The sequence below is a fragment of the Neolamprologus brichardi genome, chromosome 6, assembly GCF_056152115.1.
Source record: "Neolamprologus brichardi isolate AB-2024 chromosome 6, ASM5615211v1, whole genome shotgun sequence".
NCBI lineage: Eukaryota > Metazoa > Chordata > Actinopteri > Cichliformes > Cichlidae > Neolamprologus > Neolamprologus brichardi.
This window is the reverse complement of record NC_142109.1, coordinates 15969837-16111011: the sequence shown is the minus strand read 5'-3', so window position 1 is coordinate 16111011 and position 141175 is coordinate 15969837. Positions and strand designations below refer to the sequence as shown.

General features: G+C 39.2%; 11 protein-coding genes and 2 non-coding genes across 16 annotated transcripts; 7 read left to right on the top strand and 6 right to left on the bottom strand.

Moving 5' to 3' along the window:
* Positions 1–40494: 40494 nt before the first annotated feature.
* Positions 40495–43018, bottom strand: odam (odontogenic, ameloblast associated). 2 transcript variants are annotated; one of them, XM_087842525.1, is made up of 9 exons: positions 42959–43018; positions 42836–42871; positions 42701–42748; positions 42309–42554; positions 42123–42179; positions 41909–42031; positions 40866–40898; positions 40673–40756; positions 40495–40530 (listed from the first exon to the last, which is right to left on the bottom strand). In XM_087842525.1, the coding sequence occupies exons 1-9, from the start codon at positions 43016–43018 to the stop codon at positions 40495–40497; spliced, it is 723 nt and encodes a 240-aa protein (XP_087698651.1). The 2 variants fall into 2 exon arrangements, with proteins under 2 accessions (XP_087698651.1, XP_087698652.1); XM_087842526.1 differs by having other exon boundaries at positions 42836–42865.
* Positions 43019–44715: 1697 nt separating this feature from the next.
* Positions 44716–45887, bottom strand: scpp9 (secretory calcium-binding phosphoprotein 9). The gene is made up of 8 exons (XM_087842524.1): positions 45843–45887; positions 45745–45759; positions 45488–45652; positions 45311–45394; positions 45163–45228; positions 45024–45089; positions 44899–44937; positions 44716–44775 (listed from the first exon to the last, which is right to left on the bottom strand). Exons 1-8 carry the CDS (start codon positions 45885–45887, stop codon positions 44716–44718), a joined length of 540 nt encoding a protein of 179 aa, XP_087698650.1.
* Positions 45888–48736: 2849 nt separating this feature from the next.
* On the bottom strand, positions 48737–56222 carry LOC102789677 (uncharacterized). Its single transcript, XM_006787166.3, has 11 exons — positions 56102–56222; positions 54978–55033; positions 54799–54864; positions 53659–54696; positions 52863–52971; positions 52037–52158; positions 51435–51555; positions 51195–51331; positions 50959–51107; positions 49616–49764; positions 48737–49356 (listed from the first exon to the last, which is right to left on the bottom strand). The coding sequence occupies exons 1-11, from the start codon at positions 56220–56222 to the stop codon at positions 49328–49330; spliced, it is 2097 nt and encodes a 698-aa protein (XP_006787229.3). The 3' UTR covers positions 48737–49327.
* Positions 56223–60327: 4105 nt separating this feature from the next.
* Positions 60328–62737, top strand: scpp1 (secretory calcium-binding phosphoprotein 1). The gene is made up of 8 exons (XM_087842522.1): positions 60328–60381; positions 60798–60845; positions 61419–61472; positions 61588–61614; positions 61724–61834; positions 62033–62065; positions 62150–62209; positions 62309–62737. The coding sequence occupies exons 1-8, from the start codon at positions 60328–60330 to the stop codon at positions 62735–62737; spliced, it is 816 nt and encodes a 271-aa protein (XP_087698648.1).
* Positions 62738–66733: 3996 nt separating this feature from the next.
* Positions 66734–66807, top strand: trnai-aau (transfer RNA isoleucine (anticodon AAU)). The gene has a single exon. It is a non-coding gene; the product is annotated as a tRNA-Ile (tRNA).
* Positions 66808–68086: 1279 nt separating this feature from the next.
* On the bottom strand, positions 68087–72466 carry aptx (aprataxin). Its single transcript, XM_006787164.3, has 7 exons — positions 71929–72466; positions 70847–70893; positions 70447–70725; positions 70296–70355; positions 69977–70203; positions 68662–68765; positions 68087–68553 (listed from the first exon to the last, which is right to left on the bottom strand). Exons 1-7 carry the CDS (start codon positions 72056–72058, stop codon positions 68405–68407), a joined length of 996 nt encoding a protein of 331 aa, XP_006787227.1. The 5' UTR covers positions 72059–72466; the 3' UTR covers positions 68087–68404.
* dnaja1 (DnaJ heat shock protein family (Hsp40) member A1) lies at positions 72168–80155 on the top strand. The gene is made up of 9 exons (XM_006787165.3): positions 72168–72261; positions 73532–73678; positions 73772–73961; positions 75316–75420; positions 75528–75755; positions 75851–75965; positions 76168–76283; positions 76863–76963; positions 77195–80155. The coding sequence occupies exons 2-9, from the start codon at positions 73547–73549 to the stop codon at positions 77426–77428; spliced, it is 1221 nt and encodes a 406-aa protein (XP_006787228.1). The 5' UTR covers positions 72168–72261; positions 73532–73546; the 3' UTR covers positions 77429–80155.
* Positions 80156–80814: 659 nt separating this feature from the next.
* LOC102788795 (WD40 repeat-containing protein SMU1-like) lies at positions 80815–92653 on the bottom strand. Its single transcript, XM_006787163.3, has 12 exons — positions 92567–92653; positions 91301–91511; positions 91070–91222; positions 90873–90989; positions 88677–88799; positions 87239–87358; positions 87003–87119; positions 86732–86859; positions 85365–85491; positions 85057–85218; positions 83667–83816; positions 80815–81936 (listed from the first exon to the last, which is right to left on the bottom strand). The coding sequence occupies exons 1-12, from the start codon at positions 92590–92592 to the stop codon at positions 81838–81840; spliced, it is 1533 nt and encodes a 510-aa protein (XP_006787226.1). The 5' UTR covers positions 92593–92653; the 3' UTR covers positions 80815–81837.
* Positions 92654–93656: 1003 nt separating this feature from the next.
* On the top strand, positions 93657–93738 carry trnas-cga (transfer RNA serine (anticodon CGA)). Its single transcript has one exon. It is a non-coding gene; the product is annotated as a tRNA-Ser (tRNA).
* A 417-nt stretch (positions 93739–94155) lies between these two features.
* Positions 94156–96491, top strand: LOC118453957 (perilipin-2-like). The gene is made up of 6 exons (XM_035906301.2): positions 94156–94182; positions 94345–94549; positions 95252–95334; positions 95442–95655; positions 95742–95875; positions 96147–96491. Exons 1-6 carry the CDS (start codon positions 94156–94158, stop codon positions 96408–96410), a joined length of 927 nt encoding a protein of 308 aa, XP_035762194.1. The 3' UTR covers positions 96411–96491.
* Positions 96492–98760: 2269 nt separating this feature from the next.
* Positions 98761–103221, bottom strand: rps6 (ribosomal protein S6). The gene is made up of 6 exons (XM_006787162.2): positions 103137–103221; positions 102404–102535; positions 101832–102042; positions 100672–100818; positions 99350–99507; positions 98761–98889 (listed from the first exon to the last, which is right to left on the bottom strand). Exons 1-6 carry the CDS (start codon positions 103140–103142, stop codon positions 98794–98796), a joined length of 750 nt encoding a protein of 249 aa, XP_006787225.1. The 5' UTR covers positions 103143–103221; the 3' UTR covers positions 98761–98793.
* Positions 103222–105057: 1836 nt separating this feature from the next.
* acer2 (alkaline ceramidase 2) lies at positions 105058–122069 on the top strand. Of its 2 annotated transcripts, none has more exons than XM_006787161.3 (6): positions 105058–105398; positions 105817–105931; positions 109379–109490; positions 110614–110751; positions 118623–118760; positions 119914–122069. In XM_006787161.3, exons 1-6 carry the CDS (start codon positions 105285–105287, stop codon positions 120095–120097), a joined length of 801 nt encoding a protein of 266 aa, XP_006787224.1. In that variant the 5' UTR covers positions 105058–105284; the 3' UTR covers positions 120098–122069. The 2 variants fall into 2 exon arrangements, with proteins under 2 accessions (XP_006787224.1, XP_006787223.1); XM_006787160.3 differs by having other exon boundaries at positions 109379–109520.
* A 5582-nt stretch (positions 122070–127651) lies between these two features.
* On the top strand, positions 127652–138863 carry LOC102787545 (tetraspanin-5). Of its 2 annotated transcripts, XM_006787158.3 has the most exons (10): positions 127652–128078; positions 130660–130710; positions 132630–132776; positions 132873–133043; positions 133123–133248; positions 134660–134707; positions 135343–135459; positions 135553–135614; positions 137201–137253; positions 137340–138863. In XM_006787158.3, the coding sequence occupies exons 1-9, from the start codon at positions 127995–127997 to the stop codon at positions 137211–137213; spliced, it is 819 nt and encodes a 272-aa protein (XP_006787221.1). In that variant the 5' UTR covers positions 127652–127994; the 3' UTR covers positions 137214–137253; positions 137340–138863. The 2 variants fall into 2 exon arrangements, with proteins under 2 accessions (XP_006787221.1, XP_087697879.1); XM_087841753.1 differs by lacking the exons at positions 137201–137253; positions 137340–138863 and having other exon boundaries at positions 135553–135618.
* Positions 138864–141175: the final 2312 nt, after the last annotated feature.

Here is a 141175-nt window from a genome sequence, read left to right as displayed (position 1 = left end):
GTCATAGTTCTGTCTCGTAGTTCTGTCGTTCTGAAACTTTTTTTTTTTTTGTCAAAACCACTCGCTCAAAACCAAGGGAGATAAAAAGAAAAAGATGGACTCTGCACCCATGCGTCGCGATGAGGAGGACTGTTCCTCGGACGGCTCAACTGACAGTTCCTCGGAAGAGTGGGAGATACTGTCTGACGCGGAGTGTGATGCGGCGCGGGCGAGCGGCAAGACGCCGAGCTTGACGGTTGGGTGTCTTCTTTATTCGGCGATACCATGAAAACTGCGGTGTATCACCTACTCGACCTAGAGTACCGCACCGACGCATGCAACGGGTGCAAGGCCAATCACCCCAGCCAGAGACAACACGAGTGTCTGCGAGTCTTGGAGGATGACCTTTACGCTGACCATTATTACAGCATCAGGAAAAGACTTCTCACGCCTCGTTTCATTCCTTCCATTCAACGTCTCCTGATCGCCCGCAACATGGAAGCGGATGACGTCAAGGTCGGCACCGTGGCCGAAACGCTGTTGCATGAGCTGAAATCAGCGAGGAAAATTTTCGACGCCATCACAGAGGCCTACGATAAACTGGTGGGAGAGGATGTGGTGAAAATCGGCCAGCTGCGGCTGGTCACAGAGTGTTACAGAGGAGATTACTGAGATTCATTCGTCACGAAAGGCTGATTCTTTCAATGCACGCATCCTATGGTGATATTTTTATCATGTATTCACAGCCACCGGAGGCGCTGTACAACACCGAGCGCCTGAAACACGGACAGTTTGTTGATTTTGTAATCAAAAATACAGCCGCGGGGGGGGGTTTAAAAACGCACCCCCCCTATTGCGCATGTCCCTAAATGGTATGCTCCTCATCATTTCCCTCTGTGGATGCCACTCCCGTTTTAATTTTTTTCCTAGTTTCGGGCAGGCTCTATCACGTTCATCCACAGGAGGCGCTGTACAGCACCGAGCGCCTGAAACACGGACAGTTTGTTGATATTTTTTCATGTAAACCTTTTTTTTTTTTTTTTTTTTTCACGTAAACCTGTTGTTGACATATCTACTGAGATTCGTTTGTCTTGAAAGGCTGATTCAACCCCGTTGTTGACTTATATTTTGCGTTCCAGATTGCCTCAGTTGTATCATGAGTGTCATTTCAAATAAAATAAAAGAAAACTCAGAAGCATCTGTGTTGTTTTCTTCTTTTTCTTCTTCTTCTTCTTCTTCTTCTTCTTCTTATTATTATTATTATTATTATTATTATTATTATTATTATTATTATTATGATGCTTCATTTTCATGTACTGGGGTATCAAATATCCCCTTGTGCTCCCCTTCAGGGCAGCTCCGGACCCCGGGGGTCCCAGAGTACGCCTGGGTCGCATTTCACAGGCCGCGCATCAGGGTTGGCTCCCGCTCCCCGTACACCCACGTTTCCCTCCGCGGATGCCACTCCCGTTTCAATTTTTCTCCTAGTTTCAAGCAGCCTGTATCACGCTCGTCCATGGGAGGCCACTGTTAAATAAACCTTATGTACCTTTGTGCTCTAACAGCAAGTCATTATTGAAAAAAAATTAAAGCTGCAAGCAGCGTTAAGAGGACCCTCTCGCCCCAGCGCGTCGAGCCGCGCCCGACACTTACACCCAGCAGATCTAATGTGATATCACACTCATTGATTTCATGCATACAATAGGCAGCTAAAACTTAATCTCGTTCAATAACGATTATACATTACATTTCCTCTTCCCACCAGGTGGCGCTCTAACCATCCATCCATTCGCTTCCGCTTATCCTTTTCAGGGTCGCGGGGGGCGCTGGAGCCTATCCCAGCTGTCAAAGGGCGAGAGGCGGGGTACACCCTGGACATGTCGCCAGTCTGTCGCAGGGCCAACACACATGGACAGACAACCATTCACACTCACATTCACACCTAGTGACAATTTGGATTATCCAATTAACCTATCCCCACAAACTGCATGTCTTTGGACGGTGGGAGGAAGCCGGAGTGCCCGGAGGGAACCCACGCAAACACGGGGAGAACATGCAAACTCCACACAGAAAGACCCCGGCCTGATGGTGGAATTGAACTCAGGACCTTCTTGCTGTGCGGCAACAGTGCTAACCACCGTGCCACCGTGCTGCTCTAACCATTGCTGACTAATTGCATATCAAACTTTTCAGAGCTTGACTCTCATCATGCCTGTGAAGTTTAGGAGAGATTGGACAATGTGTCTTTGAGTTAAAGCAGTTTACTGCTTCTTGGCGAGTGATTGAAACTCCATGTGACGCCATGACCACCCACGTTTAACCAAAAGCAAAAAGCTTCGCAATTTAACATCAGAAAGGTCTTTAGATTCCATGCACCGGAGATCATGTCATTCTGATGAAATCCCTATGAGGACTTCGTCAAAGTACGAGGCCTGAAAAGAGGAAAAAATGTAGCCAAAATTACATGTCCAATTCAAAATGGATGACTTCCTGTAAGATTTGGAATACTACTCCAAGAGACTTTTTTATACATCTTGATATCTTACATAAGCTTACCTATGGGATCAGAACAATGCCACCTTGAAATGAAACTGAAAAAAATATTGAAACTGAAAAAAAATATTGTAACTGAAATAAATGTACTGAAAACTCTGTATTGAAACAGAAAAAAAATGATAGTGAAAAACAATTAATTGAAACGGTATATTTTTTGTTTTTGCTTACATTTTTTTTCCAGTTTCAATACATTTTTTTTAGTTTCAATACATTTTTCAGTTTCAATCTGCTGGCACTGTTTTGGCGTCCGGGGGCACGCTGGGGGGGCGGGGATTCCGACTAGTGCTGACCAAGCTGCCATCTTTCTCTCTTCCTGTCTTTCAATGGCTGCTTCAATTTCAGCTTGACCCTCTAAACCGCAGGTAAGTAATCATTTTTTGTCATCTTTCCTTGCTGTACCACTGGACTGGACATTAGTTTAGTTTTTTTTGCCAAATTTGGTGAAGTTGTGGTAAAATGCTGGTATTAGCCTATTCGTCGTAGCAAGCTAGCCTGAAGCTAATATTTGCTCAATCTAGGGATACCTGTGTCTCTTTAGGAGTTGGAGGGCGGTGTTTTAGAAGCGGATCTCAGGATCTCATCAACAGGCAGTGTTGGGGAGTAACTTAATACATGTACCGGTGTTATGTATTTAAAATACAAAATATGAGTAAATGTATCCGTTACAGTTACCGTTTAATAGGTGATATTCAGAATACAGTTGCGTTGTTGAAATAAATGGATTACATGGCGGTATTTTCCTGTTTCATATGTTAGGCTATGGTCTTTCTATTTCTGGTAATTCAACGCTGGTGGAAACCCAAACAAAACACGAATTAAGAAGCTCTAATGCCTGTCTCTCTATCTCGCGGCCCATGTCACCCCTACTTACGGCGAGTGAAGAAATATTTTTAAAAATTATTATACAAAAATGATTTAATATGAAGGCAATGGGCAGAGTGTTACAGGCAATGCCCTAAATAATGTAGCCTCATGGGCAGTGTAGTCCGTGCTGCTGGGAGAATGGACTGCCATACGTTATTAAGTAACGCGTTACAGTAACTACGTTATTATTGTGGTAACGAGCACGGTAACTAGTTATTATGCCAAAATCAGGAACACGTTAGTCGTTACTGGGATTTAGTTAGGGTCGTTATTCGTTACTTCTTGCGGTGGCTATCGCGGAGCTTCCACAGATTCAGTAACATTAGCAAGTGGTGGAGGCCAGCAGGTGGATGAGGGAAAAGGAAGGCAGGAGGCGCAGAGACCCCAGTCCGAGTGTCAGGTGAACTGAACTTCAGGAAAGAAGTTAAGATCTGAAGTCTATCTGGGTCAGATATAAACCAAGTTTAGGTGGAGTTTATTTTCATTATGCTGACTTTTTCGTACTGGGTACTAGCTAGCATGACGGAGTTTCTATACAGCTGGGTGGGTGCTATGATATTAATGATGAACTGTTGAACTTTATTTTGTTCATAAGGTTAATTATTAGAGTTGCCGTAAAAAACGGAATCATCCCGTATTCAGAGAAAATATTACACGTTTCGTATTGAGGTGAAAAGGAACACAGTTTGTCCCGTACTTCAGCTACAATGAAAAAGACACAAAGCTGGAGTTATTCTGTCTTTGCACTTTCCGCTGCCTCTTCTTCTCTCATTCTCTCCCCCTCCCTTTCCTGTTGCTACTTCAATCATGAAACTGATCAATGATCTATTGTTTGTTTATCGCTCACTTTGCGCCAGAAAGAGGAAACCAGTGGAGGTCGCGTTAAACAACAACACATTTAAGCTTGATCAGCTGTTGTTAGAATTTATTTATTATTACTTTCTAGTATCAGCTGATGTTTGCTGGAGCTACAGCTGTAAAAGCTGCTGGTCATGATATCGGTTTGGTTATCTGGTGAGAGGGAAACATGAAGATGAAACCAGGAGATGTCCTTACTGAATCATCAGAGCTGAACAGGTGATGGAGAAACAGGTTTACCTTTTAGGTGACATGAATGAGTTGAAGGGAAGTTATGAACTGTTTCTGAGAGACAAATAACACCAGGATCCTTTTTTTAGCTGACAGCTGGTAACTGTGCAGGGGCGGGTCTAGCAAAGTTTTGCCAGGGGGGCCAGGTAGGGCATTAACAGGGAGAGGGGGCACAAAGAAATACTTTTCTTTCTTATTCTCATTTAAAATATCTAGCTTTTAATAAATAATTATCTGAATCTTACAACAAACGATTGATAGATTGATGCATATTGTTGGGTCTGTGTTTCCACAAGCCCCGCTAGTTTAGAGACTTATTCCTCATGAAGACATAACAGAACATCTTCAACCCGCTAGCGAGGGAAGTTTTTGGTCAAGAACCAGCTCTTGGAGCTCATGCTCCTAACCTGTCTCATGCGCAAAATCCTTCAAAGAGCAGCTGTCCCCGTAGCTATTTATTGACATGACAGTTACAATACACAATACAACACAAGCACCTACCACCGTAAAACCCCCCAATGGTTCTAAGACAAAGCACTATGTGTGTGTATGTGTAAGCACCTGTATGCATGTGCAAGAACGTGTGTGTGTGTGTGTGTGTGTGTGTGTGACATGTGAGAGTGTGTGTGTGTGTGTGTGTGACCTGTGGGTGTGTTTGTGTGACCTCTAGCTCACCAAAAGGATCATAAAAGCAGGAAGCTTACAACACAAGAAACAGACCTTCCAGATAGAATGTATCTGCAATAAAACCTCCCCCAGCACAGAGTGGCCGGAGAGGTGGTCAGGATCAAAGAAATGTCATGATCCTATAGATTGAACTAAGACCTTACAAATTTAAGAAACACAATGACATTCAACAATTATACTTAACACATATATACCATCAAAACAGTGAACATCACTGTCACAACAGCGTTTGTTTTCATTCAAAGGCTTTATGATTTTTCCTATAATGGCGGGCTGGTCTCTTGTCAAAATGTCCGGGCCGATTTTTTGTCCCAATCCAGCCCTGTATGCAGCTAATCTGCAGTCTGGTGTTACCTACATCTTCCTATTCGGAAGGCAGAATTTCCGAGTTCTGAGTACAATCGAAAGCACCACGACTGCAGTTTTCGTGTTGGATGTAAAAAGCGCACGTGGCGCTGTGACGTAGGCTAGAATCATGGTGGCTAGCTAGGTAGCTAGCTAAGGACCTAAGTTACGGATTATCTTACAAACACATTTAACTTTCTGAAAATATTGCATTGGGTCCTCAGGTCCTCCTGTTCAGTAATCCAATTTACTGAAGAACACCTCAGGCTGTCACTTTGAAATAGTCGGTAATGTAAACGCTAGACATGCAAGTTTGTCTGTGACCGCAGCCACGTCGTCCGTGTTTTCTACAGTCATTGGTCAGCATTATAATATATGCAAATACTTTTCACTTTCAATATGTTTTTTTTGGTTTCGTTTCAAGGTGACATCGTTCTGATCCCATACTTTACAGGTTTCAGACTCATAAATGAAATACAGGGCAGGGGCTGGTGTTTTGTAATTTTGTAGGGGGCGCTGTGGGACCATTTTGTAATATTCCATGAAAATAATCACATAACAAAAAAGGCGTCATCACATTGGAGGACATGACATGACATTTCCTGTTCCCACTAGGTGGCGCTCTGCGTATTCCTGACAATGGGCATATCAATCTGTTCAGGGCAGGTCTGTCATCACGCCTGTAAAGTCTGGTACTGATCAGACTGATTTCTTTTGAGTTATACTAATTTGTTTCTTCATGGCGAGACATCAATGTTTGCCATGTTGCTGGGGTCACGCCCTTTCGCAAAAGCTCACAGTTTTCAGTGTATTGCCAAGACCAACTCCTTAAGGCTTTCCTGGAGGAATTTGAGGCTGCACCAGTCACCCATCTCTATACTGTACCACAAAGTGTAAAACGTGAAATGTCCTGTTCCCACAAGATGGCACTGTCACTGATGTCAAATATGGCAGTCGAAATTTGTTCAGGGGTGGAGCCTTATCATATGTGTGTACTTTGATCCAGGTCGGACAATGTATGACGGAATGAAAGACAATAAGAATTTTTATGGCGAATCATCAAAATTCGCCGTGGCGCCACGGCCACACCGTATCCCGAAAACTCAAAAGAAAACTGACTTTTTTGTTTGTCTCCACATGATACACGTGTGGGTCAAATTTCATTTATGTAGCTCAAACTATGTGTTTGTAGGACTGCATTTAACAAAGCATAGGTGGCGCTCCAGAGCCATTTTCTAATGCTTATATGTAAAACCACCAAAATATGAAATTTTTCACTAGACCTGACACGTGTGCAAAATTTCATGAGTTTTTGAGCATGTTCAAGCCCTCAAAAAGTCACTTGTTTTGCCTGAATAATAATAAGAAGATATGGAGCAGATACAATAGGGCAAGCCTATTCAAATGGCGGCCCGCGGGCCACATGCAGCCCAGAAGCAACCTGCGAGTGGCCCTGTCTGTGGTCCTGGCAGAAACACAGAGAAAACGCAATTAATTAATTAATTAATTTAAAAAAATTAAAATTCCTACAGCGTAGTGTAGACTGTGAATGCAACACTCCTACTAGCCTAGCAATATTTAACCCACAATGCACCGTGATGTAAATATATTAAACAATCATCGTAATATATGATGTGACAACAGCATGTGTTTCTCAGTCCAAAAGCGTAACATTGACAATGAAAACCGTCGGTTTAACCCTGCTTGGACTGACAAATACTTATTCATTTTACCGCCAAATCCAAATGCCAAACCTATGTGCTTAATTTGCAGTGAGTGTGTTGCGGTACTTACGAAGGCACCACAGTGACAAACACCAGACTTTCTACACAAACTTTCCAGAGCAATCTCAGGAGAGGGCTGCAAAAGTACAGTTTAATTGCGAGTTTAATAATCTTACAACCGGAGTTGTACTACCATGGTGAGGGTCCTGTACAGCTCAAGAGAGAGCTGCAGCAGCTTCCTTTCGTGTTTGCTTCTTGGCGAAGAAGAAAAGGCCTTTCACAGATTCTGAAACATGCTGGCCATGGTGGATGCGGTGATAAGTGATGAAAAAATTAAAGTAAGTGTGACATCTGCTATTAAAAACGTTCAAATATTTGTAGAGTTTAAGTTCTGGTGTCAGACGAGTTTGATATGCTGTTAGATGACCTGAAGAAAACTGTTGTAATTTCTATAGCAGGAGATGGGTTCACAGACAGAACTGATAATGCACAGTTGTGTGTATATGTCCATTTTTTGGATGGGAAATTGCTCAGCTTACTACCGTTAGAGGGACATGCAGCTGGCGAAATAATGTTTGAGAAGATGTCAGCTCTTTTTGAGGAAAATGGTCTGGATATGAAGCATGTCTGTGTACTTGTGACGGATGGGGCTCCATCCATGGCAGGAAAAGTGAGTGGTCAGCAAAACATTTATTTAAATTTGAAAGGGAATTATCAAAATGTGTTTTTTTTAAATTATTATTTCAAATGTGCAAAAAAATAATTTAGTTATAGGTCCCTTTTTTTTTAAATGGACCTTTTGGATTAGATTAGATTAGATAAAACTTTATTAATCCCTCGGGTGGGTTCCTCTGGGAAATTTGTTTTCCAAAAAGCACAGCACCGACAGAAGTTACAGAGTTAAGAATATTATATATATATATATATACACACATATGGTAAATGGCCTGCATTTATATAGCGCCTTACTAGTCCCTAAGGACCCCAAAGCGCTTTACATATCCAGTCATCCACCCATTCACACAAACATTCACACACTGGTGATGGCAAGCTACATTGTAGCCACAGCCGCCCTGGGGCGCACTGACAGAGGCGAGGCTGCCGGACACTGGCGCCACCGGGCCCTCTGACCACCACCAGTAGGCAACGGGTGAAGTGTCTTGCCCAAGGACACAACGACCGAGACTGTCCAAGCCGGGGCTCGAACCGGCAAACTTCCGATTACAAGGCGAACTCCCAACTCTTCAGCCACGATCGCCCCATATATAAATACAAAGACATATATAGATAAAATATACAAAGGGGATAAATAGAATAAATAGGAATAAAAATAAAAATAAAAATACAAGTGAATTGCACATTTCAAGTATGGAGTCTATTGCACCGCTGATTATTAACAAAAAGTATTGCACAAAAGGTAATTGCACAGTGAAGTGGAGAGGCACTACAGCTTAGTTGTTCCCCCCTCCTTTGTCCTCCTGTTTCCCCTCCCTCTCCCCTCCAGAGAGGAGATAAACAGTTTGATGGCGTGTGGGACAAAGGAGTTTTTAAGTCTGTTGGTTCTTGTCTTTGGGAGAAGCAACCTGTCACTGAACAGACTCTTCTGGTTGTTTATGGCCGTGTGCAGAGGATGCCCAGCATTGTCCATAATGTCCAGCAGTTTCTTTAGTGTCCTTTTCTCTGCCACTGACACCAGAGTGTCCAGCTTCATGCCGACCACAGAGCCAGCCTTCCTGATCAGTTTTTCCAGCCTGGATGAGTCCTTCTTTGCTGTGCTGCTCCCCCAGCACACCACAGCATAGAACAGTACTCCAGCAACCACCGACTGGTAAAACATCCTCAGGAGCTTCCTGCAGATGTTAAAAGACCTCAGCCTCCTGAGGAAGTACAGTTGGCTTTGGGCTTTTTTGTACAGGTGCTCTGTGTTGCATGACCAGTCCAGTTTATTGTCCACCCACAGCCCGAGGTACTTGTACTTGTTGACCACCTCCACCTCCTCCCCCTCTATCTGAACCGGCAGTGGACCTGCTCTGGACCTCCCAAAGTCCACAACCAGTTCCTTAGTTGGAACTGCATTTTGGTGTGCATTTGTGAGAGGTCACCAGATTTACAGGGGAAAAGGGAATAAAAAAAAGTACTTGTTTTTCAATACAGTTGTGTGGGTTTGAAATTGATCATGATCTGCTGCTTACTGGCTGCAAAAATATCTGGCCCAGATAAATTCCTCGGTTTGAAAATCTGGCCCAACTAACATCTTAGTTGAATAGCCATGCAATAAAACAAGGATGTCAGACTGGGTGTTGTCTGCTAACTGCTTAAGCCGCTAAATCTCCTGATTTGTAATAATAGACTTGACTTGACTTTTGACTTTCTGATCACTGTTGTGTTTAGTAGCTGCCAAATAAAGTTCATCAGTGAAAATCAGTTAGACTCAAAATGTGTTGGTTTTTTTTTGTTTGTTTTTCACAAGCACCATTGTATTGTATCAGCAGCTCAGTACTAATTTGATGGCCTGACATCATTTTATATACAAACATAATGTTTTCATGCTTTGACTGAAATACTTAAGTCTATACACCATGAACATCACAAATACTGTGTCTCCTCCCTTCAGATGTTCTTCTTGGCATTTACTACAGAGTCTTCGGTTGCTGCTTCTTTTTGGTTCTCTTTATCTTCAGTTTTGTCTTTAATAGCTGCTGAATTGCTTTGGTAAGTGGAGTGATTCTTATATAGTGCATTTCTACTCTCCCTGCTTTATACAACATGCCACATTCACCCATATTAACTTTCCCAGCTAACATTCACACACGTTCATACTCCAATGGATGCATCAGAGTAACTTGGGGTTACTAACTTGGGCCAAGCATTTTGCATGCAGACTGGGGAAGCCAGGGATTCAACCACTAACCTTCCTAATCAGTAGATGATCTGTGCTACCTCCTAAGCTCCAGCCACCCCTTGTTCAATGTGTTTTTGCACTGTGATGCATTAATCAGCTGAGCAAGAGTAGAGAGTAAGACATTTTTCATTGAAAATGGTCTGCTTTCTGAAAATAATTCAGAATTTCAAAAGATTTTTGTTTTTCTGTTAAGCCACAACACCTATGAATCGTGCAAGCTTTTTTGAAGACCAAGTCATTCAAAAATAAGTGGAGATTTTCAATAATCTGTGTGAATAAATTGTGAAAAACAAGGATGCCGTTCAACATGGGTTTTTATTCATTGTTGGTTCATTTTCAATTCATTCTTTGTAACAGTAACAGCTGTTGGTGAAAGAGCAGCTTATCGTATAGCGGCAAGAATCGCTGCAAGGAGCGTTGGATTCGCCAGAAGTGTTGGATTCTGTAGAAGAGCTGTTAGCAGGGCAAGATAACTTGTGGTAGTCCCAGTAGTCTGCAAGAAAATAAGTAATAAATATTATTACATGGGATAATGCATTCTCTGTTGAATGGCTTTCTGTGGATATGATAATATCGGAGAGTCCAGTGTGTCTAATGTTCAAACGTAGAAAGACAAACATGAGACTCACCTCCTCAGATGAAGAACGTGCATCACGCTCGTGTGCTGAGTCAATCTGTTTAAAAAAAAAAACACACATGCAAATGTGTTGTTTGGATATGACAGTACAGGAACACTGATACAGTCTCTGGTGACTGAATTACACACACAGTACAAGATATAGTTATACATTATATATTAAAACATTAATTTAGTCTTCAGTCATATTACACTTACAGGATTTGCCAGAGCAAGGCTCAGCAGGCATCCAAGCAGAAACACAACCTTGATCATGGTTTCAGTGATTTCACCTGTTAACAATAATTCTGATGAGATGTGGTCAAAACCATCTGCAAAATCACCATTCAAACAACATTACACTGAAAACAGAGAAGCAATAAGAGATTGATGAGAAATGTTACCGACAGGTCTTCACAACTTCAGCAGAGTGTCTCAGAGATGTGGATGATTGTGGTGATGTTGTACTGACAGCAGAGCTTTTTATACACAGTTGCAAATGATGATTTAACCTCATTTGCGTAACTGTTGGGAAATTGTGATTCCTAGTAAACATCCAAATCTTAATATAAGAGGAAACACAATTAGGCAATATTTAAGGACACACCTGATTAAATCCTTTTGCTACAACACAATTAAATAGCAACAAGCTGCTGACTTGTATCCTGTCAACCAATCAAAAGGTTATATGGCAACATGTGATATTTGGTTGTTTAGGAACCCCTGAAAAATTTTGGAGGTGACGGCAGTGAGAGAGAGAGAGAGATAACAATAGCAAGCAGATTCCATAAACCAGGACCTGCTCTTGATGTTCGTAATTGATTTTTGCTATAACAGCAAGTCATTAAAAAAAAAAAGGATGTCAGACTGGGTGTTGTTTGTTAACTGCTTAAGCCACAAAATCTCCTGATTTCTAATAATAGCGAGGTATTTCCATCTGTTTACCAGTTAGCAAACACTATAGGGTGGACACCTACAGTGGTAATATGCATTACTATTATTAGGCCTCTTCCGGGGCGCGGAGGGCCCTCGGGCCTCCGGCCTCTGTGCCTGCGGCTCGGTTCACTCTGGCACAGCTGGCTGCCGGCGGAGCCAGCGGGCACGCCGGTGCAGCCCCCTCTAGTTTCTGCCCGGTGGCTACTGGGTGACCCCTCGCCTGGGTATCCTCAGCCCTTCCCATGAAGGTGGCACGGATGCCCCTCTGGTGGTCCTCCTTGGGCTCTTGCACTCTGGGACCTCTGGATGTCTGGGGCCTGGATCTCCTCCATGCCTGCTTCATGCCCTGGGGGACAGGGCTATGGCTCTCTACATCCTCTTGCAGACCATTACATGGGGAAACCATTTGAATACAAGCGCGCCGATCCACACAGGTGTGCACACAGGTGTTCACTGTTTGTAGACTTAAATCACACCTTTCTTGGCTGCTACTTCAAAGCACATTGTGCGCTGTCTGTCCTGCGTGCTGCACAACAACATTCAATATTTAGTATTTACTGCTGTTTACACTGAGGTAGTTTAATGCGATGGTGTTGTGTATAGTATGTTGCTTTGTTTTGTTTTGTTTTTTTTTGCTTGTTTTCTATTTTTTTCTCTCAACAGGTGATCCCGGAGATATTTTTTTTCCCCCCTTTCTCAATGTCCCTCTCCCCTTCTGTTTTTCTTTTCCTTCCTCTTTCTTTCTCCCTTTCCTATCCCTCACTCATGTCTGTCCCGTCTGTAACAACTGAAAATAAAATAAATAATAAAAACAAAGGTCGATCAAATGGACCAATACGGCAATGCCATGATGATCCATTTGGCAAAATAAATCCATTGGGTATCCTTGTTGGTCTTCAGACAACAATTCTGACGGCTAAAGAACCAAATGGGACAGGCAAAAAAAAAAGAAAAAAAAAAGGTAATATGCATTACTTTCTAGTTATATGAAGAAGTGTTTCCCAAACTTTTGGAGCCATGGCCAATATTTCACATTAGAAAAATCACACAGCACACAACCAAACAAAATGTCGCAAAAAGCATATTGATAATTTTCCCTTGAGAATCCGTGGTGGAAATGATTCAGTGTGTCCTCAGTATACCTTTTTTGCCTCGTTCTGACCACTAGTCATGTTATGGCCTTCATCTTGGTCAGAATTTTCTCCAGAACCCAGATCAGATTGACGACATTTTCTTTTGAAATATCCATCTATTGCTATTATATGGAAGAAATATAGTATCATCAGAATTCAAGTCTTTTTAGACATTGAATTTATAACACTGAATTTTTATCCTCCAAATGTCCCTGCAAAAATATTCACCTGCAAAAATTCACCTGCAAAAAATTCACCTGCAAAAATTCACCTGCAAAAGTGATGAACTTGAATGACCCAAGCCAGAGCAATCAGCACTAGATCGAGTCGAGTGGCGCTCAGCCAATTAAATTACGCTGTTTGATCACATGACACCGTTAGCCAGCAGTGTGTCTCCTAAAAGAGAGCTGTTTAAAGGTGAGTGATTAAGTTTTTCTCCTAAATAGAGATCATTACAGAACGCCTAGTCCTACTTAAAATCCCATTTATTTTTATTTTATTTGATCATCTACTCGAACTAAGGAAAACGTTTGACTAACTCAAAGACAATTTCCACGCCTCCCCTGCCTGTCTGCAGAGGCAGTTTTGAATTTAGGAGCAGCAAGATGGAAACAGCAAACCCTGGCGGTTCTCCGGTAAGTATATTGTTTTTTATCTTCAAGTTTGTCTTTTGAAACGTTAATTTTATTTAAATCCGTTGCTCACGTATAAAGTACATAGACGGGAATACAATTAGGGAAAATGTAAGGAACACAATGTAAATGATATTGTAAAGTCATTAAAACAGCATACTCTGATTAAACGAAACATGTAATTGGGTAGGATGATAATAATAATAGTATTAAAAACATGTACAAGATGGGTATGTATACTTGTACCCAGAATTTAACAACTATAAAGTTGTAGCATGCCAGACCATCTTGATTGAATGTAAATTCGCTCCACACAATTTTTATGGTAGACATATTCATATTGGTATCTAATAAATGATTAATTCTTAGATTTTATCGAACGTTAATTTATAAATTGTTTCTGTCGTTATGTGTTTGTTTCAGATTATGCAAGATGAAATTATTCAGTCAGCAAGACACTTGCTGCAGTTGCTGACATCATCCAACTGAACTGCTGCTGTGATGAATCAGAATACAAGGTTTACTTTAGCAAGACTTATGAGTTAATGCTACATTTAACTAAATTGTTATATATTTTTTGTGTCCAATATTGTCTCCATATGATTTTGTTTTTTGCAACATCTTGCAGAGAACAGAGTCAAGGTGGCCAGGGTACCAGCTTGGTCAACCCTGAAAGACCATCCGTTCATCAAGAAATGACCAGGTGAAAAAGTCAAACTAAACACTGCATGAGCATGGAATTTAGGATGCAACTTTATATCTTACCTGCTCTACACTCAGGGCTTGAATTACAACAACTGTCAATCACATAAAAAAATATACTTTTGGTAGTTCTGTGTCTCTGTCTCTCTCCTCCAAACCCAGATGGCTGCTGGTACTGAACCGGGTTCTGGTTCTGCTGGAGGTTTCTTCTTGTTAAAGGGGAGTTTTTCCTCTGCACTGTCACTTCATGCTGCTCAGTGTGAGGGATTGTTGAGGTTGAGTCCATATGTCCTGCGAACAACTACTGGGCAATGACACCATGCAATCTTCTGGGATTCCTTAGAAAACCTGTGAACTGCACTTGTCCTTGGTCTTCACAGCTCACCTTTTTACTGTTTATTGAATCAAAATGCTCCAGTGATATGGATTCTACATTGTAACTGACGTGATGTTCTATAAAGTGGTTTTAATAAAAAGAGGCAAAAATTTGTTTGTTTCTTTATTCAATTTTTGAACAGTGATACTCACTCAGTACATATTCAGTAAATGCAAATTATTTACACGGCAGTGCACTACAGGCATAAATCTAGACCCCTAGATAAAACATTATGGCATTATAGCAGTGACAACTCCTCCACAGTAGCAGGTGGGATTTTTCTTTTTTGAGGACGGCTCCTTTTACCTGTCACTACAGATTTTTTGGGCAGCTGAAGAGGAGAAGTCTATCTTACGGCCAACCACTGACTGTATCTTGGTCATATTACCCAGCAAAACCCAGTATGCAGGTTCATCTGTAACAGTCCTTGTGCCACAGATCAACACTGTTGCTTCTACATTAAACAGAAGAACAGCGACATGGCTGCAGGTCTCCGCGACTCCGACCTTACAGGTGCAGTGGGCGGCTTCAACCTTCCCTGTGATGCTCACAGTGACCCGTGGCTGCAATGCTGGTTCATTCAGTCTTTGAGAGTGCAGGACCTGAAACACACACAAAGTTAATTTAAAGACAAGAACTATGAGCCAAGGCCGACATAAATGTGTTTTATCTACTTAATCATAAATGTAACAAAGTGTTTAGAAAGTTAGCACATACATGTAATTTTTCATTTCTTTATGTGTCCATCTATAGAACGCTGCATGTTATAGTGTAAATCTGCCTGTTCTCTCTCAGAAACCTGCCTGCAGAAAATGAACCTAAAGGATGTAATGCAAGGATGTCATCACTTTAGAGATGGAGAAAGCATAAAGTGACAATTATGAATCACTTAATATGATAAGGAGATTCTGCAGGTCGTTAATCAATGTATAAAATTAAAATAAAATGTATTTTTAGTGACACAAGATACAAATATGGAAGCAAGATGTATCGCTCAGTTTTGGGAAATTGTGGGTAGCCTGCAAGGGCTTCAACTTCTCCATTCCCACAATGTGCAACAAATGGGCACAGCTGATCTTCAACAGTGGAACATCGGCCAGTTACTTCCAACTTTGACGCAGCTTTTAGTCTTGGAGAGCAGCACACCAAAACTGCATGCACAACTTTTGCTAACAGTGGAAATGGATTAAGAAATCCATGCAAACAGATTCATAAACCGAAAGAATATTATTTTACAGGATTAATTATCATATCAGCTGCTGGCTGATCACAAACCCTGAGGGTGTATACGAGAAGCAGAAGAAGCAGAGGGAATATCCCGTTTAAGTTTAGATACTATTTGTAAAGATATTGACCATATCCTTTTCTGAAAGTGTGGATATAATGGATGGGGTAAGGTACTGACATGCTACAACTTTATAGTTGTTAAATTCTGGGTACAAGTATACATACCCATCTTGTACATGTTTTTTAATATTATTATTATTATTATTATCATCCTACCCAATTACATGTTTCTTTTAATCAGAGTATGCTGTTTTAATGACTTTACAATATCATTTACATTGTGTTCCTTACATTTTCCCTAATTGTATGTTATATTAATCCTATATTTCCGTTTTAATATTTCTAATGTTTGCCTTGTTTTCTTCACTGTCTGGTCTGCCTCTGTCTCGCCTGTATGGATGCATTTACACCTAAATGTACCCAACAAAGGGTGTTTTAATTCACCACTATTCCAGTGAAACACGAGTCTCCCATCTTCCTGCTACCGGTCTCGAGTTTTTGTTCACCAAAGCACACACCAACTTCATACTGACGGACAGATCACTGCCCTTTTGCCGCCTTGTCTGACCGTGTTTTGTGGCTTTGGTTCACTTCACCTCACTCTTCCCCATTCTTGTCATTAAATCAGGCCGTTCTGCAACCATGGCAGCCATTCACTCTATGGCTTTATTCATGGTGTATTTTACCCCTTCACCAAAAGCCGTTCTCGTTTCCAACATTATATTTGCAGTGTTCGTCTATCTATCAATATCTGCGAAGTATTTTTTTTTAACGAGTATCCTATTTTCTAAAGCACAGCATGTAAAGGGTAGCTCGGTTAGCAGTATGCTAGCATGTAGCGCTTAGTGAGACACGCCTCAGACGAGTTGAGCAAAGACCCCATCTGTGTACTTTATACGTGAGCAACGGATTTAAATAAAATTAACGTTTCAAAAGACAAACTTGAAGATAAAAAACAATATACTTACCGGAGAACCGCCAGGGTTTGCCGCTTCCATCTTGCTGCTCCTAAATTCAAAACTGCCTCTGCAGACAGGCAGGGGAGGCGTGGAAATTGTCTTTGAGTTAGTCAAACCTTTTCCTTAGTTCGAGTAGATGATAAAATAAAATAAAAATAAATGGGATTTTAAGTAGGACTAGGCGTTCTGTAATGATCTCTATTTAGGAGAAAAACTTGATGATGATTTGATGGATAATTAAAGTCAGTCATCCACAAACACAACAAGCTGAAAGTCAGTGATGCTGCTCGGTTTGCAGTCCTGAATATCACGGCACGAGTAGGATTCACTGCACTGTTAATGTTAGCTATGTTATATTTCTGCCTCTGTTCGGTGGTGTCGAGCCAAACGGACTTTAACGTGTGTTTGAACGAGCTGACGGTTCACTCGTTAAGCTGAAAGAAAGATGCTTTAATCACAGGAGTCACACATGTGTCCACTGTACCATCTGGGAACTCTTCTTGTTTCGTAATAACACAATCCTCCTTCTTTTATGCTGTTTTGCAGCAGTGTATACACCTGAGACTGTCACCTGTCTGTCTGTCCTGCACTCTACTCTCTTTTTCTTTCTCTCTGATTGTGTAATAAAAGTATGAACATGTATTAATAAGTTACACTTGTGTTTGAATCCTGCAGCTTATCACACATTTGATTTCCATGTGTGACAACTGCAAGTGTCCAGAATGAGGACAGACAGAGGGACCCACTGCTGCACATCATCTGTGAGGCTTTGCACCCCTGATGATCCACCAGGACAAACTCAGCAGTGTGTGAGGAGGAGGAAGAGCCAGCAGCAGCTGACAGATGGAGAGAATAGACCGACTGTTCCCTGTTTGTGAAGGACTGCTAGGAAAGTTTAACATAACTAATTGTCTGTCCCGAATCAGTCTTATTAGGTAATGTTCAAATAATTTTTGTTTGCAGTGTTGCAACATAAAACACAAGGAGAGAATGGCAAAACGGAACTAAAGATAAACTACACTGGGAGAAACTAAACTACAAAACAGCAAAGCAGAACATGAAGGAAGGTGGGCGAAGGCACATGAAGGTTGACAGCAGGGAGAACACACGGTAGATACACAGACGGACCAGCAATCAGCACACAAGTAGACACGACTTAAATACACACTGAAGAACACAGGGAGATTACACACATGTGGGAAACACAGCTGGACCTGATGAGCCTGACAAAACGGGGGGGGGGGGGGGGGGGGGAGCAAAACTGAATACAATGACGTAAGACATGGACCTTCAAAGTAAAACAGGAAACAGTTCAGAAAGACGAAGACGTGACACTGAACTAAAGCTACACTAAACACGAAGGCACAAGACACAAACCCTAAGAACAAAACCTTAAACCAGAATAAACTGAAACATAGGATTATAATATTCAAAACACGATAACTAAACAATCAGAACATAAATCATAATACAGATAAATACCAAAATGCTGGGTAAAATGACCCAGGACCGTGACAGATATAAAGATTAATGTTTGCATGGAAGTATTGGACAAATCTGTTGACCTGTATTATTTCATCCAGAATATCCCGAACACCACTACAACAACCTCCTTCTCTCTGAGACAGTCTGCTGCAGCCTTACAACTTAAGGTAATTAAATCTTTACTCTCAGCATTTCTTGTGTAAGGATTGTGAAAGATAATTGTTTTGTTTTTTAATTTGATGTATTTGTCATTTTTCTATCTTATTGTCTTTAATGTGTTTGTTTGTTTGTTTGTTTTTTATCAACAGGTATAATAACTGAAACCATGCTGAAGGCATTTCTGTTTTGATGCTTCCTGCACTGAACATTCAGAATCTCACTACAACAACCGCCTTCTCTCTGAGGCTGTCACAGTCCTGATTTGGTGACCCAGTGTTCTGTTTCTGTATCTGTTTAATTTGTGTTTCTTGATTAGTTGTTATTCATGGTTTTCACTGTTAGTGTTTTGGTTTCTGTCCTAGTATTTCTAGCTCCCTAGTTCAGTAGTATTTCTTGAGTTCTAGTTCTTAGGTTTTGGTATTTGGCTTCCCTGTGTTCTGTGTTGTCTACTCGGTGCCCTCCCATCCCACGTTTCACGTTCCTATGTTCTCTGTCTCCCCGGTCTCTTTGTTAAGTTTACGTATCTTGTGTTCAGTCGCTATGTTTCCTGTTTTACTTTGAAGGTCCGTGTCTTATGTCATTGTATTCAGTTTTCCTTCCTCCCTGTCTCGTCATGTTCATTCGGTTGAGCCATGTCTCCCTCCTGTGTTACCTCTGCATGGCTGTATCCCAATTCAGGGTCTGCAGCCTTAAAGTACGCAGCCTTAATGGTCCACAAGGGCCACATACTCAAAGACCATTAAGGCCGGAAGTGCGAGGCTTGTGAAATGGGACGGTCTAGCGTCCGTCGCGCTGCCCAGGTTGCCTAGCAACCATGATACTAACAGCTGGAAATGTTTCATACAGCATTGTTTGACAGAAATGAAGGAGAAAATCTTTTGTTCATTTGTTTGTTTGTTTCTACATGAGCTTTGATCATTCTCTGATTAATGTAAGCTATTGAACAGCGTATATTTTAAAGTAAAGGCTTTAAAACCAAGTTAGTACAAACGTCACTAATGTCACATAACTTTGCCGACATGTGGCCAACAGTAATGTTTTAATGTTCTTCGTTATTAAACATTTGCACATAAATAAGTGACATAATATTCAGTACTTACTTAAAGTTTACTCTTCGGGTGCCCCTAATCCGCTGTTTTTTTTTCGGCAAAATTATCCACACCCACCGCCGCGCTATGCATTCTGGGATATGTTGGGCCACAAAGTCTACACCGCCACATCCTTAAAATTCAGGGGAATGAAGGACACATTTGAGGGCCGCATTTCGAGCAGCCTTTGGATTGGGACAGCCTTCGTCGCGTCGCTGTGACGTAATCGGCCTTAAAATGCGGCCTTTAAGGCTGCAGACCCTGAATTGGGATACAGCCCATGTCTTCCCTGTATTGCCTCAGCGTTCTCTCCATCAGCTTTCCTGTGTTTCCTGGTTCCTCATGCCTTGGTTCTGGTCCACCCTCAGGTTATATGTTTATGGTTAGTTTTCCCTAGTTTAGGTTTTGTTTGTTTTCTCTGTTCTACCTGTTTGCAGTTATTGATTATCCATAAATAAAGGCTCGCCTTCTGTTCAAAACATTCTCCCGCATCCATGTCTGCATTTGGGTCCCCATTCTTCTAAAATCCCACACATCTGCCTCTGCAGCTGTGACAGAGACAGTCTGCTGCAGCTGAACAAATAACATTTTTACTCTCAGTATTTTTTGTGCACGGATTGTGAAGGATAATTTTTATTTGCTTGGATGAATCTGTCATTTTAGTACATCTTATTGTATCTTAACTTTTTCTCAACTTATCTATTCATCTTATTGAACATCACTTTATGTAAAATATTCTGTAAAATGGATATTTTTCTCTCTACAGATCACCAACAACAACAACATCTCCCTGCAGCAGCTTCTCTCTGCCTTCCTACAAGCACTTGCTACAACTACTACAACAGCTTCAGCCACTATAACTCCCTGTAATCATAAAGGAAACTAAAAAACCAAAGAGTGGTTTTAAGCCAGCATTGCATTTATGACGCCAGGACAATGTTGCTTGTTTTGTCAAATCTTGACTTTTGATTTTCTGATCACTGTTGTGTTTAGTAGCTGCCAAATAAAGTTCATCAGTGAAAATCAGTTAGACTCTAAATGTATTTTGTTTGTTTGTTTGTTTGTTTTTCACAAACACATGGTTAGGCACAAGTTTTTGTACACAGATTCTGCCATTTTTTCTCTGTACACAATCACAGGGAATTTTAAATCAAACAATTGAGATACTATTGCAGAATTGCAGACGTTCACCTTTAATGTGGGTGGGTCTTTACAAAAATATGGCATCAACTGTTTAAGTATTACAAACATTTTTATCTTTAGTGCCCAATTTTCAGCAGCTCAGTACTAATTGGATGGCCTGACATCATTTTATATACAAACATAATGTTTTCATGCTTTGACTGAAATACTTCAGTCTATACACCATGAACATCACAAATACTGTGTCTCCTCCCTTCAGATGTTCTTCTTGGCATTTACTACAGAGTCTTCGGTTGCTGCTTCTCTTTGGTTCTCTTTATCTTCAGTTTTGTCTTTAATAGCTGCTGAATTGCTTTGGTAAGTGGACTGATTCTTATATAGTGCATTTCTACTCTCCCTGCTTTATACAACATGCCACATTCACCCATATTAACTTTCCTAGCTAACATTCACACACGTTCATACTCCAATGGATGCATCAGAGTAACTTGGGGTTACTAACTTGGGCCAAGCATTTTGCATGCAGACTGGGGAAGCCAGGGATTCAACCACTAACCTTCCTAATCAGTAGATGATCTGTGCTACCTCCTAAGCTCCAGCCACCCCTTGTTCAATGTGTTTTTGCACTGTGACGCATTAATCAGATTTTCAATAATCTGTGTGAATAAATTGTGAAAAACAAGGATGCCGTTCAACATGGGTTTTTATTCATTGTTGGTTCATTTTCAATTCATTCTTTGTAACAGTAACAGCTGTTGGTGAAAGAGCAGCTTATCGTATAGCGGCAAGAATCGCTGCAAGGAGCGCTGGATTCTGCAGAAGTGTTGGATTCTGTAGAAGAGCTGTTAGCAGGGCAAGATAACTTGTGGTAGTCCCAGTAGTCTGCAAGAAAATAAGTAATAAATATTATTACATAGGATAATGCATTCTCTGTTGAATGGCTTTCTGTGGATATGATAATATCGGAGAGTCCAGTGTGTCTAATGTTCAAACGTAGAAAAACAAATATGAGACTCACCCCCTCCCTAGATGAAGATGAAGAACGTGCATCACGCTCAAGTGCTGAGTCATTCTGTTTAAAAACAAACATGTAAATGTATTGTTTGGATATGACAAGGTAGGAGCACTGACACAGTCTCTGGTTGCACAGTTACACACACAGTGCAAGATATATCATTCTACAGTCATATTACACTTACAGGATTTGCCAGAGCAAGGCTCAGCAGGCATCCAAGCAGAAACACAACCTTGATCATGGTTTCAGTGATTTCACCTGTTAACAATAATTCTGATGAGATGTGGTCAAAACCATCTGCAAAATCACCATTCAACCAACATTACACTGAAAACACAGAAGCAATAAAGGATTGATGAGAAATGTTACCGTCAGGTCTTCACAACTTCAGCAGACTGTCTCAGAGATGTGGATGATTGTGGTAATGCTGTACTGACAGCAGAGCTTTTTATACACAGTTGCAAGAGATGATTTAACCTCATTAGCATAACTGTTGGGAAATTGTGATTCTTAGAAAACATCCTCATCTTAATAAGGAGAAACACCATTGGGCAATAATCAGGGACACACCTGAATTACACCTAATTCTTAGTAGGTATGATTTCTGTCAGAAATTATATACCATGGTTGGTTTTGTCTAACATTCAAATGTGAAACTGTGGTGTACATTGTCCTTACTTGATATCAATTTTGGTCTGAGATACTTAAAATTAAAGGGTTAAGTACCAGTCTTCCAGTCAGCATTCAGTGATATTTTCTTTTGTCCTAGAGGTCTTGAATGTGAAGAAATGTTGTATTTCATAGAATAATACTGGGGATTTGTGGTCTGTTGTGTATGCAATAGCTAATTTTGTTGCTGAACCACAGTGATATGAGATTTGCCAGGTATGTATTCACATACAAAACTAAAATGTGTTTGTGAATGTTCCTTACGTACAATTGTCTACACCTAAAAAATATATGAAGAATGGTCACTATGTCCTGTCTATCTTTATATCTATATAATAAATCTTTGTGTATTACCACTGCAGTTTCAATTAAAAGAATTTTTAAAAATGCAAGTGTCCATGACCATTTTTATTTATCTTCTAACATCCAGGGATCCTCAGGATGTGTTTCACAGTGTCTAACAAGCTTTGTAAAGTATCTTGATGCATGCTCAATCATCCTGGTAAGGAAGTCCAAAAACTGAATCTGTTCATCTTGATATGGCGTTTAGAGTAGGAGAGCGCAGTGTTTAGAGAAAATGCTTCTCAGCTGTTCCGATGCTCGTAACACCTAAGCAATCACTAAGGACTTTCACTTGAAAAAAAGTAGTTGTCCTACTCTCCTGTCTTGCCTTGGGCATTCTTTAATCAAATCACTGGAGTTTGAGGACATAATAATAATGATAATAATGGATTGGATTTATATAGCGCTTTTCAAGGCACCCAAAGCGCTTTACAATGCCACTATTCATTCACTCTCGCATTCACACACTGGTGAAGGCAGCTATGGTTGTAGCCACAGCTGCCCTGGGGCAGACTGACAGAAGCGAGGCTGCCATATCGCGCCATCGGCCCCTCTGGCCAACACCAGTAGGCGGTAGGATAAAGTGTCTTGCCCAAGGACACATGAACTGATAACTTTCTCCTTCGGGATTTTATGGTAGAGAGAAAAGAAGTCACTACCACTGTCACAGTTTTACCACTGTCACTGTTTTAGTTTTGCATCAAAGGGACTGGCCTAATGCCTCAAACCTCTCAAAAAGGTCAACTTTTGTCTCATCAGTCCAAAGAAGATTTTACCAAAAGTTAGACGCAACAAGTCCAATACAACTTTATGAAGCTCACTTCTGTGTGATGACAGCGATACTGCGGTGGGTTGTTGAAGATATTCTGAACTTTTGTCTTTGTAACTGCTGCCGATTTTAGCTTTTAACTGATGTTAGCCAGCATTAGTGAAACTTTCTCTGAAGTTGATGTAACAGTGTTGGCCTCTTGACAAATAAGCTCTCATACAATGTGAGAATGTGATGAAACTGTTTATCAGCGGGAAAGTGTGATATATGTAGTGTGATAGGGCACTCGAACCTAATCCTAGCAAAATGTTAGCTTATGACCTGGCTGGTTTTGTTGTTTAGTCAGCTCTTTTTTGGTGTGGTACAGCTCTAGTTTCAAAAACACAAGCAAGGACCCACCTTTCCTGTTCTTTAATTAATAATAATAATGGACTGCATTTATATGGCCCTTTTCAAGACCCTCAAAGCACTTTACAATTCCACTATTCATTCACACACTGATGGAGGCAAGCTACAGTTGTAGCCACAGCTGCTCTGGGGCAGACTGACAGAAGCGAGGCTGCCATATCACGCCATCAGCCCCTCTGGCCATCACCAGTAGGTGAAGTGTCTTGCCCCAGGACACAACAACCAAGACAGACAGAGCTGGGGATCAAACCGGCAACCATCCGGTTACAAGATGAGCTTCCCCACCCCTGAAACACAGTCACCCAAATTGAATAACTTTTAAGTTTTATGTGGACCATCTATTAAATAAACTCAAAGCTATAACAGTGACTCATTTCCCAACAATCCCTGATGCAACACTGGGTGTTGTCTGTTAACTGCCTAAGCTGGTAAAGCTCCTGATTTGTAATCATAGCGAGGATTTCAATCTGTTTACCAGTTTGCAAACACTACAGGGTGGAGACCTACATTACAGTGGTAATGTGCAATGTTTTCTGGTTATATTCAGATTAATGTTAACATTGGACAAATCTATTAAACTGTGTTATTTCTGATACTTGTGATGAAATGAGTCCAACATAATTATATCAGCTTGAACTGTGAAATAAATGCCAGAACATTTTTTTTTAATTTTGAGTGTTTGTTGAACCCTTCTGATGAAATGTTTTCAAAAAGATATTCAATTTCAATTTTCACATACATGTATTTAAATGTGTATCATATTTGCTACATCTGGCAACAAAAAGTCACAAAAGTAAAAAAAAAAAAAAAAGATCAAATATGTTACACTTGGCTTTACAGGGCTAGTCATCAGCCACACCTTGAAATGTGGAGGAGGATGTAACAAAGCTAATCCAGTAACTGTATATAAGAAAAGCTGAACATCCAGAACACCACTACAACAACCTCCTTGAGACAGTCTGCTGCAACCTTACAACTTAAGGTGATTAAATCTTTACTCTTAGCATTTCTTGAGTAAGGATTGTGAAAGACTTTTTTTTTTTTTTGCTTGAGTGAATTTGTTGTTTTAGCATATCTTATTGTCTTTAATCTTTTTTCAACAGGTACATTAACTGAAACAATACTGAAAGTACTTCTGCTTGGATGCTTCCTGTGCGGGACTCTGGTTAAACCTGCAAGTATTATCATAAGTGATATATTAGCAGATATTACTTTAATATGCAAATACAAGTAATACCATATGATGGTGAGTGCACACGGACACTATGGTGACTCTCACCACAGCTCACATGAGGCAAGTGCTTTCTTTCGCCTCCACATTCAAATCACAGATGAACTGTAAAAGCTTTTGGCGGGGGGGGGGGGGGGGGGGGGGGGGGTTCTCTCTACAGATCACCAACAACAACAATATCTTCCCGCAGCAGCTTCTCTCTGCCCTCCTACAAGCACTTGCTACAACTACTATAACAGCTGCACCCACTATAACTCCCTGAAATTGTAAAGGAAACTAAATTTCAATGAGTGGTTTTAAGCCAGCATTGCTTTTATGAAGCCAGCACAATGTTGCTTGTTTTGCATCAGTTTTTCTCTTTTCCAAATTGAATCTTGATTTTTTTTTTTTTTTTATTAAATCTTTCTGCTCACTATTGTGTTAAGTCACTGCCAAATAAAGTTCATCACTGAAAATCTGACTCAAATTTCTTGTATTTAATTTTTACATACACCTTTCTATTTTTAAGCCCACAAGTTTTTGTACACAGATTTTTTCATTTTTTCTCTGTACACAATCACAGTGAATTTTCAAACAAACTATCAAGATAATGTTGAATTGCAGACTTTCAGCTTTAGTTCAAGTGTCTTTAGAAAAATACTGCATTTACTTTGTAAGAACTACAAATACCGATACCTTTTATCTGTAGACCCAAATTTTCAGCAGCTCAAAAATAGCTGGATGAATTGACATCATTTTATATACAAACATTATTTTTTATACTTTGATGGAAATAACACAAACCATAAGCATCAAAAATACTGTTTCTCTTCAGATTTTTTTTAGGCCTTTGCGAAAAGTCTTCAGGTGCTGCTTCTTTGTGGGTCTCTTTTTCTTCAGTTTTGTCTCCAGTATCTGCTGTGTGGGTTTGTGTCGGGTGACTGACTTGGCCATTGCACCCCAATAAATGGACAAACCAGTGCTATGTCTACTCATTACCAACAAATGTGCAAAGAACTAATGATTACATTGTATCTATATGCACTTTGTTACTAGCAGTCTAGCACAGATACAGTTAATTTGTTACTATTTCTTTAGTTGAATCTATGAACAACCACAAAAAAGAACATAGTTTGACAGGCAGAAATTTGTATTTTTGCACAAATGACTTGATTCCCAGAGAGGTTACAAAAAAACACAAAAAAAATAAAACCTCCAAAAAAGATCAGTTGTACTGTATTTGAAAGTCAGGTTCTTTTTCAATTTCAATTTAACTGAATTCAGTTCCAAATCACAATAACAGTTGCCTCATTACACATAGCAGACCGCGCTGGCCCAGATCTGGTGTCAAGCTGGCACTGCTGGCTGACTTCTGGCATTGTAAGTGGTATGTCATCCAGATGTGGGCCAGGTCTGGCAATGATGGCACTATTTATGTTCCTATTTTAGTTAGAATACCCAAATACCATGTTGCAATACTATACTGCTAGGGTAGCCAACGTTTCAAATGCAGGTTTAACAGGTTTGTGAGTGTACACTTTATCCAAAACCTAGTGACAGTTTACTCATTGTTGCCACTGGGTCGCTGTAGCTCAGGAGGTAGAGCAGGTCACCTACTGATTGGAAGATGAGTGGTTCAATCCCTGCCTCCCCCAGTCTGCATGTCCAGAGTATGAATGTAGTTAGGAAGCACTCAGTTTAGAGAAAGAGTGTGATTTGTGAATTGGGCATGTTGTATAGGGCACCTTGAGTAATCTGGGAGAGTAGAAAAGTGCTGAATAAGAATCAGTCCATTCACTGTCTGAACAGAGTTTCGTCATGTTACTTTTGCACTATTATGTTCCGGCACATGTTGTTATTATATGGCTTGACTTAGCTACACATTAGGCTGACATCTGGGGCCAGAGCTGAAACTGTTCTGGGCCAGCACAGGGCCAGCAGTGTGTCTGCAACTGGCCCGTGGCTGCACACAACTTATACATGGCCCAAATACCGCAAAGAATGATGGCCCTTTGGTGGCCCAGATCAGGTTTACCAGAGGTAATCCACACATGGGCCAGCACAGGACCATCAGTGTGTTTGCAACTGGTTTTGTGCTGGCCCATGTGTGGGCCACCACTGGCAAACCAGATCTGGGATACCAAAAGGCCGTAATTCTTTGCGGTATGTGGGTCATGTGTAAGCACATTGTGTGGGCTAGATCCGGGCCATACCAGTTTTGCTATGTGGGATGGTGCTTTAGACCATAAGGTTCAGACGCTACAAAGAAAAAGTAGAAAATCCCAGCAATCATATGATCTCCTTTGAGCAAGCACTATGGCGACAGTGGGGGGAAAAAATCCTTTTTTACAGGAAGAAACCTCCAGCAAATCCACACTCAGGGAGGGTCGTCCATCTGCCAAAACTGGTTGGGGTAAGGGGAGGAAAACAGGAAAGACTGAAGGCTCAGCCTCCAATTCTACTTTAAAACATGCTAGCTTACCATTGGTAAGCCTGCAGTCTAACAGCGAAGTCCTCTAATTAGGTGATACAATTCTATAAGATAAGATGGCACTTAATTATTGTATGAGACACTTTGTATGAGACGAGCAAGATTTTGAATTCGATTTTGAATTTAGAAGGGCACTAATAAAGAGAAGCCAATATAAAAATATGCGCTCTCTTTCTAGTCCCTGTAAGTACCCTTGCTACAGCATTTTGGATTAACTGAAGACTTTTCAGGGAGTTTTGTTTTAGGACGTCCTGATAATAACAAATTACAGTAGTCCAGCGCAAAAGTAATAAATGCATGAACTAGTATTTCAGTTTCACTCTGAGAGAAGATATTTCTAATTATAGACATATTGTGCAAATGGAAGAAAGCAGTCCTACATATGTGTTTAATATTTCCATTAAATGGCTTATTCTGGTCAAAAATGAATAAGATATTATGGTCAACAGCATTGAACTGTTGTGCTTGTCCTGAGGTCTAGCAGGACAAGCACAAAGATGAGTCCACTGTCAGAGGCCAGAGCTAATGTTAAAGGAGATATTAAAAATTGTGAGATTTCACTTTGAAAGCTTTTTGAATGATCTGAAGGATGAAAATTTACTATGCAAAAGAAAGAGGTCAAGAGTTAATCCAGATCTTTCTGGGTGTGACACACCACACCAATTATAATCTAAAATCTTTCACTCAGTGCTAAGGGACTATTTTTGTTTAACTCCTTGAATTAAAGCTGAAAGTCTGCACTTCAATCACATTTGATTGTTTGATTTCAAATTCACTGTTGTCGCTCATATGGGGAATATAAATTGTGTCATTGTCCAAATATGTGTAAATTTGGACTTAGAATAACACAGAGGTTGTAGAGAGAGAAAAAACAAAAAGACAAAAAACGAAATCTGAATCTACGTGATTTTCACATATGAACTTTATTTGACAGCTAAAGACAATAGTGACTGATTAAGAAGTCATGATTACATTTTTTTAAACAAAAAACAAAAAACATCACAGGCAAGCACAACATGGTGCCTATGTCAGAAATTCGACGCAAATGCAAAGGCTTAAAACCACTCTTTGATCTTTGGTGTCCTTTTATGTAGTGGCTGCAATTATTGTAGTTGTAGTGGGTGTAGCTGTTATAGTAGTTGTAGCAAGTGGTTGTAGAAGGGCAAGCTAGAGCTGCAGGAAATCAATAAAATTGTTGTTCACCTGTAGAGAAAATGTTTTAGAGAAAGTGACGCTCCTGTGTGATTTAAACGTGGAGGATAAAGAAAACACTCACCTCATTTGAACTGGAGCCAGAGCGGGCCAGGCATTCGTGTGCCTTGTCCATCTGTAGAAGATTCAAAAGCATGGTATTACTTGTACATACTTATACTCTTGTAGTATCTGCATATATTTTCCCTTATAATGTTATTGAATCGTGCCTAATGATAATACTTAGAGCCTGAGGCAGAGTGAGGCTCAGGAGGCATACAAGCAGAAATACCATATATAATATAATATAATTATATTATAATATAATCATTGTTTCAATGATTGTAAATGTTGAAAAAGATAATGAGGATAATAAAGACGCAAAATGAAAAACACTCTTCTACAATCCTGACACAGAAAATACTGAGAATAAAGATTTAATTACCTGAATCTGTACAGCTGCAGCAGACTGTCTCACAGTGAACGAGGTTGTTTTAGTGATGCTCTGGATGTTGAGTGCTTCTTATATACAGTTACTGGATCAGCTTTGTTAAGAAATCCTCCTCCTCCCTATTTGAAGGTGTGGCTGATGATTAGAGACAGAAATCCCACTTGGACAGGATTATATGAAACTGTTGCACTAGTTTCATCACAAACATCAGAAATAATAGAGTTTAATTGATTTGTCTGAGGTTTTTCTTTATTAATTTTTACACAGTCAGAAAACATTTTATATTACTACTTTAATGTACGTCTCCACCTGCTCGTGTTGTAAGACAGGTAAACCGATGAAAAAGTTGGCTATGATTAAAAATCAAAAGATTTAGTGGCCTAGGCATTTAAAAGGTAACACCCAGTGAAGTTTGCATTTCTGTCTGACTTTTCTCTTAGGAAATGAGTTGCTATTATGGGCTTAAGCTACTGCACTGTACCTTGTACAGTAAAGTCATGTAACAGGACATTATTAGATCTATCTATCTCTCTATCTATCTCAAAAACAGTTTTATTTGTTGTTATCTATCGTCTACCTGGGCCTTACACAGAGATTCGGACTGAATTCTCAGACTTTTTATCTGATTTAGTGCTCAGCTCAGAAAAGATAATTATTATGGGTGATTTGAACATGCATGTAGCTGCTAAAAATGACATCCTAAACTCAGCATTTAATCAGTTATTAGACTCAAATGGCCTCTCAAAATGTTAAAGAAACTACACAACACTTTAATCACACTCAAGATCTGTGTTTGCTAATAGCATTTAAATTTACAATAATGGATTACACAGCAGTGGGGAGTAGATTTCATCAAGGTAGATATCTTTCTGTCTCTAATCATCAGTCACACCTTGAAATGTGGAGGAGGAGGATTTCTTCTTTCTATGTTTTCTGACTGTGTAAAAATTAACACTCCAACCAGCAGGATATGACCTGCCGCAACACCTTACTCAGGAGGCGACAGCCTTGGGCTACGTCCACACTAGCCCGGATAGATTTGAAAACAGCATTTTGGTCTCAAAACGCTCCGCATCCACACTAGCGTTTTCAGTCGTTTTCACAGAGATGTGCGTCCACATTGACACGGCCAAAAATGCTTACGTTCCAGTACTGCACATGCATGAAACGCAAGAAGATTTGACCTGTCTCATTTCTGTCTGCTGTTTATTTACTTTCCAGCTCTTTGAAACGTTGCGGCAAAATGTCGAGGAAAAGCATTGAGTTTTTTAAATGGACTAACAATGAGGTGGAGTTGTTGCTGCAAGTAACACAAAAGTAGTTGCAAAAGCTAGTGAGAATTAAAGAATTTGAAGAAAAGCTAACTGAAGCATGTACAAACTGATATTAATCGTTAATAGGGCTGTCAAAATTGAGAGCAAACAAAACAACTGCTGTATAATGCCCTCCGCTATCTTTGTTTAATTGGTCACATGACTGCATCACATGACTAACATACGTCATTGTTTTCGAAAGTCTCAGTTTTTGCTGTCCACACTACGACGAATAAGCACCGTCTTCAAATATATGCATTTTCGAGAGCGTTTTGAAAACGCTGCATTTTCCTTCAGGGAAAATCCAGTTGCAGTGTGGACGGGAGGCCAAAATGGAGAGAAAACAATGCATTTTCAAATGAAAACGCATTAGTGTTTGGGGCCAGGCGGCGCTGCTGGACTGGGCCCTGGTCCGGATAGGCCTGGGCCCCCTTTCCCTGGTGGGTTGCGGAGTATGGGGGTGCCTACTGGGGTCAGCGGGGGAGCTTGCCCCAGGGAGGGGTCACTTGCCCCTCCCTTCCTTCCCTCCCCATCTCCAGCTGCCTCCCTCTTCCCACTCCACCACAATCACCCACACATGCAGGGCCTATACAATACAATACAATACAACTTTATTTGTATAGCACGTTTAAAAGACCAGCGGTACACCAAAGTGCTTTACAATAAAAACAGGAAAATTAAGACAATAAATAAAAGACTATTAACAAAGTACCACATATGTCATCAGGTTAAGGGCACTAATTATACAGCAATAAAAGGGAATATAAGAACAAAGTTACTAAGAACAGATATAGCTAAAAGATAAAGTACATAAATAAGAAATTACAGTACATAAAAGTACATAAATAAGAAATTGAACCAAATATAAAATAGGGACACTAACTAGATGGAAAAGCTATGTTGAATAAATGAGTTTTTAAACACAATTTAAAAGATAAAACGGAGTCTGACGCACGGATAGCGATAGGAAGGTTGTTCCACAGATTCAGTGCAACCAGGGCAAAAGCACGGTCACCCCTAGATTTAAGTCTAGATCTAGGCTGAGCCAGGAGTAATTGGGCTGAAGACCCGAGGGCTCGCTCAGCAACATATAGACTAAGAAGATCGACAAGATAACGAGGGGCTAAATTATTTATAATTTTAAATGTGAGCAACAATATTTTAAATTCAATGCGATATTTTATGGGTAACCAATGCAACTCAATAAGAACTGGGGTGACAGAGGCATGCTTTCTAGTGCCAGTCAGGAGGCGAGCCGCAGCATTCTGGACAAGCTGAAGTCTGTGAAGGAGAGCGGAGTGAAGACCAAAGTAGAGGGAATTACAGTAATCCAATCTAGAAGTCACAAAAGCATGAATGAGCTTTACAAGATCTTTATGAGGAACATAGTGCTTAGCCTTAGCAACAAGGCGCAGTTGGTAAAAGCTAGATTTGATTACTTAAGAAACTTGTTTGTTAAATTTGAAAGAGCTGTCCAGCAGGACACCTATGTCACTAACTGAGTCAGAGAAAGAAGTGGCAAAGGAACCAAAGGTATCAGCTGATAGGCCCCTAGGGATATGGTTGCCAAACACCACAATCTCTGTTTTCTTCAGGATAAGGGAATTGTCTGAAAGCCATTCTCTGACTTTTCTCATGCACTCAAGGAAGCAGTGCAAGAAGGAGCAATGTCGTCATCATCTAATTGAAAATAAATTTGTATATCATCGGCATAGAGGTGATAAGAAATGTTATATTTTTCAAAGATTAAGCCTAGGGGGAGCATATATAATGAGAATAACACCTGACACACCTTTACCTTGGGGTAAAGGTGTGTCACCAGGGTACAGGGGAGGCATCCCCCCCCTGTCCCCTTCTGGCTGCCTGTGCCTCAATTTTATCCCACAACTTAAACATTCACATTACTCACACTCTCATAACACATACATATAGGACCTTGGGGGTGGGCACGCTACACGGAATCCAAAAGACCATCAGGGTGTACAACCTCACCCCTGGCGTCGTTGCCCACCTCTCAATTTTAAATACATGTAGACATTAAGGGCTATCAGGAGGGACTATGGGCTTACCTGCTGCTCTCTGGCAGGTAGCTCCATGCCCTCCTGGGTTTTAAAGGCACCTTAGAACACACATGCATCAACACTACATATGAGCGGGCGGAGGAGGGTTTGGAGTCTTCACAACCCCCGTTCTCTGCGGCCTGTTGGAGCGGGGGGTCAGGAGGAGGAGTTGGCCGTCCAATTGGGGTCTGGAATGTGGGGCCTCCCTGCTGCTGCCGAGTCGGGGCGGTCTGCTTCTCCCCACCCCAGGGAAAAGGGTAACACTACCTGGGTCTGGGTGCAGTTTCCCCCTGCAGGGGCAAGGGTACCTAGACCTGGGGCTTAGAGTACGCTTGGAGAGTGTGATTGTGTGTACAGTGTCTCTTTATGTCTGTCTCTACGTTGGGTGAGTGTTGAGTAATTGCATATGAGAGCATGAGGGTGGGAATGGATGTTTGTATCTGTGTGTGCCTGTATGTCTGTATCTATATGTCAGGTCGGGTATCAGACGTCACCTCTCTAGGGACATCTCAGGACCTCTAAGGTATGGAGGCCTATCTCCTCCCACCACTTCCCCTGCCGGTGGCAGACGGCCTCAGACATTAGTGCGTTGGTGGTTCTTTGTGTCCGGGGATCAGCATCCAGGTACACACCGGCTCACTCCTTGGTGGATGCTTGTCGGGGCCTGGAGCCTGGGGCTTGCTCGGGCCACTTCGGGGGTGGGGTGCCCTCACCTTCTTGGCCTGGGGCTCAGTCACTCTGGCACAGCCGTTGCTGCTGAGTGACCCCTCATCTGGGACTCTCCTCAGCTCTTTCTGGGATAGTGGCGCGGCTGCCCCTCTGTTGGTCTTCCTTGGTCGCTTGTGTTCTGGGGGCCTCTGGATGTCTGGAGCAGATCATTACATGAAGGAACCTTTTAAAAACAAGCGCGCTCATGCTCACAGGTGTACACACGGGTGCTCACACACACAAACTACACCCTTTTTGGCTCCTACCTCAAAGCACACTGTGCGCTGTCGATTTTACGTCCTGCACAATAATGTGTAATATTTAGTATTTACTGTTATATTCCCATATATCATCGTGATGTTGTTTATTATATTGCTCTTTTTTTTCTTCCGCTTGTTTTCTCTTTTTTCTTTCTCAACAGGAGATCCAGGTGATTGATAAATGTATTTTTTGTCTGCTTATTTTGTTGGTTTTTGTTTTTTGCCCTTTATCCCCGTCCCTCTTCCCCGCTGTTTTTCTTTCCCTCTTTCTTTCTCCCCTTTCTTTTCCCCAGTCAAGTCTGTCCTGTATTTAGCAAGTGAAAATAAAATAAAATAAACAATAAAAGGTGAATCAAATAGACCATTACGGCAAGGCTGGGATGGTCCATTTGGTAAAGTAAATCCGTTGGGCATCTTTCTTTGCCTTTAGACAATAATTCTGATGGCAAAAGAGCCAAACGGGACAGGCAAAAAAAAAAAAAAAACAAAACAAAAAAAACGCATTAATGTGGATGTAGCCTTAGCCATCTCCTTCCGATGTGGATGGTAGCTACTTTTGGAGTGAGTAAATTTCCACCACTCCACATGTAGGTGGTTTAAAATGTTATCTGAATCTGAAATCTTAATCTTAAACTCTGTCCAGTATATAAACGGTCTTAAATAACGAGGCATACTGACAGGCTATCACTTTTATGTCCTAACTTGCCCCTTGACCCTCCGTTGCTAAACTGTTTCATTATGAATGTTCCTACTGAAAAAAACCCACCAGGAATATAACTTTCATGTTAATGCTACCAACCTCGGCAGCAGCTGCTAAATATTAGGGAAGTACAGTCTACTCAATTTTAGAAAACTTAAGAAAGTTTATTATGTAATATCGTTGATGTACCATAATTTAAACTCTATTTTATATCAACGGTGTTCATTAGTAAACACCTAAATAGCTGCTCACATCACATGTGATGTAAACTCTTTATTGAAAGGGGAATATAATGGTTAGCTGAGGGACTTAAATTTCTTACAAACAGAAAAACACACATTTTCTATTCATAAATTTTATTTGGTAGACATGTTTTCTCATTAAAATATCACAAATTGACAGTTGCACTGCATGCTAACTTTCATTCAATAGTTGATTGCCAGTTTTTAACCAGTTACAGCCGGACGAGGGGTGGTTGCAGCTGTTGTAGTGGTTGCAGCTGTAGTAGTGGTTGTTGATGCTAGGCTGGCAAGTAGTAATTGTATGAGTAGCTGCAGCTGTTGATTGTTTAACTGTGGCAGTTGATTGGCTTCCTGAAAAACCACAAATAAAAATATTTATTATCAAATGCAGAGAAACGTTACATCTGAAAAACTAAAAACTTAGATATTTAGGAGGTTTGATAAATCACAAAGCAATAATCCACAATGTAATTAAAATCACAGTACTCTGACTTGTGCATCAAAAATCATTTGCCATTTTGTAATGGAAAAAAAAATAAGAAAAGCACTCACCCCTGACCCAGAGTAAGATTCAGAGCTTGAGCGCACAAGTCTTTTGCGCGCCATACCCATCTGTAGACAATGATCAAGTTCAATACTGCCTTCATTTTATTGTATTACAGTATTATTAATGGTATCTGAATGCATAAGTGCAAATAAATACGTAAAAATATGTGATAATGTCAGACTTACAGGTTGAGTCAAAGTGAGGCTCAGGAGGCATCCAAGCACAAATGCTACCTTCAGCATGGTTTCAGTGATCATACCTGTTGAAATAAAAATGGTAATAAAAATGTAATCAAATAAGTTAATTAAACAGTCACAATTCCACAGTTAATCCTATCCTGGGAAAGAAAAATTTGACAACAAAGACTCATGTAATTACGTCTAGTCCACTGCTAGCAGTCAGTCTCAGAGTGAAGGAAGTTGTTGTAGTGATATTCGGAAAGTTGAGCTCTTCTTATATACAGCTACCAGAGCACCTTTGTTAAGAAATGTCCCAAGGTGTAACTAATGATTAGAGCCAGAAACCACATAATAATCTTGTCAGCACCCAGACAGAGTAAACAAAAAGAAAACAAAACAAAACACTATGCCATATGAATTATAACTGGATCAGATTATTAGGAACCAAACTGTCAGTCAGTAATTAAACAACACACCCTGAAATTGTTCAAGTTTGTGCTCAAATATTGCACTGAAAATGAAGAAAAGCACAGAGTAATCTACTGCCAAACTGTATTCAGAGGTTGTTTGAAATTAGAGCGGTACAGTATGGACTCAAGCATGTTTAAAAAGGTATGCTATGAATTAAAATCTTCTCTTCTTGTTCAGTATGTAAATGAAAAAAACAATTGCAATTGATAGTAAACAATCAGAATACTTTATTAATCCCTAAGGAAATTATAAAATTAAACTGAAATATGATAGTTATTGCTTAAGAGACAATACTTTTTGTCTTTATTTGTTGAGAACATGATGTATGTGAAAAGGTGTAATATATTAAAGGTCATTCATTATGACTGGCACTTTTACTAAGTTGTTCTTGTTTTTTTTGTTGTTGTTTTTTAAATATCATCATTAAAATTATCATGTGAATATGTTGCACTTATTTTATATTCACCTGCATCAGAATAATGCATTTTCTTAGACTGAAATATGAACATAATGGAAAGATTAAGGGAATTAATTGCCGTTATGAATCAAGCTAGTCAATCAAGTTTAAACAGTAAACCTACTTAGGTATTAGCAAACACCTTGTCAAACTGTAATCGGAACTAAAACCACAGAGAAGACAATGGTAAGGCATTAAGTCCAAAATAGCAATTATTGTTTTACTGCAAGAGGGGCTGTTAGAATCATTAGGAAATATGTGTTTCTTAATATGTCTGATACAAGTATCAACATATGATATCACCAGATTGCCTAAAAAAATATTTTTGTATTGTACTTTGCTTGTTCTCATGTCTTTATTAAGCTGTTGCTTGTGCTCAATATTAAAGAATATATTAGATAATTAATGTTGCAGTGGATATGCTGAAGATTGCAACAGTATGTTAAATTGTATTCATTATATAGTTGATTTCACTTACCATATTTTTCTGAACATAAGGCACACCGGCTTATAAGGCGTGCTGTCAATGAATGGGTCTGTTTTATACATAAGGCGTATCGGATTATAAGGCGCATTAAGCGAAACAAAACAGTCAGATAAGTCAAACTTTACTCAACTCATTCTTCTTGCTTTCTCCACTTCCGTACCATGGATTCATTAATGTTGAATTCTCTCACAGCTGCTCTATTCCCATGTTGTTGCAGTATATTAATGACTAACCTCGTATTGTGGATGGATTATCTCAGTTGTTATCCTGACTGAAGTTTGGTCCATTTACAGCAGCAGTCCACAACCTTTTTTGCACCACGGACTGGTTTATGTCTGACAAGACTTTCATGAACTGGCCTTTAAGGTGTTGCGGCTAAATACAACAAAATAAAACCAGTACCAGCTAGTCCAACTTAGTAACCCCACAAACATCACTGCTGTTTAGTTTTCTCTCTTCATTTATGTTGGAAGTGATAGCAGAGCTGTACGTTTGAATTTTTTCAGAAATCTCTCAGTCAGAACATGCTATATCATATTTGGGTGGAAACTAGCAAGCTAACTTTCTGCTAACTTCTAGCTCCGTTAATTTAATAAATTTTGTTTTCATGGACACCTGGATGTTAAACTTAATTGTTACACCTGGTTAAGCAACAACGCTGATCATGATATTAAAGATGAAAGAATTTAGACAGTTTTTAACTCTCAGTGGAGCTGCAGTGTTCGTTTGACTTTGGGACCTGAAGCAGACAGAGTTTTGGACCCAGATTACTCTGCGAGGCTCCTGACTATGGTAGCCGTAATGCTCCAACAATCCACGAAGTTGTGCGACTTTGTAGCTTACCAAAGTTTTTTGGACAGATTTTTGAGCGCCGTGTACCACATAAAATCGGTTTGAGGTCAGTAAGCACAACCAGAATTCATACATAAGGCACATCGATGTCGATTTTTGCATCTGTAAAGGTTCTCAGTCATCCAGGCCATCGTAGTCCAAGGAGCTTGGAAAGAAAAGTGTCTGGACTTCTTTAAGTTGCTTGAAGACGTTTTACCTCTAATCCAAGAAGCTTCTTTAGTTCTAGGAACAAATGGTGGAGAGTCCCAGAAGATTCACATCACTGATGTGCAACCAAATTTGCAGTAATTGTGTGATGCTATCATGGCAGTGTGGACCAAATACTCTCAGGAATATTTCCAGCACTGTGTGGAATCTGCACCGTAAAGATTTAAAGCAGTTGTGAAGACAAAGGTAGGTCCAATTCATTACTAGGAAGGAATACCTAATAATGTATATTGTCCTTCACTTTAATTTTTTCTAAAACATATTAATGTTATATTGGGCTGTTACATTTTAATTGTTGGTGCAGTGCTGTCATAGAAATGCATTATTTAAAAAAAAACTAATTTAACTTTTGGTTGTTTTTGTGGCATCATCTTTAATGAGAGTCTTCTTAGTAAAAATACTCATACTCCTCTATGGGGAAACTTTGCCCCCTCCCCTTTCATCTGTCCTCCTGGCTTCAGAAAATAAATAAATAAATCAGCATTACCAGGATAAACTGATCCTGGTTCATCCAGTTTATTGTGCATATTTTCTAGGACATACAGAGAACAGGCACCAGGAACCCTAAATCCAGTGTAAGGTTGTCACAGCCACCTAATAGCTTGATAGTCGTATTAAGAGAAGTAGAAAATACTTCAAGTGTCTGATTCATCAACAGTATGGTGAAAAAAGACCTCACATAGCCCACAGAAAGGCTACATCTGTCAATCTGTGGAACCAGCAATGAATACAGGAAGTCTGGATCGACTCTTTGTTGAAAAAGTCCAGTCTTTGATAATATGAGTATCACCCAGTAGTGCAGAGCTTGGATGAGGACGATGGGTGAAGGGACTCACCCAGTTCTAACTGCCTCTATCCTCAGGATGTCTACCCTGCCTTTTGTACTTTAACACAACTTATTAGTAATTCCATCACATATGAATGTTCAGTCACATATGAATTCATTTCCCTTGATGTTTCATTCATTTTATAGCATTTTACTTCAATTGTCTCAATCTCACATGAACATCCATTTATAACATGATACCTTTTTAACTAATTTAAAAGAGTACTTTTCCTCACTTTTTCTCTTCAAACCTCTGTGTTTATTAATCACAATATATTAGCTGTAGCTGTATGTCTTAGTGAGGCTTTAGTCTAGTTAATGTTATCACCATGCTTCCTTGTTTAGTTGTAATTTCCGGTTTCCTGTGTAAGTCTGTCTTGGCCTCAATGCATAACTTTTAGTTATGCCCATGCCTCATCCTCCTTATGCGTTCCCACGTTCCTCTCCTAATGTTTCGTTCCTTTCCATCTCCCCAGTCTGTCATGTATTTCATGTCTGTGTTTTTTTCACGTCCTACTGTCAAGTTCATGTTGTCACAGTCTTCATCTCATTATGTTTCTTGTTTTATTTTAAGCAGTCTCATGTTTCCATGTTCAGTGTATTTAGTTTTGCTTCCCTGTGGCGTCATGTTCATTTGTGTCAGCTGTGTTCCCCAGATGTTCCACTTTCCTCATTACCTTTCTGTGTATTTAACTCCTCTGTTTCCCTTTGTTCAGTGTTGGGTCATTTGTTTATCTCGTCTCATGGCTATAGATTTTTATGTCACTTCAGGTCTCAGGTTTTTCATGCTCCTGTTATGGTTTCCTCACGTCTTTGTTTTTGCATGCTCCTGTTCAGATTTATGTTCATGTTCATGTCTAGTTCTAACTGTTCCCATTTTAGGTTATCATTTATTCTTTGCCTCTGTCTTTGCCTTTGTTTTTGTTTTGTTTTTCTCTACCACCCTAAATAAACAGCTTGTTTTTTGTTGCACTTCAGTTTTGCCTCCCGTGCGTTCTGCTTTTGGGTCCACACCAAAACACACCAGCTACTCAGCTGGGACAATAGCTTATTTTATTAAATTATACATGTCAAAATCAAACATTCTCTGAATGTTTCCTTATTTTTGACCGAACACTAATAGCCTCAGACAAGATCTGGGCTGTGTGCCATGTTTGCATTCCCCACTTGTTCAAACAATCCCAGCCCAGAAACAAACACACAGAAAAAAACTCAGTAAAAGGCCAGGAAGTCAGGTGTTAGAAACATTTCACTACTCAAACTGCATTTCTCATTAATCACATTAATCAGACTTACATTTTTATATATTTGATCAAGAATATAGACTATTTACATTTTACAAAAGCACATAGATAAACTCTGTGATTGCACTCTTTAGTCATTTTGTACCTAAAAGGCTAGTTGATAAGTCCTTTTAAGTCCTTTCTCAGATGTAATGAGAGGTAAACCACAGCACTTCACTATCTTGCGATCCCACCTTTCTCGACACCCCATAATGGTCCTAGTTGGATAAGCCATGGTGATAATGGATAGATGGCATCTCACTGAATGAGAAATGACCAGTTCTCTTGTTCTCATGCTGCCATTCACCAAGGCTTTCTGTCATAATGTGCATCTTATCAAACAATTTTGCTACCTTAGACCTTAGACCTTAGAACAGAACCTGAGTCAGAATTTACTGACTAATATTAACTATGTTGCTTGTTTTGCATTTTCCTCACAAAAAAGTTTGATTGTTAACTTTTTAAAAATCTTTGTTATTTGTGATATATTCAGAAAATTATTCCTGCAATTCAAGCTTTTATTTCTGTGTACAACAATGAACTTTCTGACACACATTTATCTGACAAACGTCTTTATTTAACACGGTATGAAAGCACTGGAAAAAAAACAGTAGAATTTCTGCAAGTTTCAGTCAGGCTGTGGCCAAATACAGAGTATCTCATTTGTTGTCTAATGATCTTACGGCTGCGACATCTAAGGCTCAAACAGGAATGGGAAGTTAACCTGGCCCTAGAGAAATTAGAAAAAGGTATATTACTGAAAATCAAATTTCCCAAATGACATCAATGAAGGACTCTATGAATATGCAACATGCATTAATTCCTGTGCATGTGAAGCCTTTAAAGGGTCTGTACTTGTATAAAAATCATACCTCATCAACCCCAGGGCCAGATGCATCACCACGAGGATCAGGAGGAACTGTGGCAGACTCTTTCTTTGACCCCAGTGGCCATGTCTGTGACAGAACAAAGTACAAACATGAAGCAGTAAAACAAAATGTTTTTGTTTTTTTATTATTATTCTAATGTTTAATTTAGGTGAAATAAATAGCAGAGAACACTTACATGTTCTGTCTGTGGCTTTGGCTTGGAAGCCTGCTGAAATTAGATGATAAGCATAAACATTAGATTACAAGCTTCAAAAGTCATAGCAGAACATGCCATAAACAGTAATTAAGTAGCAGCATTGTTTTTTTTAAAATACCCATTAAACTGTCCATGAATTATATGCATGATTTGCATAAAAGTAGCAGGAAATGAGCTCTGCCATGAAACAAAATAAACTTACATAAGTTGCACTGATAAATAATTACATGTGTGAGTTGTCACCCAGCACTGAAGTGCTGATGTGCCACTATGCTGGCATGAATTCAGCAGTTATCTGCTAAGACAGACTGACAGTGTGGTCAGTATGCCAGACAGCAGTCATTGCATACCAGCTAATGTACCCACACAGTCATGATTCATCTGCAGCTATGTTATTATCATCAAGCCTTGCCTTTGACTCATCATTGTCTGTAGGTCTTAGACTTCAAAGTAGTACAGATGCTTGGAGCAGCATTTTCCATCATTTTGGTTTGTTTTACTAGCGGCTGTTTTTGCTGAATACATCTGTGCAAAGTCAGTAGAGTGAGAAGATGTGTTTGGTCTTATATCAGGTAAAAAATGTTGGTCCAGTTTTCCCTAAGATGCTTATAGTAAGAGTAGAAACATTAGAATTATTTAAGTACAAATAACACTGCAATAGTTGTACACCCTTAATATCTGCACGTCCTTTTCCAGAGAAAACAATTTTATTATATTTATTTTAGACAGACAGACAGACAGACAGACAGACAGACAGACAGATAGATATTGTATTATTTAATACTGTTGGTACTTTAACCTTTTCGATACTGTCCTTACTGCCTTGGAGCAACTGTGACCACATAACTTCTCCTGGTTTTAATAAAATATTATTATTATTAAATAATTAAATTATTATTATGAAAATATTATTCCTCAAAATGTCATTTTTCTTAAAAATGGGATTCCTTCAGTTTGTTTTTGATCATTTTACAAAGAGTGTGTGCTTTTCTGTACTCCAGCTTGTATTTATCATGTCTGACCTGCAGAGGGAGCTGTGGTCTCTGTGTTGTTCTTTCCAGGTTCTGCTGACCGTTGTTGGGCTGCAGCCCTGCATTATTCCTCTGCTGGGGATAGCCATAAGCTGGTACAAAGTAAGGGAAACCCTGTGGACGACAGAAACAATTTAAATCTCCACTGAGCATGTAAATAACTGTATTAACTCTTGCAAAGAGGGCAGGATGTTTGATTTCATACCTGAGGCCTATGAAACTGAGGAAATCTGTAAGATGGATACTGAAACTGTGGAAACATCTGAAAATAAAAGTTTAAAAGGAATGGTTAATTCCTCATTTTTAGACGGAAAATACATTTCAGCACATCCAATCACATCACAAATCAATGATAAAAACAGAAATGTGTTTTTAGCCTGCTATATTCTACCTGCATAGGGTTTTGTGCCTGCTGAGGAATGTTAGGATTGTTGGGGTCCGGTTGAGGTCCAAGCTGCTCTTGTTGACCATTGGGGAAAAACATGGGTGTAAACTGGTTGCCCTGGTTGGGGACCAGTAGGGGTCCCTGTGGACCAAAAGGGCCTGCCACTTGAGGGTTTAAGTTCACCACCTGTGGGGTAAGCAGCACCTCAGGCTGCTGCTGCTGCAGCACAAACTGGGGCAATATTGAAGAGCCCTGCAGAAAGAGTGTCTGGTCATGTCAACGTCAGTGGGTTTTTTTTTTAATGCAGATATTTTAACATTTCACTGAAGAAGGCACAGAGTTAGTCAAGGCAACAAAGAGCTGCATGGTAATTGGCATCTCATAAGCACGATGCATACCTGCGCTTGTCCCATAGCTGCAAGAGCTAATGCATTCAGTCTCAGGATCTGAATATACAAGAAGAGCAGAATTATTATGACTAATGTTGTTTCTTTAGCTGCCCAACACATAGAAAGGCTTTAGAAGCTCATTACCTCATTGCTATTGCTTGCAATAATTCCAATCTGGACCTATTGTCAAAGAAACAGTTGTCAAAACATTAAATGTGATGTTTAACACAGCATTTTATGTAGATACACTATAAAGCTATAACTTACTGGCAGAGCAAAGCTTGTCCTAAACAGACAAATCAGCAGTAGAGCAGTGTGCAGCTTCATGATGTCCTGCAGTGTGTACAGACAAACTCAGTGCAAGCACAGAAGTTTGCTGAGCATCATACAACCACATACATTTCACAAAGAATATGTCCACAGAAGCAATGAGCACCAAAAGCTCATGTTACCTTTTCTCTGGTTCTGTGTCCTCTTTCTGTGTCTGCCTCCCGACCTTCTCTGCATCACGTTTAAATTCCTCCCATCTGAGCTGATATAGTCCACCACCGACCCATCCAAACAATATGCGGTCAGTGTGACAGACATTTCTCATGGCAACAGACTCAGACACTTACAACACAGAGCAGGTAAGTGTGTAATTAGGTGTAAGTCATGTCTCTAAAGACCATGACGCGTTCTGTTTCAAGTTGTTAAAAAGAGTCCAAATAATCTCAGTTTAAAACTTTATGCAAATACAGAAATTACAAAATCACCAGAGCTGCATGTTGAGGTCATCACTGTAGCATCCAGGTGTACTGTGTACATTCTTCACTTTGGTTCTGTGATCTCTTAAAGTAAGAAAAGCTTGTGTAAAGTGTAACACTGCATTTCATAATTATTATAATTCCAAAAGGAACTTTTGTATGTCATGAGAAAAAAAAGAAAAGCAGAAAGTTTGAGCATATATTCAAACATTTGTCACATCCCACTCAGTCTGATGTTGGCATCTAATTGGTGAATCATTTGTACTAATGGTTGAGTGTACTCAGTGTTATGTTCACCAGGTTTCACTTACACCAGCCATTATACCAGTCTATTTATTTATACATTGTGCTCACTAATATTTTATTACAGTTAAAGAAGTCTTCAAATGTGCCTGGTGCAATCGCACATGTTAAAGTGTCCTTGGGAAAGATTCAGAACCCCAAACTTCCCCTCATGGACCCATTTCTGTGTGTGCACAGAATAAAAGTGGGTGTGAATATCACTTGTTTTGTAAAGAATTATATTAAAGCGCGACATAATTGCAATCCAATCCATTTGCATGGTTCAAATGGCTCCGTTTTATTCATTTGGCCACACCAGTGTGACTGTGAACAAACTTGCACAATCCTGAAAGTGAAGCAACTTGCTTGAGCTGAACCATCATCAGTTTTATGCGCACCTGTACATAATGCCAGTAACTAACACTTTTTTATGCCACACCAGCACATGTTGTGTTCTAAGTTCTGGGAATTTGCTGATAGTGCAGAGACATAACTGTCTCTGTATGTCTGTATATGCTGAAAAGCTGTAGGAGGAGCTGTTTCAGAACTGCATCATGTTTGCTGTATCATGTGTGTTCAGTCATTCTTCTTGACTTCAGTATATCTGTATTATCTTTATCAATGGAATTAGTGGCAAGTGGGTTGGTAGTCATTTTTGTTATTTTGATCTTTTTAAAAAATCTTATTTTATATTATTTTTGATAACATTTTATGGATGTCCGCTTCACTATCTAGCATGAGTTGTAGTTTTATGAAACATATATGTCCTTTAGATGGCAGCACAGATCCACTGATGGTCTATGGCATAAAACTCATACAAGACAAATTTTATTTAGAGTATGATTAATTTTATTAGAAAGTGAACACACTGTAACAAACCACTTTAACAAAAGTAATCAATTTATGAATAATCACAGGAGTTTACTTTTATTGTTATAATATTCAATATTTCTTGTAGATTCAATTCAAAGCTAATGTTACAGTAATGGTGTCAGCTTAAATATCCTTGTTGCAGGGTGCTGCTGTTGGTGATGCAGAAGGAGCGGAAGAAGGAATCTGAGAAAATAATAAGAGAAAAAATAGTAACTTTTCTAGCAGAATATGGTTTTTACAAACTGTGAGTAACTTTTTAAAAAACTTTTTATGGTTTATTTTGCGCAGTCTCACCTGAGTGTCCACAGTACTCTTCACGGTGTTTTCTGCTTTTATAATCTGGCGCTGTGGAGTCACAGAGCAACATTTATCCAGTGTAGTTTTCATTCATATTGCACAGCCTTTGAGACAAAAGATTCATTGTTTCCTACCCTGAATCTTCCGAGAGGATCAGGCTGAACTGGAAGCTGCTGTGGAGCAGCACCAGCAGGGTTCCCCTAAACAAAAACAGGAAATGTAACATTTCTGCAAACAATAACCACTGACACACTGAAGGTAAAGGTTGATTACCATCGCAGGTTGCTGAGGAGCATTCATTGGTGCCATTTGGGGTACTCCCATGAAAGGAACCTGGTACTAGAGAAGCAAGAAAGATGATGCTCTTAAACCTGCAACAATTTTGTGTTTTTAACACCACAACAGTAAGTGCCTCACTAACCGCATTGACTGCAGGGACAGCAGGGAAAGGGTACACATTGCCGACCTGAGCTGGAACGACAAAAGCAGGAACTCGAGGAACAAACTGTGAGAAGGAAAAATAAGTGTTACTTAGATTCACTGCAAAATATCAGTGAAAAGTCATATTGTCGCTCAAACTTAAATGCAGTGGACTGACCTGAGCAAACTGGGGCTGCCCTATAACGCCTGCTCCACCGCCAGCAACAATGGGTGGATTCAGACCACCAACCAGCATCCCGGGGTTTGCTCCATTTAAGAGTCCTCCATTTAAGAGTCCTCCATTCAACATCCCTGCATTCATAGCTGCCAGCAGCCTTGCAGTCTGCATGGAGCAGGAAAAAGACTTATTACCTGTGGCCTAATTTCGATTATTGTGCAAAGTATGCATACATCCATAGTCTGACTGTATCTTACCTTGCCTGCATTGACCTGAAATAAATTTAGATGAGATTTACACATTAGTATAGATATATACACATATGGATAGATGGATAGATAGATTGACTACTCACATAGCTGAGGGTTGCTACAAATGCTGCGAAGAGAAAAAGCTTCATTTTGCACCTTGAATCGTGTAAAAACACACAGACCTTGTACGTTTTTGCTCTGGCTTCAACTGTTATGTGCCCAGAAAGCTGACAGTAACTCTCTGTTTCAAAGACACCTTTTATCAGTCAAAGAGATTATTATGAGCCAATTAGAGAGGAGAACACTGCCTTATTCACATGCTATATTTGTCACTTGCGTGTCATGGGAAGTTGCAATATGGCATCTATGGTTTCTCTACAATACAAGATTTAAAGAAATGTAATGCAGCAAAGTCCCTGTTTTCAAAGAAACTTCAGCCAGTTGACACACTGACATTGTTCTTGACAGAGCTGAGTGACCACAAAAAAATAACGCAGTGATTCATTGTCGCGGAAAGGGTTTCTAGAGGCTTCTGGAAGCTGACTTAAACCCAGCATGGACCTCGTTAATGTTGTGGGTTGTGGTTACAAGAGGCAAACAACTGACATCATAGTCATCAAGAGCTTTTGTAGATCACACTGTAAAAAAATAGGTGCATGTGTGTGCTTGTGTTCAGGCTTTACCCCGTTAAGCCTGAACAACAACATAATTGCCAGAAAATTCTAATTGTTTCTTAAACTAGAGTGTTTATTGAACCTTCTTTTTATTTTGAAAGAAATAAAATATCAATTTGGATGTATGAGTTTTAATTTGTATCATTTTTTGTGCAATTTGTTGGTCACAGTTGATGTATTTTAAGCAAAAAGAAGTACAAATTTGGGTTTAAGGATTGTTTTTTTTAAATCACGCTGACGATGTAGAGGTATCAGAACCACATGTATCTAAAAGAATATGTTATAGTGTTAAATTTAATCCAACATTTCACCTTTACTGTGTCAAGCTGCATGCAGACTGTTTATGAGAAGATGTTTGTGACTTCATGAAAACACCCGGGCCTAAATGGCATCTTGTGATTTGATTCATGTCTAGCGGTATAAATGGCATGTTGCCTGCTGCTGTTTTATAATTAAAAGTTAAAATAAGTGCCTCAGACATGGCTGGGTGCCTTACTGTAATTTGTGATGACTTTATAACAGTGACAAACTTTTTATTTGCCCACCCACACACCACACTCTCAACCAATGTACACACTCACTCACAGTGACCCTCGGGAAATCAGTTAATCAGTAATAAAATTCTGAAATTTAACAAGAAAATGAAAACAAAAAGCCTATAGCTTGTTTCATGAGCACATGTTCAGAGCTATTACATACATTACTGTTTGGTTGGATGGTTACTTTGTCATATACCGAAGTAGTCTGGGAATGTTTTTCCTTTTGCTGACTCTGCAGCTGACAGCAGACCAGGTAAACACCCTCTGTGGAAGTTTGGTCTGGAGCTAATTACACACTGTCATGCAGTTACAATTAAGAAACTATTTTTTTCTGTTTTCAGTTTTAAAGGACAAAAGGTTCTCTCTAATGCAAATGCAGTTGTTCATCTATATTATTTTAGGTAGTTTTTTTCCAAAAGAAAACAAGCTGTACCAGGAATTTCATGCTGATGTGACAGATTTATGGTTTTCAAATGTTCAAGAGAGACCATCTGGAAGTAACTTGAAGCCGTGTATTGTAAACAGAAGGCTGTGTGTATTTTTATCAGCCTCTTATATGAAAATAACAGCCATCAGATGGAGGCACACCCATGACCCTGCTGAATTTATTCAGTGTTTTGTTCAAGACAGACTTAACAGATTTGTTTTGTGCAATAGGAGTTCAATCATTTATTGGTCATTAGTTACAGTGATCTACAACAGTAAAGTGTCAACAGGTATTAAGGAGAACCACAATCAGTGTTTAGCAATGAATCGGTGAAAAATGCTTCGTCTCATTCCACTTGCTTCTCCTCAGTATCTACCCCAGAGCATTCTTCCTCATCTTCAGCTGGCGTAGTCTTCACCACCGGAGACTGCGTCCTCCTGAGGCGAGCTGCGACTGACCGTCGAAACCTCAGCTTGCCGCTCGGCTTTGCAGCACCAACAACACCGCCCAAGGGTTGTGGGATATTTTGCCCGACTGCTGACATCAGCTGCACTTGGCCAGGGGTCAACACGACACTCTGAGGCCCTCCGCCGACATTTCTCTGTGGCTGCACTGCAAACAGCCCACCTCCAGCTTGCTGCGTCCCTGGCCCTTGCAGATTCATGGTGGCTCCTCCTGCCTGGCCCATGAGAAAAGCTCCACCTTTTGGGAGAACTGCAACTGGAATTAGTTGTTGCGGTGGAGCCTGACCTACAGGGTTCCCAAGTGGCTGGATAAACAAAGTATTACCAACTTGGACTACTTGTGCCACAAAGGGCTGACCAGTCAGTGGAACCCCATTTTGAGCCCCAGCGTTTGCACCGTTGGCAGCTCCTGGTCCTCCATTGTTGTTCACTCCCCTATTGGCAAGTGCCTCAGCACTCCCTGAAGACACACCACTCTCCACCACGAGGGCCAGGCTCTGAAAGATAACCCACAGCATGCAGTACATGTTTTAGCTCAGTGCAAGCAGCAGATGATCAGCAGGTGAAGCGCCGCTTCTTTCTTTACTTATATAGAAGGCGTCAGACTCGGCGATCACCAGAAAAGGTCCAATGAGAATGCTTTATCTCATAAAAACGAGATGCCGTAATCATCATGACCAAGCAGCAGGTTATTTTTTGCTTTGTCGCGTTACAGCAGGCCATTATTTAGGATCAAGCGGCAAACCAAAATCAACTACCAGTGACTTGCATTCTTAAAAACCATTGTTGAAGAGCTATTCATCTCATGAAGTAACACAAACACACACAAAAAAGAAAAGGAATGAAGAAAAGATATCAGAACATGAAATGATATTTACCAGAGTCTTTTTGTAGGAGACTTTATTTCAGCACAAACATCAATAAGCAACAGAGTTTATTGAAATATTCTGAAATTGTGAACTTCTTTGCTGTCTATTGCCTTTAGTTAGCAGTGTAAGGAAACATAATATATGAGGACAAACATGTACACATTTGCTACTAAGTTAGCCAATACAGGTGCTATTTTACATTTGCTAGTATCAAACAGGAATCTGCAATTGTCTGCTACTAATTGTGGTACTACCTGGCACTGTGTACTGCACAGTGTTTTTTCTACCATCAAGCTGCAATAACTTTGCCCCAGTTTGGAGTGCATTGTAGTAAAGATTTTGAACGCAGCCAGCAAAAAAATAACTACTTCTTTCTTCTAATAGACGGTTCTAGCAGCTCAGTCTAAATTACAGATCAGTGATTTAAATGTCCATGCTTAGCCTTACACAAAGCTTTGTTTATAGCGGGAGGTAACATGGGTTTGTTTCATCTGTACTTGTCAGAGCGTGTACTGTATCATTTTGAATAGACAGAACTCCAACAGCCAGATGTTCAAGCTACAACACTGGAGCAGCTTTTGCAAGCTTATGTAGTAGATGAGGAACAAAGCAAAGCTCAGAAAAGCAGGTTGGCATCCATGTCCTCTGCAGAGAGACAAGTTACAAAGAGTTAGAGTTTGCATTTAAATTATCAACTAACAGTACCAGAAAACATCAAATTCTGAACATATTTTAGAGCAACATGCTGGGTTTTCATCTTAAATCTTGGAAGATATATTCAGATTGAAGCATCACATTTCTGAAACCTCTACTATCTATGCAATTATATAGGCCTTGACCATGAACGTACTGCATCATTTATGGGAAGGTTTCTCACAAATATAAGAAACGATGAACCTCTCACCATTCCTGATATCAAAACAGGTGATCCACTCCTTAAATGATACCAGTTTGTCTTTGTCAGCATCGCACTCCTGAAAGAAGCGAGAGGTGCAGTGCTCCATTGGCACCAGGGGGACCCTGAGCGGGGCCAGCTCTGAGTGGGACAAAAACCTGTAGAGGAAAAAGAACTGTTTTTGATCACTGTGAGCAAACAGAGTGCGCAGGATGACTGAGTAAGTGTTTAGTTATTGTTGAGTGGCCCTCAATTGTTAGTTATTGTACTAGTTATTGTTATTGTTGTTACAGGTCATTGAAGCCTTCAGACCAAAAATCGTTTGTGGGTCCTTGTTCTGGACTGAAAACTAAAGGACACCACTACATTTGAGATCTGTGCATGAAACTTTTAAAGAGCAGCTCACAGCATATTTTTATAAGCTTGCTTTTAACTAGTAGATATTATTAATGTGTTTTAATAGTTGTGTTTTTGTTTGTTGATTATCCTTGTGAAGCACTTTGCTATTCTTATCTAGACAGGTGCTATATGAATACTTTTGATTTGCTTTTGCTTACTTGTTACAGTTATTTTTGCCTATTTGATTTTTCCTCAGAAGTCAATGTGCCATATAATTGCATTAGCAATAAATTTAATAACGCTTTATATTAACAGTTGCTGCGCTGAGCGGGCAGCTCCTGAAGCATTTGAAGTGTCGGAATGTGGAAATTTCAACATCGCTTGAAAAAACTGACAGCTAGCAACGTCCCTCTCACCAGTAGGCTAAGTGATTTTTAGCCAATTACAAATTGAATCTGGTAGTTGGGGTTGTTAGATAACCAGTACAACTAATGTGTCTATGTGAGCTAATTTGTGATGTGCACCGCTGGCCCGGCCATTTATTTTTTAATGCACCTTCTCAGATTAATTCACTGTGTGTCGTGCCCAGGGCTGGACTGGGACAAAAAATCAGCCCGGGCATTTTGACTAGAGACCGGCCCACCAGGTATTATAGGAAAAGCCATAAAGCCTTTGAATGAAAACAAACGCTGGCCAGTCCAGCTATGGTCGTGCCATCAGTTAACCCTTCCCAGGGTTGCCGACTCCTGGCGTAGTGGTTTACACATTCACCTGACATGTTCAAGGTCTCTGGTTAGAGACCAGGAAGAGGCGCAAATGCCTTTTGGTGTTGAAACAGGAAGGGTATCTGGTGGAAAAAGCTGCCAAATCAAGTGTGTGATTAAGGATTTGTTTTTTACAGCCTGTCGGTCATCTATGACATATATATCTTTCAATAACCAATAACTCCCCTATCTAGCTAGCTTTTTTAAAAAGAAGATACTGCTATGCAAAACCAGTGTATAAAAATGTACCTATCAGATGGGTGCTGGTCCAGCTGAGCAAACTGCCAGTGTACTGGGTAGATGTACATGTTATAGTTCTTCTCAAAGTCCTGTGCGAGAAGCTCAACAGAGTGATTGCCTGCATGAAGGCGCCTCTCACTCTCAAAGATTTTCTTCACCTGAAGAATACAGGAGACCACACTTTGGCTGGTTTCAGTCACTTAAACACAGTAGTTGTAAAGAGCTGTTGGAGTAGTAAGCCTTACTCTGAAACGCTGTTTAGGAGTGAGAAAGCCAGGAGTTATGGAGTCATGTTCGTAGAGCTGGAGCAGCACGTTTTTGAGCCAATCTCTCATTCGTAGAGGAAACTGCACCCGCTCAGTGTCCACACATGGAGGTATCACTGAGACAGAGAGGACAGAAAAAAAAGCATCAGATATTTTAATTAGTTCTTTCTTCACCATACTAAATTATACAGTTTGTACAGTGTTTAAATACAGTCTCACATTTGCATGGTCCAGTGTAGTCTAGGTGAAGTCTGTGTCCTTTCTTAGTGCCCTCTAAGTTGCATTTAGTAGCAAAGAGTTCACATGATGTGTCATAGGTTTTGTTGTCTGTCCCACAAACCTAAACAAAAACATTTGTGTTTAAATAAATGAAGAGAGAAGATCAACTTCTAGCCACTGTCCTCGAAGAGTTTATGCAGGCAGGACTTGTGAGGAAAGGAAGACACAATACAAAGATAAAATTCCATATTTGTGGTTTACAGCTCACCTTCAGCCTACTATCAGACCCTTGACCTTCTCACAACAAGCAATCTGGGTCAAATAATATGAAAAGAAAACCTGCTTGCTCACCATAACAGGCAGGCTAGTTAGAGCTAATATTAAAACAAAAGTATTCTCTGCTTTGTCTTTCAATCAAGTCAAAATGCCCACAATGACATCTGTACTTTTTCCTTTTTCTCCTCAATAAACAATATGAAAGCTTCACAAGGCTGCTGCAGACAAGTGTGTCACAACCACAGAGCATCACATAAAATGTATGAGCATAAATGAATAACAATATGTAAGTGTGACATTTCTTTTATAGGCATCAACATACTTACATAGTCAAACTCATTCACACTGGGAGGGCACTCTGACGGTTCTTGACACACACACCCTGGCTTATTGTCCGCATCAAGTTTGCATGTTTTTCCACGTTTGCAACGGAAGTTTTCACATGGATCTGGAAGAAAACGCAAACACCGGTTGGATCTCTGGCCCATAATTCACCTGATTTCTAGAATCAGTGAGATAAATTATTTATTTTCTTAGCTTGTTTTAAAGTTTTTCTTGCAATAGAGCCCAGTACGCTACAATAAGCTCACATCATCCTCTACATTCCTTTAGTATAGAGTTGGTATAGCGATTAAATTCGACTTGATCTCTCTTATTCACTTTTAAGCCTGCAGAGCTGTGTTTTGATAGTGACTGTGAAGCAGAGAGGCACTATTCATGCGGAAGTTTAAGCAAAATGATTCAGTCAGCAGTTTCCCCATGTGAGACTATTCGGATGGTGTATTAGTCAGTATATAGTGAATGCTGCTGCTGACCAGACACTCAGCAGTTCTATACTGTAAGAATAACACGTTATATGAACGATAACGTTAAATTTAAAACAATGTTAAACTTCCTTGAAGTGGAGCCTTTCACCAGCCTGTATTATTTACATTTATTTCTATCTTGTGTTAAATTAGAGATGTTGTTAATTCCTTTTATCTTTATCATATCATGATAAAGATAAAATATCATATCATCTTTTGCTTACATAACTGTCAACTTACAGAAAATATCTGGCTTTACTAATGGACCTAGAAATACCAGTAATCATGTCACAGAAGGCTAAGGAGGAAGCCTTCAACAGAAACAATCAACAGAAAAAAAAATAACCAGTAGGGGTTTCTGGGAGTTGTATGTCTCCACCAAGAGAGGGCCTGGACCTTGGGTACAGTTCGGCTGCGGCTCTTATCTGCACCGGATTCACACCAACTAAAGGACCCTGGGAAAGTACAAAAAGACATGTAAAGGCAGACTCATGCATGTATAAAATCCTTCTCCTTTTCCTCCTCCTAGTACTAATAATATTAGTAATAACGTGAAGGTACTATAGAAAGAGGAAAAATAAAGGTCAAGTTGCCCCAATGAAAACTGCAATATCAGCTTTTTTTGTAAACTTTGGGCTGATTTGTGCTGCTAAATGTTGCCAATGCTGTCAAAGGTTAGCCGTAAACTTGCCGAGAGCTTTAAAAGCCTTAAACTTGCAAGTGAAATCTTCTTCTTTTACTTGCACTGCACTGATCTCTAGCAGGCTAATTAGCTGGGTCAGTTTCACAAATGAAAAAAGCCCACTGACAGGGAGATATATCTCCTTTAACCACTTCAAGATATTCACAGGTGATTTGTAGATGCAGTGTGCAGGGCAGATTATGTCCTCTGTTACCTCCTTACCAAGGAAATTACTCCAGCTTAAACTCAATAATTAATTTTAACTATCAGTTCTTAAAACATTTTCACTGTGGGCTGATTTTAAAATGGCACCAAGAGGGTTTGAGTCTAAACTTGTCTTCCTCTCTTTTTCTTTCCCTGCTTTCCTGTCTTTCTATCTTTATCCAATGATGCCTAAAAGGCCAAAATAATAATGATAATCTACTGTAAAGAAAGAAAATATAGGTAATATAAGCATTACCCATTTTCCTGCCCTTCTCCTCTTTGTCTTTTGGTCTGTATTGTCAGTGCTGCTGCTCTCAGACTCAGGATCCTGTCGGCCCTCTTCTTGTCCGGGTTGTGTTTCCTCCCTGTCCGGAGAGTGCTTCCTTGACCTTTGGTTTTTCTTTTGCTTCCTCGTTTTCCCCTTAGTGTGACTTCCACCCACATTCTTACTCTTCTCTCCCTCCTTTCCAGATAGAGTAGCCCTCAATTCAAGCTCTGCATCGCCCTTTGGCTCTGGATGATCCACATTTGCTTCAGGTTCTTTCTTGGCGCTTACGTCTTGGTCTGAGGAATCTTTGTCCTGTGTCTGATCAGACACCTCCTCACTGTGTGCTGCCTCTGTGTTTTGCATGCCTTGTTCATAGTCATCAGCGATATTGGCCATTTCTTTCCCACTGGTTTCTTTCTCTCTGATGTCTGTTTTTGAAGTAGGCTTGGCGTCATCAGAGTGGGTTTTGTCGTTAGCTGATGCAGTCTGTAGAGGTTGTAGGAGGCTACTATCAGCAGCATAGTCCAGATTGATTGGAATCACTGATTCTGTGCTGCCATCTTCCTCTAGCAGTGCTTCAGTAGGCTCTTCCTTCCTTTCTGAATGAGTCATCTTCTGCACCTTCTCCTCTATCACATCTTCCACACTGTCTTCTTTCGCTTCTTCCTCATCCAGCAAATGTTTCTTTGTCTCTGAATTCTCATCCAACTTCTCCTGATCCTCAGCGACCTCAACCACCTCACTAGACTCAACCTTGGCTTTGTCAGCTTCTACTTCTTCCTCCTCCAGCTCTCTTACTTCAGCTTCATCTTCCTCTTCAGCCTCTTTCGTCAGGAGGTCTACCAGTTCTTCTTCACTCAACAGAACTGCAGTGCTTTTCTCTCGCTTTTCAGCCCTCTCTCCATCTTCCTTGTTAGCGTTGTCTTCGGAACTCAGTTCCTCATCTTCCTGCTCCTGGCTGCTGGCCTCAAATGTGACTACAGTGGGTAAGATCTTTGGCTTATTGGCTTCCACTGTGATAGCATCCTGAAGCAGGAGAAAAGGAAAATTATTTATCGACTGTATAAAATGACACGATACATTTAGTATTAGAATTTAAAACTCTAGATGAAGAAGATGTTACTGTACCTTTTCTTTGGTTGTGTGCAAACTCTTATGCAACCCATGATGCTTTCCATGAGGTTTACTTTTCACCTTAAGATAATGAGAAACATCTGTAATATTTATTGTATGGTGAACACATTATCATATTGTCTTTGATCATTTTTACTCATTGATTTAAGAAGAAGAATATCTTTACTACTCACAGACAGAGCAAATGTTGCTGCCAGTAAGCAAAGGAATACTAAGCAGGCCTTCATACCTGTAAGATCAAAGTGAATCATTTAAACCTTGGATAAATTGTCTAAAAATGGATAACATGTAAGTTTTTAGATTTTGAAACCACTACAGAATTGAATATTTCAGAAAAATATTACACTAAAGGCTAAAAAGCTGTTCATAAGCTATCAATACATTCTACTCTGGCTTCTCCATTTTCACAACAAAGATGTGAACTTGGCACATCTTTCAAAGTGGAAACAACTGAATGCATCTGTATGCTGCCAGCACATTCATGACGAGCAGAGCTGTGGGCCCAGCCTCCACTATCGCCAAGGTTACAGGCCTCTGATATGCACCTCGCTCTCAAAAGTCACATTCAGAGCTAAAGTAAACACCCGAAGCTACCAGACTGGAAAAATTTGACTAAGTCCACAAACTTTTTGTGTCTCTGGAGCCCAACGACAAAGATATTAATGGGTCTGTCTGGTAAAATAGCTCTCAGCACAGTTCTCAGATGTGAAAGTAATGCTGGGTGTGTACACACCAAAGCAATAAATGAATCTTTATACTTTGAATAATTTAAAAGTCACCAAAGACACTATTATAACTACTCTATTACATGATTGCTCCATCTTTAATAAAAATTAATAGACATTATAAAAACATTTAGATATGATATTTCTCTAAATTATATGCACCAAATTAGTACTTCCAAATATGGAGCACATATTAAATAGTGCCACCACTTTCTACAAAAGTATCAAAGCATCGGCATCAATAGCTCACCAGCATAAAGCTGTGGCCCTAAGTAATCAAGCCAGCAGTCGCCACATACAGCAAGCAATAGTTTAAATGCAGTAACTAGTTAGTGAACAAGATGAATGTCAAACGCACATTACTGTTTTGCTATATATAAATGGAGTTGCAAAGCACTATTAATTCTAGCTATTTTATTGGTTCTTTTATTGCTGTAATTTATTGCTCATTTTGTCTGAAAAGAGGTCTGTCTTTTAAAGGAGACATTGAGCCTCAGTAGAACTACCTGTATAAATAAAGGTAAAATAAATGAGAAATGAAACTCTGTGTGTCACAGAAATTAGGATTTTACCTGAGGCTGGCAGTCGCAAGAAAAAGTATCCCGCAAAAACAGCAGCGTGCCTGTGCTGAACCTGTGAAGATGTCCTTTTGTATTCAAGACAGTGCACACTCTGTCCACACAAACTAAGCATTCAACACACACACACACACACACACACACACACATACAGGTTTTTTTTTCAGGGTTTAGGATGCCTCTGCTAACTTTGGGAGGGCCTTTGGGAAACAGAGATAAAGAGAGAGGCGGACAAAGGGATCCCACTCCCACACTGAGCTTCTGTTGGGCGATATACTTCAAAAGAATTGTGTGTCTGTTTCCCAAAAAATGAAAATAAGTTTTAAAAAGAACGCTCCAGGGTTCATAACAGATTTTGACAGGTTTCATTTTTGTTACTGAAGATAATTTGCATGCATGTATAGAGGAGTTCAGGAGAGTGGGGCAACAGAGTCTACAGCCATCTGTTAAACACTACTCTGTTATGGTTTGGGCAGCATTTCAGCCAGTGGTGTTGGGGATCTTGTAAAAATTTATTTATTTACAAGCACAGAAAAGTGCTGTCAGATTTTGATCAACCATCCAGTACCATCTGGTTCATTTTTCAGTAAATGATCCCAAAAGCACTACTGCAGTAAAAGCATATCTGTATAGACAAACTGTAGAACACTGGACATATGGATTGTTCTCCCCAGAACCCAGACCTCAACATTACTGAAGCAGTGTGAGCTCATCCTGACAGAGAACAGAACAAAAGGCAGCCAACATCAAATAAAGAGCTTTGAATGTTCTTCATGAAGCCTGGAGTACTATTCCCAAAGACTGCTTAAAGAAATGACAAGAAAGGTTGTCTAAGAGAGTTTAGGCTCTTTTGAGGAATAAAGAGGGTCAAACCAAATATTGACTTTAAAGCTTTTTAGAATTGTACAGACTCTGTTTTTGCAATGATTTTATCACCTACTTAAAAGCAGCACCAGTACAGGGCTTGGCATGATGCTGATCCTGAGAGAAGGGCTTCATATTCATTTGTGTCCTGTCAGAAATATTTCTTTGTTTGTCAGCTGTATTCATCCTTGATGACACCAACAGAAAATCCATTATCAAACTCAAACTTCAGATTTCCATATCAGTTAGACAGAAAACTTCAAATCCCTGGTGAATAGACTCAATTAACCAGGGGTGGGAAACTCCAGGCCTTGAGGGCCGATGACCTGCAGGTTTTAGATGTGTTCTTGATCCAACACAGCTGATTTAAACGGCTAAATGACCTCCTCAGCATGTCTTAAAGTTCTCCAGAGGCCTAGTAATAAATTAATCATTTGATTCCGGTGTCTTGACCCAGGGTGATATCTAAAACCTGCAGGACACCGGCCCTTGAGGCCTAGAATCCTCCACCCCTGCAATAAACAAACACGTTTGTTCAGATGTGTAGTATTTCTTCGTTGACACCGTTCATTTGTAGACACAAAAAAAAAGTACTATGGGCAGGTTGTTTATGGCAGAATGAACCCAGTCCAAACCAACATGACCACATTGTTTTAGGACAGAAACAATACGTACTTTTGGCCACTAGATGTCACAAAAACTAAAGTCTGTACTCTTAAAGCGGCTAAGAAACTGCAGTATAATGAGGTTAAATGATGAGAGTAGCAAGGACATGACAAAATTGCTCAAAAACTGCAGTTTTACCTTAATTAATTGATATACAAAGAATCAACACACCAGCTTTAAACACAAGCCTCTTCATTGAAAAAAATTCACTGCTTTTCAAATTCAAATTCAAATTTTATTTGTCACATACACAGTCATACACAGTATGATATGCAGTGAAATGCTTACACAACTGCTCGTGACCTAAAGAAAAAAAAGGCTATGAATAGGATAGGAAATAAATATGAAAATTAAAAAGGGTAAATTTAACTAGGATGGAATAAAGTAAAATATAAAAATTAAAGTTAAAAATGAAATAACTGTACAACAACAAATTAGAATGAAGGGTAAATTTAACTGGGAAAGAATAAGATAAAATATATAAATTAAAGTTGAAAATAAAATAACTGTACAACAAAATACACAATACACAAATACACAGTATAGAAATATATAAGAATGTATGAAGAAATATAAATATATATATACAATAACAACAGCTGTACAGTATTAAGTGGAAATGAAGAAATATAATGTCCAGTGTTGTGCAATCCACATTCGTAAGTGTCTTTTGCAGTGCAAATATGTTTAAAGTGATTTAGTGATGAAGTGATTCGATTAGATGACCACACATCTAATCGAATTAGTGTAAGCAAAGTCCAGAATGTCCAGTGTGTGTGTAAGAACCATATGTGTGGGTCAGTACTGTGTGGTGGTGTGATTGAGAGACCGTATCGCCTGCGGGAAGAAGCTTCTCCTCAGTCTCTCTGTGTTGCTCTTCAGGGAGCGCTCCCTGAAGACCGCTTTGTAACATTGTTCATCAAAGCTGGGAAGTACAAGCTTTGATTTATATTACATAATGTTGTAAATCAATCAGTCAATTCCACGAGGCATTGATGGAAAGATGCTATCTTATTTTATACAATGCAGAGTAAAAAAAATACACGATGTGGCATCAATCATGGTGTTGTTTTTAGTAAAATCATATTTCACTATTCATCACTAACTTGCATTACTGCACTGTTTTCCCTTAATTAGCAACTAATTCAAACATATTTAGGCAAAAAAAAATAGAAGAAAATGATTACACTGCACGCAATCTCAAGGATCACACTGGCGATGCACCAGTCTGACAAATGCCTAGTTTCATTAAGAATATTAATACCACAGATGCATCCAACGCCTGTCTGACAAAGATAATTACATTATTAAACCTTAAGTAACGTTAAGGTGAACGTGCAGACACTGTTGACTGTCTGCGTATCACAACAAGCATCAATCATCTCCTCCTCCACTCCTACCCTGTGGTTTTGGTGGAGAGCGCTGGACTGGTGAACATTCAGTCTAATTACAGGTTTCTTTTGCTTAGCTGAAATCCAAAGTGAGGTTAAACAAGGAATTCTGTAAGCTTATTTTGGGCCTGGCCATATAAGTATATCCAGGAAGCGATTATATGCCACAGGATGGAAATATATATAGAAGCCTTTACTTGTACATACTGTACATGCTTAATGTTCCAAAAACACAATTTCCAATAACATCGTTTAGCAGTGAAGGCAAAATATGATTTGTTTTTGTTTTAATAGACTGAATTAATATTGTACTTTGTCACAGTGTGCGTGTATATGTGTGGGCGTGTGTGTGTATCTGAAGTTAATCCATTTATGTGAAGTTGCCACATGTTTTTATAAAAGGCAGTGTTTAATTTTCTCAATTTAAACCAACCTCATATTGAAAACTTTATAGCCCTCGCACTTGTACTACTTGTAACCTGTTCCATGTAATCCATCATCTGACAAAAACAAAATTCCAAATAGAAAGGGAAGGAGGGGAAAAGAAAAAAAGTTTCACCGGAAACAAGCATGAAACTGTCTAGCCCTCTTTTCCTCTCTGAGTGGGTGAGTTTATTTTTTCAACAGGCCACAAACCCTATAGTTTAGTGAGCTAAATTATATTTCACTAAAGATGTGAGAGGGGGTGTAGGAAATTTTGTGACTGGATAAAAGAGCACACAGTGTCTATGTGTGTGTGTGTGTGTGTGTACAATCATCATCACGCCACTGTGTGTTTTCTGAACTCCCTCTCCGGAACAAATACACCTTCGCATGACGACAAAAAAGACACATCCGGAAGGAAGTGATGCAATCACCTTAAATGAGAATACTTATATACAGTAGTCCTTGGAGTTCCCTCCAGCATATCCACACATCGTGATTTTACTTCAACTGCAAGCTTCCATTCGAGGTTCAGGACAGACTCCGGATTCTCCTGTTTGCTGCCTTATAGACTAAACGAGGAGCACCAGCTGCATCTTTTTTTATTATCTCTGAAACTGAGGTAGAGTAAATGATTATGTAGTATTATTATTATTACTTTTGATCACAACTCTTACTTTAGTGATCACAACTTTGAAAGTTTTGAATTGTCGGTTTGGTTTGTAGTAACTTAACATCTAGAAGTTTAAACCCAAGAGCAAATGGATGTGACCCTATTTTGGGGGGAGTTTCTTTTGCTAATGCACCATAGTAGTTACTCTTACACTGAACTGAACTTAATGAGAATGATAATTACATACTTTTTTTTTTTACAGAATGAAGGTTCCCATCATTACATTTTGCCTGATTGGAGCAGTCTTTTCCAACCCGGTGAGTATGAAAGCAGAAAACAAAAATCAATTATTAAAAAGGTCTCAATTTTGAAAGATTTTTTCACCGTAAATTTTTTTTTACATAACTTTCAGATAGACGAAATATTCTCCGATCTACCATGCTGTGTATTTTTGTTTATTTGAAAGTATTACTGAGGTTCAAGGACACAGTTACAACAAAAAAATCAATAATACTAAGTACAAATAAGCATAATATTACTTGCTATTAGTAAAATAATAGGTCACATGGAACTAAGGCATGTCATAACTATATGTATTTTTAGAAATAATAATAATAATAATAATAATAATAATAATAATAATAATAATAATAATAATAATAATCATAACAATAATGATAATAATAATAAAGTGTCCGTTAAATAACCATCTGTTCCATTTTTATTCTGACAGATTTTACACACTGTTGTTTCAGTATCAAGCGAGGTTGCATCAAACTCAGTAAGTAGCATTTTCTAATCACAAATCATTTTTTAATATTTTTTCCCAAATGCTAAATCACAGTTGTATTAGACCTTGTTTCTGGTACTGGGAAAGAGAGAGAAAAAAGAAAGTAAATAATTCCACAATAATTCAAAGTTTAACTTAATAATTTAAAATTTCAAGTTTTGTTTTTATTTATAGATGTTTAAATTAGTAAGTTTAAATTTTGGCAATGATTTTCTTTTCATATATTTGAGCTTCTATACGTTTGAGTATATTTCAGGAACTATACATAAACTACTAAACTATATAGTCTGCCTGCAGTAAAGCTGAATTCCTTGAAGACAGTCAGCAGGAAAAGCTAACAATGGGCGTGGGTACTGGAAGTTTCTCCAGACCTCAAGATGATTCCCATTTCAGAAACTATTGTTTACTATACTTTATGTCTGCTTCCATTCCGGCAGTAATAGCTTGCCCAAGCAAGGGTTGACAAGAATGAAATCTTAAATGAATGATGATTGTTGATGCGGCAGTTAAAGCATATAATTAAAATACATTTTTCTCTGTGCTTACTTTGTTTTGTTTACCCAGACTGAAAGTGTGTCTGTTTCACAATCGTCTGAAAATGACACCTCAGAGCTTCAGGTAATGTGTACATTTATTTCAGTAATGAGTAAATGGTTATTTTTCCTGACTCTTTCCATCACATTTGATTGCTGAGTTTCATCAATGTGACTCTTTGTTCCTGCCTGTGTTGCAGAGCACAGAGGAAAACACCTCAAATCAGGTGAGTTATTTTGGTTCTCAAATGTCTTCAGAAAACCTTTATCCTAACACACAGATCAAAATCATTTTTCTGTTTACTGAAAATGTCTCTGTTTTTTTTTTTTATACAGAGCTCAGAGTCAGAATCATTAGAATCCACAGAGAACACATTGGAGGACACATCAGAGGACACATCAGAGGACACTTCAGAGGACACTTCAGAGGACACATCAGAGGACACGGTGGGTCCTATTAGCAATCCGTGTAATATTTTACTGTTATCCTTCAACAAGGTTGCTATTTCCATTTCATAATCTTTAAAGCATTAGCAAATTGTTAGGGTTTCTGGGTGTAACCTTGAATATCAGATGATACAAATGAATAAACCTGGAATAAAATTGATATTTGCCTCCTTAAATGGGTTTCATTTCCACAAACAGACTTCCGAAGAGAGTGACAGTCAGTCGGATGAGGTAAGATGAAGTAAAACAACTTCTTTTACTTACTGTATTATGTGTAGTACGGAATTACACTGTTTCTTCACCTCTCTTCCACAGATGGACTCCATGCTTGACACCAAAGATGATAGTATGGGCAGTGAAGAGAATGTCAGAAAGGTGCGATAAATCTTTTACGTTATCAAATTATTTCATTTAACCTGCTTAAGTAGAGGTTACAGTTAGTTAACACAGTGCTCTCTTTATTCACCGCTTTAGAGCCTGGTGCGAGTGTTTACAAATACAGTGAAAGCCCTTAGCGCAGAGGACAGCAATGAGCTGCCCAACACAAACCTGCTGGTGAACCCCACAGACAGCAGTGACAGCACCAGTGACAGCATAGAAACCACAACTGCCACCAATGACAGCAATGAAAGCAAAGACAGCTCCAGCAGCGAGAGCAGTGAGAGCAACGAGACCAAAGACAGCAGCGACAGCAGTGACACCAGCATGAGTACAGAGGACAGCAATGCCAGTGACAGCACCGAGCTGAAACAACTGAAAGCCAGGGACTGTGTGAATGGCACTCAGAGCTGCGAAAGTGAGGAGGAGCGTTTCTTCCAGAGTGTAGGAGATGATGCTCATTTCTCAGTGGATAATCTGATGGTGCCAGATGAGGATGACAGGGAGTTAATGCTGCGAAGATGATGACATGCTCTTGTGCAGCCTCTCATTTCCCTCTATGAACTCTAGCACTATGACTAGCCTGAACACTTCAGGATGATAGATTTTGTTTTATAGATTGCTTTATGTTTATAATGACATAATGCTACATGCAGCTGATTTTTGTGTGAAAATTATCGAGGTGATATTATCCTAAGTGTTTACTTTGTTTTTATAATAATAAATAAATAATATAATCATGGACTTGGGGCTTGTGGTGTGTTGGCATACCATTTTAATCAAGGATTTATCCATCATGCAATTTTATAACTGGCCATAAAACTGTACTCTCTACTTTTTAAAATACTTAGAAAATTATAGTAAAATACATATAATAACTGCCTTGCAAATTCATATTTTGCATGCACATTATGTAGCTTTTAAAATTACTAGAGATGGCACGATACCACTTTTTATTGTCCGATACCGATTCCGATATCATAAATTTGGATATCTGCCGATACCAATATGAATCCGATATAGCGTATTTTGTAATCAATAAAACTGTTTTTATAAATATTTTGCTGCATTTTGTATAAGTTCATACTCAAGTTTTAAAAAACGAGACTGAAGCTATTCTGTTATACCTGTATGCAAAAAATACACTCCACCCAAAACATTTTATAGTTCAGCAACACAGATCACTCTAATAAATTTAAACCTACACCATCCTCCCTATTCTGGTATTTTAAAGTACTTACCTACCTCACTAATAGGGTTGCCAACTCCCAGCAAAAATATTAGGGAACCACCCCCCACCCCCCCACCCTTAATCAATGTAATCAACTTTAATTTAATGCAAGTGTAAAACAAATGCACAGAAATCAATTATTTTTCTACAATAATTAAATAGATTCAACATCTTTCTTCAACAGAATTGCACAGACTGCACAGATGGTACCTTCCCAAAGGAAAAAGTACTATAGCTTACTAGGGTAGACTTATTAGTTACTATATACAATAATGGATTTCTATACATTTAATCAGATGACCACTTTTGTTGTAAGATTCAGATAATTATTTATTCAAAGTTTTTAAATGACATAACAAAGAAAAATATTTCTTTGTGTCCCCCTTTCCCTGCTAATGCCCAACCTGGCCCTGACAAAACTTTGCTAGACCCGCCCCTGCACAGTTACCAGCTGTCAGCTACATAAAAAAGGATCCTGGTGTTATTTGTCTCTCAGAAACAGTTCATAACTTCCCTTCAACTCATTCATGTCACCTAAAAGGTAAACCTGTTTCTCCATCACCTGTTCAGCTCTGATGATTCAGTAAGGACTTCTCCTGGTTTCATCTTCATGCAGTAGCGGTTTTAGATACGGGCGACACGGGCGGTTGCCCGGGGCGGCATCGTGGTGGGGGGCGGCATCAAAGGCATCGGCAAAAAATTTTAAAAAAATGCTCGTACTCATGCTGCCCCGACGTCAACCAGCGCATATTGGGAATGTCACGGCTTTCTATCGCCCATTTGCTGGGAGTAAGGGCGCCCTTCGTTTGCGAGGTGCGCCTGCTGCTTGCGGCGCAGAGAGGAGAGGGCGGGGCGGCGGGGGATTTTCTGACTGGCTGGAGCAGCATCTAATAACCAACTCGCAAAATAAAACAAAATATAAACAAACCAATAAACACGAAAACACCAGACATTATGATACAGACTTATAATTTGCACCGATGTTTTTTCGAAATTCTATACGCGAAAAGTGAGCGCGAGAGCCCTCGGTGCGCCTGCTCGCTGCTGAAGTCAAAGTAAACTTTATTGTCATCTCCGCTACATACAGTCCAGTATGTAGAGAGACGACGAGGCTCCAGTTACAACAGTGCAAATAAACAAACAATAAATATAAGAAGAGTAAGAAAATAAATATACACTTTAGGACCAGGGGTAAAGGGATCAATAACAATTTTAAATTTTAAATTTACAGTTTGATGATTTAAAGTCTCACACACAACCCGTCGAAAGGGGAGGGGGGGGGGGGGGGGCTGCTACTTCCAAATAGAGCACATTTCATTCATAATGTTGTAATTCCAAGCCCATTATCTGTTCATAATTTGAATCCTGGGTTGTGTGAAATCCCAGAAATAAACCCTAGACAAAGTGAATCTGTGAACTAAGGTGTAGGTCTATTAGGTTATGTTGTGGTGATCCTTGGGTTGAGATGGGTGTTCATACTGGAGTGCAAAATTTAAACCAATGGAAGATGGACAAGAAAAGTTCAAAGCCATCATGTCTTCAGTTTAGAAAAAAGAGAAAAGAAGAGGAGGAGAAACGAGCAAAAGATACAGATAAGCAGATGTGTGATTGGATAATGGCAGGTCATCCTGAAACAATCAGAATCAGAATACTTTATTAATCCCTAAGGAAATGATGTGGGTTACAGTTGCTCCAAGAAGAAATGGTAAAAATAGTAACAGTAACAGACTAAACTCCAAACAATACATTATGTTACAGATTTTAATATTAATTAGTTATTGTCAATTGTTGATTTGTATGACGAATTATGATGGCTGTTTGGTAGCCGTTTGCATTCTATGCGCACACTCTCTCGTCATATATGTGTGTGTGTGTGTGTGTGTGTGTGTGTGTGTGTGTGTGTGTGTGTGTGTGTGTGTGGGTGGGGGGCGCCAGAGGGAGTGTTCGCCCAGGGCGCCAAACAGGCTAGGACCGCCACTGTCTTCATGTTTCCCTCTCACCACAAACGGATATCATGACCAGCAGCTTTTACAGCCGTGGCTCCAGCAAACCTCAGCTGATACTGGAAAGTAATATTAAATACATTCTAACAACAGCTTATCACGCAGTGGATAAACAACGTGCTGCTGTTGTTTATCCGCTGGTCTCCTCTTTCTAGTGCAAAGTGGGCGATAAACAAACAAGACGGGACTTGCGGCAGAAAAGCCGATCAGCTGATCATTGATCAGTTTCATGTTTGAAGTAATAACAGGAGAGGAAGGGGGAGTGAATGAGAGAAGTAGATGCAACTGCGCTGCAAAGACAGAATAACTCCAGCTTTGTGTCTATTTTTTTTTTTATTCTAGCTGAAGTACGGGACAAATCGCTCCCTTTTCACCTCAACATGGAACTCAAATGACCAGTCCAGCTGTGGCTCAATATATCAGTTGTTAAGCTTAATGCGGAAATACTATGCAAACATTCAGGGATGAACTTACACACTTGCTTTACTTCTGTGGGACAGTTTTCGCCGAGATGAAATGCTGGGGTTAGGAAGCATGTAGCAGCTCCAAATGCTCCAACAGACGCTGACAGGTCTCCAGACAACAGCCGCTCTATCACATACTGGTCCGATGCGCTGAGCTGGGTTACGCCAAGTAGCGCGTTTTGTGATACTTCGGATCGGATTACATTTTTGATTTCTCTCTGATACCCGATCCAGTAATTTAGGTCAGTATCAGACCGATACTGATATGTAATATCAGATCGGTCCATCTCTAAAAATTACAATTAGCTACTGAAAAATAGTGCCAGGACAGCTGAATAAACAAAGAATAAAAATTTTAAGCTGAGTCCACCTCTACAATAATACATTTTTAAGCAAAATGCAGTCCTGCATATTAGAGGTGGGCGAATTGATCGATAGTATGAAAACAACTTTTTGTGTTTACTATCACGTCTCTTTTATTAATGGTCTATAACACATTTAAACCACAGAATTGTTACAGCCATTTAGAGGTCATTAAAATATGTTCCGAATTTGGCAAATGGATGATGGTTAGGCTAATCTCACAGCCTAAATCACGAGGTACTGTTCTCCCCTACATAAGCTCCCTTTATAGGTTAAAAGTATTGTTATTGGTATCGGATCACTAGCAAAGACAGCATTGTCGCAGAGTACTGCTGTTTATTACTGAGACTTCTTAAATGAAATACTAGCACATAATACTTGCCTTGTAGTCGAATGTGAAACTACGACCTGTGATATGTATGACTCTCTATATAAATGGCACTTTCTCGTCCGCAGACATGGCCGGTTAGCTCAGTTGGTTAGAGCGTGGTGCTAATAACGCCAAGGTCGCGGGTTCGATCCCCGTACGGGCCACTAGAGCCTTTTTTGTTTAATTTATTTTTACATTTCTGTTGTACTGGTTGATGACGATATCACACTAAAAATACAGAATATCGTGTGGAGAAGTAGTTCGTAATTAGACAAATCTCGAAAACTGTCGCGGCTTATATGAAAAGTCCCCACTAGATGGTACCAAATCTTCATGTTGTTTTGTGCACTAATGCAAATTACGGTTTTGTAATCTTTCTTGAGGAAAAGAGCGAAACCGTATACAACAATCTGGAAAAACGCCAGGAAAAATAAATACAATATAAAATTTGATATACTGCACAGAGTCAGTCACAAAGCGTAGTGAAGACTAAAGGAAATTTCCAGTTGATTCACATTGTCCACCAGCAAAATATGTTTGCCAATGTCCAGGAGACAATTCACCCATATTTATGGTCTAAATATGTTCTCCTCACAGAGAAGGTCACCAATAATCTGTTTAATGACCATGTCAACATAACCTGCTATTATGTGTGGTTTGGGGGGGAAAAAAGACAAGAGGTGGAGCTGAAGATGCTGAGATGATCGGACCAGGATGGATGGGATTAGAAATGATCATCAGAGGGACAGCTCAGGTTGAACAGTCCAGAGAATCAAGGATAAGATGGTTTGGACATGTGCAGAGGAGGGAGATGTATTGTACAAAGCATGTTGAATATGGAGCTTCGAGGCAGGAGAACACGAAGGAAGGCCACAGAAGAGGTTCTTGAATGTAGTGAAGGAGGATATGCAAATGATTGGTGTGACTAGAGATACTGCGAGTGTGCGGGTGTAAAGAGGCTGTGCTCTGGTAATGGTTTAAACAGATTTCTCAATCACATAATTAGAATGAGAATCAAAATACAGAGACGTAGGTATTAGCAGTAGGTGGCTGAGCAAGCTTTATCTGTTATTTGCTAAAGGAGTACTGTAATAGCAGCAAAGAAAAAGTACACCAAGTTCTTCCAAGTACCAGTGTGTTATTTGACTGTCTGCTACTATTTCAACACATCAAAGCAGTACATTTTTTTTCCCAGCAAGCTATTTTTCCTTATATAAACACCTGTAAGTTCAAAAGGTTTCTTTTATACTTTTTGAAACAAATGTTAATTTCTGTGGCAGCTGTGCCGGCTCTGAAAGCGAGTTAATGCATTTCCAGAACAATACATTGACAGCTTCCTTTGTTTTCTGTAAATCTGAATTAAAAATCAGTCTAAACTTGATGCACTGCAGGACTTACAAGACGCAACTTTAATTGAAAAGATATAGGCAGTATTTAGTTCTTAGAAAATATTTATTGCAAAATATTTTAACATGTTTGAAATGGTATTAACACTAAATGAAATCCATGACCTTGCATTACACTGATGGCATTTACCTTGAACGTTTTGTAGCTTGACACTCAATTTTCTATTAAACTGGAAAACCCTAAAAAGCAACAAACATTGAAGACCTCTGGAATTTGTAATCAGGCCAATAATTATGGAACCTGCAGGAACTTAACATTGTACAAAAGAATGAATCTATAAAAAAAAAGTTAACATGAGATATGTGATCAATGAAAACCCAGAGCATGAGCATGAGTTACAGTCACATTGTTATCTCAGAAATGAGACTTCAGGTGTTCCTTCAGTGCCGGTATAGTGGGAAGCTCTTTGCGACACACGTGGCAGCGGAGAGGTAGCTTCAACAACTCACTGGTGCCTTCTTTCACAGTGACTTTTCCATCAGTTTCAAGCATCTGAATGACATCTGCAGGAAGAAAAACACAAAGTATTTTGAGTCCACAGTATAAATGATTTGCTCTAAAGCCAAATTATTTCAAAGCAGGTGTTAAAAATAAACTAGAACTGTTCTTACCCTTAGACTCAATGAAGTAATCTGTTGTAAACGAGTTCCAATGCTTTTTGTTCTTTAAACAAGGTGAGTCAAAGTCTTGGCTGATCACGTGGAGGTGAACATGACTGAAAGGCAGAATTGAACATTTCAAAGCCACATTAAAAACCTGTGTAAGATTAGAAAGTAAAGTCTGAAGCGTTTGCATTTCAGATCTTAGCCACAAGATGGCAGCAGATGTCCAAAACAGCTTCTATGCTTCAAGTTTCATGGCACTTTTATTCCAAAATAATGTGGGAAGAATCTAGACACTCACACAGTATGTAGTAGTTATTTTAAGGTAATGATTGTTGTTTATGTGTCAGACGTTGGGACCACACCACAATTTATTAGATTCATTTTTTAAATACAATAATACATCTGCATCACATTTCTCTTTAATGGCTTTAAAGATGTTTTACATGTTTATATGAAAAATTAAAGCCAGATCAGAAGAACGGGATAAAACATTAAAAACGCAAATTTGAAAAATCAGAGCCTTTGTAAATGAAAACATAAAAAACAGACAAATAAAAGTAAACGTTCAATGCAGAAATGATGAGCAATTAAGGTTCATTTAAACTAAGCGTAAACATGAAATGTACTTATTTTAAGCATAGAGAAGTCTGCATATTTTTTTTAAATTAACATTTATTCCCAGAAAGTTAGGATTTCCTTTCAAAATTGCTTCCAAATGTATTCTGTTGTCGCTTTTGTTTTTTAGCTTTTAACGACCACGTGATTGATTTCACAAGCTTTTGAGTCAGAATGAAAATCCTTAACCCTAACCTCTGAAAAGTCATTAACTTCAGAGCTTCTTTAACCTTGAGTACCACATTAACTGGAGGTTGGTGTCTACCTGTTAAACAAACAAACCCAAAAAAAATGCTTACTTTTATTTTTAATTGACTTCGAACTGTCTTTTATTTCCTGAATTTCTCTCTACCATTTATTGGTCTTAATTTTTATTTTATTCTGCCCTGTACTTCTTTATTTCATTCAGTCTTTGTTTTATTTTGCTGCTCTCTGAAGCACTTTTTAAGGTAGATTTTGAAAACTTCTCTATAAAACCAACAATTATTATCATTATTATTACTATTCTTATTCTAATTTAAAACTATATGTTTTTTGTTGTTTTTAATTGTTTGTTATAGCAGTCTCAATAAACACATCCACTAAAGCCTCATCAGTCAAATTGTAGTAAAAGGACTAAGTCTAAGCATATTACCTCCATATTTTTAGTTTAGTTTAGTTACTCTCCCAAGTTCACAAAATCATTTCATATAGTCTAAATTTTTACCTCATGCTTGGGATGGCGTGGTATCCTGTGCGGAACTGCACCGAACTACAATCTGGGCGCTGTTGAATCATTTGGTCAGCAACTTTCTGCATGTGTTTCACCAGATCACAGTGCTCAGTGCGCAAAGCCTTCAGGCTGGGAACTGACTGCCACGGGAGCACAAGCCAGTGGTGGCGAGCTTTGGGGTATTTATCTTTAATAACGACCACTTTGTCATCCTTGTACACCTAGTTTAAAAAAGTTAAAAATTGGATATTAGAGACAAAATCCAGTTCTCCAGTCAACATCACATCGTGAGTCTCTTTTATAGAATGGCTACCTGCATCTTGGGGTCTTGCATTGATGTCTTAAGGCCTTGACTCCAGTGTCCAGCATTTTCCTGCAACCGATATTAGGAGACATGTTTCTTCTGGATAATGTATTCATTCAAACTCAAAACATGAAAACAATCCAAACATTTTTTTTCTTACATTTGTTTTTGGTGAATCAGCGTGACTGACTGACACTGAGATCCTTTCTGTTTGTTTGTCTGCTTTCATACTCTGAGAGTGCCTCTGGCTCTCTCGGTCCTCTGAATTGGACTCTCGCTGCCTTTTTGTTCCACTTTGGCTGCCAGTGGGATTCTCTTTGAACTGTACAGTGTAGGGGTAAAGCTGATTGACAATATGAAGGCGCTGTCCAGGCTTTATTTTGACCTCACTGTCTTTACCGACCACCACGGAGTCTACAGAGGTGGGGTTTAAGCCCAGCTTTGGAATAAAAATGGGGATATAAAAGACAGATTGTAAGATTATATAGTAAAAAGTGGAAGATGGGAAAAAGTTTAACCTCTTTATAGATATTCAAATTATGAATGTGTAAGTATCTTACCTGTTTAACTTTGACATAACCTTTGTTGCATTCTGCTTTCAGCTCCACTGGTTGGAAAAGGATAACATTTGCAAAAGTCACACTTTCCACATATTAATGATAAAATCTTTGGGAAATTTATAATAGTTTAGAAAGTCAATTAAAATGCTGTAAATGGGTTTGAGTTTCCTATGGGTCCTCCAGCTTCCTCCCACAGTCCAAAGATATACATGTTAGTGGTGATTCTAATACACCCATGGATGTGAGGCAGATACGCTGTTTGTAGTGTATAGTTTAATGTATGGTTTTGGCTTTGTGTGCTCAGTAAGACGCTTAGTAAGTGCTTAACCTCAATATTACAGAAATGCATTCGGCCCTTCAGTTGATCCATCAACTATTAATCAAAGCCTCATCAGAAATGGTCTCACTGGAGAGGTGACAGTCATGAAAGAAAGAAGGGAAATGGGGAGAAAGGGTTTCAGTTCAGGTTGAGAACTGGAATGAAAAATCAAGGGCGACGGGTATTATGGCGTGTCAAATCCAAATTTAAACATTTTGGTTCAATTTGTTGCTAATATGTAAGAAGGAGGTCAGGAGAAGCACAACAGTAAATGTCTACAGGCATATGTAAAATACAGTGGAGGCTCGGTCTGCGTTTCAGCCAGTGTTGCTGAGATCTTATCAAAATTGATGGAATTATGAATGCAGAGAAGTACCATCACATTTTGATTCACCTTGCATCTGGAAAGCACCTGATTGGCAACAGCTAAATTTTTCAGCATCAGCTATCATCCTTGTTAAAGCAGTCTGTGATCACCTTGATTGAGAACGAAACAAAAGGCGGCCAACATCTAAAGAAGAGATTTGAATGTCATTCAAGAAGCCTGGAATAGTTCTCCAGGTTTCTTGAAGATCGCTTAAACAGATTACAAGAACACCTGCCTAAGAGAGCTCAGGCTGTGTTGACGTGGCCATAACCTTAGCGGTCATACAATACATCTCTTTTTTTAATCTTTCTTTTTTATTTTGATAAAAAAAAAAAATACTTCAATAGTTTATCTAATTGTTAACACTGCTAGTGTTTCAGACTGAGATGCTGTTACCTTGCTGCCGAGAGCATTTTTTGTCTTTGATGGTTGTTTCTGGCCCTCGCCCCAACACAACAGTCTGTAAATGAGGGAGCTGGATGGGTTTATGATTCCCCTCCTCGCTGATAAGCCAACAGAGTGGCATTTTATCATCGTTTGTCTTCGGCCTCGCAACCAGGGTTTCTGTTTCCAACAGTTCACGCTTGTTTGGGTGACTGGGGGCTCCGTCGCAGGAAATAAACGTCACCGGACGCGACTTTCATTTACGATAGAGGCGGGTTAGAAGAACCTTCTAGAAGAGTTGCTGTGAGCGGAGGTTGTGAGGCGACGTCATTGTCTTCATATAAGGTTGGAAAACAGTAATTATCTGTTCACACGGTGTTTATCACAAGTGTCATGTGTATTTTTTGGTCGGTGTTTAAGTTGAGAAAACAACAAAGCTAACCTTTTTTTTTCCTTAGCCGGGCTAAGTAGCTCAAATAGCCTCGTAGGGCCCGAGCAGCCCCAGTTTGTGCCCCTCATGTAACAGCATACATTTAACCACTGGATTATGTAAAACCTAAGTAACTGGAGATGTTTGAAAAGTACCAAAAGGAGCGTTCGACAACAGTCCGAGTTGTTTTTATTGATTTAGAAACACCTCTGAAACCAACTGAACACAAACATCTTGTTCAAATATACTGTGATCTTTTATTCCCACTAATAAAAGATTACAAATAGTTGAGTCGCCAAGTTTTGCTATCGCTTCTAAAACAAATATGGCAGCGTTGAGTAAACAAATTACTCAACGCTGGACAGAAAGCGAAGGCACTATTGGTCTTTGCTCCTTTTTACAACGGAAAAGGTCTTGTGTCGGACTTGCTAGTTATCTGACTGTTTTTAAAAGGGCTGGATTGAGGCTGTGTTTGTGCGGTGCTGGTAACTGGTAGCTAATTATTTGAATCCCCACCCACCCCCCGTGAAGGGATTTAGTGACTCTGTTATGATAATAAGGAATAAGTTGCTGGTTTGGATTTTTTCACCCTTTAGAGTAGGGGTGCCAGACTCGATTCACATTGTGAACTCCAGTTTGATGTTGAGTGGGCCAGATTGGTGAAAGTAAAATAATAAAAATGCTGCTGTAGTGAAATGAATCTGTCAGCAGGTCTCTTTAGGCTTAAAGAAATGTGTCAAATTAACAGGAAAGGTAAGTCATTGAATGTCTGGTAATTATTTTGTTAACAGAAATTGTATTAGATGGTGAAAAAACAGGAACGTTTTTGTCATTTAGTTCGTTACTTACTACTCTGACATACTATAAATGGCCATGAACGTATGAAAATACAATTAGAAGTCCAAAATTAACGTCTGTATGCACATTTTCTAAAGCTCTCCGGTGGGCTAGGTTGAAGTCTTTGCTGGGCTGATTGTGACCCACAAGCTTTATGTTTGAGTCATCACCTCCCATCTAATCACGAAGTATTTCCAGGTTGATAGTTTAGGGTGGTAGTGTCCATGCAGATCACATGCAATATCCTCTGTGGTCACAAGATCTCAGCCCAGCTCAGCTCAGATTCACCAGAAGCTGAACATTTATGAACTTTATTTTATTTATGAATATTCTATTTATTTATTTCAGTTTCTCAAGGCAAACATGGTCAAAGAAACAGGTTTTTACGACACTTTGGGTGTGCCACCCAGCGCAACTCCAGATGAGCTGAAAAAGGCCTATCGCAAACTGGCTTTGAAATATCACCCCGATAAAAATCCCACAGAAGGAGAGAAGGTGTGTAGTATTTTCTTACAGTCATTAACATCAACAGGTGAGGCACACATGTCTTCTGACACTTTCTGTCTTCTCTTTTTTCTTTTCTTCAAGTTCAAGCAGATCTCACAGGCCTATGAGATTTTGTCAGATCCAAAGAAGAGAGAGATTTATGACCGGGGAGGTGAAAAGGCTATAAAAGAAGGAGGAACTGGCGGTGGAGGTGGTGGGGGCTTTGCATCACCCATGGATATCTTTGACTTGTTTTTTGGTGGAGGCAGCCGGATGCATAGAGAGCGAAAAGGTAGGCAAATGTTGAGAGAATATAGCTGTGAAATAATATGTAAAGCTGTTTAGTTTGCCTGTGTTAAATATGTTCTCTGATGCGATGCGATATGAAAGAAAACTGGTTCTAAAGACTCAGACACAAAGAGTTTGAATCTGTTAAATCATACTGTGGCTTGGTGCTGTATGATCTTTAATACACCCCCACCCCTAATTGTGATGTAGTTTGTATTTTTTTCACAAGTACACTTTTTTACACTAGAGGTCAGTCATGATACAGATAACACAGGTCTGCAACCTAAAAACTGCACAGGATTCTTTGACTGTTTCTTATAGATTTTTACTCACTGAAACCGGGAAAAATATTTTTAAAATGCAATCTCGTCATGTTTTCTTGCAAAACTCGTGGTTTTAGTGTAATTAAGCATACAATTTCCCTTTTTAAACTGAAATCTGGTATCCTATACTTGAGTCAAAAAAGCATATCTAATAATGATTTCTTACATTCATTTAATATTTCTAAGAGTGAGACTCGAGAAATACAAATAGAAAATACGAGGAATTGAGTGAGGTAAGTGGAGGGTTATTTTCTTCATGGCGAAAGGTAGGGAATCTTAAAAAAAATATGTTTAGTTAATTGTAATAAAACATTTTTAATTGATTTTTTTTAATCACTGTTGTGCTTTTTTTATGTAAACTCCTCATGTTTTGCAAAAAAATCTGTACGTGATGGAGGGAAATGGAGATCGTTTTTGGATTCAGCAGTGTAAAAACAATAACATTTACCAAAAATATCCCATGCAGCTAAAAAATCTTTTTTTTTTTTTCAGACTTGTGTAATTGGCAGAGCCAGAGAATGCCAAGCAAACAAAGATTATGTCTGCACTCATAGTTTTAGCTGAGATAAAGTAGAACAGTCTTTAAAAGCTTGAAAGTTCATGCTCATACTGTAAGAGACTTGTTAGTCACGGGTACACGTGCCCCTAAAGCATGCCTGATTTATGCTCTGTTTTGCTCTAGATGGGACCATGCTTTGCAAAGTTAACATCCTTCTGTTTTTGGTGAAGTTTTACAGAGGAAATGGTAGTAGGGGCATCTTCCTATTAAATCTCTTTAACTTAAACAACTTTTAAAATTCTGTGCTGACTAGGGCTGCCACGATTAGTCAACTAGTCACGAGATCGTCGACGACTAATTTCTGTCCAGAAGTCCAGACGCCTTTCTTTGCAAGCTCCTTTGACTACAATGACCTGGATGACTGAAAACCTTCACAGACATCTTGTCTTAGTGGTTTCTCTGGGAGACATCTCAGGCTTAAGTGTTACTGCTGAAATCTGTGATATAACTAACTGTGCAATTTTGTTGCCCCCCAGGGAAGAATATTGTTCATCAGATTACAGTGACGCTAGAAGAACTTTATAATGGAGCAACAAGAAAACTTGCTGTCCCAAAGAATACCATTTGTGACAGATGTGAAGGTATGTTTCTCTTAAAAAGTTGCTTAGATGTTAGTGAGATGTGCGTCACATCAGTCTGGTGCAAGTTATCTAACCAAACTGTTTCTCCTGCATTATTCATTTGGCAGGTCGTGGTGGTCGTAAAGGAGCGGTACAGGTGTGCATGTCTTGTCATGGCACAGGGATGCAAGTCCGCGTACACCAGTTACTTCCAGGTATGGTACAGCAGATGTCCACAGTGTGCCACAGCTGCCAAGGACAAGGAAAAAGAATCAGCCAAAAGGACCGCTGCAAAGCATGTGGAGGCCGGAAGATCCTACGACAGAAGAAGATCTTGGAGGTCCACATTGACAAAGGTGAGAGAAATGTGAAACTTTTTTTGCATCTGTTTGGTGTGCAAACAAGGAAAACAGTAAACCTGTACATATGTTACCTGGTGACATTTACACAGGAATGAGAGATGGCCAGAAAATTGTTTTACATGGAGAGGGAGACCAGGAGCCAGGGCTCGAGCCAGGCGACATCATAATTGTTTTAGATCAGCGAGACCATGCACAATTCACCAGGTAAAAATAAGCCGCTCTTAAGTGTCTTTTTGTTGTTTTGAATGTTAACTAGGACGATAAACCAAAGTTTGCTTTACCATCACCCTCTCATCCTTTTGTGCAATAAAAATAAAAGTAATTTCCATGTCCATGCTGTAGGCTGACGTTTGACTTTCTTTTTGCTTTTCTTTTTTTTTTTTGGTCTTCATTTTTGTCTAACTAGGAAAGGAGAGGACCTCATCATGTCCATGGAGTTGCAGCTGGTTGAGGCTTTATGTGGTTTCAAGAACCCCATTCAGACACTGGACAACAGAACTCTCCTCATCACATCACATCCAGGTAAATCAAAGTGGGAAATGCTTTTTGGGAGTTACTTTGATTGGCAACCAGATTAGTGTATGAAAATATTCTTATGTATAAGGAGGTAGCATCAGCAGGTTCAGGTCTATTTTTGTTTTTTATTATCCTGCCTTAGAGGATATGAATATATTATTGAAAAATGCATCCAATGAATAACACATATTGAATTTAGAAACTGTCATAGCGCTTTTTAAAATAATTCCAGGTGATGTTTGAAAGATTTCTCTGTGAGATGTGAACCGTGTTTTAGATGTGTTGTGTCATTGTGATGTCCTCCTTTTCCAGAACAGTTAAAATCATTTTATTTGAAAAATATGAATAAACAGTGCTGATTTTTTTTTTTGTTTAGATTGACTTAATTTGTAATGGGCCTAATGTTATTGTCAGCCAAGCAAACCACATTTGGTGTGGCTTGTACTTCACAGTGAAACTAGGCCACCTTGTCAAGACCACTGGACCTCTACCGTACAGTAGTTAAAATAAACTACAAACTCATTCTTACTTAGTTCATTTATTTTGATGTTGTATATGTTTGTTTGTTTGTTTTTTAAATTACAGGGGAGTTGATCAGGCCTGGCGACACTAAGTGTGTCCTGAATGAAGGGATGCCCACGTATCGCAGGCCGTTTGAGAAGGGGCGTCTCATTATTCACTTCTCGGTAAGAATCTCTTTGGCATTTATTGTTTTTTGTTTTGTTTTTTTACGGTCTTTGTCTTTTATATTTTTATGACTAAATTACGCATAAGTAAGCAAAGCAGCTGATGAGGCCCATATTTGCAAACATTGACACCATTAAAATAACATAGTGTTAGCATTTTTCTGCATTATAATATGCGTGTATGGTCTATTGTGGAGCTGCAACTGAATTTATTTACGGATGTTTCATTAGGTGGTGTTCCCAAAAGCTAATTTCCTCCCCGAAAATAAGCTGAAGGAGCTGGAGCGCTATCTCCCAGAAAAGATGGATGCAGAGCAGCCAGACAGTATGGACGATGACCTCTACATCTATGCTGACCTGGAGGACTGTGACTTTGAGAACAGGAGAAGATACAGAAATGAGTGCTACTACATGGACGAAGACGACTACGCCACCACTGGTGGTGTTCAGTGCCAGACGTCTTAAGCAACAGCTGGCCTTTGTCTATTCCAGAAGCTCAGATCCTCATCTCCAATGCAAAGCACCTTTTTTTTTTTTGGTTATCTGTGCACTTTTAACTTTATTTCATTAAATCAATTAGTCTCTTTAGCTTGTTTGAAGTTGGTTCATAAAACTGTTTCCCAGTGCCCTGTGAATGTTAAAATTGCAGGACTTGAACTTAGACGCAGTTCAGTGGAATTCCTTGTCATCTAGGACCTTTTTTTTTTTCTTTTCTTTCTTTCTTTCTTCTTCTTCTGTCATTCACACTGTGATTAAAGATGAGGGCTGGTATAACAGGCTTCAGGGAAAAGCGTGACGGCCTGCTTTTTGTGCAGTTACACTAAAACTGATGACAATAATAGGTAAATAACCTATATATATAGAGAGAGAGAGAAATCTAAATCAGGCGTTGAAAACCACTTTTTGAAGACTCATCCATTTTTGGTGTCTGTAGCCCTTTCAGACATGAAACTTGTAACAGCACTGAATCTGTCAGTCTCTTAAAGTAACAGCATACTGTCTTTCAGTCAATGTTCCTCATGCCTTCATTCAGACATCCCTGTGACTGTGACAGAGAGCCACGGTATGTGCACGATATCAGCTTTATTTGTAAAAGTCTTTGTATTTACGGGGACGTGCATTGTCAGTATTGACTCTAGCAAAGTCTAATGACAATTGTCATTAAGAGCAAGGACATCATCCCCAACCCTTTTCACAGAGGCTAGAAAACTTTATCACAGAGGAAATCTTTCTCTCTGAGCAGTTTAGAAACTGAGCTGGTGTTTTGCGTTCTATAGTGAACTGATCGGCCCACAGAGCTACAACAGAGACGTGCACGCTTGTAATAGTGTGGGTGTCTCTCGGTTGTGACTGCATACAGTCAGCCAAATACACATATTTTCTGACCTAGTGAGTTTGCTGCTGTAACTTTAACTCTTTACCCTTTAAAGCCTACTAGGAGTAACCCTTGAAGTTCTTTTGTAAAGAGTGGTCACATTTCTGGTTACAGTACAGAATCACAGCGACACTTCAGAAAAACAGGAAACTATTTTAATGGTTGTAAAACCACATCTTAATTGATATACAGTGAGATGTCAAAACAGGAACAGGTGAGGTCATCAGATGTTGTCTTTAGGGGGGAAAGAGTTAATGAAAAAGCGATCAGAGTGCTGATTTATACAGCTCAGGTGTGTTTGTCTGAAAGGGGCTCACGAGGACCAGATGGTGGTGGAGGTGCTTGGAAACTTGATTTAAAACATTAAAGCTGGTGTACCCTTTCAAGGGCTATTTTTTCAGACTTTTTATGAAAAAACGTGACAGGTTTGAAATCAGTGTAGTCATGATTAAAACAGGGAAACGGGAAGTTCAAGCCACTTAATTTCCAACTAATGTTTGAGTTTAGCGTTTTGTTTAGTTTTTTTCCTGAGCTGCAGTCAGTTGTCTGTGACGATGCCGCGCACGTCTAGTATAGTGTAAGTGTGAGAGTGTGTGCAAAGGTATGTGCAATCACCTTATATTTTGAAAGGCTATTTATGATTCTTGTTATACTCATTTACATTTCATAATTCTTTTCTTTTTTTAACTAGAATAGGTTTACATGCTAATATTAAAAAAACAAAACGTATCCTTCCGTGCCCCACTCCATATTGCCGCAACGCCACAGTTCATCCTCTTCCTGAAATGCTCGTCCGGAAAGGTCCAGCCTGCTCTGATTGGTCAGAAAAAGCTGTCTGTGAATTAAGTCTCAAGTTTCTCAGGAGCTGGGAGTGCATGAAGACTCCTGCATTCAGTCATTGTGACAGTAACAGAACATTTTGTGTGCTTTGCCTATGGCTGAGACATTTTAGAGACATTTCTTTCTGTGGAAAGAAGAGAATAACTTCCTTTTTGTCCTTCTCTTTCTTACCCATGTGTGTTCCCTGACATTTTTTCCCTATCACTGGACCTGTTTTCATTTTATAAAATAATAAAGCATAACCAGGGCTATTTTGAATAGGTATGATTTTTCTTTGGAAACAGTGGCATGGTTGTGGCAACATTGTACTCAAAAAGGTTTCTAATGTCTGCCTGTTTAGTTTTGTTGTCAGTTTAAAATCATTAGAAGACAATGAGATCAGACTCCAAAATCTGGAGTTTAAATGACAAATGAAACCAGATATTAATATTTTTCCATATTCCTTGTGAACCTTGTAAAAGCCAAAATGAGTAATGGGAGTTTATGGATGGGCTTTTAAAATAGATAAACCTGCAAACTTTATACCTCATTAAAGTGTCTGCCTGTTTGAAAGCCTTTTCATAACTTAACTTGAAGTTACTTGATAATGCAGTTTTATTTTTCTTTCTTTTATCTCAATGGTGTTTGCCTTGGATGTTGTAAAACAGTCATGCTCACAGAAGCAAGGGTCTCCTTAAATAATGTAAGTAGTTCTTGAATGCAGATGTGAATTTGCGTGCTCATAATGTAAGGGGATTTCAATGCAAAGAGTAATTCAAGTAAATGTTGCCAAGGTTTTAAATTAACTTGATGCATGTTTGGACCAGTGGTCTACTTGTTTGTGTTCATGTTTTCTAAATAAATGTGATTTAATGGTCTTTCTAAGTTTCTGTGTAACAGTGCTTGATATCTTTTAGAAAATCTGTCTCTGCTGTTTTTCATTAAACTGGATTTTTATACCCAGATATTAAAATTCAGACACCCTGTTACAATCTAAACCACTGGTTCAAAGTATTTTTTTCCTCTTTCTCTGTACGTCTCACACTCTAGTCATTATTCAGTTGGATGGAGATTAATATAAAAATAGGTTATTTTTTCTAAAATTGAATATTTGCTGGGTTTTAATCTACAGTGACCATATATCAGATACAGTCGCGATAGCATGCCCTTTTTTTCTCCCGAGTTCGAAGATTTTACATATGAGGGTGTTTTTTTGGGGGGCGGGGTTTAATCTCCTGGTCCTTAGCGGGTTCTGAAATTAGGTAAATACAACCTTAAAATTCCAAATTATTTAACAAAAACACAGGGAAAAAAATGGATGATATTCTTTTGGACTTTGAAAATATTTTTTCATCCGTTTCACAAAAATTTTGACTACAAGAACATGGCAACAATAAGCGGCTTAGGAAGATATAATAGTTCATACTTTGTAATACAACTTACAAACCCGTCGGGTTCGACAACCAATCCTGTTACTTCCAGTTTTATTAATTCTTCCACATCTGGAAACTTGTTAGTGCCGAGCAGCAAAAGATTCAAATTGACTGTCCTTTAAAAAAAAAAAAAATGTTGCAGATACAGTACTTGGATAAATTGCCACGTCGGGAACAAATCTAGCACTAAAGCGTATTATTATGAAATAACACAAACACCAGATTTTTAATTTTATTATCATTTGTCATGTGGTTGGAGATGTTATGTACAGCATAATGAATATACCAAAAATAAATAATTCAGTTGCTAAACAATATCTCGCAGTGATAAATGACGACAGTACCAGGTAGTATGAACAGTTACCACTAGAGGAAGTCTGTTGCAGGTATATGTACCCTATCTATGCACAGGAACATCAGACACAGGACAATAAATGTGTAAAATACATTTGTTGTTTATGCACAGGATACAGAATGTGTCACTGGAGCTCTGTACAGGGTTATCAGTCATCATGCATATTTTAAAGGACTACAAAAATTACTGTAGAGACACATGTAGGCAGTGCACTGAGGTAGCATGCAGGGAACGCAGAGAACAAATAAATCATGACATCAGAATTGTCATTTGGATAAAATCTAAAAATTAAGAATAAAAAAACATTATTATAAACGAAAGCAAATCAATCATATACCTGATATTGTTTGTTTATGCCCAAACAAGAGGCGATTTCTATTATAACTATTTTCACAACAGTTCACCATCATGCATTTTCATGTCTAATAAAGACAGAAGAGATGAAAATGGGGATTCAAACTGGTGAAGTTGGATTCATGAGGAAGAAGGTGTAAGGTATGGAGGACCTAAACAGCGTTGCAAATGCTAATGAATTACAAATAGATTACTCCATAAATAAATAAATCAAAATATGGAAGGAAAAAACATGTTTAAAGTGCAGCTACTTTAGATTTTTTTTTTTTTGAGAATTTGCTGACTTAAACGAAAACATGAATATTGGCATTCTTACCTTAAATTTTCCACAAGGAATTAAAAAAAAAAAGAAGAAACCAACATACAGAATCCTTTAAAGTGGGGAGAAAAACTTTGATTGGTAAATTTATTTATAATTTAAAGGTGGTTTTTCATATTCATTGATTGTTTTTTCAAAGCATTTTCATGGCACAAATAGATTTTAATACACCATGTCAACAGCTGTGTAGGTCCTCCACAATATAATGCAGGTGACACTTTAAGGCTTCCATAGCCTCAGCAGACCGTCTTCACTGTACGTGGCGATCAGATTCTCATGTGGGTGGTGAGTGATGCCAATTACGTCTTTCTCGTGAACCTGTGAGTGCAGGGAAGACAGATCAGCACACATTCTCCATCACCCATCAGTTGCTCCCACCCACCTCTTACCCTGTTATTGTTACTCAGCAGCAGTGACATAGCTAAACAATAACAACACTTAAAAAAAAAAAAAACTCCTGCGAAGATCGTGGAAATCATTTACAGTAATATAATGTCACTTTGATGCTACAGATGGGCAATTTTACACATTACTAGGTGATTTCTAGACATCAGTGTGCTAGGCCTGGTTGGAAACTAACAGAGATTTTGTGTATTAAGGTAAGATTTTGTGTTTAGACTGTGATTGATATGGATGTGTAATGGGTTTTTTCCTCTAGTGGATTGCCTAGGAACACCTTTAAAGTTTAGCCAGCATGGTGATTTATTACATCTGGCCAGCATTCACCTTAGACTAGTTGTGAAAATCCATTTCTCTAAATGTGCAGTAAGAAGAGTAAGTAATATGCAACAGAGCTGAATGCTTGTAACACCTCAAGAAAGGCAAAAAATAATTGTTAACAACTTGCAACAAGATGCACTGGCAGAGATGTGCAGCTATATTTTACGGTGATAAACTGTTTTAGGAGGTCACAGTAGAAACACTGAAATAACAGTGATAACTGGTTGAGACCAACAGCTGACAGTAGAGCAGCAAGGCAATATGACCAAAAATATTTATCACGATATACATTTGAAAATTTGCGATAACGATATAACTGACCCACCATCAACCTATTTTCACCTAAACAAGCAGCTGTTTTTTATGTGCATTAAAGTTATATAAAAATGTAACAGTGCAAATGCAAAATCCTTGCTGACAGTTTAACCAAAAGGCATTTCCAGTGGAAACTGGAAACATATCCTCAGCATAACCATGTATAATATCCACAAAAGTTAAAAAGAGGTTATACACACACAATACGGTAATATCATGTTGAAGCACAGTACGTATCATTCCGCGAGGCTCCTGCCTACGATAGCCGTAATGCTCCGACAATCCATCAAGCAGTGCGGCTTCGTAGCTTAGCAAAGTCGTACTGAAACATTTGACAGATTTTCGAGCGCCATGTACGACATAAAATCGTTTCGAGGTCAATAAACAACCAGAATTCAAACATAAGGCACTCGGGATTATAAAGGGCACTGTCGATTTTCAGAAAAATCAAAGGATTGATTTTAAGTGTGCCGTATTTTCCAAAAAACACGGTAATAACGACGGCCCACTAGCATGCTCTACCAAAAATAGTGCTTTGTTGTGTATCTGACGGACGAAAGCCAAACCAGTTCCACACCACTGAAGTTGCAGCATTTTTACAAACCAGTCCAGCTTCATCCGTTTCATTCAACGATCCGCTTTTGCCATTCTCATTCTCCGTCGCCGCCATGCTTTTTCCGCCATGTGCGTATGAAAACAAAGGCACTGCGCGTGCGCGTTTTACCCATATTCTATGGAAATATTTGATTTTCTTATCGTTGCCCGACATTATACCGGTATTACCGTGAAAGGTATGATATGGCCCAGCCCTAGCTGACAGTATGCAGTAAAGCTCATTTTCTACACAGCATGTTTTGGACAGTAAGTAAATAAAAGTTTCAAGCTGCCAAATCTACTTTTTTGTAATCTAACATGGAAGCTTATTAGAGTGTAGACGAAAAACACTAGCAGCCCAAATTTTAATAGATGCGAAACAGTTTTAATAATAGGTGAATATTAGCAGCAGCGCTTACAGTCAGCGTTTTCTCCAGCCTTCCTGTTGTATAGCTGAAGCAGTAGAGCACTAAGTCCTCCCCCACACAGTAAATCCACTCCCCGCGGGGTGACAGGGTGCAACACACAAAGTCTGCTCCTTTTCTGTCTGAACTGAAGGTCTTCACAGTCTGAGGAGATGAGAGAGAGAGAGATATGTTAAGCTTCCACAAATATATTCAAGTGTGAATCTAAAACACCAACAAAAGGTTGAGATAAACAATACATTGTAAGTAACTTTGAAAATGCATTGTCTTTTCAGTTAAAAGAACCATTTGGGGGTGATTGTTTTGGGGGGAAATGCACCAAAATGTGCATTCTTTCCAAATATTACATACCACTGTCCTTTCTTTACATGGACTTAAAAGCTGAAGTCAGTCAAACTTTACCTTCAATTCAGATTTGCTCATTCATTTTAAGGAGCTAATATGCAGGTTTTGTTACTTTTTGACAAAGACTAAAGAGTTTTTCTTGCATTTCCTGTCATAGACTAGTGGATTTGTCCACTAGCGATGTTATTCACTTTTTGCAAACTACTTTTCTGAAGTCTTCAATTGAGTGTGTAAGCCATCATCTGCTGTTTTGTAGTATATTTTACTGCTAAATGTACCACAAATTACAAAATGAGAGTTACTTGAGTTACTTGATAATGCAGTTTTATTTTTCTGTCTTTTATCTCAATGGTGTTTGCCTTGGATGTTGTAAAACAGTCATGCTCACAGAAGCAAGGTTCTCCTTAAATAATGTAAGTAGTTCTTGAATGCAGATGTGAAATTGCGTGCTCATAATGTAAGGGGATTTCAATGCAAAGAGTAATTCAAGTAAATGTTGCCAAGGTTTTAAATTAACTTGATGCATGTTTGGACCAGTGGTCTACTTGTTTGTGTTCATGTTTTCTAAATAAATGTGATTTAATGGTCTTTCTCAGTTTCTGTGTAACAGTGCTTGATATCTTTTAGAAAATCTGTCTCTTCTGTTTTTCATTAAACTGGATTTTCATACCCAGATATGTATTTGAAGCAAACTTAAAACTGCTAACGAAGATCATAAACGGATTAGGAAAGTGTTTACTGAGACCGAATAAGTCACCCCACACTGGTCATTAGAGAAAATGTAGGTTTATGACATCTCCACAGAGGAGCAGCATCTTTGTACTGTAAGTCAAACAACTATTGATAAGTCATCAACTTTAGTCATACAATTAATTTTTTTTTTTACAATTTTCTGATGACTAATTGAAAATTAATTAGTAGATGAAACAGTAATAATAACACTGTTTAATGCAGCTGTAATTGCATTAATAATAAGCATAGCAAAGTCTCGTTCTTTAGATTTAAATGAGGTTCTATGAGAAGAGTAAGTTGCTCTCACCTGGCCATGCATGCTCATGACGACCACAGCGTTGGAGTGGTTACAAACCACAAAGTGCTCTGGATTTTGGGGGAGAGGGATCACGTTGTTGACGGGGACATCCAGTGTTCTCGACAGACATTTAAAAGTGTGGATGCACTCACAGGATTTTGTGTTCCAAATCTGAACAATAGACGAGGAAAAATCTCAGATTTTAGAGTAGCTCAGCACTTTCTCAGCTGTCGTGTGTAATGACACCAATCAGAGCAGATCTGAATGACTTTCTAGAGTCGACTGATGTGGCGCCACGCTGTTAATGCAAATTGTACCTTCACAGTGCCATCTGATGAGGCGCTGATGATGTGAAATCCATCTTGAGTGAAGAACACATCGTTTACGAATGACGAATGGCCATTTAACTCCTTTAGCGTCTTGCCTGACTTCAGCTCATGGACTCTGGAGATGACATTGTTGAGGAATTGATTGAGATAAAGGACACTGAAATGAATTAAAAGGGCAGTGCTGAGTCATTCTAACAATCCCCTCTTCAACTCAAAGAGGGGATTTTACTCGACAGCGGATGAAATGTGCCACTGAGCTGCTGATGTGCTATTTTTAGCTCCTCTGTGTGGCTGGGTGCAGATTTACTTAAACCGTGACAAAATGCCTAATGCCTACTGATTCGCTTCCTGTCCTGCAGGACGATATATCATTTGTAAACAATCCACCCCGCGTGTGGAATTTCAAGCAGAGGAACACGTTGCAGCTTTGTGCCTGAGCACATGGTTCCTTGGCTACACCCACACAGCACATGTGGTCCCAACACTGCGGAGAGGCTCAGCCCACACCCCCAGGAGTCAGAAATAACATTCAGCTCCACAACAGTGAAGGGGATTCAGTGCGTGCATGAGGGTGGGAGCGAAAGGAAGACATCTTTGTGCTTTGTAGGCACTGCGTATTTACAGGTGCACAATGTATGTGAACAACTGGCATCTTGCACTTTTAGTTGAGCATGTTTTTTTATGACTTTTGGGGGTAAAAGTACGATTTCCAAACACGGATTTTGTAGCTAAAGTGGAAAAATGCTGAGTCACTGTAGGCACAATTTCCAAAATGTGCTCTAGCAGACAGTTTAGAAAGCATTAAAGAATTTAATCTACTTTTCAGTTTTTTGCTAATCAGCTGTGGGATGTAGAAAGAGACTGCTGCTTTCCTCCTGCTGAAGTGACGCCCATGTGTGCACCTTCAAAACTTTTGTGAATCATGTCTGAGGGCAGTCAGATCTCTCGCTTGCCTCCCACGGTAGACGAGGCAACTCTTGCCACAAGGCTCTCAATTTAAATGGTTTCCTCTTTGCTTTTGATATGTCTCTAAATGTTTTTTTTGTTAATGAAAGCAGATTTTCTTTTTCATTTCATTTTTAAATCAGTACAATTTTAAGCTATTTGTGTGGAGGGCTTTACATCAACCACAAATATATTTTTAAATGTGAATATATTACTTATGTGAATACAGTCAGTGTTAACCCTGCAAATTTAAACTTAGAATTTTAACAATGTTACATGTAAGTTATGTTAATAATGTAATAAAATATAAGCACACACACACAAATTCTTTACATTATGTTGTGCAAGAGGAATAGCTGCAGTCTGCAACGTATTCACTACACAGAAACCATAACAACAGCAAATCCCACCTGATGGTGTGGTCGAAGGAGGCACTGAGGATCTGGTTGCCGTCTTTGGAAAAGCCCAGACAAGCCACGCCTTTGTTGTGAGCATGCTCAAACCTACGCATACACAAGCCGCTTTGGATCTTCCACACCTTCCCCAACAACACACACACATTTCAAAAGAAAAATAAAAAAAATAGATTACGTCAGCAATATATTCATAAATCGTATGGATATAGTTATTGATCGTTTATTTTATCTGGAAAGTACACACACAAATATGAACCCATCCAACCTTTATTTTGCCATTCTGAGCTCCAGTAGCCAGTAGATCTGTATCCTGACTGAAGCACATGCACAGCACAGCATCATCCATCATCATGAAGCTGTCTTGGGCCTGATATTTTAAATCCTGGTTCATTCATTCAGCAATGAAAACACAAAATTAGGAAAATGTGGTATTACACAGTATGTAGGAGGTGATGTGTTTAAAATAAATCTTTTTAGTTTCCTGATTTGAAATATATTCACCTTGCTAATTTTTCCACTGTTGAAGTTCCAGACCTCAATAAAGCCATCTACTGACCCCGTAATTAAATACTTTCCATCGGGTGAGAAACGGGCACATTCCACGTGTGACCGCCGCCCAAACTGCACACACAGAAAAGCTTATTAACGCTTGCAGCACACGTGCTTTCCTGTTTGATTTGCAGCCCGAGATTCACACTCAGACAAGGAAATATGGCACTAATTAATATTAGGAGACTCCAGGGAGACGTTAAGTTTTTCAATAGCCTGCTGTTGTGTGGGCTGACTATTCTCACTTAATGACCTTGGGCAGAGAATAAGCATGGATGAGCAACTCAGGCTGCTCCATCTGGATAGAAGTGATGAGAGCACAGCTAGAGACTAGATGAAGTGCCTTCAGGTGCACAAAGTAATTAGTTTGCAGTGTTTTTGTGTGTATGTATTGGGATAATAACCAAGGAAATAACCTTTTCTTTAACCTTCAAATGATGGACAATAATTTGTACAGTTATGATATATTCAATCATACAAATGTGTCCTGTTATTCATTTTTCTGCCTACTTCTCCAACCACTTGTTGTGAAGCTGGTTTTTTTTTTATTATAGGTGTTAATTTTATGTGAATTCTCCATTTTTAATCAGTATATTGTAATGTTTTGCAGTGAAAGATCCAATTCAGTTAGTACATGTTGTTTAACAACAGCCAAATAGACAAGTAGGTAAGCCTGCTTCTTTCAGGGATATTTGGACAATGTTTGTAGGCTTGTTGCCCAGATAATGTATTGCCGGATGCGATCTTTGTGTGGATAAACAGCTGGCAGCGTGCAGAGGCTGGTGCACTTTCATGTAGTACATCCCTTCTAAACCAACCAAGCATAAAGATCTGGTGAAGCTGTGATGCCAAAATTCCTTTGGAATGGATGATTAGGAGTAATGAGTTTTGGTGTCTTTTAGAATTCTGAAAAAAGTCACATTTCTGGCAAAATCAGTCAGTATTCTGAAAAAAAAATTCAGTTTTTGAGAACAATTTGAAATTATAAGAAGAAAGTCTGTATTTTGATTTAAAAAAAAGTCAGAATTTGGGTCCGAAGGGGGTTTCAGAATTCTGAGAAAAAAGTCCAAATTATGTTTTTTCCCCCCTCAGAATTAAAAAAAGCCATGACCTCACATTTTTTTTTCCAGTGGCCCTAATCAGCTTCCATGATTTTTGCCTAGAAAATACTGAAAATTGTCACTAATTATATTATAACATGTTAGAGTATCTGCACATAAAGGAAACAGTGTCAGAATGATAAACACAAAAAGAGCCATAAAAAGTTCTCCTGTATAAAATGTAACAGTGTCATAAATCACCCCAATGGATCATTTAGTTGTTAAAATAAATTTGGTCACTTGAGTGCTCTACTAGAAAACAAAATCATTTTCCAAGTACCATTACAGACCTTGATGTGGCGGTACAGCTGGTTTGGAAAGGTCTCTTTCTCCACATATTTCTCTTTGCTGGCAGATGTATCAATGGTCATATCAGGGGAGAGGTGATCTGTATACTGCTGTAGTTTCATAGACTGCAAGACGGTGAAAAAGAGTCAGCAGAAAAAATAAAACTGTGAAAAACTACCAACTTTATTTTTTATTTTCATGCTGTGTCTAATAATGTAATGCAACTTCTGGCAGCAAGAACACAAGTTTCCCACTTTGAAATATTGTCCAAGTCCAGTTTCTTTCTTGTTTTTTCCCTTATTTTTAACATGACTGTTATTAGCCTCCTGGATTAGACAAGTTATAACTTAAAGTGAATGGAGGCTATTCAGAACTTTGCTGTAGCTGGCAGCACTTGTGTAACAGCTCACTAACAAAAATAGCATCTTGCACAGGAGGATGTACAGTACAGTATGTCTCTGAGAATGTAGAAACTCAGTCTTGAGAAACTCACTATGTTGCCACGTCAATCACTCAAATTAAAGAATATAACTGTTGTTAAAGCTTGTTAACATGTCAGGGATGACACTGCTAAAGAAAATGTAAAAGAAAAAAAAAGTTAAATATAAATACAAATGAGGTTCTTGCTCTTGTTTTACGACTGGTGCACTGTTCTTTTGTTGTTGTTTTTGTAGCTTACCTGCATCCTTTAAACTTTAAATCTCTCAAAAAATGGTTTCAAATTTACATTACTTTTTGACTAAATGTGCAGAATTTGGAGGTATAAAAACGTTAATACATTTTTCAGTATTTCACACAGAAAGAACTCTGTTAAAGGTCCTGATCAGAAGACACAAACGTGTGTGTGTGATCTATTTCACCTGGAAAGCAAACAGCCCAGTGACTGTTATGTTTTACTGGGATTTAACCAAAACTGTCTGTTTAAAGTGAAATTCTGTGTCCAAGTAAGACACTCGGAAAGTTGGAAGGACTGCAGAAAAGTGTTTGTTGCCCTCAGGAATAGGGATGGGTATCGAAAACCGGTTCTTGTTGAGAACCGGTTCCCACTGTTTTAATTCCTTGGAATCGTTTGCCATTTTTGCAAACGATTCCCTTATCGATTCCAGTCGCCCCGAATGACGTCACCACGTTGCGGAGCGTCATTTACCTGGCAGGAAACATGGCGGCTCAAACGCTAAAAAGTTTGGTTATACTTTACGAGAACGGATGACAACAGGGCAACTTGCAATACTTGCAAAGTAGATATTTCATTTAAGGGAGGAAACACTACGAATATACAAAAGCATTTGCTCACAAAACACACGATGACCTTAAATGAATGTCGTGTTTTTAATTCCGCTCCGGACTCGTGAATCTCAACCCAGCAGCAGCGGTAACGTTTGCATGTCCTCTCCTGTTAATACGGCAGGTAAATAATCAACTAACAGTGCATATTATGTTAGCGCGATCTGCCTCATTACAAAACCTGCCATTACTGTGCATTTAGGTGACCATGATGAGAGAGACAGACAGAGTCTGGCTGGCTCAGATGCTGGCAGTTCTTGCTACAGTCTACCGGTAGCGTCTCCTTTCAGGCCAGGATAGACGAATGTCACCGAGCAGTGACTAAGTTTGTGGTAAAAGGCTTGCACCCATTTGCCACAGCAGATGCCCCCGATTTTCGGTAAGTGAATGTGTTTAATTGTAGGCAGGAACATTACTGGATATTCTTGTGTAATTGCTACAGAAGAATATTTATTTTATTATTTTACATTCACAATTTTTTTCCCTGGGGACCCTGTGACGCCCCATTGAAGAGCCGTAGGTTGGATCTGTTAAGATCTCACTGTTGGGTTTGTAAGGCCATGTTACTCCTAAATTTCTATCTTGTTCAAAGAGAAGATATAAAACAAAGATCTAAGCTAATTAACCTTAGTGTTCTCCTTTTTTTTAAAAAAAATAATCGATAAGAGAATCGATAAAGAATCGAATCGTTAAACAGAATCGAAAATGGAATCGGAATCGTGAAAATCTTATCAATACCCATCCCTACTCAGGAAACCCTAATTAAAGTGCTGTTGTATAAAAAATACATAAAACTGAGGTATTTGTTTGGTTTCTTTGACAAACTATCGCACAGTGTTGTCTCCATCGATTAAGAAGTGTTACTTGCCCTGTAATTAGAGGTTTTTCAGAAGGATATTGATCAGTGCACTTACACCAACTTGTTCCAGGAGTCCTATAAGGCGGGAAGGGGGCACCACGCTGACCTCCCTCACCAGAGCCTCTGCTATGGCTCTGCGCCGTTTCTCCTTGCTGCCTCCTTTTGGGTACGCCTGCAGTGGGATTGAAAGGATGGTAGCTATACCTATGAAGTGCTCTCTGACGCAGCTGTCCGAGCACTTTGCTTTCTTACCTCACGAGGGTCAAAGTAGGAGCAGGTTAGCAGGTTCTCCAGGTGGCCGTACCTTTCTGGCTGGGTCTGCTTCAACATGATCATCGGGTCGGTTTGCCTGAGGAGCGAGCGAGCTGCGCCCACCTCCCTCATTTCAATGAGCTCCATAACAACCTGTTGAAGAGAACGTGATCAATTACAAATAAACAAATGAAGCCAAGGAAAGCCTTAGCTGAACATCCAAAGACTTACCTGCTCATAAAGGTCAATAAGTATGTTGTCAGGCAACTTGAGAGATTCAATAGCCAGCAGGACAGAGTCCCAGTGACCCTTGTTTATATCTGCAATAAAGCTTTCGATGCTTTCCACTGTGTTGAGGGAGACGGTGGTTTCCTCCTGTAATGTGGTCAGCGTCCGGTAGAGGTTGTTCTCTTTGAGGTACTGCATTATCAGGCGTATCACACTACGGAGACAAAGGGGAAATGTTCAACAATATCTGATTTGTGATGGTGCCACACGTGGGCACAGCCTTAAAAGGAAAAGGTCGCAGCACAAAAGGCCTGTCTCATGTGGACTTTTGTTCCACTTTAGAGCCACCTGCTGGGCATAAAGCTGTCCTATCCACAATCAGAATCAGGATATTTGATCAATCCCAGAGGAAACTGTGTGGTCACAGTTGCTCCAAGACAGTAAGAACAGTAACTAAGTAAACTAAATTAAATAATACAATATACAACAGAGCTGCAAAACAAATATATTACCTACAAATAACTCTAAATTATAAATATCCCAGTATATTACAAATTTAAATTTATACAATTGACAGTCAAGGTGCCCCTTTTATCTTCCTCTCTGCTGGACGTTCATTTTTATGGTTTCACGTGCACCAGTGGCACCTGCAGATTAAACGAACCTCATCCACTGATTCTACGAGCCAGTGCTTTTGTACTAAATTAACTCCACTTTAAGCAACACAAAAATTTGACATTCCTGCAGTTGTCTATTCCTGCACTCCCCACAGGAATGACTAACCACCAACAACAACAACAACAAAAAGCACACCCACGCCTTTACCAGGGGGGCGAAGATCGTCTTAGATCAACAGGCACATGTGGAGGAAGCAGGAGCCCCTGACTGCAAAACAGTCCGAACCCCCCTCACACACACACACACACGCACACAGCACGACTACAACCATTTGAGCAGCCTCACGTGTCAAATTAACCATACTGGTCGCATTAAACTGGGTATCAATAACACTGGAGGTTTCACAGCAGACAGGACAGCAAAAAACAGCGCAGTTTCGAACACAACTCTAAAGGCTCCGTTTACGCGGCTTATTTTAAAAGGGGAAATAAGCAACGATCCCACACACAGACGCAAAGATATGTCACCTAATAAGCGATGGAGCGCATGACAGCAGATCAACCTTAATATTTTCTCTTAAAGTCAAACAGGTGGTACAACCCGATCACTTTTTTGTGCACACAAACAAAGGCAAACAGAGAGCGCACTTACTCCGCGGGCTCCATCTCCACAGCCATACTGATGCTGATGTTGCCTCTCTGCTGCTGCAGCACCGGACTGACTGTTGTGACGGCTCAGCTCTCCTCTAGAAGCCACGTGAAAGCCGTGTGCTGAGGACCACCCACTCCACGTGCTTCTCCTGTGTCTCCCAGTATTCTATTTTATTATTATTTATTTATTTTTGCGTTAGGGTAGGTACCATTCCCAAACCCTGTGATACACCCCCCCCCCCCCCCCCCCCCAAAAAAAAAGCCCAAACACACTCCCTCCGTAGGAGTTGGGGGGGGGGAGCTGAAAAAACTGTTTCGGAGCACGTCGCGTGCAGGAGACGCGTTTGCCGCAGCCACAGCAGCAGCAGCAGCGCTACAGACAGAACCTCGTGGCTCAGAGCGTGCTCCTCTGTGGGGGCCAAGACATCACTCTTCATCACTCTGGCCGTCCTCTAACGGAAACCGCCTTTTTGTCCTCAACTCATCGGTATGCGCGCACAGACCTGAGTGCGCATACGAGCATCTTTACAGTACCAGTCCCCGTAGAGCACACGCGGCGATTAACTTGCCTTCCCTATAATTAGGCGCTACGATTATAAAGCTTTTCCCTGGCAGTGGGTGTAAATCAGCCGCGACATTTGCTTTGTTTAAACGTTTAGTTTTTTACAGCCTGCTTTTCGGCATATAGACACACATTGCACAGATCTGCGAAACAAACCCGTCGGAAAGCCTCGTTAATCCATAATTGGGTGTTTACCCTCATTAATTCTGCGGCGCATTGGGAAAACTAATAACCTCCCAGAGCTTGATTATCAAACAAGCAATCTGTGGCAGCTCACACGTAAAGAAAAATACCTAATTCTTCTCACATTTACGTAATATTGTAAGTATTTGGGCCTTTATTTCACTCTCTTATTTTGACAGCAGGCCTGTGTGAGGTGATTAAAGCAATAAATGAATCCCATAATATGATTATTGGCTAATATTTAGAGTTAGGTATGAACATGCGGCTACCGCTGACTGCCGTTGTCTGCCCCATGTAGCATTCTTCTTTTTCCTGTTTAATTGGTTGACATTTTTGCTGACACATAGCTGTGATGGCCGAGTGGTTAAGGCGTTGGACTCGAAATCCAATGGGGTTTCCCCGCGCAGGTTCAAATCCTGCTCACAGCGTTAGGGTCCTCCATTGGACAGGTGAAGTATTGCAATGTCACCCTTTAATGTCGGAGATCAATAAAAAAAAGCGGCATTTAAAAAAGCGTCTGTATTATTATTATCTGTATTATTCTCTGCAACAACATTAATTAAAAGTCCTGCGGGTGATTCCCACAATTGTGGAGCTTACGCCAGTATGGCTATCGTGAGCAGACTATTAATTTGTGACCTTATTCTTGCTATGAAATCACGCGAGATTACAAGGAGAGTTAAGAACAGGTGAGCCACTAATTGACTCCCCCACGCTATTTGAGCGGAGGTTTTCGCCCTGGTTGCTTTATTTCATTTTAGCCTTTACATTGAATATGTGAAGCTTCCGAAAAAAATTCACATTTTAAATTGTTTTTGTTCTGATCTTCTCAAAGTGTACAAAAGATGACTGTAAACAACAACAACAACCAGGTGAGTACAATCAAACACCCTAAGTCCCTTAGTCCTATACTTTTACCGAAACACCAAATGTTTTTTACGCTCATTTGGCATTTAAACGCGAAAGAAAACACTGCTTTCACCATGGCTTTCACACCAACTTGGCTTTCCAACTCTCTGCTGTCTCTTTTGCAGAAAGCACCCAGTGCAGCTGCCAGGCTGGCGAATCTGCCCGTCGTTCGTTCGGCTTGTGCCAGACTATCGGTCTTGTACACGGGCACAAAATCCAGGCATCCCGGCCTGAAGTCTGCGTGTGAAGTGCTGGAGAGCAGCGTGACAGCTGTAGGCAGAGCAGCCTGTTACAGAGCGTCACCTGTCATTGTTAAACTGGAGCCCCAGAGTAAGTAGCTACTGTTAGGACTCTTCCATAAAGATGTAGGAAATGACATTAGAGCATCTGGTTTTCTCAATCTTTCAACTACCTTAATCTGTATAGAAACTGGTGTAAACACCCAGATCCTTCTGCAATGCAAAGGGCTTTTGTGAACATTTTAAAAACATTTTTATTCGGAATTTCTCGCACAACGAGCTGTCTAAACTTGGGTTTGGAGTTGGAGAAGTTTTAACCAGCACTCACTGCCACTTTATTAAGTACTGCTTTGGCCCATTGCTTCAAGGTCCAAGGTAGTGTATTTCAGATGATCGTTTGCATATTTTGATTGTAACAAGTGGTTATTTGTGTTACTGTCCTCTTCCTGTGGCATTAACAAGGCATTTTCATCCACAGTTGTTTCTTTTTTCTATTCACTGTTGTGTGGGGAAAAATCCCAGTAGTTCAGCAGTTTCTGAAATACTCAGACCAGCCCGCCAGGCACTACCATCATGCCATGTTCAAAGTAATTTCAATCATCTTTTGTGCTGGGTTTGAACTTCTGAATTAGGTATTTGTTTACAAGCAGTTGAACAAGTTAACCTGACAGATTGCAGCATCAGGATACAATGCATTACATTAGAGATGAGACTGAAATGACATTTTTCATTGACCATCAGGTCAAAGTTGCTTTTTGGATGAACACCAACACTATTCATGGGTATGTTTCAGTTTCCTATGCAAATGATGTTGCCTGCAAGAGTCTCGACTGGCTGGAGGCTTCATTCTCTGTAATTGTGTCATCCACAGAACGGGTAACATTTCCTTTCCTCATTTAAGTCCTTATAACTCACAACAGGTCTATAAAGTCTGGAATAATAAATAAAATATTTTTTGTTGTGATTTAATTTTCTTTGCTCAGATTGTTATCCCTGCCAAAACTAAAATGAATGAGATTCAGGCTGGGATGAGCATTGCAGCCAATCAAACCATTGACTGGGTGATGAGGAGGATGAATGATGGCATTAACCGATCACCTCTGAAGAGGGTCGTTGGTGTGACAACTGTGGGACTGGACACAGCTCTGAGCTTGTCAGAGGCTCTGGTGGACCAAATGCTTCCCCCAACACAAGAAGGTAACCTAAAATTAATTTATTAGCTTTCTGTGTGATTTTTGCCATTTGGTTCCATTTAGATGCCTTTCTTTTCTTCGTATCTCTAGAAGAAGCTCGCTTGATGGAAGGTTTTGAAGTGGTCGTGCTCAGGGGCCGTTACCCTGAGCGACTGTGCTCACTCACTGCTAAAATGTGTAGAAGGCTTTACCATGAAGCTGGGTCCAAGATTCAAGCTGTTCAGGTGTGCTGTGAGCTGTTCTTGATGTGTTTAGCACAGAAAATGTACATAAAACATTAACCTAAGTATCTGTACCTCCCACTCTGCATGTATGTTTTTACTTCCTAATGTCTCCAAAGTGCTTGCTCATAGGGGGTTGTCTGATTGTTAGGGTTTTCTATTATTGTAGGGCCTTTAACTTACAATATAAAGTGCCTTGAGGCGTCTGTTATTGTGATGTGGCTCTCTACAAATAAAATCGAATTGAACTTGTTGAAATTTGCTTTTTACTCAGGAGGTAATGAGGAGTTCACCTGGGCCTTCAGCTCTGGTTCAGAACTTGCAGACCAGCTGGCTGAGTGTCCAACGGCTGCCTCAGTACCTGCAGAATCAGGCGTTCTCTGGGTTTTTCTTCATCATTCAGATGTACAACTTAAACTCCTTGCCAACCCACAAGAAGCAATCTAATCAAGGCAGAGGTTATCTTCGTACTTCCATGCCTCAAAGGGGTGTAGCCCGGAAGGGGAGGGCTACCAAGAGGTCTGGATTTGACAGCTAATGTAACATTAAGTAATGCATGCGTCATTGATGTCATTTACTGTAACTTTTTGATATATGTGAGCTGAATTTGTCATCTTACTGATCTAAAATAAATATCTGAAGATTCATAGACTTTGATCTTGTCCTTTCAGTTGGATAGCTGCTCTGCAAACAATCACTCAGTGGCAGCTTCTCCAGTTGCTAAGCTTATAAATGACTCTGTTCTTGGCATTTAATGTGCTTATAAACTAAGGCACCTTAATTGGCACAGACTGAGACCATAATTAACTGGAGGACATCGTCCCAAAGCCCTGTTCATACAAACCAGCTGACTGCCGATTTGAGAGGCAGTTGGATATATTCCTAATCTTTCCAACTTTCTTGCTGAGTAAATACAATAATAGTAAAAGGAAGCTGGTGAACCTTACATGTCACAGTGATGGCGTGTACAATCTTTTGTTTGTGTCCACTGTAGAGGTGGTAACACGGAGAGAGACAAAAAGCAGTTTTAATAGAAGGTGAAGAGGGCCAGCTCTCCCCCTACACCCATAGAGGAGTTTAGTGAGAGGAGGATGTTAGTCAAGCACATGTCCATTATGGACAGTACCACTCACCCACTGCATGAAACCGTAGAGTCTCTAGTGGGGATAGGGTATGAAGCCCTCCACCACAGTGCGCCTGCATCAGTGTAAACTTTACCCACAGTCAATGAGGATTCAGCACTGACACACACACTGCAGATATTCTAAAAATATTGTTTATTCATTTGAGATTCTTAAGTTTAGATATTTAAGATACATAATTCTTCCCCTGATTTACAGAATATGAGCTTTCAATATTCATTCAGATGTGATCTAGTTCTAGTTTTTCTTATGTAACTTTTCAAGATGTTCAGTATCTTGAATATCTGAGAAAAATATTAGATTTGCAGACATTCAGAAGTAGGTTCTTCATTGTGAGGATCAAACAATGATGAAGGGTCTTCATTTGGAAGAACATCTGACATTAGCAGACTTGAAGATCTTATATATGTGGTTCTTTGCTACATCGGAAACTGTCTTGAGCAGCACTGGTGCAAAGTTTGCAATGTTGTTAAGTAGAATTTCTTGAGGATATTTCCCTCATTTTTGTCAGGATGCTCTGGACTATGTCATCTCTGATGGAGCGGAAGAAGACAGCCTGAAATTTCCATCACTGAGTTTTGGAGACGCAAAAGTGGCCTTGGTAACACTTTTTGGAGAGTATGCTCAAACTCTGGGAGGCCATGTTCAAGACCAGTGAGGTCAGGAGTAAATTGGATTTGCTCACCGTCTGTGGCAAATAAATTCAATTTACCACCAGAAAAAGACAGAAATGGTAGTAATACTTTTTAAAACACCTAATGACCCAAATCAGGTAACTTAGGTATCTGCTTAATTGCTCAGTAACACTAATATCTATGTTAAGTGGGTCATGAAATGGCCTCTGTGCGATGAAGTATTAAGTTCTAATAGTGACTAGCAGAAAACCATCACACTCACACTGAAAAGAGGGTACACAAGATTTGGTTTTCCTCCAAAGCAGACTAGAGGCAGAAGACATTTCTGTCCTGCAATCCAAGGCCCAAAGCCACCACGTTCAGAACTGTTAGTCTCATCACGCCTCGTGTTGTTAGGGAGTGGGTTTCCACACCAGATCCTAGGACTTAAATTTGTCAAGCTCTTCCTCTCGAAGTTTTGAGCAATTTCCTCTCATTGGTTACCTCCTTTTTTGTTTCGGCAGTTGTCAAGCAATGATGGTGCATTACTACCACCAACTGGCTTGGAGTGTGGACCACAATTCACTCACCAAATAATACAAAGAAATAAAAATACTATTGCAGTACAGTATAATAGCAACCACTGAACTGAGGCTGCATCATGCACGACTGTAGGCTCAGTGTAGACCAATTTCTAATTTCCACACAGTTCATTCATCAAAATTTAAGCATGGTAAACTCTTCTCCTCATAGTTGTCACCCTGCTAAATCAAGGCCTTGATAGTTGTTTGATCTCCAGTGAGGACAGTAACACAAATAACCAGTGTTTGATCTCCAGTGTCTACTTTTCTAAATTGTTCCATTTAAATAGTTTCGTACTTTCATATACTTTTGTTAACACTTCTGTGTAGTTTCCTTGACTAAAAAACAAAACAGGTATTTATACATTTGACTTCTATATAGTCTAACTCAAGAGTTAAAACTCTTCAGGCCAGATTATCCACCACTAACTTAAATTTCTTGTTGCATCCGCATGCATGTAGGTACGTGAGGGACTGACAAAAATAGTCTAATGCGTCACTTCATAGGTGGAAATCTGGAAGAGAAAATAAGTGACAACTGCACAACACCGTTTCAGCAAAACATGACTTTATTTGATTCCATTTTACTTCTGGCTGGACTCTGACTTGGATGTGGATGCCCTCAGAGAGGAAAGACGGCGCCTCTTGGCAATCTGTTCCTGGCGCTTCTCCTTGGCCTCCTGTTTACAAGAACAAATGCGTGTCAAACAGTTTCCACATGTCCTACTTTATGTCTCTTTAACATTTCACCATCACGTGCTCGAATGTTTTTCAGAGGCAAACCATAATCTGCTGAATGCCATTACAGCTATATCATGTAAGGCAACTCAAAATGATAACGATAAAAAACACAATCCTATACTTTAAATTTCAAGTGAATAAAGATTAAATCATAACTTAAATTTTTAAAGAAATTTAAGGAAATTTATTACAATATGTCGTTAAGGCACAATGTAGCTGATGTAATACAGCCACTCCAACACTAGTGGAAATATCACACCTGCCAGAAATTATTTGTCACATTATATTCATTGATCTAAACCACTAGAACATTTTTTTGTGTTCAGCTACACGACAAAAGCAGAGTAGTGTGATCTTTGATGCTGGTTAAGGATAATAAAGGCCTAGATTAACACATACCTTCATCCTCTTGGCCAGCAGCTTTGCATACTCTGAGGCCTCCTCCTTGTTCTTCTGGGTGCGCTGTCTCTTCAGTGCGATGCGGCGGCGCTTGTGCTGCAGCACACGAGGAGTCACCAGTCTCTGGATCTTGGGAGCCTTAGTTCTGGGCTTCTTACCTACCAAAGTGAGAGGATTGAAAGAGTCAGTGCTGACACAGTTCAAGGTCAAGTGTGGTAATGAGAAAGAAGCTTAATGTACCTAATTTCTATGTCTGTACACACAACTCTTACTGTACTACCTCAAAGGAAGCACATTCCTTACTTTCCAATTGTACAAAAAACAGTAACTTTGATCTGTCTGCATGCTGGCACCCTGCATTAATCAAAGCCTTGCTGATGATTCATTACTAGGCAGAACACAATTCACACAAACAGCACACCTGGGAGTTACCTGCAGTCTCCACTTCTGCTGAATCAAGTTTATTATCATAAAATTCATTTTTCAGCTTGTTCCTGATCCCAGCTCTTTTACCCCAAATTTGAATAACCATGTGAGCTCAGACTATATTTAACGGCACTCTCTTTTTAGTGATGAGTTTAAATGGCTTTACCACAAACACAAGCACAGACATCACACAAACTCCAGAACAAACAAATGCTTACACAAGGAAATTAATGTTTATTACTTCTTTACATACACTGGTCAGAATCCATACAGAAACTTCCACAACTCAGTTTTAGTCTGCCTCACGCTTATTACATACAACACGTCTATCTTCTTCATCTCACCAAGGTTGTGTTTACATAATGCAGTCCTAAAAAAGTCTACAGATGCACTCACTGGCAGATGAGCATCAAAGATCTGTTTTTATAACTGTTCCCGCTCTTACGCTTCAAAAAAGGAAGGAATTAAAAAGGTCCTCCTACTGCACCACTGTCGAGTTTGTCCAGAGTTAAACCAACTCTACAAGAGCTAAAGTGGGAAAAGAAAGCACTTATACCTCCAAAAATCCCAGAAAACAAGACATTGTACTGATCACCCTAGTTAAACCCCACCTCCATAAATTTTAGTCAAAAGACATTTATGTAGGACCTTAAGCCCACTTTTAGTTTATTCTGAATGCTACAGTAATCGCCAATATAGACGTGCCGTTGCGATTTTCTGGAAAACCTTTAACATTCAAGATGTGCTCCATACTATCATTATCATTAGACTGGTCAATATTTACATACAGTCAGCATTATAGTGCCACCTGCTGCTCTGGCATGCTTCTGACAGCGCTTTACATCATAATTTTGTTTCCACATGGAGGGAGACATTTCTCAAAATGAGTGTCTTACCTTCTTTAGTCAGGGGTCTCCTCACAACATACTGCCTAACATCATCCTCCTTGGACAAGTTGAAGAGCTTGCGGATCTTGCTGGCCCTCTTGGGACCAAGGCGGCGAGGGACAGTGCTGTCGGTCAGCCCGGGAATGTCCTTCTCACCTGTGAGTAACAAAGATAAGGATGGTCAATTAATCAAGTCTGAAGAATTCTTAAAAGTATTTCTAGCACCAACAGAACAGGATTGTAACAATCCTAAATACTACGAGTGTCAAATGGCTGAACAGTTTAACAAACTAATACTTGAAAAGCAGTGAAGCTTAGTTTTAACAGAAAGAGAGAAAAGCCACAACAATTTGAGCAGTGTTGAGGCATAAAATCCTCAAAGTAAACACGTCAGATTGTCCTACCATGTACCAGAATTTGGGTGTCTTAGCAGTTACAGGAAGATATGAGGTTTTATCGAAATAAATGACAAATGATTTGTCCACCAATGCAGAAGAACAGAGACAGCAAACCTCGTCAGTCAGATTATGGAAAACCCTCCTAGCCAAATTTAATGAAGCTTAATGTAGCATTGGTGAAAAAAAAAAAAACAACCCACTTAAATTGAATTACTTTAAAATGATCACTGGAAGTTTATGCATTTGTTTAGTTTTGTCTTGTCTTCTGAGCATCACACCAAACCAAAAGTTAACTTATGACAGTTAAAGAGACTCAAATAGATAAAGCTTAAAATACTATATCTGTATATGTTCTCAGTCATCAAGGTCATGGTAGTCTAAGGAGCTTGGAAAGGAAGTGACAGGAGTTCTTTATGCTTCACCTCATCCAAGACGCTTGTAGTTCTGCATTTTAAGAAACCTCTAAGTCAAGTTGCTGTCTTTCCAAGCTTTTTAAGCTTTAAAAATACTAGTTTCATTTTTACCATATTATTATGGCAGCAGTTAAAACAATGGGAGAGCATTGCAGTTCAACCATCCACTGTTACTAGGACTGGTCGCATCTGGTGAGCAGCTTCACAGTTACTCTGGCAACACACACTGTCCCCCCTTAATGAATACAGGAAAATCCAAAAGGGTCTGCTGGCGTGCCATCATGCATCATTTACAAGCGACTCCAAAGAGATAATCAAAATTATGTGACAGATAATGCGTGCACACTAAGCATGTTACCTTTCTTGACGATGACCAAGTTGAGAACGCTGAGGTTGGCATCAACGATGCAGCCACGCACAGACTTGCGCTTGCGTTCACCAGTCCTGCGGGGACGGTAGCAGGAGTGGCCCTTGCTGAGGAGCAGGCGCACACGGCCGGTGGTCAGCACCCCTTGCTTCATGGGGAAACCCTGCTTGTCGTTTCCTCCGCTGATGCGCACTACATAGCCCTGCAAAAGCATAGATATGTTGCTTCACATCCTTTCTAGGAATTTCATTTCATAGCAAATCTGCCAGGATGATTAAGGTCAAATTCTCATTGACTACACAAGCAAACTACACTTTTGGCAGGGTCATATCTTGCTTTTCTTTCCACATAATCACTCACATATAATCCAAGTTAACTTCATAAAAAATTGAGGGAGCACAGCTGTTTCAATCAGCCATGGTTATATGGGCTGGTTGCATCTGAAAGCAGCTCCACTGTTCCTCTGGCAACACGCCGTCCCCCCTTAACGACTACGGGTCAGTCAGAAAGGGTCTGCTGGTGTGCCACGCCACGTATTTACCAAACATCACACAAAAACTCACCTTCCACTCATCTCCCAGAGGGTCAGCAGACACCTCAGTGGCCATTCGCTTCTCATAGAAGGTACGCAGCTTTCGCTCATCATCAACTTCAAGCAGCTTCTGGCAGCCAGTAGCGGGAAATGAGATGTTCAGCTAAAAAAAGAGGAGCAATTACCACGTTACTGGATGTGCACACAACTGCGAGTCAAGGTGCATCTGAATTTTGCGAACTGAGCTGCTAAAGCTTTTAATTATCTTAATGTCGCTAAAAACAAACAAACAAAAACATTGCTGACGAGAAGCAGCGGTTACCGACATCGTGAGCCTGTCTGGCGTGAGCTAATGTTTGAATCAGGGGGTAGTGAGAAGGTGGCTCGGGGGCCTGTTAGCTTCTCTGCCGGCTCAAAGCTCAGAAAACTCCGGCTTTAACTTTTGACACAGCCGGCTCAGTTGGTAACATTATCACAGTGCGGGGGAGAGGACGTAAAGGTATAACAACGTTTCATCTGAGTAAAACGAGACTTAAACTGGACCCACATTTCGCTCAGAGTGCGGCCATGTTTCCACAGCGTTCTCCGACAGACTCGTCAGCTAGCTCCCATTTTTATAATCAAAGCTCATCCTGAGCGGCCGAGCCACCATTCCTGCTTTAAATCAGCCCGCTTTAAAGTTTACATTGTCAGCTTTCACCATATCGTAATATTTAACAGAAAGCAACAACATGAAGAGAAACACAGTTAAAGGATTACGTTACCTTCATTTTGCCAAACCGACCCACCGACGGTCCGCCACGAAAAAGAGACCGGATATCCGCCTCGTGGTCTCACATAGACCTGAAATGCTATCGCGATAACTGGTTCGCTGAAAAATTTAGGGTTATTAAAATGTCATACTATTAACTTATGTTATACAAGAATTTATATGTTATACTATAACATATAATTTATATTTATATATAAAGTATTGTGTAACTGTGTGTGTATATATATATATATATATATATATATATATATATATATATATATATATATATATATATATATATATATATATATATATATATATCACCAAAAAATCTCAAAGACAGGCACAGAAATGACAAAGAATAGAATATGTATTAATCCTTGTGTTACAGTGGAGGTGTTGTGGATTTAAAACAATCTGCATTGGGGATTATTATTGAGCCACGGAGCATGCGTCGGCCAGAGGGTGCCAGAGAGTGCATAAGGAGCTGAGATGTTAAGATAATTCCCATCCCAGTCTGGTGAGAGATACGTTCTTTGAATGCTGGCCTAATCAGCTTCAAAATAAACAGACTGTATCTCTTTGAAAAACACTTAGCCAGTTTGATAAAGGCTACCACAATTAACTGCTCACTTGTACAACACCCTTAGAAAAATACTGATAAAAATAGGCACGCAGCTATGTTAGCTGTTCATGCAGCTTCTGAACAAAGTTACTCATTTTTATTGTGAGATGACAGGCCTTTATTACCCTTTACTGAAAACTTGATATTATCAATTAATACAGCAAAGGTGTTTTTTTAAAGAGGTGCAATCTAAAGGCAAGTCAAGAAGTCAAGAAAACCAGATAAATTAAAGTAGTTAATCGTTCCTATTTCTGGAATAGTAAGTTTTAAACTAAATATTATCACTACAATGTAAAAGACAGCTTTCTTTCGCATGTATCGACCAGTGTCAATACATGTGAGTGTGCACAATAATAGGGCTGTCCCACATAAAATTGAGCAGAAAGAATAGACCAGGATTGTCAAACATATTGCACAGAGGTGGGACAGGACCTGCTAATTTACTCAGTCATAGCTTTTGATAGCTTTGACTGAGTAAATTATGTGTGTACATTTTGGATTTGTAACTGTATTTAGATCAGTTTTAAAGTCTTACAAAGACATCACCCACCTTTCACATCAAATGTATAAAGTAATAGTTATGTCATTTTTGTTAGTATTCTGTTATTTTTATTTATTTAACAGGGACAACGCATATGAATGGACACTAGTAGATGAAAATACAACATGTAAACATTACATTTTAGCAAAACGTCTAATTTCCAGGCACATTACATAAAATTTACACAAAAAACATACAGATATAGAAAATATAGCATATCATGAAAACACTAGTTATTTTATTGTATTTTTTATTTTGTTTTTGTTTTTCTTACTTGGGTCTACTTTTAAAGAACAATAAAACTGTGGATTTGGTTCAGTTTGGTATGGAAGCTTGTTGCTAATAAAAAACAAAACAGATAGAAATAAGTCAAAATTTAAAAAATAATAATAATTGTGACTTAAAAAGGAAAGCTCGATTTGTTTACGGAAGGGAAAAGGGTAGAAATGTATTATTGTCATCCATTATTCTCGAGAAAATCGAAATTTGGAGATCTTAACCATAATTCTGTTTTAGAGACAGCAAAAAAGAAAGAAAAAGTATTCTTTGACTACTGCTGACTTGAATATACAAACTTTAAGTATCTCATCCCCCCTTCCCCACCACTACTCTTTTTTTTTTTTTTTAAATTACCATGACAAAAATAAGTAAACTCTTCCTGCCTGACCTACGTTTGACCGAAGAAGGAAGCAGGCAGGAGCGACTTCTCTTGCAGCCTGAGCACTCTTTGAGTCGCAGACCGAGCAGCTGTCAGTGGACGAAGCAGAGCGTCACGACGAGCAGGAGGCTTTGTGGAAGAAGGACGTGCTCAAAATGCAGCTCCATAACGATTTCCCCAGTGTGTCACAGGCTCGGGTGGCCGATACGTGCCACGACTCAGACGTTAGGATCTAGCGTGCAGCCATCGAGCCGACGGATAGCGACTTTCCCCTCCTCGGTTGTTTTATGTGCTGTCTGCTCGGCGCTGTCCATCCGACAGAACTAGTTCAGACATGAGTAACGTTAATGTGATGTTTTGGGACCAGTTGCAGGCTGGTAGCTCCGAGGTGGACTGGTGTGAAGGCAATTACCTTATTTACCCCAGCATCGCTGAGTTTTACAACACGGTCGGTTCTGAGAACGGGGCTTGTTGTTGTTGTTTTTCTCGCTATTTTGCATATTACAGTTTTGTTTACAGTCAAAGCCTTTCTGCATTTCCTCTTCTTGCTGTTGTCTCCGTTGCACTGCTTGTTTTGTTTTACTCCCCTTTCCTTTCTTTCTTTTGTAGTTGAATGGCTTCTTTGCGCTATACAAATACAGGCCATTTACCATTTACTTCCCAGGTTAACGACTGCTTAGCTGAGCAGTCTGGCTGCTTTTCAGCTTCAGCATCATGATATTTATTGTTAATAGCAGTTTACAGGTTTTGCATGCCAGTTTCTGAACAGCCACCGAGGCCCGCACACTGATCAACTTTTGACGGGCATTGCTGGCTCTTTGCTGCGGGATCAGTGACAAAGACTTTTCTGTTGTTTATCATTTCAGATCAGCAACATTTTGTTTTTTGTTTTGCCGCCGATATTAATGTGCCTGTTCCGCCAATATGCAAAACATTTCAACAGTGGGATTTACCTCATATGGATACTGCTAGTTGTGGTCGGTAAGTTGGCTGCTGACCTCTCTTAACCCTTCATTTTTATTTATTTATTTTTCATTTCACATCTGTACACGTGGTACATAAAGCAAGCGTCAGATAGGGAGGCTTCAAATAAATAAATAAAAATTGTGGATGTCATACAGATCACCAGTTGTCAGGCATCTTGGGAAGATTTGCCAGTTTTCTGTTGTTTAGTCTGTCTCTTCCTTAATCTCAAACTCTGAGATGTTGAGATCAAGGATCTGCGTGGGGGCCTGACCATCTGTTGCAGGGCTCCTTGTTTGATCGTTGCCATTTTTGGGCTTTATATGTGGGTTTGTTGATAGAGGTAGTGCACTGCACTTTTTGCATACATAAGGAGACTCACTAGAAAACCACATCAGCATAATTCAGTCGAGTACATAAGTGCCACTAACACTGCTATGACTGTAAAAAGAAACGGATCATTATAGGATTCATAAAGGAGGCCTTTATAGCTGGGCTGCTACATCAGATTGCATTAGATTAAGTGTTAAGTTGTTAACCCTAACATACTGTTCATATTCACTGTCTTCATAGTATAAATATAGTATTTGGCATTAATAAATGCATGACTAATCCTTACTTTGTGTATTAGAGAGCAGACAGTGTTTTGTTATTTATTTATTATTTTTTGTTTAGGTTTTACAACATTTGTTTATGGAGAAAAATATCTAATATCTCACACTCTCATGTCAAGTTTTACCCAAGACACAAAAACGTAACAGCCATATTCATCTAAATATATTCGAACTGAGTTGATCATCGTTACTGTCATTGTCCAGATGCCAAAAGTTATCAAATTTGAAGCTAAATAAGGCCACTTGAGGTATTTTTACTGCTGTCAAAACAGGTCAAATGAATGTGTAAGTAAGGGTTAAGGGACTGAGTAAATAGTCCTTACACAAACCAATTTTTAAAAAAAAATTGTGTATTCCTGTAGGACTTTATTCACAGCAAATTTTTTTTTTATTTTTTTCCTTTATTTTTCACGAGAGTAAGCAAAGTATCTGAGGGGTTTGCACTGTTAACTAGTACAAACCAGAAGGTTAAAGTATGTCGACTTGGTCTCTGGCAGTTACGATGGACATTTAATTTGAACTAGTTTCCAGGTTTTAGACCAAAGGAGTGATCTGTATACACTTGTACTGCAGTGGCGCTGTTGGGGTGCGCAGTTTCTCAGCTGTGGCCTCTATCACCATCTTTAGATTGATTTTGAATTCATTATGTCCCATTCAATATTTAGGCCTTTAATGGTGCTTCTTCATGTACACAGTTCAATAGAGAACCTTTTCCCATCGATGCTGTTTTGCAAACGCTCGGATTGCCCTGTCAGTAAAGATAACCCGAGAGCAACCCCACCTCTGTTCCAAGGAGGTGACCTTGGTGGGTGTCCGGAAAAAAAAAAAGTAGTTGAAAAAGATTTGCATAACTGTCAGATTTAAAGAACTAGAGCTGGGTGTTTTCCTTTGTGGCCCATGTGTGGTCCAATGTAAAGGGAAATAAACGCAGTCTCCTGGCTTTGTTGGAGCCTCTCAGACAGTTGAACATTCTTGGTCCATACCATAAATCCTTATCTGTGTATCTTGGACTGCATCCTTTTTCTTTTCTTTGATTCTGGAGGCTTGTTAAAACAAAGCAAGTGCCAGCAACGGGTCACATGGTTTCATGCCTTTTCCTCTGTTTCAGCAGTTATGATGAACTTTGACTCGAATAGAAAAGCAAGCCTATAGTTTCTAATTCAAAAACAACATCCAGCTCCTTTTTGTTTCACCTTAGCCTCAGCAGTGTGTGCAAATATAGTTTGGCTACTTTGCATCTATATTTTGACCTGTCAGCAGATCAAAAATAAGAACGTGTAAATTAAGGCTTTGAATTAAGAAATTACACCCCTCACTAGGGCTGTTCATATAATGATATATATTGGATGACGATATAAAAACGTCTATCTTTTCATTTTACGTTTGTTTCGTGGTGTCACAAAATAAACTGTTTAGGGCAATATTTTTTCATCGTTTTGATGGTCACTGTAGTGGCTATATTAATTTCTTAAAGTTCTCTCTTTCTCTTATATTTAATATAACCACACTACAGACAGACAAGCGCCTGTTTTTATGCATTGTGGTTAGTAACAAGGACGGTAACACCATCGCGTGTCCGCTTGTTTATGTTCCACATAAACCTTTCACAACAAAGCTCAAGATCCTGTTGAGACTTTTCAAAATAAACGGAATCACGTGAAAGAGCAGATTGTTTACGGATGAGAAGTAAAAAGGAGCCGCCAGGTGCTAAAAATAAACCTTAGTTTATTTTTAGTAAAAAATACTCACAAAGAAAACGGCGGCCGTTACAACTTATGTCTAAAAATGTATAGTTTCATACATCTGTTAAAACACTTGACTCCAGCTACATGACGCGCAGCTGGAAACACTTCCCGCAAGTCGAGCTGCCCGAGATTCACTGAATTTACAGAAAATGTTACATTTTTGTGATTTATATTGTTATCGGACGATAGAATTCTTATATCGGGATATGAGATTTTGGTCATATTGCACAGCCCTACCCCTCACTGAGCTGAAGGCAACATATTCATATCCTGTCAAGTCACAAAGAACCTGGATTCTACTTTTAGTTTTAATGGAAAAAAGGACCAGTCTTAAAAAAAGAGCTATTTTTGCTTTTTTAACCATTTCATCTTTACGCAAATATCTGTTATATCCAACTAACACTCCTTAGTTAGCCTTTTTTTTCTTTGCTTGACTGATTATGAAGTAGCTGCTGATTCATTTACATGAATGCTTCTTTAAGTCTTTTATTGAATGGCTCATTCTCATGCCTAGGTTGAGAACCATGACAGGTTTTCACGATTAGTAACAACTGAGTGGGAGCAACATTTGATAAGAAGTCTGCTGAAATGTTGCACCTGATAAAAAAAAAAAAGTCTGTTCTACCGTGATAAACAAGGAGGGGAAAGTGACTGCTGCATCTCTCTGCAGCATTTCAAGGCTTCATTTCTAAATAGCTGCTTGCAAATTAAAGGCCAACAAAAGAGGCCTTTACATTCACTGTAACACAATGAATGCCTTTCCTCATAAAACATTTGGCAAACATTTGCACAATAACTTGAAACCCACATGTTTAGCAGCTTGAAAACGGCTTCCAAAGTTCCCATCGTAGATAACAACCGGTCCTGTTTGTTGTGTGATGATTGTGGCGTTCCAACTGTGCTCTGTTTTTGGGTTATCGTTTTGAACTCGTTGTTTTAGAGGGGGAACATTTTAACTCTACGTTTGCTATTCTCAGTTATGTTCTGATGTTATAAAAGAGAGAGGGAGCACGTAACAAAACACAGACTGTCTCATTTATCCTGCCCTTTGAATACAAAACTTAAACATCTATCACTGTCCTTCTGTGTCTCTTCCTTTCTCCAAGGTATTGGATCAACTTATTTTCATGCCACCCTCAGCTTTCTTGGCCAAATGCTGGACGAGCTAGCCATATTATGGGTGCTCATGTGTGCCATAGCCATGTGGTTTCCAAAGAGGTATTTACCCAGGATATTCAGGAGGGATCGGTATGTTGATAACAACAACTATTATTATTATTATTATTATTATTATTATTATTATTATTGTTGTTGTAAAAAAAGAGCTTAAACTATGTGCATGTGTAGATATGTAGTCCTGTGAAAAACTATTTACCCCTTTCCTAATTGGGTTTTCTTTTTCTGCAATATTTGGCACAATAAAATGTTTCCCATCATCAAACAAAGTTACAGTCTTTTACATCACTTTGGAGGAATTTTGGCCCTCTCTTCTTTGCAGAATTGTTTTAATTCAGTCACACTGGAGGATTTTTGAGCATGGTTTAAGGTCATGTCAAAGCAACTCAATCAGATTTAAGGTGCAGCTCTTGTCTAGGCCACTCGAAAGCCTTCATTTTGGGGTTGTTTGAGACATTCAGAGGTGAACTTACTGGTGTGTTTTAGATTATTGTCCTGCTGCTTTTGAGCTCATTTAGCCTACCGGTACTTCATTTTGTCAGACAGGTTCTGTTTAAGTGATTTCTTAATTCAGAAGCTCTACCAGTAATCAGGCCTGAGGCCTATCCTTCATGCTCTTAACTCTTAATTATCATTCAAGCAGCTAAAAGTGTTTAGCTCTGACTGGAATTATTCATAGCTGGTGGCATATGATGGTAGTGGCAATAATTAAGAATAAACACTAAAGCAGATACAGTGTAGGTTTGTCCCGTGCAAAGCAGGGCAAACATTTTTTTTTCACATGGTCCAATATGTAGCATATGCATTTAGTACATTACTGTATTAGAGCTCACTGTTGTCACATGATATCTCAGCTGCTGTCACACTCCTGTTTAATAATAGGCCTTTCTAAGATAGCTGACACCAGTAAAAGCTGCATCACATGTCTTTACTTCTCCTTGCATTGTCACCAAGCTGTCACAGCTGCTTGCTCTCACTTCAGGCTGCTACTTGTTTTGCCCAGCCTTTTGATTAGAGCTGAGCGTGTTTGTTATGTGCACCTTAAGTGGGTCATAATAATTTCTGGAGCACATCTGAGTCATCCAAACACTCCCTCTGTATTTTACAATTGTGTTCATGGAGTATTGCAGCAATATCTGTCTGTTTTGTTCATTAATCCATCTAGGTCGAGATTCAAAGTGGTCATCGGCATCTTATCAGGGATCACCACGGGGCTGGCCTTTGTGAAACCTGTTGTCAACTCACTGTCACTCATGACTCTGGGAATCCCATGTACCGTGCTGCTCATTACTGAGCTGAAAAGGTAAGACGGAAGAGTATGACTGTGTGTGTGTTTGTTTAAACAGCATAGATGAGTGTAAGTAGCCGAGTAGGTCTGAGCCAGAAGTGGCACACTGAGTAAACTACATGGACTATGTATCAAATGTGGACATGCTCTGAGCGTCAAAAGAGGAAAGACGATGCAGAAATTTTTAAACCTAAAGTAAGTAAAGTAAAAGTTTATTTTTATAAACCCCTTACAGGAAGCAGGTGGTGAATCTGTTGGCTGATTTATAAAAAGACGTGTGATTGTGCAGAAGTCTGTGAGAAAATGATCTTACTGCTCACACAACTTATGACTACATGTTCCTAATGGGTTTGTGGTCTCAGCCACTAGTTTGAAGTCTCCTTTAACACAGCTTGATGTTTATTTAGCAAATTATGGTGCCTTCCTGAGTGTCTCTCATGATAAAGCAGAGTATTTCTAAGGGCCTAGTTATGTGTGCAATGTCATAGTCATATTCTCAATCAAATCTAACCCTTATTAGTCATGTCCAGTTGAAAAACACTTTAAAAACATGCACTCACACACAAAAGATCACTGCCAAAAGGCTTAAAATGTCATTTGCTCAGTGGGGATAGTATCACAAAAACAAACCCCTGGAAGTGGAAAGCTTTGCTCTCTCTCTCCACTTTGAAATCCTGTCTCAGGCTACGTCCACACTAATGAATTTGAAAACGCATAGTTTTCTCTCCGTTTTGGCCTCGTGTCCACACTGAGACGGCGTTTTTGCTCATGGAAAACGCAGCATTTTGGAAACGCTCTCAAAAACGCATACATTTGAAAACGGTGCTTTCGCGTCGCAGTGTGGACAACGCATGTTAGTCATGGGATGCAGTCATGTGACCAATTAAACTAAGATGGTGTAGGGCATTGTTGTTTTGTTTGCTCTCAAGCCCTATCAAAGATTAATATCAGTCTGTACATGCTCCAGTTAACTTTTCTTCAAATTTTTTAACTCTCACTCGCAGTTGCAACTTTATACTTTTGTGTTACTCGCAGCAATAACTCCACCTCATTGTTAGTCCATTTTAAAAACTCTGTGCCTTTCCTCAACATTTTGCTGCAACGTTTCAAAGAGCCGGAAAGTAAATAAGCGGCAGACAGAAATGAGGCAGGTCGAATCTTCTTGCGTTTCACACATGCACTGTATTGGAACGTAAGCGTTTTCGGCCGTTTCACTGTGGACGCAACTCTGTGAAAATGACTGAAAACGCTAGTGTGGACTCGGAGCGTTTTCAGATGAAAACGCCGTTTTCAAATCTATCCGGGCTAGTGTGGACGTAGTCTCAATCTCAAAACCTCCTGAAATTTACTCACTCTGATTGTCTTCCAGCTTAATAGGTATTTTGGTTTATTCTTATTGTTTTTATTCTTTTATTCTTCTTGTAACCAACATAATTTCCTTAAGAATTATTAAAGTATTCTGATTCTGATAACTCTTCTGTTTGGGTGGTTTCGAGTGCACACTACTTCGGCTGCAGGAAAGTTGATAGAATTTCACTATACAGGCTAACTTTTCTGTCAGGAATTTATGGGGATTTCTAAAATATGTGTGTTAAAAGCTGAAAACTGCTCTGCGTTGCTGGAAAACGTAACTGCCTGTGGCATGCGCTGTATGCGTCTTGTACTAGGCAGCTATTGCCCCCCTCCCTCTGACAGCCTGCTTTGTTAGAATAAAACTGTAACTTTCACTAACAGAAATATGAGTGGCTCGGCTCTAAAGCAGCTTTCTGTGGTGATGAAGACTCTTTTTCCGTGAAAGTCAACGCAAACCATGTGAAGTCAATGATGTAGTTCTCGTTCACCAACATAACCGAGTCTCACTTAGAAGTGAGAAAGTCCAGCAGTGCTGAAACTTTGGATTGTTTTGTATGTTTTGGTTTTATGCAATCACGTTACTTAGCACCCACCTAAATGTTGTCATCTTCTATAGTGACTCACAGGATGGCTGTAGATCAGGCTATTGGCAGAAGTTTGTTTGGCGGAAACGTCTGGTATGCGCCCAACTGGAAATAACATTGGCGGTAAATAAGAAGCGACTGCAGCATCAAAGGATGTAGCATAAATCACAAAGAATGAATTTTTATCAGCCCCAAATAATGTAAACCAGCAGTCCTCTATGAAGTCCCCAGCTTTGTTTCAGTCATGCCTTTATAGGCAGGGAAATGTTCCAGAGTTGATGCATGGGAAGTATGATAACCTGACTTATCAACAATGTGCTTTATCACCTCTTTAAGTCTTGAACTGTTTAAATAACAGAAGTCAAATAGTGAAGTCGGTGCATTGTTAACATGCCACCTTTCACCTTTTTGTACTGTCTGGTGTGTCTGTTCCAAACTTATTATGTGGAAGAAAGTTCCTGAAAGCACAACAAGCCTTTCACTCTGTTTTTCTGCGTGTTTGTGTCCTTAATGCTTCCTAGCCGTCACAGTAACGTGGACGTATGTTCCGTTGCTTCCGTTTCCCATAACCCTTACTCAACACCATCAGTCCCCAAAATTCATCTATTGTTCAACCTGTTAGTAATTCTTCACATTACTGCCAGTGCCAGTCATCCATTGAAACTGCTTGTTTTTGTTGTTCCAAGTGTGAGAGAGTTCCTGTTGCCCCGACTGATGGACTTTTGCCCTCAGAAAGGACAGAAAACTTAGTTGTTGGTTTCAGGCCAGCAAGAACAACATGTTCTGTGAGTCAACTGTGAGCATGCAGAGGGTTTCTGGAATGAAAAGTATATAAAATTACAAAACTGGAATACTTTAATACTATTATAACTAGCCTGCAGCATTTTTTCAGAGTGGTGTGTAGAAGAAAATTCCATCACGGACACAATTTTTAGTGACTGCAAAGTTACGTATGCAATGTACACTGAGCGTGATGCGTGAAACCAATGCAAATGGAGAACATTGTTGGTATTATAGTAAGTTTTAAGATCTTATTATGAATTTGATGTATGTGAAACAGCTCATGGAACATATCACAGATAATAAGGTTAAATAGTAACATGCTTGGGGGAGGAAATAAAAGCATCCTGTTTCTGTTACAAGATGGATGTAGGCACCGTGAAGTCACCCACTGGTGTTTCGACTCCACATATTGAAGCTTCAGTGTTATTTATGACCACTTTATTAGGTATACCTTTCTAATAACCGTTTTCTTTCAAGCAGAGGTTCCACCCTGTACTAGAGGTTTTATTTTTATTTATTTAACCTTTAGTCCCATTGAGACTGAATGTCTCATTAACAAGAAACACCTATTTTATTTGTGGCAAAGATTCAACAAGGTTCAGCCAAGCAATTTTGGTCCGTATTTAGGAAAAAAAAAAGTTGTTCATCAGCTTTGAAACGATCCACAGGAATGGGAGTCGCTGAAACTTGAGTGATAAATTTAATTAGTGTCCAGCTTTGTGTCACGTATGCCACAGACCTCTGTTTTGTACAGTCGAGTGCGAGGAGAGTCACATCAGGGCTCCACCCTTATCTTTGCCTCCCACAATTATACTCCTCAGATTCCCCAGCACTTTCTCTCAAAGCAGAAGCACTAATCTAATGTCATGTATCTTATCTCACATCCTTCTATAATCTCCTGGCTGATGGGCGCAGTTTTCCAGATATCCGGCTATGTGGTGATGTTTTTGTCAACATATATTTGCTGGCAGGAAAGGGCGTTGGCTCGATAAGAGTAATTTATGTAAAATATTTCAGGCCAACTGACTTGATGTATAAGGTTTACAACAGAAGTGAGCATAGTTCTGTCTATATGATGAAGTAAGCAGTTCAATATTTACTCTTTTTTTTCTTTTTTCTACTAAATAAGTGTTTATTGGGGATTTCTTAGAGATGATTATCATAGCTGCTCTTTGCTGCTGCTTTATTGCTCCATGTTTATGATTAAAATGCCACTTTTTTTTTTTACCTGTTTACTGAAGCATATTCTAAGCACAGACTCACAGCTTTCATTTGAGGGTATCCACATTCAGATTGGATGTAGGGTTTAGGAGTTTCAGCTCCTCAACATGTGCCACCCTTTAAAGGGGCCAAAAGTAATTGGACAATTGACTCAATTTCATTGGGAGGTGTGGGCAGTTACTGGAGTTGATTTGAGGTGTAGTTCTTGTATTTAGAAGATTTTGCTGTGACCACAGTGGTTCAAGGTTCAAGGTTCTTTATTTGTCACATGCATAGTTATACAAGTATAACACACAGTGAAATGTAGCCTGACACGCTCCTCGACATGTGCAAAAAATCTTTTATGTGCAAAAATTTTTTTTATTTTCAGTGGAGAGCTACTTGGCCTTGTTTTCAAAGGAGCTCTCCATGGAGGTGAAACAAGCCATCCTTAAGCTGCGAAAACATCTCAGAAATTGCTACAATAGTAGAACATTGGTGAATGATCGCAGAATCATTCCCATGGTGAAGAGAAACTCCTTCACAACAGCCAACCAGGTGTACAATACTCTTCAGGAGATTGGCCTTTTGATATCCAAGTATACCATAGAGAGAAGACTGTGTGAAAGTAAATACAGAGGGTTCACTGCAAGGTGCAAGCCACTCATCTCCCCCAGAAAGGCCAGATTGGACATTGCTAAAAATCATCTAAAAAGCCAGCACAGTTCTGGAAAAACATTCTTCGGACAGATGAAACCAAGATCAGAATAGAGTAGTGAGAATGATGACAAGAAAAAATTATGGAGAAGGCGTGGAACAGCTCATGATCCAAAGCATACCACATCATCTGTAAAACACAGCGGAGGCAGTGTGATGGCATTGGGGTGCATAGCTGCCAGCTGCACTGGGACTCTAGTGTTTATTGATGATGTGACACAGGACAGAAGCAGGTTGTTGTTGGGTTTTTTTTGCACTGCATGTCATAATCTCTAATCTGCCAAGTCTGAAGGGCACGCCTGTCTGTCTTTCAGAGGCTTGTTATTCAACTGAAGCACTATGTGCAGCATAATTTCTATTAGGACGTCACAGTGTTGTGTCTCCCCCTGTACTTCCTGATTACTTGCCCATCTGTGCTTCTTCTAAGTTTTAATCGGTTACTGATCTTCCTGTATTACAAAGTCTCAGAATAAGATTTTTTATATTCCTTTGGTAATTATTTTCCATAGGGAACCGAATCGTGCAGATATACGGATAGAAACTCCCGTTCTATGGTCATTTTATGAACAAATTCATGCAGCTGAAGAGAAATAATCATTTCCCCCCAGTTTTGGTTCAATGAATCAGAAGGTTTTTTTCTACCTTTGCCAGCAGTGCTCACAGGTGTTTTTCAAGTCTGTTTCATTGACTTTCTGTTTTGAGGCCTGTGCATTTTTAATGCATAAGCCCCATATTAAGCTTTCTTTTCTTGCTTTCACATATCTTGTCGTCACAACTTCACAGTTATCGATTAGTTTATATTTTTTAAGCACTTTGACACTTGAATTGTAATATAAAGAGGTATAGCCACTCTTTTTGTGTTCTGTGATTAACTGGAACAATCAGTTTTTACAGTATTGATGACAATTTAATGACCCACTTCCCAGTGGGAAGATGCATCACTGGCCATCTATTTTTGTACTTCCTGTTGCCGTTTCATAGCTGTGACACCCTTTTTTCCTGCCTCTTTCTTGGCAAGTTATGTAATAGAGGCAGTTTACCAGTTCAGTTCACCAGCACACTTACTTTAAAATAAGAAATCTTTAATTCTGGTGTGATGGGTAAATTTTGCAATTTCTGTAGCTGTTATTATTTTTAAATAAAAGATGTAGAAAAATAAAGATGTAGCACCATTTCTCACTGCTTCCAGGGAGTCATCCACTTCTGAAAATACAGTATGCAGATAAATGTACGAGTTCACCGACGTGTTACATCTACAGGAATTGCTCGGCCATGGAGCTCCCAGCACACAGTTTTTGGGCTGATGTTAATGGCAGAAAAAGTCTGGAGAAGTTAATGACTCAGCGTTTGCGACTTTTGCACTCTATGCCACCTGGCACTCGTCAGCCGTGCTCCGTAACTGAGTTGACTTAATCCAGCAGAGGCATCCTATTACAGTTTCATGCTGAAATACAGTGAGTTCTTTAGAATAACCCATTCTTTCACCAATCTTTACAAAGTGTAAGTGCAGATTGAATGGCCAGGTGCTTGATTTTACACACCTATGACAGTGGGACTGAATGAAATGCCTGAATTCAAAGGTTAAGAGGTGTGGTCTAGTACAGGGGTGGGCAACTCCAGGCCTCGAGGGCCTGTGTCCCTGCAGGTTTTAGATGTGTCCTTGAACCAACACAGCTGATTTAAATGGCTAAATTACCTCCTGAACATGTCCTGAAGTTCTCCAGAGGCCTGGTAACAAACCAATCATGTGATTCAGGTGTGTTGACCCAAGGTGAGATCTAAAACCTGCAGGACACTGGCCCTCGAGGCCTGGAATTGCCCACCCCTGGTCTAGTACTTTTGTCCATATAATGCAATGCTGGAAACCTTAGTATTCCTTACTGGACAAATTCCACATTTCCACAGGCTTATTATTACAATGCAAATAATATTAAATTAATTAAATAGGAAAAGTGTATTTTTGTTTAAATAAAAATAAGTGTTCTCCACATGGTTTTGGGGCTCTGGAGGTCAGTGACAAATGTTACATTCATGGTGTCAGAGCTTTCGGAGCTTTTTCGCTTGAATGACTCCCAAATAACCAGAGACCAGACCGCCTTTATCAGTCAGTGTGATCGCAACTTATTGCTAATTAATCTAATCTCTGCTTTCACTGTCAGTGTAAAGTCGTTCACCTCTGCTTAAAAAGATTCCTGAGCCTCTGTGTGAGAGTGATGTTTGCCGTTTAGCTCAATCCGGTTATGTTGCTGAGCTGGAAAGGTTCTGTGTCATCCATGGATTCGTGTCACCTTGAAACAATGGTGACTCAAAGGTAGAGGCTTCTTAAATGGTTTGACTTCATCAAATGCACTGACCTAAGGGCAGGTGACAAACTGCCAGTCCTGTATCGTCAGCACCGTTTAGTCACAGTCAGGCTTCTGTGTCCCCTCTTTGTCTCTGCACTCTGTTTGGCCTGGCTCTGACTGGTGTGCCTAAGGACGGCAAGACTAAGAATAGTTTGGCAGTGGCACTCTGGATTAGCACATCTCTCTAGGTCAGAGGTGTATCCATGAGAATATTTGTGCAGATAAATCTAGCTGGAGCAATCATCGCTGCCATTAAAATCGCTAAAATCCCCCTGCTTTTAGAGCACCAAAATTGGGCAAAAAGGCCAGTACGTCCTGGAAGCGACCGCGTGAGGAGGCTCAGAGGTTTAAGATTCTTTAGGCAAGAAATACGATTTTCAGAAGTATTTTATTGATAAAAAGAAATGTAAACATGAGGATCAATATTTTAATGTTAATTTGCTAAAACTGAGAAAATTTCCACTATGATTTTGTAGCATTTTTATATTACAGTGGATTAAATGATTATGTAAGTGAATATCATTGGGAGAGTTGGCAGCTGAAGAGCTAGATATTAGATAATGGAGTTATTTTAAGACAAAAATGCAAACGTGTGCCTCAAAATAAATGTGGTAAAATAAATGTTAATGTTTGTCTGTATAGTCTGGATGTGAAAGAGGAAGAGGAATAAATGATGAATATATATGCTGCCCACAAGTGGCCAACATGGGTTTAGCAGCAATGTACTTTACATATATGATTAATTGCATTTATTTTGTAAATATTCAGTATAATCTGTAATTCTAGGAAATGTATTGCTATTTTAACAAAGTTGAACTGTTTCTATTTATATGCTGAATAAATCATCAAGTTGGCTGCATTTGCATTTTCACAGCTCACATTGTTCTTCACTGTGTCATCGCAGGTGTGAAAACCCACGTGTGTTCAAGCTGGGCCTGATCTCAGGGATCTGGTGGGCGCTGGCTCTGCTTTGCTGGATCAGTGACAGGATATTCTGCGAAGTGTGGTCATCTGTCAACTTTCCCTACCTACACTGTGCTTGGTAAGCTCAAAGTCGACTCAAAGTCAAACTCAGTGCTGTATAAGGTGTTAATGGTATCATTTATTCACAATGTGTATTTTATCCTGTGAGACTAAAAGGCAAAATAAGTGTTACAAGACAGTTACAGTTGCACTGTATACTTTTTTTCTTAAAACAAATGAATAAAAAATGTCAACCAGTTTTCATTTCAGGTGATTTATGTGTTTTATATGAGGAGGAACGGGGAGGGAAACTAGGCAGTAGCTTCAATAGACTGAAGGTAAATCAAACAGAAAAGAGGAATTTGAGAAATTAAGTCACGTGAAATAGAAATTTGTAAAAACCACCTTTCAGCATTAACTTGAATAACTTGTTTTCCGTATGACTTTATCAGCCTCTCACATCATTGTGGGGGAACTTTGGCCTAATGTTCTTTACAGTGTTGCTTTATTTAATTGAGGTTTGTGGGTATTTATGCACAGCTCTCTCACAGCATGCTGTCATGGACTTTTTTGAGATAAGGGACTTTCTGCTTCACAGAGTGAATGGGTTAAATGCAGAGAGGAATTTCCGCACGGGGATCAATAAAGTATACATTATTATTATTATAATTATTATTATAATGTCTTGAACTTTAACATGTGACATGCTAAATGCGGTTCTGAGATGTAGCTGTTGTTATTTTGCAATGGTCTCAGATGAATTGGCTGTCATTGTGAGAACCAATACCTGAATGTTTTAGACCAGCAAACTGTCAAAACTTCTGGTTTTATAGAAGTGTTCACACTTACTGGTAATTAGTTAATCAAGTGCAATTGTTTACCAGAACCTGACTGTTACTTACCCTCTGAATTCCTATGAAAGCCATACAAGTTTGCTTATTTTAATGTTTTATTTTTCAAACTGCATAGAGTCCTGCGAAAACTTTCTTTTTTTCCACATGGCTGCAGAAGTAGTTGGAAAAATCCCAAAAAGTTAATTCTGTTCATCTGGATGTAGCGTTTTCAGTGGGAGAAACCTTTTGTCACTCATTCAAGCGACTTCTTCAGTCTCAGCTGACTGCAGGTTTCTCCAGATTTGTTTTAGGGAAAACAAGACACTGTTAAACTTTTACAGCTGTGCCTGTAAATCATTTCAGAGGTTAGGCTTATTCATGGTCATTTTGCTCTTACAGGCACATCCTCATCTGTCTGGCTTCCTATTTGGGTTGCGTTTGCTTCGCCTACTTTGATGTTGCTACTGAGGCACCGGAGCGAGGTCCCGTCATCATGTTCTGGCCCAGTGAGAAATGGGCCTTCATTGGTGTGCCATATGTCTCCCTACTCTGCGTCCATAAGTCTACTATAAAGGTGACTTAAAGCAACACTGATGCTTCCACACCAAGACACACCATCTGTGACTCATCTTGCATCAACTGGTGCTCTTGTGACTTGAGGATATACGTGATGCACGTCTTGGGCGACCGAAAGGATTTTGCATTTGGCTCATGTTTATGCAACTCGATCAAAGAACAACAGGTTGTTTTACACGATACACAACTACTCTTAAATATCAAAGCCAAGAAACCTTTACAGTGTTACAAACGTATCTCAGGCTTTGCATAAGAGGTATTTAAAATCTCTTAAGAGTTTAAATGTTAGTATTTTACATTTCATACTTCTTTAAAGAGAAGATTTTCTACATTTTCTGGGAACTGAGAAAAACTCACTGTCAAACATAGCACCTCATGAGTGCAGTCATGAAACCATGTTTAGAAACAATAAAGCACTGGATTTATTAACTGTGATTAATGCATCACGCATTAAAGCGTCACGTTGCTAATACACTCAGCAAATCAACAGCAAGCTTTATTGGTTCATAAAATGTTACTAAAGAGTTACACAAAGGTCATTTATGCAAAGCTTTGTGCTGTACACCTGCCCGCCCATGCTTTCAGGCTTTTTGCTCAAAAACGTCAGAAACACATGGGACATTTCTGCTACAGATCTGTTCAGTTTTACTTTAAGGATGCTACTGTATTTTTTCTTTTTTTTAGAATACTAAATGAGGAAAGTGTTTAATATATACCTGTATATATTTCCTAATTAAATAGGCAATAATACTCTCAAGAAAATAATACCATTCATATATTAGTGAATGACCAGGTACCTTTTTAATATTGGCACCCAATGTAGAAACCCAAAAATCTGAATGTGACGTGAACGTAGCATTTTAAGATATACTATCTACATTTATTTATTCAAACAATTAGCTTGCTTGTGTTTAGCCTCTAATCCCGAATGTTTTTGCTTTCAACCCAGACTTCTCAACTGACCTTCTGGGCTATTATTATTTCAAACTTTGTTTGGTCTTAAACACTAAATAATTGATTCCAAAGAAGAATGAAGGTGATTGTGCTTTGCAATTTTAGAAAATGTTTGGAAAGAAGATGCAAAACCATCCGGTATCTGCTAGCAGTTGTAGTCTTTGGAGGTATGATTTGTTAATTTCTCCGTCCAAAAGCTAAAACTTTAATTTTCTTTTTATTTGGCAAAAAAGGAAAAAAAATGCATACAGGATACAAAAGGGATGTATTTTGAATGCTGCAGACCAAATCCCTGAAACACAAAGCTCTCCAAAGCATTTTTTTTTTCTTTTTTACTTTGTTGGACATGTTCCTGAAATCTGCCTCTAGCCTTTTAACTAATATCATTTTACCCCTGTCCTCCCGCAGAGGACTCTGGGAACTCAAACAACCAAAATAACTTGTGCAATAATGAAAGGTCAAATGAATCATGTTTTACAAAGAAAATGAGTATTTTGGTGATATTCTGAAGCAATAGTTTTGTAACAACATGATGTATTTTCGTATTATAAACCGTTTATATTTTTCTACGTGAAGTGCAGCCAAAGGTGAAGGTGAATAATTTTGATAAAGCATTATTACTAACTTTGTTGATAAACATTTTTAATGTATCTTCATGAGAAGCCTTTTGGGTGAACTGACAATGGAAAATGTGAACAATGCAATGAGTACATAAAACTGCTGCAAATTATACAGGGAAACGATGACAGTGGGTTTGAGTGATGATACTTGGGAAGTAAGTCAGTGAACTAGTATCAGATCAAGGACTCTTTCTGTCTGCATCATGAAGGTTGTCTTGGCTATGACTTAATGTGTTTTTATTAACCTACATGTATATAGATCTCAGCATTTCTCTGCCTGCTTTGACAGTGCAAATAAACTGCACAGAAATATTTATTTTCATTAATGATCCTTTTTTTGTAAATGAATATGTGTAATAGATTAGATAATTAATATATTATTTTATGCAATAAAACTCAATAAATCCCCCAAATGACTGTTTGTGTCTATTCCGTGTTTATCTTGGAATAAATACGTTATCAGAAGTGCTTGTTTCACTGTACACTTTTGCCACTCTTGTAGGTTTTCAGCAGGCTGACTTACAGTGATGCAGAACACAATTTTAGTCACTAGGGGGCGAAATTTTCCCACATCTAATTAAATAAATCTATAGAACTGTCACTTTTCAATGTAAGTGAATAAAATAAATAATAAAAATTGTCATTGAATTAATCAAATATTTATTCAATTTCATACCAAAAGTAGTACATGTGAACAGATGTCACGGGGGTGGGCATGGAAAGGCCATTTTGGGGGTCTAAGGCGCACACAACAGCAATGGTTCGTTCTTGCTGTGTGGTCGGCCGCAATGTTCGATCGCACGATCGGCAAGAGAATAAGGTTGAAAATGGTTTATCTTTTCATTCTTTCCCAACCTGGAAGCAACATGAGGCAGCTAGTGTATCGATGTTACCAAACGAAGGCGTCTAGCCTGGATAGCAGCTGTGAGACGAGCTCCAGTTCTCTTCCATCTCCAAAAATCTGTTGGTGCTAAATATGTTCATATTACTCTTTATAGCCTAGGGATGGGTATTGATAAGATTTTCACGATTCCGATTCCATTTTCGATTTTGTTTAACGATTCGATTCTTTATCGATTCTCTTATCGATTCTTTTTAAAAAAGGAGAACACTAAGGTCGATTAGCTTAGAACTTTGTTTTATATCTTCTCTTTGAACAAGATAGAAATTTAGGAGTAACGTGGCCTTACAAACCCAACAGTGAGCTCTTAAGAGATCCACAGCCTATGGCTCTTCAATGGGGTGTCACAGGGTCCCCAGGAAAAAAAAATTGTAAATGTAAAATAATAAAATAAATATTCTTCTGTAGCAATAACAAAGTATAACATAAATAATTCTGTAGCAATTACACAAGAATATCCAATAATGTCCCTGCCTACAATTAAACACATTCACTTACCGAAAATCATCTGCTGTGGCAAATGGGTGCAAACCTTTGACCACAAACTTAGTCACTGCTCGGTGACATTCGTCTATCCTGGCCTGAAAGGAGACGCTAACGGTAGACTGCAGTGAGAACTGCCAGCATCTGAGCCAGACTCTGTCTCTCTCATCATGGTCATCTAAATGCACAGTAATGGCAGGTTTTGTAATAAGGCAGATCGCGCTAACATAATATGCACTGTTAGTTGATTATTTACCTGCCGCATTAACGGGAGAGGACGTGCAAACGTTACCGCTACTGCTGGGTTGAGATTCACGAGTCCGGAGCGGAATTAAAAACACGACATTCATTTAAGGTCATCGTGTGTTTTGTGAGCAAATGCTTTTGTATATTTGTAGTGTTTCCTCCCTTAAACGAAATATCTACTTTGCAAGTATTGCAAGTTGCCCTGTTGTCATCCGTTCTCGTAAAGCAAATCCAAACTTTTGAGCGTTTGAGCCGCTTAGGCGCCGTGTTTCCTGCCAGGTAAATGACGCTCCGCAACGTGGTGACGTCATTCGGGGCGACTGGAATCGATAAGGGAATCGTTTGCAAAAATGGCAAACAATTCCAAGGGATTGAAACACTGAGAACCGGTTCTCAACAAGAACCGGTTTTCGATACCCATCCCTATTATAGCCTATTAGTTTTATTTTCGATGCACTCTGAGCTCATAGCAAATTAGAACAAACATCCTACTGAGTGATTTTGTAGAACTACCTTCTATTTATAGAGTTGCTAATTATTTGGCATTATTGCAGCAAACCAGCCAATGAAATGGATGAAACATCGTGACAGGGTTCCAGCGCTACACAAGGGACCTGCTTCAAACATACCACCATGCCAATCAGATTACTTCTTCCATGTGAGGGTGAAGAGGTGACCCTTCTGGATAAGATGGTGAAGGTTTGAACAGTGTCATAATAAAACCAGGGAAAATGAAACCTGCACCTGTTAAATATTCTTAAGTCTTGTGCTGTATAAATAGCGGTAATTTTTCAAAAGATACAGTAAATAATGTTAGTAGTGGTTGATATCATGTAAACACTGTCATGATTTGGTGTAAACATTTTGTCATTTGTAAACTATAAATGATATGGATTCTACATTGTAACTGATGTGGTGTTCTATAAAGTGGTTTCAATAAAAAAAAAAGAGGCAAAAATTAGTTTGTTTCTTTATTCAACTTTTGAACAGTGGGACTCAGTCAGTACATATTCAGTAAATGCAAATTATTTACACGGCAGTGCACTACAGGCATAAATCTAGACCCCTAGATAAAACATTATGGCATTACAGCAGTGACAACTCCTCCACAGTAGCAGGTGGGATTTTTCTTTTTTGAGAACGGCTCCTTTTCCCTGTCACTACAGATGGTCTGTTTATGTTTTGATCAAGAGCCTTTTTTTGGGCAGCTGAAGAGGAGAAGTCTATCTTACGGCCAACCACTGACTGTATCTTGGTCATATTACCCAGCAAAACCCAGTATGCAGGTTCATCTGTAACAGTCCTTGTGCCACGGATCAACACTGTTGCTTCTACATTAAACAGAAGAGCAGCGACGTGGGTGCAGGTCTCCGCGACTCCGGCCTTACAGGTGCAGTGGGCGGCTTCTACCTTCCCTGTGATGCTCACAGTGACCCATGGCTGCAATGCTGGTTCATTCAGTCTTTGAGAGTGCAGGACCTGAAACACACACAGACAAAGTTAATTTAAAGACAAGAACTATGAGCCAAGGCCGACATAAATGTGTTTTATCTACTTTATCAGAAATGTAACAAAGTGTTTAGAAAGTTAGCACATACATGTAATTTTTCATTTCTTTATGTGTCCATCGCTGCATGTTATAATAATGGATTGGATTTATATAGCGCTTTTCAAGGCACCCAACGCACTTTACAATGACACTATTCATTATAGTGTAAATCTGCCTGTTCTCTGTCAGAAACCTGCCTGCAGAAAATGAACCTAAAGTATGTAATGCAAGGATGTCATCACTTTAGAGATGGAGAAATCATAAAGTGACAATTATGAATCACTTAATATGATATGGAGATTCTGCAGGTCATTAATCAATGTATAAAACTAAAATAAAATGTATTTTTAGTGACACAAGATACAAATATGGAAGCAAGATCTATAATTAGAATTATTTATAATAAATATGAATAAATCATTGCAATTTCTTTAACCATAAAGAATAACTAAATCCTTCAGGACAATGTCACATCAATGCACTGAACTCACTATGTTATCACTGTAATTTCCCCTCATGAATGAATTTATGCTGCACTAATCTGAATGTTTGCAGGGAAATCAAACGCATTTCACACGCAGTACTCTAGCTGACTTACCTTTGTTTGAATGACGACTTGTACGGCGCTGACTTCACAGACAAGGTACGATAATATGTCAGGCTACGTGAATAGCTGTTTGGTCTTCAGGGTTTCTACTCCACGGCCGTATTTCATACGGGTGCACATTTCCAATGCACGCTATTTTCTGCAAGTACCGCCGCTTTGCCTCTGAACGAAATCGGTCTCTATACAGTCCATTCTCTTTTGAGCTGTTTTTAAGCATCTTGTAATCGTCGTTCCAACACAGTGCGTTTGTTTTGATTCGTAGACCCCGAAAATGGTGCCGCGTTCCCACAATGCATTGCGGCGTGACGTCAACTCCAAAGCCCTATATTCATGGCAATATAAAGTCATGTGAACAACTAACAGCATTCTTACTTGTTCAACAACATTAACCAAGTGCTGCTAATCAAATCCACTTGATTAAATAAATTAACAATTGTGAGCGCCTCTATAAAAGCAGGCCTCATTTAGCATGTTAAAAGATAGTAAAAAGGGGGTGGGGGTCTGGCATTGGTTGAAAGGGTTGCCTCTTCTCTATAATATGGTAGAATGGTTTAGGTTTGCAAATTCAAGAATGCCGATTCTGTTCATTCTATCCCTTTCTCTGTGAAAGAAACATTTTGTCACTCATCCAGGTGACTTCTTCAAGTCTTCTTCAGACTGAAGAATTCACTTGGATGAGTGGTGACACATTTCTCCAGCTGAAAACATAATGTTCAGATGAACAGCTTTCTGGGATTTCCTTACCTGGATGATTGAGCATACATCTACAGATTAGATTTGCAGTTTTGTAAGTTTCATCTAAGAAAAGTGCAAGACTTCTCCTTTGGATAGAGGAGGCTAGCCAGTTAAAGCTTGGTCCAAACTGTGCCACACAACAGGACAATAATCCTGAGGGCAGCAGCAAATCTATAACAGAATAGCTGAAAAAGAAAAGAATCAAGGTCCAGTCAAAGCCCAGACCTCAGCCTGACTGTAACAGTGAGGTGGGACCTTAAGTGAGTGGTGCACAAGTCGATGCCTGCAAATTTCCATGAACTGAACCAATGCTGTAAAGACGAGTGGGACACAATTCCTCCACAATGCTGTGAGAGACTGATAAAGTCACATTTATTGCTGCTGCAGGTGGTTGTACAAGCTACTGAATCATGAGGATGCTTATTTTTTCACATGTATTTTTGCCCTAATCCACATGTACATTATAATAAAGGCCAAATGTATTTTAACAGTATGCCACGCTGATCAACTGTAAAGTTAAATGTAATTTCTAAGAAGGTACTGATGTTTAAAACAGCAAAATGACAAGTTCAAAAGAACACTGTAAATAAAAGGGACAGTTACACCCTCCAAAAGGCGTAAACATCACATCCACCTTATAAAGATTAAGCCTAAGAAAGTAGAAAATTTAAGTGCGTTTTGAAAATAAACAATAAAGAAGCATCGCATCTAGGCATTAAACTGGAACTTTATTTTGTTTTTCTTTGCTGACATTTAAACACAAGAGTGAAACATGAGATCCAGCCTGCTTTATTTCTGTGTTCTCTGGAGTTCTTTCTTCATCGGGACTAAACAAGTCTTTGGAAAAGACAATGTGAGGTAATGTGTTAAACACATGAAATCTTAAATATTCAATAAAAACATTCAAGTAACTAAAGGAAACACTTAATTTATATTTTCTGTAACTACACTTGTAATTATACTCTTTATACTTTCTATTTCAATTCTTGTTCATAAAAGCATAAAGTTCGCATTACAAAATGACCTGTAATAAAGTCTGGTGAAGCAACTCAATCCTGTTTCTGTCTCAAAAATATATTAATTTTAATATTTAACATCAACTAAGATGTGCATATTTATTAGTCTTTGACTTGTTGATTGATTTAATACCCCGCAGCCTCAAAAAACTGCATAAATGAATTATTATTTATTCCACGTCAACTTGAATTACTATTTATAGCCTTATTATTGCCTAATAGCCTGATGGTTGTGATGAAGTTTACTTATGTGTTCCTGTCGTATATCATACACGTATTTAGTTAATGGGTAATAAATTACGCTATAAATGATTAACTACCTCGTAACCAGTACTATCTGCCACTGTAATGGGGCTAGAGACCCTCTCATGGAGGAAGTCCCGCCTTCTCATATCACTAAAGGAAATCATTGGTTCCTAGACATGGCAATCAAATAACAGCCATGTCTAGATTACGGGTCAGATAGGAGACCGTCGGTTTTAATCTGGTTGACTTCAGTGTGGTTTATTTCAGCGTTACACCTCTGAGGATCTACGCAGGGTAAAAGCTGAGATCTGTAGAGGGACGCCGACGGACTGTGAACGCTCCCCGACGGCTTCATCTGCGACTTTTATCCGCACAAAATCAAGATGGTGTTAATAATTAGACGCTAGAAACGGCGGCATGTGTTGAGCCCGTAAAAAAATATAATTAAAGGGTGTTTCCAGAGGATCCCGGCTGCCAAACATAGAACAGCTGCAAATGTGATTCCTGCTCGTTGCAGAGGCGGTGAAGGAAAAAAAAATCCATCCAGATGATGTCAGGAAAGCATTTCAAGGCTCACGAAGTGAGCTGCTGCATCAAGTATTTCATTTTCGGATTCAACATTATATTCTGGGTAAGTCCCCCGTCTGCTGTTTGCGACTTCAGGCCTGCCATCGTCAGTTTAACACGCTGACACGCTCTTTGTTCCCAATCAGCAGCTGTGAGGTGCATTTATGTGTGCGTGTGTGTTTGTTGTGGTGTTCTATATTGTCCTGGGTTTCGATTCGCTTCCACTTTCTCTTTTGCTCCTGTGCACTTGCTCCCTGTCACCCATCAGCCCGCTTTGTTTTCGTGTGTCCTCCATCAGAGTGAGAACAGCTCTCTCTCTCGGCATCATCGCGTGTTTACATGACCGTAGCTTTCAGCTGAGGCCTTTTTTTCTTCTTTTTTTGTGGTGATGTTTAGGTTACGAAAACAGCCGTCACCTTTTCTATGCATGAGTGAAACCGCAGGGGAAAAAAACCCAAACATTCCGTCTTTTATACCCACAGTCACCGTGGGCCGCCAGTTCCTGGCTTGAAACAATAACCTGCATGGGTGCCTTTTTCACAGGTTGTTGATGAGGGAAGGTGGGGTAGGCTTTACTAATGGTTAGTTAAGTTATTAACAGAGCGATGCTCTCGTAGAACCGCAGCGATTAATCGATTTAAACAGTGACTGTTTTGATTGATTCATTGTTTTAGCTAATTTAAAGCAAAAAACGCTGTCAGTGAGTCCAAGTGTTAATTGTTTGATATTGGCTGCTTCTCCAGTACTTGCATTAAAGTAAGTAGAATAATCAGTGGATTTAGAGGATTGGTCGCAGAAAACAATGCCTAACTTATAAGTGATGTATGAAATAGTGTGGCCTGTTTTGAATAAGAGATAGCAGGGACATTATGCTCATCATTGATTGTTCTGTCATATTTTTTAACCGTCCGTCAGTCAATGAACAGTTTGGTTGAAATAGTAGAATAAAACTTCACATAATGTAGTGATCCAAGACGTTCAAGAAAACGTTGAGAGTAAGAATTTTGTTTTTGAGGGTGTATCGCCAGAGCTATGCAGCATTAACCTTTTTGGATAACAGGAGCTCCTTTGTAAAAACATGCACAGGCCACTCAGAAGGGTCATACCTGCGTTTGAACCCAGGATCGTCCGGCCTTGAGGCCATAGTGCTAACCACTGTGCTGCCTGAGACATTTGTTTATTATCATATTTGGTGCCAACAAATGAACTGCTTGCTCCACAGCATCATATACGGCATGTTCTTTGGATGGATTAAATATGGGCATATCTACTTTTGTCTACATACAAATACAAATACAGATACAGTAAATTGCAGCAGTCCGGATAGGCACTGTTGGCCATATAAGGCCTTTTTAACAGCAGGGATTTTGTCTTGTTATTGTGGGGAAAACACAGATGCTGACAACATCTCTGATGATATTAGTAACAGTTCAAGTGTCCTGGTAAGTCATTGTGGTGTGGGAGTGTGGGACTTTCGGCCCAAGCCCCTATCTTTTTTATTCACCTATTTATATCAGTAATTTTGACTTGTGCTAGCTGACATAAAAAATAAAATAAAACAAAGAAGCAAAAAAATACACTAAATTCAGCACATGCTACTTTAGCAATGAATGGCATTGTGTGCCCAGTGGTTCTTCACGTATCGTGGACTGATAGAGACAAAGGCCTTTTGGGCTGTGGAAAAGCTCTCAGCCAACTGTACAGCAATCGGCCCCTTTGAGCTTTGTGTCATTCAGGTATCATCAGTAGAAGCTGCTTATGTCACAAACAACTGTTCCCCTGCCTTAACAACTGTCTCACAAACAAATACTTGAGATGGTCTGTAAAGTTCATTATCTTTAATCTAAAAAAAAGTCCTTAGTGCTTCTATCTGGTGAATAAATGGGTCTAATTCAACAAAAGACTTCAGTTAAAATCAGTTATTCAAAAACCTATTATTTCTCATCTTTATTTTAGTGCTTGTTAAAGTCCTGGTAAGTTAGTGGGGTTTTAATTTTATTAGTGAAGGTGTTCTTGGATTAAAACATATCCAACAACAATAATTGTTGTTGAAATCCTCACAAATGAAGTGGCTTATAAAGTATACTGTTTTTCTCAAGTTTCTCTTGTCATGGTTTGTCAGTGAAGATGTATCACAGTAGACACTGAAGCGTAAATATTTTTTACCGAGTTTGTCTCTATGCTTTTTTTAAGTGCATTGTGGTGAGTAGGATGTAAAAAAGTTATTTCAAATAGAAAACTAAAACTCATTGCAAGTGAATGTGAAAGTAACAAAAGGCATGGAAATGTGACAATTAAATAAGGTGTTTATTAAAAACATATTAAAGTAATTAGCACAAGATTTAAAAAGTCTTGTAAACACAAACTACCATAAAATATTCAATCATAATACTGTCATAGTAATAATATTCCCGATTACTGCTTCTACACTGCGGCGTACAGTTATGTACAGTCAAGCTGATGCTTTCTAATGTGGAAGCCTCCTGCTGATCCTGCAGACTGGGATGAGAAATATTTAGTAATGGACCACTGCCAGGAAAATCTCTCTGTGGTTTCTGTCAGTGTGCGTCTGTGTGATGACTACATGTAGCAGTCACAGCAAAATAATCCTGCTCTCTTGTTTCTCTCTTTTCTGCCTCTGTCAGTTCCTTGGAGTAGCGTTTCTTGCCATTGGTTTGTGGGCATGGAGTGAAAAGGTTAGTCGTGTATTAATGTGTAATAACAAGTTGCAGGACTTATTTCTGTGAAGCTTTTTACTTACAGGTATCTGCAAATATTCCATAAACCCGGCATATCGTTGTGGTTTATACTCGACTGTGTGCAAGGAATGGTCACAGTGGCTTTACTGAATCAGAAAGGAATGCTGTGCTTTCCTGTGGGACTCGTGAACAATGGGCTATGAATTGATCTGATGCATTTCACAGATTTGTTCATTGTGTACTAAGAGTACAAAAAGCAGACAATCTACTGAGAGCACTGTTTCACCAAAGTACATTTGAAGATCTTGATCATTATCTCATCCTACATACGTGACTACAACTAATATTATTTATTTATTTGTTAATTGCTAAATTATTATAATGGGTTGATTAACTTTAAGATTAATATAATGTCAAATGTATGGTGTAAAAAGTTTGGGTTAAATTAGACTGTTAGCTTTGGACAAAAACAAACAGTTAGACAGGCTCTATCTAGAGGTAAGAAAATCTACATACAGCATCATGGGCTTGAATGTGTTCTTTTTCCAGCACAGAATTATTGTACAGTATGTACCTTTAATCTTCAGAAAAAAATAATGGCACAGGTTTAAATTTTATTTGGATTTTCTCTAATCCACACAGGGTCAAAAGTATAAATGCAGGTTCAAATATATACATATTTATAATATCTGGTCAAATGTCCCTTAGTTGCACCTTGGTAGCCATCAACAAGCTTCTGCCATAATTCTGCCTGAATATTTGACCATTCACCTTGGCAGAATTGGTAAAGTTCCTGGCATGGACCTGGCTTTTAAGCTTAGTCCATAAATACCCAAAAGGGTTGAGGTCAGGCGTTGGGAAGGCCACTCCAGAAGCTTAATGTTAGCCTGCTTTATCTATCCCAAAACCACTTTTGATGTGTATTTGGATCATTGCCCTTTTGACTTGTCAAAAGATGCAAATCTCAATCAAGCTTGAAAGTGTTGATTTTGGACCAGGGGCTTCTTTCTGTGATGAAACACTCGCTTGACTGGAGACAGTGACGCTGGCGTTTCAGCAGTTTCCAGTTCATAGCAGGCTTGAACCTTAATTTTTGAACATCCTAACCAATTACCATTCAGCCGAGTGTGACAGTTTGGATCTTCTACCAGACTTTAGCTGGAACTGGTGGATGTGGTGACACATTCAAATAACTTATACTTACATAGAAATGTTTGAACTGATAGTCTTGAAATGTGAAGTTGTTTAGAAATGACTTCAAGAGATCTACCCAATTTGAATTCCTTCGATTTGTACGCTGTTGTATTGAAGAATTCAGTGAGTGCTGTCAAACAAATCATTTTTATGCTGATGAAGTTGTGATCTAGTTGTGGTCAGTCATGATCACTACCAAGTTAATAGGCCTAGACTTTGCTATACAATCATTCTACCCTGGTAAAAGAGCAGTTCAAAGAAAACAGTACCAACACTACCATGGCATTCATGCTAATGATAGGTGTATGTCAACTTCTGACACAACTCTAATAGCATATCTATAGCTCACTGGTTTACATGCTAGAGCTTGTTTGTTTTGTCACTGCAGAAATTGAAAAATCAAATTAGGTTGGTTAGCTTTGTACAGATCTAGGAAGCTAATTGTAGCTAATATATGATAAGCTAAGTCAATTAAAACATATTTACATGTGCTCGCTCTGAGCAAGAGTAAATTAGCTTGTTCCCAAAAATCAAAAACAATTGACAATTTTATTATTAAATTCTTTTAAATAATTGCTTACATTGGTTTGGATTGTACTTTATGAAATTTGGGTTTTAAACATGCTTACAAAATTATTACTTTACCTGGGAAGAATATTAGCAATGTGGTGATATTTCAGTGGTTTTTCAGTTGATTTTGACCTCACGTGCTTTGCTCCCAGGGTGTTCTGTCCAACATCTCATCCATCACTGACCTGGGGGGCTTTGACCCTGTCTGGCTCTTCCTTGTCGTGGGTGGTGTGATGTTCATTCTCGGGTTTGCTGGTTGCATTGGAGCGCTGCGGGAAAACTCTTTCCTGCTCAAGTTTGTATGTTTGTTAAAGGCTTTCTCAGAAATCTATAATTCTTTATATTTCTTGTTTTCATAACAGTTATTAAATTCAGAAAATTCTCATGTTTTTCAGTTCTCCGTGTTCCTGGGCATCATTTTCTTTCTTGAGCTGACTGCTGGAGTCCTGGCCTTTGTCTTCAAAGACTGGATCAAGGACCAGCTCAATTTTTTCATTAATAACAACATTCGGGCCTACAGAGATGACATTGATCTGCAGAACCTGATCGACTTCACCCAGGAATATGTAAGCAACGTTTCTTTATTTGTGGCACCGATTTCTTTCTAGTATTTTTACCTTGTATGTGTGATATTTGTTATTGTAGTGGGAGTGTTGCGGAGCTTTTGGGGCTGATGATTGGAATTTGAACATCTACTTCAACTGTACTGATTCAAACCCGAGTCGTGAGAAATGTGGAGTGCCCTTTTCCTGCTGCACCAAAGATCCAGCGGTATGTCTCTCTATCACAAGATAACATTGTGGCTGTTGGTGTTTTTGTGTCCTTTGTTAGAGTTTAAAATAATTTTTAACATGCTGAAACTACAAGACTTGAGGGGAAGTTGTGAAGGGCTTTCTTGTCACAGACAGCTTGTTATCTATGTTCTCCAGAAGAAGCAGTGACGCTGTCAGCGACGATGGCTTGCATCCAACAGGACGCTCAGGACGCTGTGTTTAGTCGTGTCAGGCCCTGACTGCAAGTCAGAGTCTGAAAGCGGATGGGTGGGACTCTGGACTGAGGCATTTTTTGGCAGAAAAATACTCTTAACTGCTGCTTACTGTGCGCAGCACAGTGACTTTACTTCAGAAAAACAGACTCAGGAAATTTGACAATCCAAGGACACGCTGTCCCACCAAGGTCATTCTCTATAAGGGGAAAAAAAGGAAACACTTGGATTTTAAAAAGTTGTTTTTCAAAGGCACCGTGTGCTCTTAATGTGTCTACCATATCAAAACATTTTCATTTTTTTAAATTTTAATTGTTTAGTTGGGTTGTGCAGCAGGTGTCTTTTGTGGTTATATTTCAGGTCAGGTCTTTATCAGCCAGTTTCAAGTCAGTTGAAAGTTGTTGTTTTTTTTTGCTGCTAGCTTTCCATCAAAAAGGATTAATTTAAAATAAAAGGTGACATTTAAAAATTAGTTTTGTTAGCATCTTTAAATGCCATAAAAATTACATCAAAAAGCTGAAATGCTTTTAGTGGGTTTTTTTTACATTGCTACAAGTGCTGCTGGAAGTTTGACTTCTGTTAAACGTTTTCTTCTGCTCTACGGATCTAAGGAAAAGGCAAAGGTTTACCAGAAACCTCTGCCAAACAATCCCTTTTTTCCCCCTCTGTTTGTGACACCACATCCAGTGAAGCCATTTCATTTTGGCTGACCATTAAGGAAAAGATTTCCACCAGACTTTATTCTCAAACATTGCCCTTTGTCAGCAGTGTTTTACACATTTTATTTTAATGATCTGCCCACTAAAGTTTTTATTTGTTGTTTTCAGAAGTCTAAGAGAACAAAATTTGACTTCTGGGAGTTAAATGTTACTGTAGCCCAAGTTTCTGCAGCTGTGGTCCCACACAGTCTTATAAAGGTTAACCTGACCAGAAAGGCAGATGCATGCTTTCACACAAAACTTGGAGTCGTTTAATCTTCACAAGTAGAATATAATAGGCAAGCAAACATAAACAAATCCTTGGTTTATATGCAAAAATCTTCACAGTAACTGTATAACCATGGATTGGTGAGTTTTACTCATGATCATCTAGTTTTACAGTTTGTAATGTGTATGCATGTTTTATTGTTTTTCACTGTAAAGGCCAGTCTAGAATCTCTAGCTAATCTAAAAATGCATGTGTATCTTCCCTTCGCAGGAGGACGTCATTAACACTCAATGTGGATACGACATCCGAGCAAAACCGGTGAGCTACAAACGGAAACTTAAATTTATCACCGAGACTGAGACCCTGATGTAAAAAGTAAAAGGAATAGAAAAGAGTAGAAAGCATGAATTGTTCTGGCTTATTTTGCCTCAGGGAGGTTTATATGGTTATATGAGGTCATCAGTTGCTCCACCCTGGACACAATATTCCTCTTTCAGTATGTTTCTCAACTCCTCACTCGTGAAAATACAGCAGCTGGCTCTCCATCAACACTTTTGGCCTTGTGGCATTACTCATGCAGCAGCAATGCAATGGGAATTGAAATCCCCTCCCCCGCCTGTCATTAGCTTTGGCTAAGCGGCCAGCGTAATGTAAGGAAAAAAGGCTCTGTTTGTTTTCTTGACTTTAAATGTGAGCCAGAGTGAAGCGGTTTTAACAAGAGTCAGAGGAGGAAAACAGTGAGCCGAGTGTGTGTTAACGACTACGTAACACTGGATCAGAGGCATTTTGCTGTGGAGGGCTTTAGGGGAAACCGCAAAATGAAAAGGGGAATCATATGCTATTAAAAATAACTGTGTTGTTAAGTGTCGTGGAGCAAAATAAAACCAAATATATTTCAGATGAACTTGATTATCACGCTGTAGTATTGGTTTGAATTGTAATTGTTTTGACAGGACTCTGACCAGAGGTCATTCATCTATATCAAAGGCTGCGTACCACAGTTTGAGAAGTGGCTTCAAGATAACCTGACAGTGGTGGCAGGCATATTTATTGGGATTGCATTACTGCAGGTGGGGATCAGTTTGTCCTAAACATCTGAGCTTTTGTAATTTTTTCCATTACCTAACAATTTGTTTTCCTTTTTTTTTTTTTTTTTTTTTTAGATTTTTGGCATCTGTTTAGCGCAAAATCTCGTGAGCGACATCGAGGCTGTGAGAGAGAGTTGGTAGGTAACAAGGGTCATCAGGGTGACGTGTCAAATTTTGTGTCTGAGTGCATAATTTTTGTAAATCAGTTCACGGCTTGTAGGGGTTTATTTTGTAATTTAACATATTAACTTACATGAGTTAAATTTCCATATTCTCCATATTTAAGAGAGCACTAAAAACCTCTTCAGACAGCCATAAAGACCCGATGGGCAGGGCTGCTTGTGTATTATGAAATATCCTTTTGACTATTATTACTTTTGTATGTAAACCTTCATAATAAAAGTCTCACGATTATGGTTGCAACACCCTGACATGGAAGAACATACAAATTATTGGACAGTTGCACAAAAGCTTTAATTATTTGAAAAGCTTTACAACTATTGGTATTTATAAATTTGGACTATTTTAACTATATTAACACTTAAAAATAAAAAAAAGCACAACAAAGTATTTTGCTTTAAACTATATTATAATTCTTTTGTTTAGTATTGTTTCAATTTTTCTTCGTCCTCTTTAAAATGACAGTTGCACCTGACTATAATGATCATAGCGTATCTTTGCTTTTATGTGTCATGTTCAACATACGTAACTCTGTGGTGACGATAATTTGTATCGGCAACAAAATTTTATTTAGTCACCACTAAATATGGAAAGATGAATCGCACAAGTCCAGCAAGCCTGGCAAAAGCTTTCCGTATCCGTTTTTACTAGATATTGTAATGCACCGAAAATGCTTTGGAACTAAAAAAAGGTTTAACAGAATAAACTCCTACTGTCAGGAATTATTTTAATCTAAAATGATGCATTATGTGTGTCATGTCAAACGTGTGTGTCACGTCAATAACTTATAAGCATAATTTCGTTGTTAAAAACCAATAGTTGGCGGCTGTAGAGTTGGCTTTGGGTGTATTATGGTTCAGAATGACATAAACATGTAATATAATAATAAATGTAGCGACGTTTTGAAAACACATTCCAGGTCCACAAATGAATTTGAAATTGCCTGAGTTTCCCTGTATTAACACCAGCAGGTTGATATCTTTGCTTCCAAGTGAGATAACTGTGTGAATTGTCACATACTGAGTTACTTTGTGGTAACTTTGGTTATTCAGGGACATTCTGCAAAGCACCAACATCAGGCTAGAAAGGCGCCCTGATGAAAAAATTAAACGTTGTTGCAAACATCTTAAACTTAAAAACAAAAAGAATCACAAACAGCCTCATCGGTATTACATCATTAGTGCTAATGGCAAGTGTAATGTAAGGAAACAAGGTGCCCCAGTTATTCTAAAACTTAAAAAACATCCACCTAATTGGAAACTTGAAAATGTGCTGCAGCCCACACAAACCTCTAAATACCACCATCACCCGCTGCTTTGCAAAGTCCTGCTTTGAAGGTTGACTATTTAGTCAGTGTTTTCCTGTCGCCATCTTGGTTATTTATTTCATTCTATATGGGATCATAAGTCACAGAATAAGCATCTTGTATTAACTAACCCTCTGCTTCTCAGTGTTGCAAACAAAGCTTATTTTGCTTGTGCTTTTTATTGTCTTGGTTGTTTTATTGTTCCGATTCATAAATCTGCTTCCTGTTTTTGTGCAGTTTGTTTACCTAAGACCTCCAGAGAGTTTTCAAAGGCAGGAAAGATGTACAAGGTAAGCACTTTCAGATCAATATAGCAGTATAAATTATCAATCTCCTCCGATGTTTTTTATTTTTTTATTTTATTTTATTTTTACAGGACTCTGCGGCTCGGATGCCAGTGTTGGAGGGAAGTACTTTAGTCACCTAAATTGTGCAGTATGAAGAGTCTCGCTCATATGTAAATAGTAAATTTAGAATTATTTTTAGAGTTACTGTATCTTAAATGAAGCACCCCCCCCCCCCCCCCTCTGAAATATACTACTATACACAAAAAAACAATGGAAAATAATATTTCAGTATAAGCTACAGTCACAGTAAAGGCTGTGTTGAAGAAGCCAGGAAGGTAATGTGCTTTGCCCAGATAACAAGCGGAGACGGCGTTTCTCTGAGGTAGTGCTTCATTTAGAATATGGTCTGTGGTTTTATATGTCTCACAGCTGCAGTTTTTTTAACAGCTGCATGTAAAGGGTGTGTAAGAAGATAAAAGTGATTCTGGAAATGCACTGCATGCCTTTTGTCTCTTGATAGGACATCGGCTTCTAACTGTGTTAAGTATTTTAAAGTATTTGTAAAATAGTAATTTCGAGTGAATCGGCTGGTTAGCACTTTGTTGAATGTTTGATGGAGTTTACTTAAGAGAACAAACTTTAGATGTGGACACTGTTACAGATTGCAGTTTGACTTATGGGGGATGTAGTCACCGTGTAGTTTCACGAAGAGACGTGATGGATGTGTTCGGCTTTGTAAACTTGCTTTTCTTGGAAAGAATGACAAAATAATGTAATACATGTACTGAGAGAAACCCAACAATGTGGCATCTAATCAAAACTCAGCCTTAAGCACTTTAATCTTCACAGAGGACAGAGGATAATGAAGTTCATTTCAGCTGTTCGGCTTTTTGTCATGACAGACTGTTATCTGGTGAAGCAGCAGCCACTGGAGGGGGCACTTTCCATAATATGCTTATGTAACATCCTGGTACTTCATAAGTGTCACCTTGAAAATGGGTTTGGGGACTTTTTTAGTGTAGTCACCTTCTTTGCACACAATCTTTTTGTCCATTAGTGTTCTGTCATACCTTCATTAATTTGCCTTTATTTTTAGTTGTGGCCAGTGTGTTGAAATCGTGGAAACCCTTATTTGTTAGATTTTTACTTTTTTTTTACTGCTTGTTGGCACTTAATTGAACATAGAAGTAAATTATTTAATCTACAAATGCACAGTACTTGAAAGTAGAGCGTGCAAGCTCTGTCATCAGCATTTATTAAAAATTCAGTGATATTAAACAATAACACAAAGTTTTCTCTTAACAGAGTGAAAAAAGCCATTTAATGTAAAGGACATGTGAACCTGTGAACTTTTCCTCTGCAGCTGATGACAAAATTATATTAATCAATGTGTTTCTGGTTTCTACCACATGTATAATCTTATACTGAGAAAATGTTAGAATGCCAAGATGGTGTCAGATATCTGTTTACTTACCACTTAGTGCCATATTTGCGATTTCTACATACTCCCGATTGTAACCACACTTTTCTTTCACGTGTACTCCTGATTCTTGTAAATGACTGGATTGTGATGAGATGTAGATACATCTGAATAAATGTTGTTCTTTGTATTATTTTGTCTATTTCTGTGTATACTTTGTCTGGATAATATGCTACACTGATACCACACTTATCTCAGACTAAAATGAATGGTAGCGCTGCAGAGGAATTGTACTCCAGTGTGACTGGGTGAATGACAACTCACTACCTCCATCTTGTGTTTAAAACAAAATATATGTTGGACCTTTTTTTCACTGTAACCCTCCAACTGGTCTCCAGCTGTGGGTATCACATATTTTTAGGTTTAATTTGCGTACGGTTTTCATATACTGAAACTAAAGGCGCGGTACACTCAAGCAATAATAATAATATTAAAACATATGCTGGGGTCGACAACCCCGGGATTATGACCTCACTGAGGTCAAAATGTTAGCAGAGAAGTGAGCATGTGATGGGTGGGAAAGAAAAAATAGGAAAAGCACTGATGTGGCTTGTGTCAAGAAAATGACTCCCCAGTTACTTCATTAGTCACACTTTGCTGGTACCAGGTTGGACCTTCAGCTCCTTTAATTCTTTGTGGCACAGAATCAGTAAGGTGCTCAGGTGCTCAGAGGTTTTAGTCCATATTAACATGATAGCATCACACAGGTGATGCAGATTTATCAGCTGTATACATGATGTAAAGTTCCTGTCCCTCCACCTTCCAAAGGTACTCTTTCGGATTGAGCTCTGTTGACTATGAAGGCCGTTTGAGTACAGTGAACTCATTGTCATGTTCAGCAAACCAGATGACCTGAGCTTTGTGATAATGTGTGTTATCTTGCTGGAAGAGCCATCAGAAGATGGGAACAATATGGTCATAAAGAGATGGACATGGTCAGCAACAACACTCAGGTAGGCTGTGGGGTTTCAAATATATTTAGCTGATACTAAAAGTCCGAACGTGTGTCAAGAAATTCTGATCCGAATCTTACAGTAGAAATCAAAACTGCTTTTCAACTCATCTGTTGTTCAATTTTGGTGAATCTGTGAATTGTAGCCTCAGTTTTCTGATGTTTGCTGACAGGAGTGGCACCTGGTGTGGTCTTCTGCTGCAGTAGCTGCTTCAAGATTTAAAAGGTTATGTGTTCAGAGATGTTCTTCTGCAGACCTTGGTTGCAACAAGGTGTTATTTGAGCTACTGTTACCTTCCTATCAGCTAAAAGCAGTTGGGTCATTCTCCTCCAACAAGGCATCTTCATGCAGACAACTGCCGCTCATTTTCTCTGTTTCAGACCAATCTCTGTAAACCCCTAGAGATGGTTGTGTGGAGAAATTTCAGTATATCAACAGTTCCTGAAATACTCAGATCAGCCTGTCTGACACCATCAACCATGCCACGTTCAGAATCACTTAAATCGCTTTTTTGTCCCCATTCTGATGATGTTGAAGCTTAAAAAAATGCATCATAAAGTATCAAAGTGTTGCTGTAGCTTCAGCCTCGTTAGAATATTGATCTTTTTCACACAGCTTTGAAGTAGGTGAAGTCGAGCCAGAAATGTAACTTTTGGTTCCCCATTCTGATGCTCAGTTTGAACTTCAGCAGGTCATCTTGACCAATGTCAACGTACCTAACGAGAAGCTGAAAAGGGGTGCCTAATAAGGTAGCTGGTGAGTATGACAACACAGCATGACAGGTTTCAGGCTTTGCTGGAATTAAACAGTTAAGTATTCATCTTTTAAATGACCTTAAAGAAAATTTGAGTTCATGGTAGATGAGATCCTTTCAGTGTTTTAGCTCAGTCAGTTCAACATGTAGTTGAAACTATTGATTATGCCCCGTAATCCATTAAGTCAACACATGGAGGTAACAACATACCATTTAAAATTCAATTTAAAGTTTGATTTTGGATAATATCTGAAAAATAAAGTTTAACTATGAGATATGGATTTTAAAAATAAAAGTTTTGGATCCTGTAACACTTGTTGGATGTAACTTAATTTAACTTTCATATAAAGTACACATACACTCCAATGTGGCTTAGCTGCTGTCATTGTTGTTCACTAGCCAGCAATCAGTATATTATGTGTTCTCAGTTGTGCTACTCAGTAATTATTTATGATTACATTTTAGCTATTACAAATGCTAAAATTATGTGTGTATTCAGATATGATGTTAGCCTTCAGATGAATTAGTGAGAGCAATGGTACACGTGTTAATTAGATTAGAACCACACACACATACACTTATTTTCCTATCAACATATCGCAGATAACCAGCATGCAGTATCTGTTTTCTGAGTTATCAGGAACTAACCTTTGGCATACATTGGGTGTTATCTGCCTCAGTGTGAGTTTTGATCCTTTTCAGGTTGTAAAGACTAATCAGTTAATAGTAATTAGTTTT

What these genes read in the sequence shown, in the direction of transcription:
- odam (XM_087842525.1), bottom strand. Translation starts at nt 43,018, where the DNA reads ATGAAGCTGCACACTGCTCTACTGCTGATTTGTCTGTTTAGGACAAGC. An exon ending in GGACAAGCTTTGCTCTGCCA is followed by an intron (nt 42,872 to 42,958) that starts GTAAGTTATAGC and finishes CTTTGACAATAG; the next exon opens with GTCCAGATTGGAATTATTGC. An exon ending in TTGCAAGCAATAGCAATGAG is followed by an intron (nt 42,749 to 42,835) that starts GTAATGAGCTTC and finishes TTGTATATTCAG; the next exon opens with ATCCTGAGACTGAATGCATT.
- scpp9 (XM_087842524.1), bottom strand. Translation starts at nt 45,887, where the DNA reads ATGAAGCTTTTTCTCTTCGCAGCATTTGTAGCAACCCTCAGCTAT. An exon ending in GGCAGCCCCAGTTTGCTCAG is followed by an intron (nt 45,395 to 45,487) that starts GTCAGTCCACTG and finishes TCCTTCTCACAG; the next exon opens with TTTGTTCCTCGAGTTCCTGC. An exon ending in AAAACACCGTGAAGAGTACT is followed by an intron (nt 44,776 to 44,898) that starts GTGGACACTCAG and finishes TTATTTTCTCAG; the next exon opens with ATTCCTTCTTCCGCTCCTTC.
- LOC102789677 (XM_006787166.3), bottom strand. Translation starts at nt 56,222, where the DNA reads ATGCTTAGTTTGTGTGGACAGAGTGTGCACTGTCTTGAATACAAAAGG. An exon ending in CTTGCGACTGCCAGCCTCAG is followed by an intron (nt 55,034 to 56,101) that starts GTAAAATCCTAA and finishes TTGATCTTACAG; the next exon opens with GTATGAAGGCCTGCTTAGTA. An exon ending in GGAGAAGGGCAGGAAAATGG is followed by an intron (nt 52,972 to 53,658) that starts GTAATGCTTATA and finishes GTACTTTCCCAG; the next exon opens with GGTCCTTTAGTTGGTGTGAA.
- scpp1 (XM_087842522.1), top strand. Translation starts at nt 60,328, where the DNA reads ATGAAGGTTCCCATCATTACATTTTGCCTGATTGGAGCAGTCTTTTCC. An exon ending in AGGACACATCAGAGGACACG is followed by an intron (nt 61,835 to 62,032) that starts GTGGGTCCTATT and finishes TTCCACAAACAG; the next exon opens with ACTTCCGAAGAGAGTGACAG. An exon ending in GTGAAGAGAATGTCAGAAAG is followed by an intron (nt 62,210 to 62,308) that starts GTGCGATAAATC and finishes TCACCGCTTTAG; the next exon opens with AGCCTGGTGCGAGTGTTTAC.
- aptx (XM_006787164.3), bottom strand. Translation starts at nt 72,058, where the DNA reads ATGCCACTCTGTTGGCTTATCAGCGAGGAGGGGAATCATAAACCCATC. An exon ending in TGCAAGACCCCAAGATGCAG is followed by an intron (nt 70,204 to 70,295) that starts GTAGCCATTCTA and finishes TTTTTAAACTAG; the next exon opens with GTGTACAAGGATGACAAAGT. An exon ending in TTACTTCATTGAGTCTAAGG is followed by an intron (nt 68,554 to 68,661) that starts GTAAGAACAGTT and finishes TTCTTCCTGCAG; the next exon opens with ATGTCATTCAGATGCTTGAA.
- dnaja1 (XM_006787165.3), top strand. Translation starts at nt 73,547, where the DNA reads ATGGTCAAAGAAACAGGTTTTTACGACACTTTGGGTGTGCCACCCAGC. An exon ending in CATTTGTGACAGATGTGAAG is followed by an intron (nt 75,421 to 75,527) that starts GTATGTTTCTCT and finishes TTCATTTGGCAG; the next exon opens with GTCGTGGTGGTCGTAAAGGA. An exon ending in GACCATGCACAATTCACCAG is followed by an intron (nt 75,966 to 76,167) that starts GTAAAAATAAGC and finishes TTGTCTAACTAG; the next exon opens with GAAAGGAGAGGACCTCATCA.
- LOC102788795 (XM_006787163.3), bottom strand. Translation starts at nt 92,592, where the DNA reads ATGGCTGTGGAGATGGAGCCCGCGGA. An exon ending in TCCTTCGACCACACCATCAG is followed by an intron (nt 85,492 to 86,731) that starts GTGGGATTTGCT and finishes TGTCATCTCCAG; the next exon opens with AGTCCATGAGCTGAAGTCAG. An exon ending in GGCTGGAGAAAACGCTGACT is followed by an intron (nt 81,937 to 83,666) that starts GTAAGCGCTGCT and finishes CTGCACTCACAG; the next exon opens with GTTCACGAGAAAGACGTAAT.
- LOC118453957 (XM_035906301.2), top strand. Translation starts at nt 94,156, where the DNA reads ATGACTGTAAACAACAACAACAACCAG. An exon ending in TGTTAAACTGGAGCCCCAGA is followed by an intron (nt 94,550 to 95,251) that starts GTAAGTAGCTAC and finishes GGTATGTTTCAG; the next exon opens with TTTCCTATGCAAATGATGTT. An exon ending in GCTTCCCCCAACACAAGAAG is followed by an intron (nt 95,656 to 95,741) that starts GTAACCTAAAAT and finishes TCGTATCTCTAG; the next exon opens with AAGAAGCTCGCTTGATGGAA.
- rps6 (XM_006787162.2), bottom strand. An exon ending in CTCTGGGAGATGAGTGGAAG is followed by an intron (nt 102,043 to 102,403) that starts GTGAGTTTTTGT and finishes ATGCTTTTGCAG; the next exon opens with GGCTATGTAGTGCGCATCAG. An exon ending in CTTGGTCATCGTCAAGAAAG is followed by an intron (nt 100,819 to 101,831) that starts GTAACATGCTTA and finishes TGTTACTCACAG; the next exon opens with GTGAGAAGGACATTCCCGGG.
- acer2 (XM_006787160.3), top strand. Translation starts at nt 105,285, where the DNA reads ATGAGTAACGTTAATGTGATGTTTTGGGACCAGTTGCAGGCTGGTAGC. An exon ending in GATACTGCTAGTTGTGGTCG is followed by an intron (nt 105,932 to 109,378) that starts GTAAGTTGGCTG and finishes CCTTTCTCCAAG; the next exon opens with GTATTGGATCAACTTATTTT. An exon ending in CCCTACCTACACTGTGCTTG is followed by an intron (nt 118,761 to 119,913) that starts GTAAGCTCAAAG and finishes TTGCTCTTACAG; the next exon opens with GCACATCCTCATCTGTCTGG.
- LOC102787545 (XM_006787158.3), top strand. Translation starts at nt 127,995, where the DNA reads ATGATGTCAGGAAAGCATTTCAAGGCTCACGAAGTGAGCTGCTGCATC. An exon ending in GATTCAACATTATATTCTGG is followed by an intron (nt 128,079 to 130,659) that starts GTAAGTCCCCCG and finishes TGCCTCTGTCAG; the next exon opens with TTCCTTGGAGTAGCGTTTCT. An exon ending in TGTGGGCATGGAGTGAAAAG is followed by an intron (nt 130,711 to 132,629) that starts GTTAGTCGTGTA and finishes CTTTGCTCCCAG; the next exon opens with GGTGTTCTGTCCAACATCTC.